General features: G+C 40.8%; 1 protein-coding gene across 1 annotated transcript; it reads right to left on the minus strand.

The window, feature by feature from the left end:
• Window positions 1-54,211: 54,211 nt before the first annotated feature.
• On the minus strand, window positions 54,212-115,549 carry TDRD3 (tudor domain containing 3). The gene is made up of 14 exons (XM_026705325.2): window positions 115,470-115,549; window positions 104,152-104,236; window positions 99,480-99,545; window positions 96,100-96,260; window positions 92,673-92,814; window positions 91,018-91,089; window positions 90,564-90,713; window positions 88,920-89,057; window positions 86,314-86,470; window positions 84,436-84,561; window positions 80,823-81,649; window positions 76,158-76,283; window positions 55,965-56,090; window positions 54,212-54,413 (listed from the first exon to the last, which is right to left on the minus strand). Exons 1-13 carry the CDS (start codon window positions 115,514-115,516, stop codon window positions 55,971-55,973), a joined length of 2,217 nt encoding a protein of 738 aa, XP_026561110.2. The 5' UTR covers window positions 115,517-115,549; the 3' UTR covers window positions 54,212-54,413; window positions 55,965-55,970.
• Between the last annotated feature and the right edge of the window lie 21,892 nt (window positions 115,550-137,441).

A 137,441-nucleotide genomic window follows, 5' to 3' on the forward strand; every position in this document is an offset into this window, starting at 1 on the left:
CACAAACACAACCTTTTTTGCAAGCTGTATCAGTATTCATGAATCAGTTCAATTATCTTCACACAGCACTTCGGAGTGATTCGACTTGTGGAACTGAATCAAGGACTTAAGCTCAACTTGAACTAAATGAATCCTATTTGTGATTCTACCATCTGGATACATGGTGCCCTAGTCAATCCCATGGAATAAAATGTATATAACTCTCATATGTATCGCTTAATGCCCAATGCAAAGTGGTTTAATTGGACTTGTGGTACTTTCCTGCACAGGGTTTCTGCCATGTTCTTTAAACTATTGTGCAAGTGAAGAAAACATTTGGGATTTTAGAAAACCAAGGAAAAAGAATAGCAGCCTGAATGAGATGCTTCTACATCTTGAATGAACCTGAAGTTTAAGCATAAGTCTTAAACTTTAAACTTACGTGATCAGCGCTGATTATGTCCTTATTCAGAGTCAGATATTTCTCTTAGCATTGCCTGGCCTCAGATTCAGAATTAATATAGCCAGGTTTTAGCCTTTTTTCTCAAGTTTTTATAGGAGAAATACAATGCTAGAATAAAAGTTAAAATTATTTTCTAAGTTTACTAAGAAATTTGCTTTGCAACCAGTAACTACTCGTTTTTTTTCTCCAAGAAAAAAAAATACATGTTCTCTGATTAATAGTAGTAATATGTAACATTAACAACCTTAAATGAGCAGCATTTAATGGTACAATCCTTATTTTTGACAATCTAAAAGGCTAGTCTGATTTGGAACAATTATAGTTTTAACTTGATTCTGTACTGAGACCTACAATAAATTAACATTTTACCAGGGGTCCAAAACATTTTTTAACTAATCCAGTCATCTTTGGCAACAGCTGAATTGTTGCCATTGTAATGCTAATATCTCTCAGCCTTCCATGAGGGTGGTGACATTCACTACTTCAGATTTAGCATAATTAATTTTCCATCCCAATACTGCACGATCAATGTGGAGCTTGGTGATTGGAAGAGTCAGCTTCCTTTGAGAGTATTAGAGGTAGAAATTCAAAAAGTCAGCTCTCATTTTGGTGGCTTATTTATATTCTTAAGCCATCAATTCCATGGAAGCCAAAAACTAGGGCAAAATCATCCTTTACTGTCAAGACAAGTACAACTACAGTGAAGTTCTAGTACCGCTTTACAAAGCCTTAGTAAGACCACATCTAGACTACTGCATCCACTTTTGGTCACCACACTATAAAAAAGATGTTGAGACTCTAGAAAGAGTGCAGAGAAGAGCAACAAAGATGATTAGGGGACTAATCATATGAAGAATGGTTTCAGGAACTGGGTATGTCTAGTCTGATGAAAAGAAGGGCTAGAGGAGACATGATAACAGTGTTCCAATATTTAAGGGACTCCTACAAAGACAAGGGACATCAAACTATTTTCCAAAGCACCAAAAAGCAAAACAAGAAACAATGGATAGAAACAAACCAAGGAGAGAAGCAACCTAGAGCTAAGGAGAAATTTCCTAATGATGAGAGCCATCAACCAATTGAAACAGCTTGCCTTCAGAAGTTGTGGGTCCTCCATTACTGGAGGCTTTCAAAAAGAGTCCGGACAACCATTTATTATTTGAAATGGTCTAGGGCAATGGTGGCTAAACTTTTTGGGCTCCTGTGCCAAAAATTGTGCATGCACTTGCATGCACGCATTCGTGTGCCAGCACCCAGAAAGCAGTGAGTACCCACCCCCCATGCCCCTACGCATGTGAGCATAACCCCCACCCACCCCTGCTGCCCCCTTACCTGCACTGTGCCTCACAGCTGATATTCGGCCAGTTTGAGGCCTTTTTCGGCCTACCAAAGGCTTCAGGAAGGCTTCTGCAGGCTTCTGCAGGCTTTGCAGGCCGAAAACTAGCCCTATTTTGTCACTTCCGGTATTTTCAGAAAAACAGGAAGTGATGAAACGGGACTACTTTTCAGTCTGCAAAGCCTGCAGAAGCCTGCAGAAGCCTTCCTAAAGCCTTTGGGAGGCCGAAAAAGGCCTCAAACTGGCCGAAAATCAGCTGTGAGGCGCACGCATGCCCAATGAGGTAAGTTTTCCTGCAGCTCACATGCCAGCACAAATGGCTTTGCGTGCCACCTTTGGCATGCGTGCCATAAATTCACCATCATGGCTATAGGGTCTCCTGCTGGAGCAGAGGGTTGGACTAGAAGACCTCCAAGGTACCTCTATTAATCTAGGATGTTCTGTTTTAGTGAGCAGCTAATTCTTCAGCAAAAAAAGCAAAGCTAAGCACTTTATGAAAGGAAGTATATTTCCAGCAACAAGGTTCCAGCAGTAAAGAAAACAGTCAACACAATGGCATCTTTTAGGAGCTGCTGATAAATTTAAAAGCTCTCCTGGAAGCCAAGAAAACATATCATTGAAAACATAATCCCATTCTACTATTTTTTTGCCATCATCAGTTGCTTTAGCAATTTAGTATCAAGAGAGTGAAAAGACTGCCACCTGCTGTACAAAAAGAACATTAATCTGAACAACTTAAATCATGCATACTCCTTTGTATGTAACTTAATTTTAAAAGCACTGTGTTGTGAAACTCTGGACGTTGAGTTTTTTTCCCCCTCTCTTGTGAGCCCTATGGGTTGCTTCCTTCTTGCGGATTTAAAGTCATGAACAGAAATCATAACCACAATCTAAAATTGTTCACCACATCGTTCCTTCCCTGGAAGAATAAATCTACCAGCCTGCACTTTGTATTCATTATCCATAATTACTTGGCAGATTGTTATTTCAATTAATTAAACTAATGACTGAAGATATTCATCTTGGGCTTTGCAATCTCAGTGACATTGAACAGTGGCCTTTTCCTAGAGGTGTCAGCTTTCTACAAATATCAAGGAAATAAAGCTTCGTCTCCATGGAAGATAAATTTTAATTGCCCTGGGATTTCATCGTGGTAACAAAGGGATCTGCCTTTGTACAGTCCTATAAAAATAAGCTTTCAAACCCTTCTAATTTTTGGCAGGACTATATATATATATGTAAGGGTTGGATCTCAAACATCTCATTTCTGTGGTGACTAACTTTCATTTATGTTTTATTGTAAGTGACCATGTTTAACATATTAACGGAGTTGGAAGGGACCTTTTAGGTCATCTAGTCCCACCCCCCACCCCTGCCCAAGCAGTAGACCCCCACACCATTTCTGACACATGGCAGTCCAGTCTCTTCTTGAAAGCTTCCAGGGATAAGCTTCCACAACTTCCAAAGGCAACTTCTGTTCCATGGGTTGATTGCTCTCTCTCACTGTCAGAGAATTCATCCTTATTTCCAGGTTGAATCTCTCCTTGTTCAATTTCCATCCGTTATTCCTTGTCTGGCCTTCAAGTGCTTTGGAAAACAGGTTGATCCCTTCCTCTCTGTGGCAGGTCCTCAAATATTGGAAGAATGCTGTCATGTCTCCCCTGGTCCTTCAGCCATGCCCAGTTCCTGCAACTGTTTTTTATATATTTTAGTCTCCAGTCCACTAACCATCTTTCTTGCTCTTTTCTGCATTCTTTCTAGAGTCTCAACATCTTTTTTATAGTGTGGTGACCAAAATTGGATGCAGTATTCTAGCTGTGGTCTTACTAAGGCTTTATAGAGTGGTATTAGTTTGGCAGTGGTAACATAGGGTGGGGATGAATATGCTTTGCATGAGATGCTTCTTTGTTTGAAAGCTGCTGGAGTGACTAGAAGAGATAAAATCAGAAATGAGATCATAAGAGAAAGAATTGGCGTAGAACCAATCCGAAACTTCACACAAACAGAGCAGATAAAGTGGTTTTCTCACTAAAGAGAGTGTCTTTGGATTCCATACCATTCCATACCATTCTATACCATTCCAAGACATATATGGAAAGAAGAGAAAGTCAAAGAACACAAGGCAGGCTCAGAATAAGACAGAATGACATCAAGGACATACTACAAGAGCACCGAGTAACAATAGTTGAGGCTCTCAGGAGAGCAAGAAACAGAATTTTGTATCTCCTTTGACACCGAAGCAGGAAAAGAGGAAAAGAGGAGGAGGAGGAGGAGGAGGAGGAGGAGGAGGTGGTAGTTGGACTTTTCTTAAGAAACACACTTAAGCAGCTAAAGTTGCCTAAGTTTGCTTTTCGGTTTTTATTGTTGACATTTAGTGACTGCCCATCCAAGTTTACTTGGCCGGGTTTTCAGAAGTGATGTGTTCTCACTTTCAAAGGGCAGGAGTGAAAAAAGGATGTTGAGACTTTGGAAAAATTTCAGAGAAGTTCAGAGAAGAGCAACTAAGGTGATCAAAGGCCTGGAGACTAAAACATATGAAGAACAGCTGCAGGACTTGAGTTTGGGTAGTCTAAGGAAAAGAAGAATTAGGGGCAACATGATAGCAGTCTTCTAATATTTGGGGGCTGCCACAAAGAAGAGGGGGTCAAATTATTCTCCAAGGGCAGGACAAGAAATAAAGGTTGGAAACTAACCAAAGAAAGAAGCAACCTGAAATTAAGGAGAAACTTCATAACAGTGAGGATAATTGACCAGTGGAACAGTTTAACTTCGGAAGTTGTGGGTGCTTCGATACTGGAGGTTTTTAAGAATAGACTAGATGGTCACTTATCTGAAATAGTATAGCTTCTCCTGCTTGAGCAGGGGGTTGGACTAGAAGACCTCTAAGGGCTGCTCCAGCTTTATACTATTGTAAAAAAAAGTCTCGATCCAGAGGAAATCCTACATAATGCCAATTTCCTACCTCGTCAGCCTAACTGGATTCCCACATCCAGTTGAGATCAGTCCTGGAGATGCCCCTTAAATGAAGAAACAGTGTTGACTGTGGTTTTAAAAAAAATATATGTGTACAAAAACAGAAAGACACATGGATTCCTACAATGGAAGAATGGATGGAAAAAGTGGTGGAGCTGGCAACAGAGGGCAAAATTCACTGTTTTAATTAAAGAAGATAATATATCTAGATTTGGAACCATTTGTGCTAGGAAAAGAGAGGGGGGGAAATGATTTTGGCTTGGGGTTTTGTTCATTAGACTAGTTCACTTTTATAGTAGTTTTTAATAAGTATGCAAAAGCAAAAGATTGAGTTGTAACCTTAGTTTGTCCTTTACCAATAAAATTGCTGCTTATTTTTCTTTCTTCTCTATCCCATACATGTCTTCCCACTTCTTCCCCCAATTTCCTTGCTATCTTTAATTTCATTTGCATTTAGCATCATGGTAAATGTCAATAAAGATAAATGTTTTTAACAAAGTGGATGGAAAAAAAACAGAACAAGGCCTTCATCCAAAACATGTCCTGCGTTCTTTGCCTTGTATGGATTAATTATGGGGAACACATAGGAAAAAAAGTATAACTCTTCCTGAAGGAAGGATGAATTGGCATGACTGCAGTGCATTGGGATAAATCACATTATTGGAATGCAAAGACTGGCCCAAAGCCATCCAAGTTGGCTGCTTGTATACTAGAACTCAGAATCTCCTTGTTCTTCCTGGTACCTTTAACGGTTACCTTAAATGTACCCTAAATACCCATTTAATCTTTAATCGTTACCCTAAAGTAGCTCTTTGAGTCTATGTTATAGCTTCTGGATGAAGTACAAAATACTGCTTATTAACTCTCTATGGCTTGAAGGTGGTGGTGGTGGGGAGAATGCCTTCTATATAATTTGCTTTTCTTCCACTAAATGCTCACTTAGATTCTCTGAAAAGATTCATCCGTGCTGATCGGTATTAAATTTTGCAATAGCTCAAGTTCAATTCTCACTATGGCAACTCCAATTCTCTGGAAAGTCCTTTTCTTTCTTGGAAGCCATCTACCATCCTCTGAATTTATTTAAACTTAAGGTGACATGAACATATTTGGGAAAGCAAAGTGTGTGTGGTGGGGGGTAAGGATAGATAGTTCTCAATTTATGACCACAATTGAGCCTAAAATTTAAGTTGCTAAGGGAGACATTTGTTAAGCAATTTTGTCCTGTTTGATTACTTTTCTTGCTCCAGTTGCTAAGCGAATCACTTTAGGTGTTTGGTTACTAACCCGGTTGTTAAATGAATCTGCTTCTTCGTTGATTTGACCGGTTGGAAGTGTTCTGACCAAGACCATAATTAAGCATATGCTTAGTTAAAAGAACTCTTGTTTTATTTCAATGCTGGGAATTATGTTCATTCCCAGCCTGTAATGAGTCCCAAACAGTCCCTCAAGATAAGCACCCACCTTTCTCTCCTTTGAATTGCTGCCAACAGCTAGAGTGCCAAATGAACTGTAAAAAAAAATAACCAGACTACAAAGTCCATACAGAGCTTCAAGGATTAATTGAACAGACCAAACGACTTTGCTTCCTACAAAGGCTTCTTCACCTTTGCCTGTCCTTATGTGAGGGACAATCACCTCCCAGCCTTACTCCTGAGTTGTCCCTTTTGTCTCAGCTGCTCTTGCCTTCTAGCAGCTCTGTGCACATGTGCACTGGGAACAGGCTCCCCTGGGTCCTCTGCCTCGCTGCTGCCAGACTCCAGAGGCTCTGGAGGTTCTGGAGTCGGCACCCCAAATAGTCCTGGCCCCATCTCTGCATCAGATGCAGGACCCTCATCCGAATCATCTCCAGACTCCTGGACTGGTCCCCGTTCTTCTCCACTGTCCGATTCTGCTGCCGTCTGTACTGGCTGCCGGCAAACCACAACAAGAAGGTCACAAAGGGGGATCCCATGACCCCGTCATAAATATACTACCATCGTAAATATGAACCAGTTGCTTAGCATCAGAATCTTGATCACATGATCATGGCGATGTCGCAATGGTCCTAAGTTTGAAAAATGATCGTAAGTTGCTTTTTTTTTTCCATTGCTGTCACTTTAAACAGTTGCTAAACAATTGTTGTATGTTGAGGATTCCCTGCAATTTTGGGCCCACTTTCTTTCAAGTGTATTAGCCATCAACTAAACATTAATGCATTTGGGAAGGAAGAAGAATGAGAAATAGAGCAGGCAAAATGATGCATTTCAGAAATCAAGTCATATGAAATGCATAGGAACTGTTTTAGTTAGATAGAATAGACTAACAGGGTTGGAAGGGACCTTGGAGGTCTTCTAGTCCAACCCCCTGCTTAGGCAGGAAACCGTACACCACTTCAGACAAGTGGTTATCCAATCTCTTATCAAAAACTTCCAGGGTTGGAGAATTCACAACTTCTGGAGGCAAGTTGTTCCACTGATTAATTGTTCTACCTATCAGGAAATTTCTCCTTAGTTTTAAGTTGCTTCTCTTCTTGATTAGTTTACACCCGCTGCTTCTTGTCCTGCCCTCAGGTGCTTTGGAGAGTAGCTTGACTCCCTCTTCTTTGGGGCAGCCCCTGAGATATCCGAACACTGCTATCATGTCATCCCTAGTCCTTCTTTTCATTAAACTAGAAATACCCAGTTCCAGCAACTATTCTTAATATGTTTTAGCCTCCAGTCCCCTAATCATCTTTGTTGCTCTTCTCTGCACTTGAGTCTCAACATCTTTTTTACATCGTGGCGATCAAAACTGGATGCGGTATTCCAAGTGTGGCCTTACCAAGGCATTATAAAGTGGTATTAACACTTCGTGTGATCTTGATTCTATCCCTCTGCTTATGAAGCCTAGAACTGTGTTGAGTTTTTTGGCAGCTGCAGCACATGGCTGCCTCCAGAAGTTGTGATATTTAAATGATTATTCACTTGGACTGCAAGATCCCTCTCACATAGTACTATTCAGTGAGGTACCACATATTTTATTTATTTATTTTATTTTATTTATTTGTCAATTGTTTACGAGATAAGTAAAAGTGTATACATAATTATGAATACATGAAATGAGTACATATAAGAAAAATAAAAGAAACAATAGAAGAAACAATAGGACAGGGACAGTAGGCACGTTGGTGCGCTTATGCACGCCCCCTACAGACCTCTTAGGAAAGGGGTGAGGTCAATAGTAGACAGTATAAGGTTAAAGTTTTTGGGGTTTGGGGAAGAAACTACAGAGTCGGGTAGAGTATTCCAGACATTAACCACTCTGTTGCTGAAGTCGTATTTCCTGCAATCAAGCTTGGTGCGGTTAACCTTGAGTTTGTATCTGTTGTGTGCTCTTGTGTTGTTGCAGTTGAAGCTGAAGTATTCATTGACAGGTAGGACATTGCAATGTATGATTTTATATACCATGCTTAAATCAGACCGAAGACGGCGTAATTCCTTATAGTTTCCTTATTGTTATGGGCAATCTGTTTTTTTGTTTTGTTTTGGGAGTAGTTGTTGTTGAGTAGTTGTTGAGTAGTTGTAGTTGTTGGTACATATAGTTTGATGACATATACTATACCCATGCATTTTGTTTTTCTTGCCTAAATGTAGAGCCTTACTTTTTTTCACCATTGAATTTCATTTTGCTAAATAGAGCCCAGCAGATAATGCCTTCTACTGGCTAATTTTCTTTTAAAAAAAATAACACCACTGCTTAGTGTGAACAATGCAGGCAATTGCACAATGCTCTAATGCCTCCATCTTGACCTCTTAAAATTATTTATGTGAAAAATACAAATTGAATACAATGAACTTGCAAGGTTTACGAAAAAGCATCTCCCATCAGAGTAAAAGCAGGAGAGGAAGCATTTGTAGATTACACAGCAGTTCCCAACTGGCGCTGGTTCCTAGAGAACAAAGCAACTTGTTTTTAAAGCATGTCTCAGGAGCCAGGTGGATAAAAGGAAGCCAGAATTGCGCTCTTCAGCTGAAATGTTATCGTGCCAAAATCCTGTGTAGGAAAGTTCTGTGGTTTGTTTGTTTTTTCTTCAATTACAAAAAATATTATCAACCTTCAGCTTTTTCAAATACTCCACTTGGAGATTCTTATTAGGCACAGAAGGTGTGTTAATCAATTTATTTCAGAAATCTACAAGGAAAACGTATACACCCAAGATACATCAAGTGCGACAGAGAAAATGGAAAGCTGACACTGAGATCTCATGTGGTATTCAAATTTCCTTTGCTATTGTGCACAACAAGATGGAAAATGCTATGATGGGTCTTCTCTGAGCTTGGAAGAAGAAAAGGCAGAGACAGGACAAACTGTGAGAGAGTTTGCTTTAGTTTTAAAACTAAAAATCTAGTTTTAGAATGTGTTCTGTTTGATATTTGCCTGGAAGGCTTTTCAACTCATAAAAAGAGCTATTACAAAATATTATTATGATTACGGTTGATCGCTTTATAGTATAATATAGAATCAAAATATCAAAATGAGGAGGATTTCTCATTTATACTCCAGAACACTTGAGGGCAAGACAAGAAATAACAGATGGAAACTTATCAAAGAAAGATCCAATCTAGAACTAAGGAGAAATTTGCTGTCAGTGAAAACAATTAATCAGTAGAACAGCTTGCCTTCAGAAGTTGTGGGTGCTCCATGACTGCAGATTTTTAACAAGAGACTGAACAGCTATTTGTCCAGAATGTTAGAGAGCTGCTTGGGCAGTGGCAGAGGTGCCAGTTTGGCCCAGTTCTGAACCAGTAGCTCCAAAGATCAGCCGAGACCAAACCAGTTCTCTGTGTCAAGTTTCTGTTCTTTTGTTTGGCTCACCCACCCACCCAAGCTCTAGGCCCATGATGGTGAACCTATGGCACACACACCACAGGTGGCACGCAGAGCCATTTGTGCGGGCACGCGAACCCCATGCAAACTTACCTCACTGAGTTTGTGCGTGCTTCCCAGCTGCTTTTTGGCCTCCCAGAGGCTCAAGGGAAACCTCTGCAACCTTTGGAGGCTGAAAAACAGGCCCATTTCATCACTTCCTGTATTTTTGGAAATACCAGAAGTGACAAAACGGGCCCATTTTTTGGCCTCCAAAGGCTGCAGAGGCTTCCCTCGAGCCTCTGGGAGGCCGAAAAAGGCCTCAAACAAGCCGAAAAGCAGCTGGGTGGCGCATTGCAGGTAAGGGGGCGGGGGGATCCTGTGCACATGTGCAGGGGGAGGGGTGTGTGCACACTGCCTTCTGGGTGCTGGCACATGACCCCATGCACAATTTTTGGCACAGGAGCCCAAAAAGATTAGCCACCACTGCTTTAGGCTGTCCTTTGTTTCCTGCTTTTTCAACCTCAGCTGCCTCACATGGCACATCTGATTGCTACATGAGCGCTGTGGTACACACAGAGCTTGCAGGAAAAGATTATTTTCAAACACTCACCGAACCGGTTATTATACTGGTTGGATTCCACCCCTGGACAGTAGGTTGGACTAGAAGACCTCCAAGATCCCTTTCAACCTTTTATTCTGTACATGAGCTGGATTATGGAACTCCTACAGAACTGATTGAACAACTGATGGTCCCCATCAACCCTTCATCCATGTCTCCAGATTAAACTGGAGGGAAGCAATGGATGGTATTCCCACCGGTTATTCTAAATCTTGTATTGTTCAATGTAAATGACTAATATGACAATATAAGATACAATGTCATAAGACCTTATAAGACATCATCAACAGCACAAATGGAGGTGAGGATGTCCACTTTGGAGGATGCTATCAGGATGCAGGAATGGAAGGCAGAAAACAGAACAATTTATCTCAACAGAGACACGTGCAAAGTGTCAACTTGTAAAACATTCCTACACTTATTTCTAAGTTGGCATAAGAAAGAAGGGGAGGAAAAGGACTGGAGAAGCATACAGCAAGTGAACTTAGATGCACATTCCAACTTTATCTTTAAAAAGATTGTAGCTAAGGGACTGAAGCTTTTGCCCATGAAAAACTTTCATTGGAGAATGTGATGGATAACACCTAGCCCATGTACATCCTTAATTGGAGAAACTGATTTATGCCACACCCAGGGGGGGAGGGGGAAGCAGGATCACAGGGGACTGTAATTATGTATGTCAGAATCAGCTTCATACAGGTTATGCCAGTACGTCACTCCTAATGAAATTTTTGAAGTTTTTTTTGAAGGCTCATGATTTAATTAGAGAGATTGCTAGAATCCGGACAAAAAAGTCCTTACCTTTAGGTACAAAATGTGTTAAAAGCATGTCACTAGGATTGGGGTGAGGGAAGACTATTCTGAGCAGAATAGGGGGTCAATCTGTTTTCCAAAGCATCTGAAGGCCAGACAAGGAATAATGGATGGAAACTAATCAAAGAGAGATCCAACCTAGAACTAAGAAGGAATTTTCTGACAATGAGAACAAGCAACCTATGGAACAGAAGTTGCCTTCAGAAGCTGTGGGAGCTTCATCACTGGAGGCTTTTTAGAAGAGACTGGACTGCCATTTGTCAGAAATGATGTAGGCTCTCCTGCTTGGGTGGGGGGTTGGACTAGATGTCCTACAAGATCCCTTCTAACTCTGTTCATCTGTATCAGAAGTACATAGGAAATGGGTCAGAAAGTCTTGGTGGATCACAGAGTGAACGTGAATCAGCTGTTTGATGTAGCAGTGAATAGAACCCAAAGCTGTGTCAACTAAAACACAATGTCAGCATCAAGAGAAATAATTGTTCACTTCAGTCCCATGTCCAATTCTGCATGCCATGTTTTAGGAAGGACATTTTCAAACTGAAGCACATCCAAAGGAGAAACCAGGCCAAAGACTGGACAAAATACTAATTAAAATTGATTGGCTGTAAAACAAGACACTTGAAATTAATTGATCAGTATGTGCCTGAAGCAAGCTTTTTGATTTGAACACAAGAGACCCACAATCTCAGCATAAACTGGAAGAAGAGGAAGAAGAAGAATTAAGAAAAGGAAATGCTACCCTGGAAAATAGAAGAGTATTCAATAGAGGGTCACGACTTGCAGAGAGGGTGGCATAATTTCCTATGGGATGGGAAATGTAAACAGCATGCATATTTTCAGAGACACATGATTAGAGATTCATTAATTCGGACATGGAACAAGATTAAAAAGAACCATTATACTAAAATACCGAACTATGTAAATATGTAAATATGTAAACTATGGAAGCACAAATATACCCAAATGTAATGGATCTGGGGAAAAAGAGGAGTTACAAAGACCTATTAGACACACAAGGAAGATTTAAAATGAGACAAGAATTACAGCAACAAAAAATAAAGATAGATTGGTGGCCATATATGCAAATCCAGGCAAGATATCAGAAGGACAAAGAACAATTTGGTTTCTGCATGGAAAAGCATCAATTAGATAAAATTCTACAATAAATGAACAAGAAAATGATTTCAAGAATATATAACTTTCTACTAGATTTTAAAATGGAAGAGAAGGTGGTCAAAGAGACGATGGTGGTATGGACGAAAAATGTTCGCCATAATATAGACCTGGAAAATTGGGAGAGAATGTGGGGATCAAATTACAAACTAATTACATCCACAGCATACAAGGAAAATCAATACAAAATGTTCTACAGATCGCACCTTCCTCCCGCTAGAGTGGCAAAAATGTTTAACTCAGACCCAAATTGTTGGAAATGTGGAAAAGAAAAAGGCACTTATTTTCATACTTGGTGGACATGCCAGGAAGTGAAAAAATATTGGAATACAATTAGACAATGGATAGAAGAAATCATGAATCAGGAAACTGAATTTAATCCGGAAACTTTCTTATTAGGTATAATAACACAAAAATGCAATAAAACAGATAGATATATTTTGTTACATATATTAACAGGTGCAAGGATTTCGTACACACAACACTGGAAGGAAAAAGGGTTTCCACAGAAGGCATGATTATTAAAAAAATTATAGGGCCTGGTATGCCTGGTATGAGTGGTTTAGAAATAAAAAGAAAATAAAATGGCAATTAGGAAAAGAATGAGGGAATATGTAAATATGTAAATATACCATGGAGAAGATTGAGATGTAAGGATAAAAGATATTGATTTATAGTAAGAGTAAGATGCAATGTAAAGGAATAAGTAAATACATATACTGAAAAATGTGAGGAAATGCAAAAGATGTCTTGATGTTGATAACAATGTATAAAGTTTTGTTTTACGTTTTTTAAAATTTGGAAACTCAATAAAATTTATTAAAAAAGAAAAAAGAAATGCTACTCTGGGAAAGGAAGAGAAGAAAGAAAGAGGAACAAAATTAAATGAACACAAGGAAAAGTTATATAAAAGAGAAAGAGATATATAAAAGGGAAAAGAAACTGTGAAGAACTTTGGGTAAGTAGAACAAATGAGCTAATTACAAACATTCCCTCTGGGGCAGCCATTCTTACTCACCCTATTCCCCAAAGAGACTCTGTTACTCTCCAAACTCTGCAACAACTGGTTTTTTAGGCTTTGGTGTCTCTTGCTCAGTGTAAAGCTTTTACAAATAAGATGCATGAAATCATCCAAATTACCATTTGTTGTTTTGACACAATTCTTTGTTTTTGCCTTTCCCCAGGCTAAGAGCAGGCTACGGAACATCACTCAGAAGTTAAACCATAAAAACATAAAATGCCAATATAAAATACAAAAACACCACCATGCACAGTAAGTAAAGATAAAGCAGAGCCTCCACACACTCAGAAGAATAATTGCCCCAAAGCATTGCTAATCCATGGATTGTGTTAAAAAAAAAAAAAACTTGGAAAACCAAATATATAGATATGTAGTGACACCGGAAAATGGAGCAATCAAACTTTAAGAAGAAATGGGTACGGGAGCATAACACCATTCCTAGATAAATGTCGAAATGGATAAATAAGCATTTAATATTTAGGTTGAAGTGGTCTGGTTTTTGAAAGAGCATTTCAAATGGGGTAGGTCACCTTCTTTCTTTCTTTTTTTCATCTGCTCTCAAGAGAAATTAAATCCAGATACAGATTCTACAGACTAATCCACTGGCAGGAAATGAAATCTTGACTTTCGAATGGTGTCAACTATTGAGTTGGAAGATAGAGATAAATGACCAAGGGCATGGCACAAAAGCAACAAAGTCACAAAAGTAGGTAAAGTCCCTTTAATACCCCAAAACTGGCCCCCAATGTCCAGTTATCATCGGCTGGAGAAGAAACTCACCCCAAAGGGAGTTTTCAAAGGGAAGAACTTCCGTTCAGACTCAAAATACATATAAATTATGAATAGAAAAAAACAACACAAACCACACTGCAGCAATTAATAAGACAGGGCAGGATAAGGGATTGAAGACGTCAGAAGATAACGAAACACACACACTTGGGAGGATGCCAGAACTCAGATAAGATTTGACAAACCAGAATAATTTCAAGCTTTGCTTCCAGCAACTTTGCTGTGCGCAGTTTGCCCTTTTAAACAGTCTTCCCAGCTGCAACCAATGAAGGGGATCAGGGCCCTTTCCTCCCCCATAAACCACACAACTCACATTGCTCCCTTATCCGTTCCTCCCTGCATGCCCTAGGATGAAGAGGGGGTGGGCCTGGGTCTTTCTGGTCTGAATGTCCAGTCAGACTGCGACCTTTCCCAGTTTCCTCTACAGCCACCAGAGCCACACTTCCACTCCCTGTCAGCTGTTCCACCTCTCCCTCGGAATCAGATTCCAACAGGGACATGAAAATTACTATAATAGCAAAATTCCCAACAGACACTCGCCGACCCTGAAGACCAAGAAGAAGGCTGTCAGTTTTGGAAGCCATACTGAGACCAGATGCTCCCACACTTCCACATTTTGAGCCTTGGAAAATGGGAGGGGGGAATTTCTTGGAGTGTATGTAGTTAGACATAATAACTTTCTTTTTCCAATTCAAGGTCATGTTAGTTTGTGCATAAGTGAGGGGAAGTGTCAAGTTGGGACAGATGGTGATTTGGGCATGTGATGTGATGATGGGTGCAGGGGTTGTAGTTTTTACTTGTTGCAAGGAATTCCGAAACTTTCAAATTTGGGATTCCCCATTTGTGCCAGTTTACTATCTAATAAAAAAAGAACTCTTGAGAAGATGTCTGTCTCGGAGTTATTGGTTGGAGTGGAGGTTTTCTGGAACGCTGACATTATCCTGAATCTGGTTTTCTGGAATGCTGATAAAGGCATTGGAAAGAAAGAACCCCTACCTTCACGATACAAGTCGTAGTAAGATATAAATTTGGGTCTCCTGTCCCTGAACAGTTTTCCAAGTGTTTTAATTAATTCTAAAAGAGTACATAAGTTGGGCTCATGAATAAACATTCAAAGAATTGCACTGTGCCAATATATTTGCACATCCTTTCTAAGCCCTGCTATGTTGTCTCATTTTACACAGATTATGCAAAGACCCAACTCCCTTGAGAAGTCCATAGTACTGGGAAAAGGAAAGGAAAGGAAGGGAAAGAGAAGAGGAGGATATTTAGCAGTAAAGGGAATTGTCATGACCCAGAATGTAACACAAATATAACAAAATCTGAAACGTAAATAAATATCCTTTAATGCCTCCAACTTGGCCCCACTGTTCAATAATACTCCATTGGAGATAAAACGTACTCAAAAATAGTCTTCAAAAAAACGCAATACAGTCCAAACTTAATGAGCAGACAGAGGTGAAATAACAACCCAAACAAACTACAATGATGAAATTTCCACAACGGAACAGGAGAAGTGTTTACCAAATTCAAGGAGATAACAAAGCACAGTCTGTTAGAAGGACGCCAACCAAGATAACTTCAAACCAAAATAAAACACACTTTGTTTCCAGCATTTGCCAGTACACAGGTCCAAACTCTTATTCAGTTCTCACACTTGCAGCCCATGAAGAGAATCGAGGCCCTCTCCTCCTGAGGAGACCACATCTTTCCCTTATCCTCTCCTCCCTGTGTGCCCTAGGATGGATAGGGGATGGGCCTGGGTCCTCCTCTGACTGCTCAGCTGGCCTCTGCCCTTCCCCAGCCTCCTCCACAACCTCTGGGGCCACCCTTCCATTCCCTGTTGGCTGTTCCTCCTCTCCCTCGGAGTCAGTCTCCACCAGGAGCATGACAGGAATAGATCCAATTACAACACCAATGGGTGCATTATTAAAAGACTGTAAGGTCAAGATTAGAAACAGCTCCTAACTGTTGGTCACTAAGAGTTGTCACCATAACAATATCTCCATTAAGCAGTTACTTTTGAGACCCAAATATTGTATACATTAGTTTAAAAAAATGTCTCTTTCTTCCCTTCACTTTTTCATATGTCCTTTCTCAAAAAAAAAAACCCTCCTTCCATTTTGTGATCTTTTTCAATATAAGTAAAAACAAGCATGGTTGAGACAGCCATGACCTGGATGACTGAAAATCTTTATAGAGAGAGAGATTCACAACTCCTACTTTAGAAATTGAAATTATGCATAAAACATTGGTAAAGGAAATATTCCTTTGAGTCGGATTCCATTCTTGTTGTGCAACCTAGAACCCAGGGATGACCCAGAGTTAAGCAGTTCAGACAAAAACAATTTTTTTCAACATTAGCATCTTTTTTTTTCTTTGGCGGGTTGAATGACTTATAATTTATCTGTAAAAAAATATAGAACAGCTACACCAACAGCACTCTGAAAGTACACACAACAAATGCACACAAGATTAGAAGTGCTTTCCCATGCTTTTCCTTTAATGTGATATATAAAATCATCTGCTAGCAATGCCCCTCTGGATTCTACACAAGGCAAATGGGACAAATTTTGTACATAAGAGTTAATAAACACAGTTTGACATTGGGATTCAAAAGAGAGACATATCAGAGCATTTCAGCTTCCTAAAAACACTCTACAGCAGATCTCGGAGTGACTGCTTTAGAAAAACAGGTGTTTAACAGCAAAAAAAAAAAAAACCTGTAGAAGACACTTACATTAAAAGGTTTCAGGAAATCTCAGAAGAGCTCAAGAAACACAATGGTTATTTAATACAACATTTCAATATCTAACACCGATTTCAATCTTAAACCAGTCTACCCACCCTAGGCATTCAATGAAGTGAGCTACAGCTCACAAATGTTTATCCCTTTTAATAAAATATGTTGTTTTATTAAAAGACTCCACCACATTCCTGATTTGATTTTATTTTTTTGCCCCCAACATGGACAATAATTTATCCTTGTCTGTATATGAAAAAAGGTTGAGTGGGATGCAATAAATAAAAGTGCCAGTAGAGATCAGAATCAACAAAGGTATTTATCCTTTGAGGAATGTGATGCAGGCTAACAGATCCCATCTCTTAGATCTGCATTTTTATCTAATAGAACCACGCTGGTGCAATGGTTAGAATGTGGTACTGCAGGGCTAACTCACTGCTCACTTCAGGAGCTCAATTCTGAATGGCTCAAGGTTTATTCAGTCTTCCATCCTTCCAAGGTCAGCAAAATGAGGAGCCAGATTGTTGTGGGCAAGAGGCTGACTCTGTAAACCACTTAGAGAGGACTGCAAAACATTGTGAAGCGGTATATAAGTCTAAGTGCTATTGCTATTGCTGATCTGGCTGTGTTTTCAGCTATCACTTTGCTGGACTGCTCCTGACCATTTATAGCTGTGATATAAGAGCAGGGGGTCTTCAAACTTGACAGCTTTAAGACTTGTGGACTTCAACTCCCAGAATTCCTCCTCCAGTCATGTTAGCTCAGGAATTCTGGGAGTTGAAGTCACGAGTCTTAAAAATGCCAAGTTTGAAGACCCTTGTATAAGAGATATAAGAGAGAACAGTCTTACATGAGTGATTTGAAGGCAGAATAGGGATGGGGAGAGGAGAAGAGAGGGGGAGGGGAGAAGAGAAGAGAAGAGAAGAGAAGAGAAGAGAAGAGAAGAGAAGAGAAGAGAAGAGAAGAGAAGAGAAGAGAAGAGAAGAGAAGATTTATAGCAGGATTAGACATGCATATAACATATATAACACCTGTCTGTTTTTCCATGGCTGACCTCTGCAGCTGCGGAAAGAATCATTTTAAGGAGTTGTAGACAGGTACTATCTGTTTTATGCCTCCACATCTAAGTGATGCACAGGCCAAATGACTACTCTCAATCAAAGCTGTGTCACTTCACTACTCACTGGAGCAAGGCAAGTCTCCAGATTCATAACATTATACATATTTTCTGGTCTATACAGTCTTTCAGTCTACAGATCCTTTCCTAATGTTCACATTTGGGCAAAGTGGCTAGTCCTCGTTCAAAATCCATAAACCATCATATTCCAATATGACACGTAAGACAGCACAACACTTAAGCAACACCGAGCATCGAGTTTTCAAGCTCCCTTCATTATCATATTCTTTCATTATGTAAAAAGCTTCCATTGATGAGATAATTTGATCAAGTAAATGAAACCTATGCCTTTTAGACAAGACAGCAAATCTTGGGTTGCAAGGATGAATCTATCAATCAAAAGTAGTCTTAAACTCCAAACTCAGATGAGTTTTAAAGTCTTGCCTCAACCTTTCCCAAATCTGGTGTTCTCCAACCCACAGATTTCCTACATGAAAGGTTATGCATGGGTGTCAAACTCAAGTTAGTTGAATGACTAGTTACAAATTCTGTTGCCTTGCTATCATTTTGTCTTGGTTATGAAGCCAAACAAGCTTTGAATTCATAAAAGATGAATCAATAAAAGATTATATTTTGAAGGGAGGCTCTCAAGATATTTTAGCTTCACATCAATCCATTTTTGGATGGTATCCAAATGACTCATTTTACATCTGGAGATTGAATCCTATTCTTTCACCATTGGTAGAATTTCCACTGACTGCTATAACCACCCACAATCTTAAATATTTTTGAGAGATGACCTTTGATTCTCCCCAAGCTTAGGAACCTGTCCAGAATTGTTTCTTATAAATCTAAACAAAAATATACCTGGGGAGAGGAGTAAATGTCAGAAGACAGAAATACAGGCGATGTAGTTTGTTTGTTTTTTAATCTTCAGAATGAAATCAATGCAAAATGTGTGGGAGAGAGAACACATCTTTTGTAAAATCTTGGAAATACTTTTCAATTTATGATTTTTCTTAGGGGAGGGAGAGAGGGAGAGAGGGAGAGAGGGAGTGAAAGTGGAGAGAGGGCGGGGGAGAGAGAAAGAGAGAGAGAGATCCAAATTTAGGTGCAATCCATTATTTAACAAAGCTGTCCAAGCAGAGTAGATATTGAATGTCACTGATCAGCTACAAACTAGTAAGACAACCTTAAAAAAGAATAAATGTGCCTGCCACCAGTCTATATTTGGAAGAAGAAAATAATGTAGTAGCAGGGAACATTTCCTGTGAAAAGAGCATTTGATAAATCACTGACATAAGATCTGGCTGCTAACATGTCCTACTGAATTGTTATCTAGTTATCTTGGCTTGTATCTTTCCAACACCTAAGCTTTTTGCACGAATTACACATTTCCTTGCTGTCTGAGCTTGACAACAAAATGACGTGGCCAACACAACAATATTTAGAGGTCTCACAAGGATGATGGAAACATTTAAGGAGCATAATCATTCCACATTTATGGAATGAAAGATGAGGGACGCACTTAGACAAAGCAAACCATTACCAAGGAAGCCAGCACCGAAAGTTTTCCGGGAGACTTAAAGGAACTAGTGCTTGACCTAAGAACATGATTAAGAATCAACAACTATAATTTAAATAGGATGGAATGCATATCCTAGGCATCGAAAACAATCAAGTTAATAAAATCTCATATGAGTTAAGCTCAGACGCTGGGGATTTCATGGGTTATAGTTCCTTTGGTATGGCAATAACAGTGGCTTTATCATTGTCCCTCCTCCCAGCTGCTGAGATCTTGAGCTTCTTTCTAACTACTTTGACATATGTATGAGGGTGCAAAGTTGGCCCACCTGCATTAGCACTGCAACATCAGGTCCTCCTAGCTATATGCTATTTAGAGTTTTTGCCTCCACTTCTACCATGCTTCACACTACAGGGATAAGGCAGGTATGTGAACTTTGCTGTTATAACAGGGCTGGCAATATTCGGTATAAGGTACTGCAAGCGTTAATTAATTTGTCTGAAATGGTATAGGTTGGACTGAAATGGTATAAGGTTTCTTGCCTGTGCAGGGGTTGGACTAGAAGACTTCCAATCTCTCTTTCAACTCTGTTATTCTATTCGATTCTCCTACTCTATTCTGTTCTTCTACTCTACTCTACTCTACTCTACTCTACTCTACTCTACTCTACTCTACTCTATTATTCTACTCTGTTATACTACCCTACCATACTCTATATTATTATATTCTATTATTCTACTCTATTCTATTATTCTATTCTATTATTCTACTCTATTTTGTTATTCTGTTCTATTATTCTACTCTATTATTCTACTCTACTGTATTCTGTTCTATTCTATTCTACTCTATATTCTATTCTACTCTACTCTACCCTATTCTATTCCAATATCCAGAAAAGACAAGCTTTCTGGTGAAGGGGAACGCTTTCCTAAAGACTTAATTTAGATACATTAATATTAATCGGGTACAGAATACTTTTATAAAATCGGGGAGGTCAAATTACAGTCTGCAATTGTTACTGAAAATAAAGGGGCTCATCTTTTATAGAACACTGACTCCTCTATTTGCTATATGTGTGGATGTCCTGCCAGGAAGCAGGCTATTGGAGATACCAGCCTTCTGCCACCTCCTCAATTTAAGACTTTTGTTCTATTGTTCAAGCAGCATAATGAGTTTTTCTCTGTGTGTCTCTTTCCTATAAGCTTGTTTTAGACGAAAGGCATAGCTTCCTAAAAGTGCCCCTGGAGCTCCATGGACTGAAGGTCAATTCAAGATCACGTTTTGAATCTTTGCATGCTCTATATTTTATTACTATTTTATTTTATTACTATTTTGGACAGATAATTAGGAAATGAGACTCTACGGATTAAAAACATTGGAATGGCTCTTATGAATGCCCTTGTAGTTGAACTCTCTCAATTAGTCCTCATGTTTAAATGGTGCTGTTTTCATCTTCTGAGGTCTTGATTCCGGTCTTGTACTCAAAGCACCATATTTGAAAATGAAACTAAAAAACTTAAGAATGACTTTTTATGAGCTGCGGTGGCACAGTGGTTAGAGTGCAGTACTCCAGGCTACTTCTGCTGACTGCTGGCTGCCTGCAATTTGGCAGTTCGATTCTTACCAGGCTCAAGGTTGACTCAGCCTTCCATCCTTCCAAGGTGAGTAAAATGAGGACCCAGATTGTTGGGGGAATAGGCTGACTCTGTAAACTGCTTAGAGAGGGTTGTAGAACACTGTAAAGCAGCATATAAGTCTAAGTGCTATTGCTATTAAGAATCAGTTAATGAAAGTGAAAAACGTGGGATGCTAAAATTTCCTGTGCTAACCTAGACCAACCTTATGACTGTATGACTGTAACCTTGTTGCTTGCATCCTAACAATTTTTATTGACTGTTTCCTAGTATGATTTGATTGCTTATTGTACCCTATGACTATTATTAAGTGTTGCACCTTATAATTCTTGACTCTTGACAAAGTATCTTTTCTTTTATGTACACTGAGAATATATGCACCAAGACAATTTCCTTGTATGTCCAATCACGCTTGGTCAATAAAGAATTCCATTCTATCTATCTTCCTGATCTTTTTGCTACCCAAGACTTCTCAGAAAATAACAACTGAATGAAAAACTGCTGGTGACTTTCTACCACTGCACCATAGAGAGTATCTTAATTTACTGAATCTCTGTAGTAATTTACTGCCAATTGCACAGTGGCAAATAGGACAGCACTCCAGAGGGTTAATGTGATTGCCCAGAAGATCATTGGTTGCCCTCTCCCCACTTTGGAAGAGCTTTATAGCTCCCGCTGCCTTAAGAAAATTCAACACATTCTCAAAGATCCATTTCATCCTGGGCACCCTTTTTTTGAACTATTATCATCTGGCAGATGGTACAGAATAATAAAAACAAGGACAAATAGGATGAAAAACAGCTTCTATCCCAGGGCAGTAACTCTTTTGAATTCTGCTGTATAGTGCAGTGTTGGTGTGGTGTTGGGGGTTTTGCTTCAATATGTGGAGTGGGAAGGATGTGTGTTTGTGTTTATTTTCATGGTCATGATGTGCCCTGAAGATGGTGTTTGATTTCATTGTATGAGATGCAATGACAATAAAGTAAACTAAATAACTACAGATCAAAATCTCATTTGTCCAATATTCCGATGGCTCAACTTGTTTCAGTTCAGTCACAAGCATCATCAGAACAATGAATCCAATCACTGATTTTCTATGAGAACCCACCAAATATTTTTAAAAATAAAATATCAGAGAAGGAACAATCCATATGAGTACATATTAATCAGGCAGAATCAACCTCTTATTTTCATTCCAAACAGGCAGTGATTAATGTTATTGGTTTCTTGACTAAGCAATGTCCATCTATCCAAAAAATACACTGGTAGGATTATAGTTTTGTGAGTAATCATGATTCAAATGAGACTTTGCAGGAAAGGGCATCTTTTTAGCCAGCCATTCTGCTTGAATTCTAGTGCAGTGGCCTAGAGGTGGAGTTTTTGCCTCACAATCAGGAGGTTGTGAGTTTGACCCTAGGTAGAGACAGTTGTTTCTCTCTTTGGGCACAATGAGAATATATCTGCTGAACAAAACTCTGCATTGGCAACAGGAAGGGCATCTGGCCAGTAAACGCTCAGCCCCATTCAATTGTCCAGACTCCACCCTGTAAGGGATTATGAAGTCTCTAAAAGAAGATGATGATTCCACTTGAATTCTGCCAGTGTGGAACAGCTTACAAAAACAAATTATTGAGGAAATAGTTTCATATGGAGATCCATGGTTCAAAATGAAAATCCCTGATTGATACTGAAGATAATGGAAAATATATAGGTGGCTTGATAATGCTTCTAAGAGGGCCCTCCAAAAAGAACAAGCAACCAGCCTATTATAATTCAGGAGGAGACTATATGAACAAACTACTACAGCTACTTTGATTTCAGAAGAGGAAAGAAAAGGCAGAAGTTTCACCAATGGGAAATTGCCTGACTTATAGTTTTTAGAAGAACCGTGGAAGAAGTATCTTTGTAGTGTTTTTTCTGAGGCAGCAGCTAAACTGGAAATGAATCAGTTGAGGTTGAAAGACTTCTGCAAGTGCTTTGGTATCATGGACACAAGAGAGATGATGCTAATCTCCGCTCAGCATTGCAGAGCTTTAGTAGGCAAAGGGTAAGTACTAGGCCCTCTGAGGGAAATCGACCATGTAATAGTAGCATTCTTGGAATTAAGAGATACATCCAGAACAATCAAGTGTGTACCTTGGATTTTTTTTTAAAAAGCCATTTTAAACCATCTTAGAGCAATGGTCAGGATTCCATGGTAGGCTACGCTAATGAGAAAATGAGCCTAGGATAGGTGGGAGTTTCTAATATTAAAATAGATGGATGGATAGAGATGATAGATAGATAGATAGATAGATAGATAGATAGATAGATAGATAGATAGATAGATAGATGATAGTAGATAGATAGACAGACAGACAGACAGGTAGATGATAGATAGATGTGTGTGTGTGAGAGAGAGAGGGGGGGGGGAGAGAGAGAGGGAGAGAGAGGGAGAGGCAGAGGGAGATGATAGATAGATGCTTATCCAATGGCTGAGTAGGGTGAGATGGGACCAAATCTTTAAAGGTTCTTAAAAGCTAACCAGGTCAAAGCCAACCTGCACTTTGACTAGGAGATCATTCCAGAGAAGAAGAGCTGGAGATGGACTGAAATCAAATGTATTCCACTGTATTCTGCATTGACTAGGCATGGTGTCCAACTCCAGGTGCCCTGTTTTAAGAAGAATCCACAGAAAGTAAACTTTGAGAAGAGGATGACAGAGATGGTGAGGGAAGTTTTTTTTTTTTTTAAGTCCTCAGAGAGGACACAAAGGGAATTGGATTTGTTTAGCCTCAAAAAAAAGACATTTGGGCAGTTCTTCACTGGTGGGATTCAGCCAGTTCACATCAGTTCAGGAAAACTGGTTGTTAACCTTCTGAGCTGTTTGGTGAACTGGTTATTGGAAGAAATCATTAGGGCAGAGAACCGGTTGTTAAATTATTTGAATCCCACCACTGAAGTTCTTGTCACACAAAAGATCACAGCCTACTCTCAAGCCATCCAGAGTACCAAAACAAAAGAGCAGTCTTAAGTTTAAAAAGAGGCAAGAAGAATCTGTTCATAGGAAAGAAGAGTCTGTTATTAGGATTAGAGTTATTGTTATTAAGAAAGCTAAACTGCTTAGACAGCTGAAGGGCCTTAGGCAGGGGTGGGAATCTACCGGTTTGGACTGGTTTAGGTGAACTGGTAGTTCTGGTCATCATTTGGCTCCACCCACCCACCCACCCCTGCCCTTTTCCTGTGCTTTATTTTCTTGTTTTTGAGCAGAGCTGATTTGCGTGGCAGAGCGGTTTCCCGTGCATCAGCTGTTTTACTCACCAGGGCTGAAGCGGAAGGTAAGTATTAGAGCTAAAAATGGTCTTTTCTAAATGCTGTGTGTGCACTCACCAAACTGGTTGTTACACTGGTTGAATCGTACAACTGGCCTTAGGAGTAGGAAAAAGACAGCTTTGACTGCTAGGCAGGATGAAAAGTGTAAAGAAGGATGTAAATGAAAATGTAAATGAGGATATCTCTCTCCCCTCCCTGCTGAGTAGAAGGATCTGCAAGAGGAGATAACAGCGATATAAAATCCAAATCAATGTAAGAACTATCAATTTAAGTTTACAAGAACTCTTAGTGATGGCAACAAGACTTTAAAGGACATGCATTTATTCCCTGAGTAAATTGAGAAGAAATTATGTATGCCACCTCTGATCAAATGCACCCAATTTGGCCCAAGGCAGGTTTCTGATGAATGTTAGGAAAAAAAAATTTTTTTTTCCAAAGCTAAGCAATTTTGTCGCGGAATCAATTACAAAGGGAAATGAGGAAATGAGGATTATATATATATATATATATATATATATATATATATATATATATATATATATATATATATATATATATATATATATATGGAATATTCTTGAGCAGAGGATGGATAGCTTCTATCCTATGTTGGCCAAACACAAAACAAGACATATACAACATTGCTAAGATGGCAAGGAAATATATCCCTTATTCAATTTTCTTTTGGAAGATCTAGAGGCAAAGGTGGTATTCAGCTGATTCGGACTGGTTCTGGCATAGCGGTAGCAGAAATTTTTAGTAGTTAGGAGAACCAGCAAATACCACCTCTCGCTGGCCCCACCCACCTAGCCCGCCTTTTCCTATATTCCCTTGTTTTTTAGCTCAGCTGATTTGCATGGCAGAACGAATTGTCGTGCCTCAGCTGAGCTAAAAAACAGCTTACCTCACCAGCGTTGACACAGAGGGTGGTTTTTGAGTGCTGCATACATTCTCTCATAGAACTATTAGGTAAAAATGTGGAATCCCACCACTGTCTAGAGAGCAGGATAAGGCAAAGATCTTTTGGGAAGCCAAAAATTAAGCAACCTGAACAACAAATGCATGTGCAGAAAGTTAGTACCCACCCCGTCTCTCAGAAGAATGAAATATTTTTGAGGATTTTTTTTTTAAAAGGCAGAATATTATATTTCCCAAAGGGAGAAATGGAAACATATTTTTAGAGGGAGAAAGCAGCCCCCACCTTCCTTAATAGTCCACAGCAGATGTCAGCACTTAAGAGATAAAGAGATAGTTCGCTCTATTCATAAGCAAATACCCCCACCCAAGTTCCAACAAAGGTAGGATTAGCCCTCAGCCACAATAGGAATTGTCCAAAGCCCCTTCATTGCATCATCTCAACAGTTCAAACTTTAACCAAGCTGGGAGCTCAGACAACCTATAGAGCCAGCTATGACCCCTACATAACCCCTACATGGCCTCATGGGAGTCTGACAACAACCAATAGAATACATGTTCTTCTACAGGAACAGGAAGCTCAAGTGCAAAGCCCAAGAGAAGGTATAAAAACCTCTCATTTTCAATTCCATGTGGTCAGTTTCTCAGATTCACATGTGCTTCATCAATAAAAAGAACCTTTCTTTCCAATCAGACTTCAGCCTCCATTTTGTCTCCATTGCCTTTATCCCAGCTTGGAACTGAAGCAGATGGATATTTCTTCCAGTACATGTAAAAAGTCTTCTTGGTGGCAATGTCTTCTTTGTGTAAGCTACACCATCTGATGCCTCTGAAGACCTTTAGCCATCCAGTTAAAATTCTGTATCTAAGGCACATCCAGGTCACACATGCCTAGACAGAGTTGAAAAACCAGGGGAATTTCACTCTCTCTTTTTTTGGTCATATATTTTGTGAGCAAAAAGTTTGAATCCGTAGCATGACTTCTAGAATAATTTGGATGATGTATTCCAAATTTCTGGAGATTTTGATAAGGAACAGTGCAGGAGTGAAACCTCCAACTAAGTTGGTTGTGAAGTCTCTTTCCTTACTGATTTGATTAGAAAAATGAGAATCCCATTAGAATCATTCCGATTTGTTTCCCTATCAAATAAATGGGGATAATAAGACAGGGGCGGTAGGCACAATTGTGCACTTATGCACGCCCCTTACAGACCTCTTAGGAATGGGGGGAGGTCAATTATAGATAGTTTAAGGTTAAAGGTGTGAGGGCTAGAGGATGTAACAACAGTGTCAGGTAGTGCATTCCAGGCATTGACCACTCTGTTGCTGAAGTCGTACTTTCTGCAATCAAGTTTGGAGCGTTGGTTTACATTGAGTTTGTATCTGTTGTGTGCTCTTGTATTGTTGCGGTTGAAGCTGAAGTAGTCATTGACAGGTAGGACATTGTAGCAGATAATTTTGGGTACTACACTTAAATCCAACCATAGGTGGTGTAGTTCTGGATTGTCCAAGCCCAAAAGTTCAAGTCTGGTAGTGTGGAGTATTCTGTATCTAGCAGAGCATCTTCCCTTGTCCTTTGTCCCCTCTCATATGACTATTTTTTTTCCCCAAGTTGGGAGAAAAAGCTGGAGTGAAGAAAGAGCTGAAATTGCGGGGAAATTTGCTGAAAGCTTGGGAAATGATCTCATATTTTTTCTCTGCAAGAAAGGTGCATCAGAAGTCGCTTCTACATAAATCCTTAGCCAGCCAAACAAATAATTGTTTATAAATACATGAATACCCAATTTAGTGCCAACTGCCTCCTTTTTTCAGAGGCACAGGGTACTAATGGTAGCAAGGTGGACTTTGACGGAAAACCTTTTTTTCTACACCTTGGTGTCAATCCAGAGAGAAACATTTGTTTGGCTACTACACCTCAAACATTTTGAGCCCAAATTGTTTGTTCCTACGCAAGAGATTTGATAAGCGAGTTTGGCCCCATGTTACGTCTTCCTTGCCATTATTGTTAAGTCAGTCACTGTAGTTATTAAGTTAGGAACATGGTTGTTAAGTGAATCTGGCTTCCCCACGGGCTTTGCTTGTCAGAAGATTGGGGCAGTGCAACCATCATAAATACGAGTCAGTTGCCAAGCTTCTGAATTTCAATCCCAGGACCATGGGAATGCTACAGCAGTTGTAAATGAGAAAAACGGTTGTAAGTCACTTTTTTGTCTCATAATAAGACCACACCTAGAGTACTGCATCCAGTTTGGGTCACCACACTACAAAAACGATGTTGAGACTCTAGAAAGAGTGTAGAGAAGAGCAACCAGGATGATTAGGGGACTGGAGACTAAAACATACGAAGAACGGTTACAGGAACTGGGCATGGCTAGTCTAGTGAAGAGAAGGACCAGGGGAGGCATGATAGCAGTATTCCAATATTTGAGGAGCTGCCACAGAGAGGAAGGGGTCAAACTATTTTCCAAAGCACCTGAAGGCCAAACAAGGAATAATGGATGGAAACTGATCAAGGAGAGATTCAACCTGGAAATAAGGAGAAATTTTCTGACAGTGAGAACCATCAACCAATGGAACAGAAGTTGCCTTCTGAAGTTGTGGGAGCATCATCACTTGAGACTTTCAGGAAGAGATTGGACTGCCATCTGTCAGAAATGGTGTAGGGTCTCCCGCTTGGGTGGGGGGTTGGATTAGAAGACCAACAAGGTCCCTCTCAGCAGGATATATGTAGTCTCGACTTACAATAGTTCATTGAGTGACCGATTCAAAGTCACAGGATCAAAATTCAATGTAGCTAACTGCAGCGATTTGCTTAACGATGGGTCAAGAAAAAGGCATAAAATGGGACAAACTCACTTAACAAATGTTTCCCTTACAACGGTAAATTGTGGACTCAGTTGTGGTCATAACTCAAGGACTTACCTGGACAGCGTTTGGTCTCTTTAACTGACCCTGAACTTTGCCTAAAAAGGTAGCTTGTATTATTCCCATTTCTGTTCTCAGGCATGAAATCAGAATTCAGCCTGGAGGGGAAAAAATGTCCTTGCCTAACACAGAAGCCCATAAATCTTTGCAAGCAAATAGTAATGCTTAGAAGTCCTGGGAGAGGTGTGTGTGTGTGTGTGTGTGGTCTGTGTCTGTGTTTGAGAGACTACCTCTAAAGTTAAATTGAGTGCTGTGGGAATTAACAGTCATCCCAGTATTTTTCATCATTAAAAGATTAAACGCTAAAAATGATTGTTTTGGATCAGCCCAAGGTCTTCCCGTGAAAAAAGGCATATTTAAAATTGATTTCTCTTTTCCTTCCTGGGTAGAGCAAATTCTCCATTGTAGTGTTGTGGGAATATGTGATCTCTCTCTCTCTCTCTCTCTCTCTCTCTCCCTCCCTCCCTCCCTCCCTCCCTCTCCCCTAATTACCTTTTGCCAAACTTTCTCAGGCCAATATGAATTGTCAACAACATTTCTCTCTCATTTCTTTCTTTTTTTTAATTTTAGGTCCTTCCACAGAGATTGTGCCGTTTTGACAGCTGCTCTTCTTTTGTCTCCATTGTAGCGTGGGACTTCCAAGAGTTTGATTTGAGGCTTCGTTATTTCAGCTGCTTCTCCAGAAGAAATGCAAAGAGGAGAGACTTACTGTCTTTTCCTTCATTCTGGACAATTGGAGGCACGATACTGATGCAGGAAGTGAGTGTGCCATAAATGTTGTATTTAAAAGTTTTACAAATAGTATAAAAACATATGCAAAGTAATAAAAGAGTAAAATAAAGGAGGAAGGGGGGAAGAGAAAAAGAGAAAGAGAGAGAGAGAGAGAGAGAGGAAGGAAGGAAGGAAGGAAGGAAGGAAGGAAGGAAGGAAGGAAGGAAGGAAGGAAGGAAGGAAGGAAGGAGGGGGGAGGGAGGGAGGGAGGGAGGGAGGGAGGAAGGAAGGAAGGAAGGAAGGAAGGAAGGAAGGAAGGAAGGAAGGAAGGAAGGAAGGAAGGAAGGAAGGAAGGAAGGAAATAAATATTGGAAGACTTCCATCATGTCTCCCCTGGTCCTTCTCTTCACTAGACTAGCCAGGCCCAGTTCCTGCAACCGTTCATCGTATGTTTTAGCCTCCAGTCCCCTAATTATCCTGGTTGCCCTTCTCTGATTTTTTTCTAGAGTCTTTTTAATAGTGTGGTAACCAAAATTAGATGCAGTATTCAAGATGTGGTCTTACTAAGGCTTTATAGAGTGGTATCAGTACCTCACTTGATCTTGATTGTATTCTTCTGTTAATGCATCTTAGGATTGCATTGGCTTTTTGGGTTGCCGCTGCACACTGCTAGCTCAAATTTAGCTGGTTGTCCACTAAAACTCCAAATTCCCTTTCAGTAGTGGGATTCAATTTTCTTTACTGCCTGTTCTGTGGGTGTAGCTTGGTGGGCATGGAAGGGAAGGATACTGTAAAATTTCCAGTCAGAGGTGGTATTTGCAGTTCTCTGAACTACTCAAAATTTCTGCTACCAGTTCTCCAGAACTGGTCCGAACCTGCTGAATACCATTTCTGTTCCACACCTGGGCTAAAATCATGGAGAATTTGGATTCAACTCCCCACTGTCAGCTTTTTAGTTGTCTCTGTACTTTTTCATACCCACTGAACAACAATATTTATTCATTCGATTATTGCTTTAAACTAAACTATCTTACAGAAACTGCAGAGCAAAGGTAGCTTAGAAAACCGCAATTTACATTTGTGTGCATTCAGACAAAAGAAATATAAGTGGGAAGAATTTCAGATAAAAATAAAAATCGGAGCCATCAAAGGAAGCTAAGTTTGGATCAAGAAACATGTCTCCCGAGAGATCATAATTAATTGCACAGCAGTGATTTATTACTCATAGCACTGTCCAGCCTTCACCATGACAATACATCATCCACAACGACAGGTTGTGTTTCTCCCCTGCAATCTCTGGCCAACGTTGTGAGACACAATCAATCACTGGTGAGGAAATGGCCAATGATCGCTGTAAAAAATAAATAAAAAAAATCTGAGTGAACTTGACTGCCAGGTCATCATCTGAAGAAAAGAAAGCGGAGAATTTGGCAAAGGCAAGTCCTTTACTAATTGGAGTAAATGGCCTATAGTTTTTAAGGCTGAACCTTAAGCACCCAGACTTTTCATGATGGAACCCAACTCTGCTGAAGACGTGGTTTTGGTTCAGAATAACAGAGTTGGAAAGGACCTTGGAGGTCTTCTAGTCTAACCTGTTACTGAAGCAGAAGACACTATACCATTGCTGAAAATGGCTGTCTAATCTCTTCTTAACAACCTCCAGTGATGAAGAACCCACAACTTCTGTTAGCCATCTGCTCCACTGGTTAATTGTCCTCGCTGTTAAGAAGTTTCTCCTCAATTCTAAGTTTCTTCTCTCCTTGATTAGTTTCCATCCATTCTTTCTTGTCCTGCCCTCTGGTGCTTTGGAAAATAAATTGACCCCACCTCCTCTTTGAGGCAGGCTCTCAGATACTGGAAGACTGCTATCATGTCCCCCCTAGTCCTTCTTTTTTTTTAGACTAGCCAAATGCAAATCTTGCAACTGTTCTTCATATGTTTTTGTCTCATTGCTTAGAGAATAGACTGACCCCTTCTTTTTTTTGTGGCAACCCTTTAGCTATTAGAACACTGCTATCCTTTTCATTAAACTAGACATACCCAATTTCTTCAAACACTCTTCAGAGGTTTTAGCTTCCAGTGCCCTCATCCTCGTTATTACTCTTCTTAATACAACATATGATGGTGATATAGAAGGAATAACTCTGTATAGAATGAATAAATGGCAGAGGTGGTTACTGGTTTATCCAGGGATGGGACGCAACCGGTATAACTACCGGTTCTGTCACTCTGCGTCATGCAAATCATGTGAATGCAATTTACGACCTACTGAGCTGCTTGGACAGCTGAGCAGTGCTGCGTGCAAGTGCGCAGCGGTTGGAAAAGCCCTTTTTTCCTGCTTTTTCAACCAAAGCTGTGTCGCGCAAAGCAGCTGCATTTGAAAAAGCAGGAAATAAAGGTCAGGTAAGAGCCCAGGTGGGTAGGTGGGCCAAAACAGCAGCAGACATAGAACTGGTTCTATGTAGGCTCTCTGTCTGCTGCTCTTCAGAACTTCCGGTTCTACAGAGGTGGACAGAATCCCACCCCTGGGTTTATCACAGAAACCAATTGTTAGTCACTCATTCAAACAGTCCAGGGGGGAGCAAATGCGTTAGAAAGAGCCTTTACTAAAGAAAAGTTGGAGGCATCCTTTCTTAATAGTCAAGATTCTACAACCTAACTCCAATTCTTGGAATTCTTGACTCTTGACGAATGTATCTTTTCTTTTATGTACTGCACACTGAGAGCATTTGCACCAAGACAAATTCATTGTGTGTCCAACCACACTTGGCTAATAAAGAATTCTGTTCTGTTAAAATCTTGAAAAGACTATGTGAAATTTGCCTGGCAGATTGTACACTACAGTTATGGGGCATGATAAACAGAGAGTCTCCAATGAGTCTTTGTAATGAAGCAATGACTCCTAATTAGATGAATTCATGGACTGTTCAAGCTCTCCAACAATTGGCTGTTTAGGTCAATTTCACTGAAGTTGGTTGATTAAGAAAACTTGGAAATTAAACAAATGGCTGTCAATGTTCAAAATTTGGAATTCTGTCCATTATGGAGTGCCTGCCAAAGGATTGAGTATTCCAATTACTGCATATTATCCTCTCCCCAAAAGGACATTCATGGCAGCAAAGAAGACATTTAGAACAAACCAGATGCTTTAAAACAATATTAATGGCCTATATACTGTAGCTCTCCACCCACATTCTATTTACATTGGGAATAAGGATTTATTCAGCTATCAAATAGATCAGCAGAATTATAAAGTAAGTTTTAGGATTGGTTTGATAACACTGTTCAGTTTTGTACATAGTCAACTCTATACAAGCTCCAAAGGGGCTTCTGAGGAGTGTTTGACCCTCTCTGAGCTTGGGTGGGTTTTATGCAGACATTTTATTACCCAAACTATGTAACATCATCAGTTCACTAGTGTGGATCATGAAACGTCCTGTGACCTGTTGGCCACTGGCCGCTCCAACAGCCAAATCAGATGAGTCATGAGAGGCGGGGTCAGCACAGGGCAATCTGAGAGCTCCGAGGGGGGAAGAGGGAATGGAACTGGCAGAGAGAGAGAGAGAGAGGAAGAGGGAGAGGGAGAGGGAGAGGGAGGGGGAGGGAGGGAGGGAGGGAGGGAGGGAGAGAGAGAGATGGAGCCTGGGCTGTTCATCAACCCTCAGATGGAGAGTCAACAGCCCCCAAGTCTGGAGGTGGTTGATAAAGAAGAGGAGGAACATCTGGGTCCAGTGCCTGATGCGGGGATGCACAAAAGGCAGAGGAGAGGAGAGCAGTGGAAATCTATGGGACGGTCCTTGGGATGGAAGAGCCACTGCTGCTAGTGAAGCCCTGCTAGCTCTGAGGATAAAAGGCAGGTGGCAAGGATGAATAGATGTGGCAGATAACTATTCATCTCCCTGCCGGACAGACTTGTTAGCCTGCGATGAGAGACAAACTTTTTGCCTGGGCTGCTGTCTCTCCTAATAAAAGAATCGTTGATTTAACTACAGAGGGTTCGTCATGTTTCGGCAGCTGGGTCAGAACACACCTGCAAAATACAACCAAGGACCCAGTGGTGGGATTCAAAACTTTTTACTACCTGTTCTGTGGGTGTGACTTGGTGGGTGTGGCAGGGGAAGGATACTGTAAAACCCCCATTCCCTCCCCACTCCACTAACCTGCTTTCCAGCTCTGATCTCCTGTTCAGGGCAACAAAAGAAGACCCAGCCAATCAGCTGGGACTCAGGAGGCAGAGAATAGAGATAGTATTCGAAACTACTCAACATTTTTACTACCGGTTCTCCGAACTACTCAAAATTTCCACTACTGGTTCTCCAGAACTGGTCAGAACCTGCTGAATGCCACCCCTGCAAGGAGCCCTCATTCCAAACTCCAGGCTACAAATATTCTCCTTTAGAGTGGCTTTTATTTTGATAAACATTTTCTTAGCATTAACTGAGTTAAAAGGCACTCAAAACAGATTAGGCCTGTACTCCATGAGAATGTATGAATTATGAATAAAAGCTTGAGACAGATGGACCCGTTGCTTCGACTAATGCTTGAAAATATGTTTGGAAGAATTACAGCCGAAAGGATGTAAGAGATGACAACGAGAAAAAAAGTTATGAAGTAAAATGTAGATTTATGATAGGCCGGGAATGTACAAGACAAACTTTTTGCATTCAACCAGTCACTGAGAAATATATGAATGAGAGAACGTTCCTTGGACCTTTGATTTAAAGGAAATGCATGATGCATTATGTAGGTTTCAATTATGGGAGGTTTTACATGAATATGGAGTTGAAGGCTGGTTGCTGAAGGCAATAAGAATATGATATATGAGGAAAGTTTTTTTTTTAAGTGTCAGAAGGAATCTGGTCTCCCTTTTTCAAATTAACCAATTTTATGAGAAACTTTAATGAGCTACAGTCAACTGTAATAAACTACTGGGTACATGTTAGAAGGAAGGCAAGTGTGAAAATAAACACATAGTTAACAGCAAGTAGGACAAGGTTGTATGTATGGGGTCTCCCTGGTTGTTTAATATATTAATAGATAACTGTATCATGAATGCTGGATATGAGATGTGCTGGAAAGGACAGAAATGTATAGAGAAGAATTATGAATGGTGTTAGTATAAGATAGATTTAGTTAAAAAAAATTCTCTTTATTTCATTTCTTTTGCTAACTGCACCTTATATATTTCCCAGGGAAAAGCATACTGCCTGCTATGAAAAGCTAAACCAGGGGTACCCAACTTTGGCAATCTTAAGAACTGTGCCAAAGGTGCTTTTTCAAGAGGCAACTGGACTTTCTGTTTTTTCTTTGAAGATGTTTCACTTCTCATCCAAGAAGATTCTTCTACTCTAACTGGATGGTGGGGAATGGAAGGATTGATACTCCTTGCAGAGAGCTGGTCCTTTGCATTATTTTAAAGAGTTGTTGAGGCCATTTCGAGGTTTTTCTGTGTGTCCTCAGGGTCACCTGAGTGGTGTAAATGGGTGTGGAACTGGAACTGTTGAAAGGACTGAGTTGTAGACTGGAGATAGATGATGTTGTATCCACTCAGGTGACCCTGAGGAAACAGACAAACCTCCAGATGGCCTCAACGACTCACCAAAATAATGCAAATGACCAGTTGTCTGCAAGGAGTATAAATCCTTCCATTCTACCACCATCCAGTCAGAGCTGAAGAAGCTTCTTGGATGAGAACCAAAACATCTTCCAAGAAAAACCAGAAAGTCCAGTTGCCTCTTTAAAAAGAACCTTTGGGACAACCGTGACTTGGATGACTGACAGTCCCCATAGACTTAAGAATTGTGGACTCCAACTCAAGCTGGCTGGGGAATTCTGGGAGTTGAAGTTCACAAGTCTTAAAATTGGCGAGATTGGACATCCCTAGTCTATGGACCCATATTCCCTACAGAAGGCTATACATCTGCATATGTTACAATGTCAATATCTACAATCAGGGAAATGGAAATGGTCTCGGGATATTTTTAAGATTAGACAAGATTATTTACAAGATTATTATTTATATGCACAAGGGGGAAAGATTTGATACTATTCACTCTGGAAGGAAAAAAAGTCAAACTGACCAATCTTGCTAAAATGGATATTTAGTTCTTTGATTAAAGATCGGAAGCCTTTTATTAAAGTTTTTTTTAAATGGACTCGTGATTTCTGGTTTTGATCATTAGACAGGACAGATGATAGAAATAAGAGTATTTATGATGTGACTTTTACATTTTTTCCCTTATTTTTCTTTTTTTTTAAAAAAATCTTGCATTTTTTGTTTTTTTCTTTTTAATTGTAAAGTCTATATTAGATTTTATCTTCTTTTTTAGTTTTAATAAAAATTATATTTAAAAAAAGGCAATTGTCAATCAATCAGAATAGAACTGGAAGGAACCAACACGCTACTCAAGTGGGAGATCCAACACCATTTCAGACAGGTGACTGTCCAGTCTCTCCTTAAAAACCTCCAATGATGAAGAATCCATAACTTCTGAAGGCAAGCTGTTCCACTGTTTTCACGGTTAGGAAGTTACTCCTTAATTCCAGGTTGCTTCTCTCCTTGATTAGTTTCCATCTATTGTTTCTTGTCCTGCTTTCTGGTGCTTTGGAAAATAAGTTGACCCTGTCCTCTTGGTGGCAACTGCTCAAACTTTGGAATACTTCTATCATGTCCCCCATAGTCCTTCTTTTTTCTAGATTGACCAAACCCAAATCCTACAACCCTTTTTCATATATTTTAGTCTCCAGGCCTCTAATCACCTTAGTTTCTCTTTTGTCTCACAATATTTTCATCTCAGAATATTTTCACACCCCTCAGTTGGAAGAGGGACTTACAGGAAAACATTCACTCCGTAGTAAGTGAAGCTGCCTCGAATGTTGCATGATCTAATGCTTTTTTATCAGATGCATCGCTAGCCATTACTTCTACCGCAGTGAAGGATGTAAGCGTAAAATGAAACCCATGGTGCCTTTGCTAGAGCAATTTTGTGTTATTTAGACTTGAAAGATATGTGGGGAAGAATATCAATGGGCTGTTTAAGATGTAATTGAAGACAGTTTTATTTAGGATTTTGGTTCAAAGCAGAATCCTCGGTGGCGGAGAATGCCACGAATGTGGCAAGATTTAAAAAAGCTAATAACACACAATAGATTCACAGTGTAAGATGCTGTCCAGTAAAATTGGCATACATGGACAGATGACTCATTTAAAGTAAGCATGTTGGGGACGGTCCATGCATACTCAGTGAATGAATACACTGCTTCATTCTGCAAAATAACAACAGTAAATCAAAGGACACTAAATATATCTACCCCAAAGATATGTAATAATTAATAGTCTTCCATAAGGCCAGGAAGTCTTTGGTGGAAAAATACTGTACCTCCCACTAGAGCACAGGTATCAAACTCGTTGCCATCACGTGATGTGTTGTGATATTTTTGGGTGGGTGCAGAGGTGGTATTCACCAGGTTCTGACCAGTTCTGGAAAACCGGTAGCAGAAATTTTTAGTAGTTCAGAGAACCGGCAAATTCCACCTCTGACTGGAGATTTTACAGTATTCTTCCCCTGCCACACCCACCAAGCCACGCCCACAGAACTGGTAGTAAAAAAAATTGAATCCCACCACTGGGTGGGTGTTGTTCTGTTCTGAACCAGCTCAAATCACTGAGAGAAAACACAGATAAACTCAGTAACTTTCACAGCTTTAATCTACAAATAAACCACTTTGTAGATAACAGATGGCTTGCAGCCAATTAGTCCAATTAGAAAAACCTTGGCAGAAGTCTTCAAATAAATCAGTCTGTAATCACAACACTGAGTCCTTCCAACATTTTTGCCTTTTGCAAAGGCAAAAACCATTTGAAACCAGGCTTATATTCCCTCGAGGGAGGGGCCATTACGTTGCATCCTTACTCCCAAGTCATCTGTGCAGCTTCAGCTGTTCTCTTCTATGAATCATCCTGCGCTCATGTGCACTTAGTACAGGCTCTTCTGGAATCTCCTCATCACTGCTGCCAGCCCCAACCATCCCTGAAGGCAGCAGTCCACTCTCTGATGGTCCCAGCCCCTCCACCGAGTCCTCTCTCTCCTCCGCCGTTCTCACCTGCTGCAGGCTAACCACAATATGTTCTGACCTAGGCTTCACAAAATCTCAAAACAGACTCCTTTTCCTGACAACACCTCTTTTTATTAGCTAATGTGAATTCCTATCATTCACATCCATCAAAGTCCTGGCAAACAGTTTTTCAAGGGTGAATTACAACCACAGACCTTATCAGTCTTGGAGAGCTTCCAAGCCGATAGCTTCCAAGTTCAATGCTGTCCACGGAAATACTTGGCAAGGAGTCTTTGAGAGTCATGAACAAATCTTCACACTAATTAAATGAACTAACTGTTCACTCCTCTTTATTCCCTATGGGAGGGACCATTCAATGTCCACCTGTGCCTTTACTCCCAAATCGACCCTTGTTCCTTAACGGTTCCCTTCTCCTGGCAGCTCTGCGCATGCACACATTGGGAACAGGCTCCAGCTGTTCTTCTGCCCCACTGATCTCTGACTCTGAAGGCAGCTCATAACTGTCAGACAGCCCTGGCTCCATCTCTGCCTCCAACACAGAGCACTCATCAGAGCCTTCCCCAGACTCCAGGACTGGCCCATGTTCCTCCCAAACCTCCTCATTGTCCGAGTCTCCCACCAGTTCCCTGCACGTGATGCATCTGGCCCACAGACTGACAGTTTGACACCCCTGCACTAGAGGTACAAAACTGAGCTGCAAACATTTAGATAACCGTTAGAAAGCAGAGAAGATGAAAAGGGCTCTCTGCTGCCATCTAGAGGGTATCTCACATTTTGCAGTTGGGTTACTGCCTATGAAGGATGAAACACTACAATATTTTTCATCCAGATCTGTAACCTCTTGTTAACACAATGGCAGCAGCAATAACTGTCTTTAATTTGGCACACACCGTATCTTTTTTCTCTGGAATAAATCAAACAAGCACATTAGCTACATTAAATGATATGAAATGGAGTTTAATCAGAATGCCCGTGGATCTGACATACAGAGGCGTGAGAAATCACATTTCACAGATTGAATTCCCCCACTGTTGAATGTTTGGTTTCCAGTTTTGACTGATGTATTTTCACAATTCTACGACTAGCTCTAATCATCATTCAATATCCCGCAGTGCATTTATATTCCCACCTTCCTGGAACACCAAACAAGCACAAATCTACCTCTGGCTGGCTTCGTATGAGGTGTAAACCGTGGCTCAGTTTGCATAAGAGATTAAGCCTACGAATGAAGGTATTCACTGAATGGCTGAATTCAGCCAGGGAGCGCTTTTAATGTAGTCCAATGTTTGTCTGAATTGGTTTAGTGAATTTGTTCTATGTCAAAACGACAGTCCTTTCAATAGCAACAAGAAAGATCTCAAGCTGGGTTTTGCCCATTTGCAAAGAGTGCTTAATCAGTTATAATGAGACTTTTTTTTAAAAAAAGGCTTGCAATTTTTCTGAGTGCTTATACGTGTACAAAACATGGAGAGGAATGCAGATTTTCTTGGGCTGGATTGCTTGCAATTTTTCTGAGGGTTTATGCATGCACAAAACATGGAAAAGAATGCAAATTTTCTTGGGCTGGATAATTTTTAGCACTTGTACATTTCAAATAGCAACAATAAGGTGAGTGATAGACACAAATGCCAATTCTCTTTTCCTGATTCAGCCTATACACATTTTCTAAGCATGCATTTAATACTATCTTTTGGAGAGAGGCAAAATGCATGTATTCTGAAAAGGCAATTGAGGGTAAAGGAAGGCTATGCATCCTGTAATTTCTGAAGTGTAACCAACTAATTAAGATCAAATAAGAAAGGGATTTGCTAATACTACCTCTGTAATGGGATGGAGGATAGACCCCTCTCCTGCCCTCCAACTCTCTCTCTCTCTCTCTCTCTCTCTCTCTCTGTGTGTGTGTGTGTGTGTGTGTGTGAAGAAATGGCACCAAGGGCACCAAATGGCAGATAAGAGGTAGCTGAGCCTCTATCTAGATAGTGGATGGAACAAGAGGCTAGTGATCAGTTTTCCACTTCAAGCTCTAGAAAATCCATTGATAGTTGAGATGGTTGACAGACAGCCACTAAGAAAAGGGCTGATTTTACAATGCTCCTTTGCAGTTGACAATCAAAGATTACACAGAACTCATTACACTCCATGTAACTGTCTCCTTCAAGTGAGGCGAGCTTCCTTCGTCCAACTTCAATGCAGAAATTAATGAAGGTTCCAACTGTAGAAAGTTAACCTCTCTCCTAGTAGAATGAAATATTTTGAGAAATATTACAAAGACGAAATATTATATTTCCCTGGACGAGAAATGGAGAAACATGCTCTTGAAAAGCAGCCCCCACCTTCCTTAATAGGCCACAGCAGATGTCAGCACTTAAGAGATAAAGAGAAAGCTAAGCAAATACCCTCACACAAGGTCCAACAAAGGTAGAGTTAGCCCTCAGCCACAATAGGAATTGCCCAATACCTCTTCGTTGCATCTGCCCAAACTTCAACCAAACTTAGCTCAGACAAACTCTTAGGATTTGTACATGGCCCCATGGGAGTCTGATTAACAGCCAATAGAATATATGTTCTTGCACAGGAACAGAAAGCTCAAGTTCATAGCCCAAGCGAAGGTATAAAAGCCACCTACTGTCAACTCTATGTGATCAGCTACACCAGAACCATGTCCTTGGTGGTTCTGCTTCATCGTTAAACCATCTTTCCAATTAGCCTCCATGTTTCCAGTGTCTTTCTCCTGGGCTTGGGACTGAACCAGATGGTATTTCTTCAAACAAATCTAAGCCTATTACCCCATCTATTATCCAGCTGTGGGCTATGCTGTCTCTTATCTAGCCGTTTCCTTGGCAAAATTTCTTCACCCTCATGTTTTGAGGTTTTCACCCCATCCCATTACAGTCTGTGGCTCTTATTGTAAACCAATCCACTGCAATTACGTTTCTTGCAATGGACAAATATCTCATTAAATCAGGCTAGCGTTTGCTTGATATTGGCTTAACCTCCTATCAATAGCTAGGTACATATAACCTTATATTTGGGGCATCACATCAATTTTGAAGAATGCAAATAAGGTTGCAGCTATTCTTATAAGCAAAAAAGGGATTTTCTATAAAGGTTTATTATCCTTTAGCCCTTTATTAGTAATAGGTAAATCGAGATTTTAAAAAAAAAAATAGAAAAGGGGTAATAGCTGTATAATAGAAGATTTGGTGTCCTCATTAAGCTGAATGAAATCAATTAGAATGGAAACCAAGGAGTGAATTTAAGGGGAAATATTTTTCACCCAAGAGTTCACCTTGATGAAATTAAATAAAAGCAAAATGTGTGATGCTTGATTAATATTTGTTAAAGCTGTTGAATCTGAGCTGCAAAAAAAAATAATCTGAGATACAGAAAGCTTTCTTGGCTGGCTCTTAGAAATGGTCTACTAGTCTTAAACTTGGTTAAGTGGTTAGAAAAGGAATCATTGAATTCTCGTGCTTTTTCATGATGATTTGAACCAAAAGATGGAATGGAACATGGTAGTGATTATATGCAGCTCTTCCCATTTTCATGGCTTTTAGAAATAGGGTAGGATGTTGGTATTTCATATATAAATAAAACAAAATTGGTACAAAGTAAAGGTTTCAAATTTTCATCCAAAGAATATTAAACATGGTCAGAGGTGGTCTTCAGCAGGTTCTGACCAGTTCTGGAGAACCGGTAGTGGAAATTTTGAGTAGTTCAGAGAACCGGCAAATCCCACCTCTGACTGGCCCCGCCCCCATCTATTCTCTGCCTCCCGAGTCCCGGCTGATCGTCTGGGTCTCCTTTTGTTGTCCTGCACAGGATAACGGAGCTGTAAAGCAGGTTAGTGGGGTGGGGAAGGAATGGGGATTTTGCAGTACCCTTCCCCTGCCACACCCACCAAGCCACACCCACTAAGCCATGCCCACAGAACCAGTAGTAAAAAAAATTGAATCCCACCACTGAACATGGTCTTCAGGGCTACAAGCCTCTTCCTACAGAGGCATTCTGAAATAAAGCAGAGAAGACTCTTGATGGAAATCAACCACCAGTTCAAATCAATCAATCGATCAGGATAGAATTGGAAAAGCCCTTGGAGGTCTTCTAGTCCAACCCCTCTGATCAAGCAGGAGATCCTACACCATTTCAGACAAATGGCTGTTCAGTCTCTTCTTAAAAACCTCCAGTGATGGAGCAACCACAACTTCTGGTGGCCAGCTGTTCCACTGGTCAATTGTCCTCACTGTTAGGAAGTTTCTCCTTAATTCCAGGTTGCTTCTCTCCTTGATTAGTTTCCATCCATTGTTTCTTGTTTTGCTCTCTGGTGCTTTGGAAAATAAGTTGACCCTCTCCTCTTTGTGGCAGCCCCTCAAATACTGGAATATTGCTATCATGTCCCTCCTAGTCCGTCATTTCTCTAGACTAGCCAGAACCAAATCCTGCAAGTGTTCTTCACATGTTTTAGTCTCCAGGCCCCTAAATCATCTGAGTTAATTTTCTTTGCACTTTTTCCAAAGTCTCAACTTTGAGATTACATTTAAAACGGCTTTGTTCTTATGTGGAATGGAATGGGAGTGGAGTGGAGTGGAGCGGAGCAGAGTAGAGCAGAGTATAGAATATAGAACGTAGAATGTAGAATGTAGAACAGAGAACAGAAGGGAAGGGAAGGGAAGGGAAGGGAAGGGAAGAGAAGAGAAGAGAAGAGAAGAGAAGAGAAGAGAAGAGAAGAGAAGAGAAGAGAAGAGAAGAGAAGAGAAGAGAAGAGAAGAGAAGATATGGAATAGAATAGAATAGAATAGAATAGAATAGAATAGAATAGAATAGAATAGAATAGAATGGAATGGAATGGAATGGAATGGAATAGAATGGAATGGAACAGAACAGAACAGAACAGAACAGAACAGAATAGAATAGAATAGAATAGAATAGAATAGAATAGAATAGAATAACAGGGTTGGAAGAGACCTCTAGTCCAATCCGCTGCATAGGCAGGAAATCCTACACCATTTCAGGCAAATGGTTATCCAATCTCTTCTTAAAAACTTCCTTCTTTTTTTAAAAAATCTCTTTTTATATAAGGTGGGAAAAAAGTTTGATGGCTGGAAGACACATTTAACATTTGGGGAAAGGTCAGAGGGCCAATATACATGCTTTTAATGTAAATGGGTGGGGCTGATTGTTTTGTTGTGATTTCTTGGGCTTTTCTTTCCAACCGTTCGAAGTATTTCAGAGTTCAAAGGTTTTATGGAACTCCTTTATTCGATTAAGCAGAAAACGCCCCTTTTTCCAGCAATCAGGACCAGGAGGACATTCTCAGGAGTGCAAAACGAAAAGAAAGAGAGATAGTGGAGACTGTGCTCACCTCTGCTTCATCTACATTAACTATTAATGCCTCGATAAAAATTACAGTGTAATAACTGCAGGAGAAATCATGTGTTTTATAGTTCGTGAATGAAAATAAGAGAAGTGTCCTTTCTTGATCAACCAAGTGCTTGGAAAAGGCAAAACGCCTGTTTAATTAGTGTGCCTTGTGTTTTGGGTTTTTTTTTGCAAGTTTTCCACCTAGAGGCTGGAAATAGATGAGTTTTTCCTGCTCTGTTAAATCAAAATATTTGCACGGCGACATAAAAAGTAAGGCACATACCTGTTTTTGTTTTATTAATAAGTGGGGCTAGATTACAAGAACTTGATTAATACGGGCTTAAATTATACAGAGGCGATTATGGAAGTTGCCAGGTTTAATTAATGGATTCAGAATTAGCATACTCTACAAGGGCTCCTGTGGTTATCGGTGCCAGTATGCAGCAATCAATCTGATGACTACAGCAGTGAATTCTAATGAAGCCAAGTGCTGTGATCCATCAGCAGGGGAGAGGTAGAATAAAAGATGAGAAAGTAGACAGGTATAAAAACAAGACTTGGCAAACAAAACACACTGTCTTTCCCTCCTTATATAGGTTAGGTGCCAATGGGTAGAATTGGTTTTTTCCTTATTATTTAGGAAGGTTAAGAGGCAGAAACCCTAATACAGGCCCAAGCTCTAAGCTGATTGAAACTTCATAAGCTTGACCAAAAAATAATAATAATCCAGCAAAATGCCAACAGCCAACAGCCAAAATGTCTAGTTTGACGAAAAGAAGAACTAGGGCTGACATGATAACAGTGATCCAATATCTCAGGGGTTGCCCCAAAGAAGAGGGAGTCAAGCTATTCTCCAAAGCATCAGAAGGACAGGACAAGAAGCAATGGGTGGGAACTAATCAAGGAGAGAAGCAACTTAAAACTAAGGAGAAATTTCCTCACAGAACAATTAGTCAGTGGAACGACTTGCCTCCAGAAATTATGAATGCTCCAACACTGAAAGTTTTTAAAGAAAAGATTGGATAACCATTTGTCTGGAATGCTATAGGGCAGTGTTGATTAACCTTTTTGGCACTGAGTGCTGAAAGCATGCGCTGAAAACTGGAAGAGCAGCTCCCCACATGAGCAGCATGGGAGCACCAGAAATCAGAAGAACCATATGTGTGCTCCGGGGAGCTACACTTCCAGTTTCTGGCATTCTTGTGCGTGCAAAGACCAGCTGGCCGATGCACATGTGTGCACCAGAACCTGGAAGAGAAACGGGTGATGGCTGGCGTGCATGGAGAGATGGCTCTGAGTGCCATGTCTGGCACACGTGCCATACATTTGTCATCACAGCTATAGGGTTTCTTGCCTAAGCAAGGGGTTGGACTAGAAGACCTCCAAGGTCCCTTCCACCCAGTCTGTTATTCTCTTCTCTTCTCTTCTCTTCTCTTCTCTTCTCTTCTCTTCTCTTCTCTTCTCTTCTCTTCTCTTCTCTTCTCCTCTCCTCTCCTCTCCTCTCCTCTCTTCTCTTCTCTTCTCTTCTCTTCTCTTCTCTTCTATTCCATTCCATTCCAGATTTTATATTCTGTTCCATTCTACTCTACCCTACTCTATATTCCTCAGTTGTTTATCCTGCTTTTTTATTTATGTCTTCTAGTTCCATTTTTTTCTTTTTTTTCTTTTGAGTTCCTTCTTTCCAAACACAACTCCATCTTTTCCAAGCTGTTATCCACAGAGTGGAGCTGCAGAGGGCAATTATTAAAAAAAAAAAAGAGTCATTTTGGAGAGCAAGATGTTTTTTGGATCAGCCATACAAGGTACGATACAAAAGCTTCACTCCTCGGATGTCTTTTAAAGCCATCGGTGGGACTTAGCAGCTGACAAAGGGATGATTCAGTAGCCTCCAACTACGTTCTGTATGGAGCCTTGGGTAATTTTCTGCGCTGACAATTTGAACGAAATGAAAGATGGCGGGTTTTTTTTGTGATTCATTAAGTACCCTCAAGAAAAGCTCTGGGTGATTGGGGATGAGGTGGGGGGGACAGAAGGCTGGAAATCAGCAACTAAATGTTGCAGGGGGCCCCCACCCCAAAAATGCATCTCCAGCTTTTAGCGCAAACTAATTGGGAGAGAACAGCTTGAAACAGGGAGAGATTAATCATTGCCAATCATGTCCTTTCTGCAGGGAGAAAGGGTCGGTTGGAGTGACAGTTTTGTCTCCTCTTGAGTCTTACTGTGTGTTTGTCTCCATTTATTATATCAATGCAAGCTTGAGTGCCACCTGTATTGTCTGTGTGAAAAACAGCTGGTCGCCTCTGAGTTATGACACAGATAACATTCTAGAAGAGAGGAGGAATGATATGGTACCCAGTGGTAGAAAATGTGTGGGATTGGTTATGGCAGCAAATTTAAATTATTTGTTTGTGCTCAAAGTTATTTTTGGGGGGCAGGGGGAGGACAAAGCAGAAGTGCACACAGGTGTCCTCATCAATTTACTTCTACCTACTCAGATGGAAGTAAAGCCCAATGAAGGGTTGAAGCCACCATCCCTAAATGATCAAGTTCGTATCCTAGGTTCATATCACATTCATATCCATTAGGGGACTGGAGCAGAGGTGATATCCAGTAGGTTCTGACCGGTTTTGGAGAACCGGTAGCAGAAATTTTGAGTAGTTCGGAGACCCGACAAATACCACCTCTGACTGGCCCCGCCCACATCTATTCTCTGAGATTTTGTGGTATCCTTCCCCTGCCACGCCCACTAAGCCACAAACCAGTAGTAAAAAAAAAATTGAATCCCATCACTGAACTAGAGGATAAAGCATATAAACAACAGTTGCTGGAATTGGGCATGTCTAAGCAGACAAGGTGACATATTGTGGAACAGGGTCTTTTCGGGGAAAGCCCAGAGACTATCCGTCTGCAACTCCATTATATATTGACTATATATAAATAGCGTACCTTTGAATTTGTAAATAGAATAAAACAGTTACATCTTTGCTCGCAGGGAATGTAATTGTGTGATGTGTTGTTGTTTTTTTAACATTTTTGCCATGTGCTAAATAATTAATTGAGTGTGCACTTTCTTCACTTCCTTCATATGCTCTGTGAAAGGTATTGTTGCAAAGTACACAAACAGATGTTGCTTCACTTATATCGCAAGGTTTCATCCAAAGGTTCAACTGGGCAATTTCAAAGACTTTTCCATTTTTTCCCCTCCCGGGAAGGCAGAAATATCTATGAAGCATTAAACTTTTTGTACTACCGGTTCTGTGGGTGTGGCTTGGTGGGCTTGGTGTCACTTAGTGGTTATGGTGTGGCTTGGTGGGCATGACTTGGTGGGCATGGCAGGGGAAAGATACTACAAAATCTCCATTCCCTCCCCACTCCTGGAGGAAGGATACTGTAAAATCCTCATTCCCTCCCCACCCCACTAACCTGCTTTCCAGCTCCGTTCTCCTGTGCAGGACAACAAAAGAAGACCCAGCCAATCAGCTGGGACTCTGGTGGCAGCCAATAGATGGGGGAGGGGCCAACCAGAGGTAGTATTTACCAGTTCTTCGAACTACTCAAAATTTCTGCTACCGGTTCTCCAGAACCGGTCAGAACTGGCTGAATACCACCTCTTAAGCATTCCCTCAAATGCTTTGCACAACCCTAAAATGAATACAGTATATCATTGTTAGGAATATAAATAGTTTAACTTCACATTGTTTTATAAACCTGTCCTAAATATAAATATTCATCGGTCACGGTTAAATGCTATTGAAAGTTTTACTTATGTCTAACATGAATGGGTCTATTCCGAGATTAATATGGCTCAGTTCCCATTGCTATAATTTAAATGAATTAATGGCATCAATTATTTAATGTGAAGATGACATTTAGTTGATAATATATCAGTTTGTTTTCACCCTTTTGAATATCACATCTAATTTTTCACTTTACAGAAGTGGAAGATGATTAATAGGAAAAATAGGAGGAGGAAGACATGAATTATTTGAAATAAAGGCAGGTTACAAATTAAACACACACACAAAAGAATATTCCATTGTTAACAATTTCCCCAAAAGGAGAGTATTATGGTGTAGTAGCACTCCATCTTCTGTTCAAGTACTCTTCACCTTTGGTTTTCAACAGAATCGCAACATTTGACTGTTGAGATATTTCTAGAAAGAACATTTATACATCCAACATGATCGTGCAAAATATTTGAATGATATTTTTAGTAGCGTTCCAGTATCTGAGGGGCTGCCACAAAGAAGAAGGCATCAACTTTGTTTTCCAATGCACCAAAAGAGAAGATAAGAAACAATGGATGAACATTACTCAAGGAGAGAAGCAACCTGGAATGAAGGAGAAATTAAGGAGAAAGCATCAAAAGAGAAGATAAGAAACAATGGATGAACATTACTCAAGGAGAGAAGCAACCTGGAATTAAGGAGAAATTTCCTAATAGTGAGAACAATTAACTAGTGGAACAGAAGTTGCCTCCAGAAGTTGTGGGTGCTTCATCACCGGAGGATTTTAAGAAAAGACTGAACAGCCATCTACCGGAAATGGCGTAGGGTCTCCTGCTTCAGCAGGCGGTTGGACTAGAACAGGGGTCACCAACCTTTTGGACCTCAGGGACCACCAAACTCATAATTTTAAATTCCGCGTACCAGAGACCCTGGGAACCCCCCCCCCCCAAAAAAAAAAGTCTGTAGGAAACTTTCCCACCTTGTTTTCCTACCGTTGAATCATTCTTTATTTTGGATCGCAAGATACCATCTACAGCTTCTCAGGGGAAGAGAGAGAGAGACTTTTGGCTTCATGCAAGGAAAGCAGCAGAAGCAGCAGAAGTCTTTCTTTCTCTCCCCCAAACTCTGCCAGAAATGAGTCTTTGTGAGACTTGGCGCACTGGCGCAGTCTCTTGGACCAGGATGCTGTTTTTGTTGCATGCAGCCAAAAGCAGAAGAAGAAATAAGCGAAAAAAAGCAGCCCAGTGGCCAGGCAAGGCGTGTGAGGCAAGTTCCTCCCCTCCATCTCATGTTGTTCATAATGCAAGCAACGCAAGCCTTGTGTTCCCACAGGCCATCTGGGCGGCACAGCCTTGTGTTCTCGTGTAGCCTGGATTAATTGCTTTTCGGGGTGACATTTCTCTGTGGACCACTGGTTGGCCACCATCCTAACCCACTGGACTAGAAGACCTTTGAAGTCCCTTCCAGCTCTATTCTGATTAATAATTGTTTCACTTTATCTAAGCCAGGGGTCTTCAAACTTGACAGCTTTAAGACTTGTGGACTTCAACTCCCAGAATTCCTCCTCTAGTCATGCTAGCTCAGAAATTCTGAGAGTTGAAGTCCACAAGCCTTAAAATTGCCCAAGTTTCAAGACCCTTGATCTAAGCTAATGTAAAATTAAGCAAGGGGTTAATATATTTTTGCACCTTAACATATTTTTTTGTGTTGATTCCTGGCCTGAAGTTTTCTAGGCATTTTTTTTAAAGAAGTGGCTCGCCATTACCTCTTTCCAAGGGGTAAGAGTGAGAGACAGGCACAAGGTAATCCACCAGGTTTTGCACCTAAGGTGTGACTAGAACTCATCAACTCCCAGTTTCTAGCCAATGTCCTTTAATGACTACACCTAGCTCTCTTATATTATTAGAACTGCACCAAGTATTTATTATTAAGATCCAGCACACCCAAAGGTGCTTTTTTTTTCAGGAGGCAACTGGACTTTCTTGTTTTTCTTCGAAGATGTTTCACTTCTCATCCAAGAAGCTTCTTCAACTCTGATTGGATAGTGGAGAATGGAAGGCTTTATATTCAGGGGTGGGATTCCACCGGTTCGGACCGGTTTGGGTAAACCAGTAGTTCCAGTGAGCATTTGGCCCCGCTCACCTGCCTCTGTTCTTTCCTGTGCTTTATTTAGTTGTTTTAGAGCACAGCTGGTTCACACGGCAGAGCAGTTTGCCACGCCTCAGCTGTTGTATTCACAGGGGCTGCAGTAGAAGGTAAGTATTAGAGCTGAACATTGGCTTTTTTAAATGCAGAGCATGCGCACGGAGTGCGTGTTTGGCGCGCGCTCACCGAACCGATTGTTACACTGGTTGAATTGCACCACTGTTTATATTCCCTGCAGACAGCTGGTCATTTGCATCCTTTTAGAGGGTTGTTAGAGCACTTGGAGGTTTATCTGTGATGAGAAGCGAAACACCTTCAAAGATAAAACAAGGAAGGCCAGTTGCCTCCCTCCTGAAAAAGCACTTTTGGGACAACCATGACCTGGACGACTGAGAATTGCTATAGACCTTTGCCTATCCAATTTGGGATGGACATCCTTCGAATAGTGTGAGAGTAGGAATGGATTTCCAGAGAAAAAGATTGCAGACTACAGGAACCAGGAGCACTACTCAGGTGACCCTGAGGATACAGATACACCTCCAAGTGCTTCAACAACCCTCTAAAAGGATGCAAACGACCAGCTGTCTATAAGGAATATAAATCCTTCCATTTCCCACTATCCAGTCATATCTGAAGAAGTCTCTTGGATGAGAAGTGAAATATCTTCAAAGGAAAAAACAAGTCCAGTTGCCTCCTGAAAAAGCACCTTTGGGACAATCATGGTCTGGATGACTGGGCATCTGTATTTTTAAAGATCCAGCACAGAAAACACAGTAGTTCCAAAACCGCCTCCTCAAAATCAAAGTTATGGACCTTGTCTTTCCAAAGTAGACTTGATTACTTTGTTGAGAAAGGGAGCTAGCAGCACTTCCCATTCTCAACTTTGTGGGTCATGGGAGGGAAAATGGACTGGTAATCTTGTCCTGCTCTCCATAACCGAGGCCGGTCTTCTGACTTGCATTTTTATCGCCTTGGTGGTAATTACAAGTCGTAATGTGCAAGCATAATTGGCCACCTTTGCAAGACAATTACACCCTACCAGTCTTTCTGTGGGAAAGGAAATGCTGAATTTTAGACTTGGGAGGACATGCAAGGGTGGAATGGATACAGTCGACTAACCTGTTAAAATTGGCTTTCTGGCTGGGGTTCACACTGTGCTATATACGAACGCGATAATTTTTGCTGCTTCTTCTATACAAGACCTGCTTATTCTTTGCATGGAAGTGAATTAAGATGCCACCTTTGGCCTTATTAGAACCGGATATCTTATCTACCATGGTAGAATCACTCTTTGGAAAAGAATCACATAGGAAGGCTGTAATTCAGAGATAAGGGTGGCCTTCTTTTCTACTGGAAAGAATCAATGAAAGTCTACTGTCTGGAAAAAAATGGCAAGCTCAGGTTGAGACTATTTGCTGACCAAGTCCTCATTCTCAGCCCCGACTCAAATCTTACCCTTGAGCCTCTTTTCTTATGGACACACTTCTTTTTGTGATGATGAATAGTATTTTGTTACAGAAACTCTAGTGTAAAGACCAAGACCTAGAAAGTTTTTCAGCCACCGCTATGTTTTTGTTCGTAATTACACAGCAGGAAAAATATTTCTACCCAACAAAATGGACGCCCATGGAACTCTATCAAAAAGTCCCTGGCCACTCAATCCAATACAGCACAACCCAACTCAAAGCCTAACCCCTGAAATATTCTAACCCTTTCCTTGCCTGTTTGGCCACTGCCTTCCCACTGCACCTTTCAATTGCGATACAGGCAGTCCTTGACTTACAACAATTCATTAAGTGACCATTCAAAGTTACAACAGGACTGAAAAAATGTGACTTGTGGCCACTTTTCAGACTTAGGACCTTTGCAGTGTACCCATGATCAAGTTATCAAAATTCAGATGCTTAGCAACCAGTTCATAGTTATGATGGTTGCTGTGTCCAAAGGTCTTGTCATCCACTTTTGCAATGTTCAGACCAGCGAAGTCAAGGGAAAAGCCGGATTCGTTTAACAACCAGGTTCCTAACTTATCAACTGCAAGGATTCACTGAACATTGGTGGCAAGAAAAGTAAATAAAACGGGGTGAAAAAATCACTTAGCAAAAGTCTCTTTTATGGATATAGCCAGAAGTGAGCTTCACATAATTTAACAACTGGTTTGTCTAATGCAGAGCCAAAAAGGTGAGCATGCATGCAGCTTAATGCAGAGCCAAAAAGGTGAGCATGCATGCAGCTTAAAAACACATGGCGGTTTCATGCATGTGGCTTCTAGCACACCTTCTTGAGCATCCGCGGTGAGTAGAGAGGACGAAGCGTGGAAATCATCTGGGCTGCGTGGGTGAGTGAGGAAGCCAGAGAGTGAGATATATAGGATGGGATAGCACCGGGGCAGATGGGCGGACCCAGCCAGTGGTTGGGCTACCGGTATGGGTGAACCAGTCCAAACCGTCAGCAGCCCACCTCTGGTTATAACTTGAGGACTACTGTGAGGACAGGTTAAGCAGTGATGGGCTTCTGACAGGTCCGGGCGAACCCTCAGTCATGATCACTGGCTGGGCCCGCCCACCCCTGCGCTATCCTATCTGTTGTGTCTGTGCAGGCACAGACACAGAGCAGCCCATCGCGAGCAGCTTGGGAAGAATAGTTCAACGTTATTGGATAACGGAGTGGCAGGCAGTCGCTATATAAAGGCTGCCCGCCAGACATTATTGTTCGTTGTTGCTACATTGTTGTTGTGCTTACCTCCAATAAATGTGAATCCTCACATTTGTGAATGTGAATCCTCAGCTCCTGGGTGTTTATTTCGATCTCCCGACCTAACACTTTCTTGCTCGTTCCCACCACCCGTGCTGCCCAGCTGAGTTCTGCACCACCCCTGCTGCGCTCACCATAGCTGCCTGAGTTGATTAGCTGCATGTTTAAAGCTCCATTTTAGCCCCAAAGGAGTGCATGCGAGCAAAGCCAGTGCGTGCACTCGCAACCAGCAAACCAGTTGGTAATGTAAATGTAGCCCACCTCTGCAGGTAAGCTGTTATAGAGATGGCTCAGGCGAAAGTTGGAACAAAAATAGGTTGCTCCAGCAAAGTTTGTTACCTTGGTCTTCCTTGTCACTCTTTCCCAGTTGCATTTCAGCCTTTCCTGAAAACCATCAATGATAGACAATATTCTGCTGTAGAAGTGATGGTTGCATCTTATACATGCTTTTAATGTAATCAATGCTCACCTTTGAAGAGCAGGTGTTTATAAGTAAAATTACTGGGGTTTTTTAAAACAGAATTTCATTCAACCACCCAGAATGTCTTTGAGGTAAACAATGCAATATGAGAACAGACTTCTAATTCATTTCACTGCATATCCCTGCATATCCCTGAAAAGCCAGTGGCATTCATCTTACTAATTGGGATGTCAAAGAACATTATTTTTCATTATGCCACTGCCCTTCACATTATGTAACCACTCCAAGGCTGAGAAAAAAAAATCAATGCACTGCTATGGCAAGTAGGGCTGGGGCAAAATTTAAAAAATATTTTAATGATTCTTCAGTTTCTCCTCTTCCTCCTCCTCTGTTCCCACTTAAGATTTGGGACAGTTTAAAATGAGAAGAAGGGAAGGGGGAGAGGAAGGAAGGAAAATGAAATAGGTAGGAAAGGAGTAATAAGAGAAAACTAAAAGGAAGGGAGGGAGGAAGGAAGGAAGGAAGGAAGAATAGGTAGGAAGAGAGCAATAAGAGGAAAACAGGAAGGAAGGAAAAAAAGGAAAAAAAGAATAGGTAGGAAGAGAGCAATAAGAGGAAAACTAGAAGAAAGGAAGGAAGGGAAAGGGAAGGGAAGGGACGGAAGGATAGGTAGGAAGGAAGGAAGGTAGGAAGGAAGGAAGGAAGGAAGGAAGGAAGGAAGGAAGGAAGGAAGGAAGGAAGGAAGGAAGGAAGGATAACCCAATTAAGTTAACAGAGCAATGCAAAAATTATAAAGTTATATAATAATAAAGCACCATTTTCTTAAGCTCGTGGATCTGTTATATTGAGCAAGTATTTTGCAATGTGGCAATATCAAGGAATAGGGGAGAGTAGGCAATGGGGAATTTTGCAGAAGAGGTGGTAAATAAACAGGGTGAGGGTTTTGTTTTGTTTTGTTTTAACAAAACTGGTTATATTTCCACAGCAGCTGAGTCCATTCTCTCCAAAAAAAGTCTGGGGACACCTATTTTAGAAATACAAATCAATCTTCCATCTAAGAGCACTTTGGAACCTTCCAGATCAGTTTAAATCACGGGCTTCATGTTAACTGTGATGTAGTTGCTGCTTTTCTCGCCTTGAGGGCCTCTCCCATTTGTGTCATGTTTACACAAATGCCTTTGTCAGGTATCCGTCAGAGGTGCGTGATTCCCTCGTCCCTTTCAAGACATCTGAGCCGTGTTGAGATTTGTGTAGAAATGAAACTGTACGAGACGAAAAGATCTCCTTCTACGCATTCCAAGTAGCTTTGAGTTTGGAGTTGAAGGGGTTGGAGGAAGCCTCCGCACCTCCCTTTGCCAAGAAAATGAAATGTTTGGGGGAATATTAAAAGAGGCAGAATATTATATTTCCCCAAAGGAGAAATGGAAAAACATGTTTTTAAAGGCAAAAGCCAGCCCTAGTTTCCCAGTAAAACAGCCCCTAGCTGATGTCGGATGTCTTTAGAGATGGATATTTTGTGCCCATTAAGAAATCCAGGCTGGCCTATTCACAAACCAACTGCCTTCAGCTCCAGTTGATAGGACTAAGAATTTACATCCCCACTCTCACCCAAATTCTAAGGACAGGCACAGGACCTTTAGGACATAATAGGATTAACCTACCACCATTAGAATAGCGAAAGGCTCACTACACCGCACAATCCCCTGCAACCTTTCAGAAACTGTATAACAATCGTTGCAAACAATTCACCTAGAAATTACATACACCATTCCAACATCTGTTATCTTTACATTTTAATACTTAGGTTGAAATTTCGGGCATCCAATCTGTTTCCTCCACTTCTTTTTTTTTTTCTTTTTTTTGCAAGTGTCATTCAAACTCCAGTTAGAAAGGGCTAAAAGTCAAGAAAATTGGGAAGGAATGAGAAGCTAGAAAAGGCAATACAGGGATTAAATATCAGGGACTGATTCCTGAGAATTAATCCTCTTGGAGGACTTAATTGTAATAGGATCAACAAAGGGGAAAGTCAACACTTTTAATCTCATCCTTTTAAATAATTGAGCGTGAAAAGCTGATCTTTTGTCAGATTGTCTACTGCACAACTATTATTTCATCTAAATATAAATGCTAACTGAATTAAAAATAATGACTCCTTTCAGTTCAGTTCAACTCCTGGTGGGCATGTCTCTGTAGCTTTCTTGGCTGTGGGATAAAATTGGCTGGCTTTTGTTTTTTTATTTCATAAGTTTGCTATCAACTCTGGGATTCTCAGGCTTCTCCCATTCAGGTGCTAACCAGGGTCGATCTTCTTAGCATCTGAAGATCAGCCAACATCAGCTAGATGCTGCAAAAACCCAGGTCCTTCACGGTTCTCAACTTTTCAAGTCTGAATTTTTACTAAAGTTAAAAGTAAAGGTTCCCCTCGCATATATGTGCTAGTCGTTTCTGGCTCTAAGGGGCAGTGCTAATCTCCGTTACAAAGTCAAAGAGCCAGCGCTGTCTGAAGACATCTCCGTGGTCATGTGGCTGGCATGAGTAAATGCCGAAGGGGCACAGAACGCAGTTACCTTCCCATCAAAGGGATCCCCATTTTTCTACTTGCATTTTAAACTGCTAAGTTGGCAGAAACTGGGGCAAGTAACGGGAGCTCACTCCGTTACACGGCACTAGGGATTTGAACCGCTGAACTGTCGACCTTTCTCATCGACAAGCTCAGCGTCTTGGCCACTGAGCCACCACGTCCCATTTAATTTTTAACAGAGTCCATCAATTATTTGATATGGGAGAGATTGGGTCCACCATTATTAACAGTTTATGTGAGCGGGAAAACGCACAAAGCAAAGACAATGCTGAGCATGGTGGCTTTTATTGATGTCAATATTAACAAGGTTTTTTTTTTTTTAATATATATGTAAAAATTTTAGCTTCACAGCATTAACTTTAAAAAAAAGTCATTGGTGGGTAGTTTTCTATATTCCCCGTCTGGATCTTTCGAAAATGTTGTCCTTCGGGCGTGAAGAAATGCAGCACGATCTCACCACAATGAATATCTGAAATAGGAGGGGGGCGGGGAAGGAGAATGTGGGATAAATTTCATCACTTTTACGCTGTCTATTCATCGGGATGTCCCAAAGGTGCTTTCTTCAGGAGTCAACTGGACTTTCTTGTTTTTTTTTCTTTTGAAGACATTTCTCCAAGAAGCTTCTTCACCTCTGGAAATCCATTCTTACTCCCGCAGCATTCAAAGGGCGTTCATCCCAAATTGTATCGTTAAAAGTCTTTGAATGGTGTGTGAGTAGGAATGGATTTCCAGAGGAAATATTGCAGACTACAGGAACCATTAGCACTACTCAGGTTACCCTGAGGACACAGATAAACTTCCAAGTGGCCTCAGCGACCCTCTAAAAGGATGCAAATGACCAGCAGTCTGCAAGGAATATAAATCCTTCCATTCCCCACCATCCAGTCAGAGCTGAAGAAGCTTCTTGGATGCGAAGAGAAATGTTTTCAAAAGGAAAAAAACAAGAAAGTCCATTAAAAAGCACCCTTGGAACAACGAAGACCTGGAGGACTGAGAATCTCTACAGACACTCATCGAGATAATTTGACCATATAGAAAATATTTGGAAAAAAAAAAGACTGAACATATAATGTTTACACACACACACACACACAATGCACACATAGATATACACAGAACTTTAATATGTGTCTTAAGAGTTTCCAAGTTGTGTGCACTAAAATGACACCTCTGTTGGAGAACAGCAGGCAGAGACTGAGGGCAGAGTCAAGAGAGGAAGGAGCCTGGAATCCTTACGTTCCTGCAAAGGATCTAAGCTCAACCCTTCTTGAAGTCCACTGGCTCTTCTCTCATGCCGGTTTAGTGCTGACCACTGGTTGACTAGATTCTTATGCATAGGCCTAATGAACCATAAATCAGCTTAATTGGAACACATGATCCTCATTCTGGCACTCCTGATGAGCTCTTCTTTAATCATCCCCTTCATTTTGGCTGGCAGTTATTGACCCGCAAATACCTCTTTCTGCTTGCAGCTTGACAAGGAAGTTAAGGGAGGAGGTGTGGCTGGGCATGATTGGAATCCGTGGGAGGGAGAAAAGGGATTTACGTGAGCCGTTGGCAGCCTGAGAAATTCTCACAGTGCCAAGGTTGGAAGCGGAAGACTTTTGAAAGATGAAGATTGCTTCCCAAAATTAAATGCTTCTCCTGGATGGGTGGACAGTGGACATTGGGTGGCCCAGGTGAAGGAAAAGGGAATCTCACTATATGGCGCTTTGTGCCAAAACTTCAGAATTGGCTTTGCTTCTTCTATACCTGAATGGACCTATGAGTAAAGTTTTACTCTTGGTAATAAAAATGTTCTGGGAGCTTCTTTTACTGGACATGCCAACGGGATCTTTCACTGTATTTATCATCCAGGTATGAACCAGGCTAGACAAAGGAACTAAGGATACTTGATATCAAAGTTATCAAAATGGATATGCACATTCCCTTTTCAAAGCTATTGGGAATGTCAAGGGAATTCCAGGTGAATAGAACTAGTCTTTTTTTTTTTTTTTAATTGTAAGAAGTAATGATTTACCTTTGATCAATTTCTAGCTCTTGGAGGTTGGTAAAACTGTTGAGTCGGTCGTGTTGAGCGCCTGGGTTGCCCATCACCCCCTCTGCGAAATTCTAAAGTTTGCTCATACGTCATTTCTTCCTCCTCCTGAAAAACAAACAACGTGATTTAGAAAGGCACACGACCGTAAGGATATCCTTCAATCTTTACAGAATTACCTTTGGGTTTGTTTGTTTTTTTAAAAAAAGAAGAATAAAGGAAACTGAGAGCTGGGTTACAAGTTAGGGTTTTTTTTTTTCGGAAACACAGTTCCAATATCCCAAAGGTGCTTTTTCAAGAGGCAACTGCATTTTTTGGTTTTTAGAATAGAATAACAGAGTTGGAAAGGACCTTGAAGGTCTTCTAGTCCAACCCCCATGATCAGGCAGGAAGACCTTACTCCACTGCAAACAAATGGTTATCTGACATCTTTTTAAAAACTTCCAGTGTTGGAGCATCCACAACTTCTGGAGGCAAGTAGTTCCACTGGTTAATTGTTGCAACTGTCCGGAAATTTCTCCTTAGTTCTAGGTTGCTTTTCTCCTTGATTAGTTTCCACCCATTCTTTCTTGTCCTTCCTTCAGGTGCTTTGGAGACTAGCCTGACTCCCTCTTCTTTGTGGCAACCCCTGAGATATTGGAACACTGCTATCATGTCTCCCCTAGTCCTTCTTTTCATTAGACTAGACCTGTGATGGCGAACCCATGGCACAGGTGGCATGCAAAGCCATTTATGCCAGCACGCGAGCTGCAGGCAAACTTACCTCACTGCGCATGTGCATGCCTCACAGCTGATTTTCGGCAGGTTTGAGGCCTTTTCCGGCCTCCCAAAGGCCCAAAGAAGGCTTCTGCAGGCTTTGCAGGCCAAAAACTAGCCCCGTTTCGTCACTTCCTGCTTTTCCGAAACTATTGAAAGTGACAAAACGGGGCTAGTTTTCCGTCTGCAAAGCATGCAGAAGCCTTCCTCAAACCTCTGGGAGGCCGAAAAGGGCCTCAAACCAGCTGAAATTCAGCTGTGAGGCGCAGTGCAGGTAAGGGGGCAGCGGGAGCGAGGTGAGGGATGGGGGATTGTGCACGCATGTGTAGGGGGCGTGGAGGGTGCACATTGCCTTCTGGGCAATGCTGGCACAGGATTGTGCAAGCGTGTGCACAATTTTTGGCACAGGAGCCCAAAAAGGTTAGCCATCACTGGACTAGACATACCCAGCTCCTGCAAGAAAAGCTGACGAGGCTTCTTGGATGAGAAGCGAAACTGTTATGTCCTTGGAACTCTAGAAGTTCTCACTCAGGTCCATTCACTTTGCGGGGGCGTTTTTCCCCCTCACTCATTGGTTGGTTCTCCCCAGCAGCCAGCTATAAAAGCAGGCTGTGTGGTCCAACCAGTTGCTGATCGCTGCGAGCCAGTTCCAGGCTTGGCAAGCACGGTCAGTCCTTTATTGCTATAATAAAGTATTGTTGCACTCATGCTCTGGTTCAGCCTCTCATTGCTCAAACTTAACAGAAACATCTTCAAAGAAAAACACAGAAAGTCCAGTCGCCTCTTGAAAAAGCACCTTTGGGACAACCATGACCTGGATGGCTGAGAATCTTCAAAGATACAGATCCAATACCTTTGAGATTAGCATAACTGGAGTTTGTTAAATTAAGTATGGAAACTTGTAAAGATGGAAAAGAAGACTGGATGTCGGGAAGCTTCACCAACATATGAAAAAGGAGATTTTTTTTACTTGACGATACTCAATGTGCACGTCAGGATTTTCAAACGTTGGCCATTTCTGACAATCCACCAATGGGTATAGGTCAAAAGCACAGTTAAAATACAAAGCATCCAGCCCAAGACCTCTATTCATAGCAGAAATTTAACACGCCAGTTGCTACAGAACTGAAGTTAGCAACTTTTCTAGAAACTTTGGGGTACTTCGAGGAGGAAATATAGTGTTGCCTGTTGGGTCATTTATGATCAGAGGGAAGGTTACCTTTAACCTCCTATACTGTTTATGTTCTGACCTAGGCTTCCCCAAAAAATATTTCCCCAGCAAAACCCCTTTTATGAAACAAAGGTGAATTTCTGGCATTCACATTCAGCCAAAGGCCTGGCAAAACAGTCTTTCAAGGGTGTAATTAGGAGCACAGACCTTATCTAGCCTGGAGAGCTGCCAAGTAAATATTTCCAAATGCAGTGTTGACAAGGAAGGGCTCGGCACAGAGTCTCTGAGATGCACAGACAGATCTTCACACTGCTGCAATGAACAAATTGTTTCTTGCAAAAGCCCCCTCCCCTTTTGCTCCTCTTTTAATCCCTATGGGAGGGGCCATTCACCGTCCACCTGTGGCCTTACTCCTACATTGATCCTTAGTTCGTAATTGTTCTTTTCTTTTGGCAGCTCTGCGCATGTGCAGGCTGGGAACTGGCTCCAGATGCTCCCCCACCTCACTGCTGTCTGACTCCAAAGGCAGCTGATGACTGCCAGACTGCCCTGGCCCCATCTCTGCCTCCAACGCAGAGTTCTCGTCCAAGCCTTCCTCAGCCTCCAGGACTGGCCAATGTTCTCCCCCAACCTCCTCACTGTCTGACTCTGCTGCCAGCTCCGCTAACCACTGGCAGGCCACAACAGTTTATAGGACACTTCAAGTGCATGTCAAACTGATTCAATTTCAGCACCTTTCATGACACATCAATGCTTTTGATGGGGATGATAGTGAATCTCATGATCAGAACTATGAAAAGTAAGGTATCCATTCTCTCTTTTTGCAAGAACACAGAAATGTGACGAAAGTAGTTGAGATACTCTAAGGCAGTGGTCCCCAACCACCAGGCCCTGGACCGGTACCGGTCCGTGGATCATTTTTTACCGGGCCGCAAAGAAGTGGGCGCCGCCATCTTGTTTCTACGGTGCTTGAGAAAGTGCTTCCGGGTGAGCTTGTCGGTCATCGGTTGGAAAGCGGCGTTTGGGTGCTGAAGGAATCCTCGCGCCTTAGTTTCGTTGAGGGTGGCGGGGGCGGCTTCAAATGAAGAGCCATCCCAATGGCAGTGGAGTCTCGCGTTAGGAGGAGATTAAGAAAGAGCCTGAAAAGCCTATCGACAAAGGTACAAAGGAGGAGTTGAAGGTGGCAGGGAGAAGCGGGGGATGGCTGGATGGCCAGTCGCTCGGCTGACCTTGCCTTGGTCGTGCACGCTGATGCCGGTACTGGTCCGTGGATCATTTTGTGATGCCGGTACCGGTCCGTGGGACAAAAAAGGTTGGGGGCCACTGCTCTAAGGGACAGATATCTAAGCTCATTGTAGAAGAAGTGTGAAGTATCAGTTGTGACTCCTGTACACCAAGATCTATAAAGTTTGACCTGCTGACTTTTACCGGACCCAGAATTCAGGTATGTTTGTGTATGACAACCCTGTAGCACAGGGGTATCAAACTCAAGGTCCATGGACTGCATCCGGCCCATAGGGTGCTTAGATCTGGCTCGTGGGGCCGCCTTGGAAACAGTGAAGGACCGGGTCACAGTGCCTCTGCCAGTGAAAACGGAGCTCAGGAGGGTTGTGTGGGGCCTTCCTCTGTTTTCAGCTCTGAAGGCCTCCTGCAACCTTCTGCCATGAAATGAGACAAAGAGACTGATGCAAATCGAACCATCATTCCCTCTCCAGATGAATATTCTAATTCTCATCATCTTCCACATCATGTTTATGGAAGATGATGCAGAATTATCCTACGGATGGAGAACTATAGACTGAGGAGGGTAAGTATATATTATATTTATTGGCACGGTTCATATATAACACTAAGCCAGGTTGATATAAGCAGGGTTTGCTGAAGAAGTAGTTTTAAGAGTAAGCAGTTGTGGTATTTTTTCCAATTTCTTCTCTCAATACCTAAATGTGACAGGTAGAGCACAAACACCAGATTCTGCCATACATCAATGACACATCAGCGTGAATGGTTGATTATTATAGTTTTCTGTCAGCCCTTTCCCATGGTTTGCTAAAAACAAGCCACCCCACATTATAGTTTGATGTTATGTGCAGCGTGGTACATAAGAGCAACCAAACATGTCATCTCCAAGAATATTTGAGACAGTGTGAGATAAGTTGAAGTTGAAATACAACTGTTCTTTTAACAGTCCAATTATAATCCATCACAAATATGTGAGAATGAAAAGTATCACTTATATCTCCGGTATTTACACCACAAGAAGCAAACATTTCAAGAGATGGAGATCTATTTTATGTATTCTATGAATTCATTTCAATGAGTTTGCTAGAGTTAGGCAGGCTTTTCGTTCATAACATTTGCGGTATGTGTGGGGGAGAATCCAGCTGAGTTAATTAAGGCTAAGGATTAAAATCAAAAAAATATCTATTTTCACACTCCCCACCATTTCTTATTTTCATCTCAAAGCTGAGCCTCACTTGGCAAGATAGAAAGCATATCAACTCTTTTCCTTTACTTTCCTGAAACCTTCTGAAAAACAAATGAACCAAAAAAAATAAATAAATTTCACCCAGAAATTGCATATAGCAGTTATCTTACATTTTAATATTTAGGTTGAAATTTCAGTCATCCAATCTGTTTCCTCCACTTCTTTTGTAAGTGTAATTCAAACTCCAGTTTAAAATGACTAAAGGTCAAGAAAATTGGGAAAGAATGAGAAGCTAGAAACATACAACCCAGCAACTTAAATATCAGGGTACTGATTCCTGAGAATTAATCCTCTTGGAGGACTTAATTTTAATAGGATCAACAAATGGTAAGTCAACACTTTTAATCTTATCCTTTTTCTCATTGAATGTGAGGCATACTGATCTTTTCTCTACTTATCTATTGTACATCTATTATTTCATCTAATTAGAAACACTAACTGAATTGAAAATAATAATAATAATCCTTCCGATTTAGTTCAACTCCTGGTGGACACGTTGTTAGCCTTGGAAGATATTTTTATTTTCTTGGAAGCTTCGAGGCTGCCACATTCAGTGCCTGGGAATTTGGGAGGGGGGATTTCATAGAGAGGCAGAAGATTAAGACACAACAACATTCTTTCTCAGAGAGTCAAGGACATGTGACCCTGCACCTGGAGGGAAGTGACTGGAAATGTCTCCAGTTGGGATGACAATTTGATTGGGCCATGTGATGGACTGATGGGTGCAGGGGGGTGGATTTTTGATTACTCTTTTGGGAAGGGAAAACCTGGACCTCTCAGATTTTTCCCCAGATGTGCCAATATGACAACTCTAATAAAATAGAACTTTGAGGAACTTTTGTCTTGGAGTTTATTGGTTTGGAATTGGTTAGTTGGAACGCTGACACATGTCTCTGTAGCTTTCTTGGCTACAGGATAAAATAGGATGGTTTTTATTATTTTGTTTCATAAGTTTGCTATCAACTCTGTTAAACTCAGGCTTCTCCCATTCGGGTACTAACCAGGTTTGATTTTCCTAATATCTGAAGATCAGCCAAGTTCACGTTAGATGCTGCAATGGAGTTAGGCTTTAAATGGGAGGAAAAATTGGAATGGTTGTGTCAGAAGATCAGAATTAGATCCCTCGTGGACACAGTCCCAGTAGCCTAATTGTAGACAGTTTTTAATGATATTCCTTGAAAGATGCACAGACCAACACAAAGACTGCTGTATAAGTTAACAAAAAGGAAGCTAAAACTGTATCAATATTACTAGATAGCATCTCCAAAGTATGTGTTGTAAAACCTTCAGTGCAAAGGTGATATTCAGCAGGTTCTGACCAGTTCTGGAGAACCAGTAGTGGAAATTTTGAGTAGTTCAGAGAACCAGCAAATTCCACCTGTCACTGGCCCCACTCCCATCTATGCTCTGCTTCCCGAGTCCCAGCTGATCAGCTGGGCCTTCTTTTGTTGCCTTGCACAGGAGAATGGAGCTGGAAAGCAGGACAGTGGGGTGGGGAGGGAATGGGGATGTCAGGTTTCCAAGAGACGAAATCCATTTAAAAAGAAAAGAGCAAAGTCCATCTTCCAAAACAATTTCTTTTATTTAGGAAAGCATCAAGTTTGCAAAGTCTGTTGTAATTCCGGATCTGACACAACCCAGAATTACACCACATAATATTGGAAGTTAGAAACCACCTCTAAAAGTCACATTCTCTAATAGAAGTCAATCTAGATTGACATTTGAAATTAGAGAACAAGAAGATAAACAATTCTATGAAGTTTGGGACCTTTTCTATCAACGGCTAGGTAATAAAATACAATAATAGAATATTTAGAACTTTAGGAAATAATGAATACATATTTCTTTTTTTCCCCCTTGATATTATCTTTATAAAATTTTATTAAGATAGACTTGGTATGACTTTATGATTTGCTATAAAATAAATTAAGTAAACTATAGTTATCTCATTAAAGTATGAATCAATCAAATTATAGTCAAATGATTGTTTAATAATGATATCAGGCTATATAATTGTTGATTGATAATATGAGCTATTATGTAATACAACTACAATGGAGACTATGAAATGGATGCACAAAAAAAAGTGGTAAACCAACCGACACACTGTGTAAACTCATGAAGGAAAGGATGATGTTTTTATGTTTTATGTGTTTTTGTTTGTTGTTCACATTAATAAAACTGTTTTCAAAAAAAAAAAGAAGAAGTCAATCAACGTTGCCTGGTGTCATCAATCTCCACCTCTAGGTCTCAGCAAGATCAGCTTTCGTTCCCAGGGTAAGGAGAACCACCCAGCCTAAACAACTCCCTCTGTCTCCACTCCTCCCCACCTTAGAAATGTGGCAAGCCCGAAACCCCTCACTCCAATACCAGCAAAGAGAAAGAAAAAGAATATATAGAAAAGCTAAATAAAATGGCTACGCATATGTCAATTTTGGGCTTGACGGGGGATTTTGCAGTAACCTTCCCCTGCCACAACCACCAAGCCACACCACGCCCACCAAGCCCACAGAACCGGTAGTAAAAAAAAATTGAATCCCGCCACCTCTTCAGTGTCCAGAAAAGTGACTTGAAAGAAAAAAATCACAATCAATGTCCCTAACATGTCTTCTCCCAAACAGTTTTCTTTTTAAAATTCCCAATCTCTGGCATAGCGAGTTTTTACACAGCACGTGTGCTACTAAATCATTCTGATCACTAACTGTCCTTTTCGCTATTCCTTCTAGGTGAATCGAACAGCCTCTAGAAAAGGAAAAAAAAAAAAACCTAAACGCCGACAATTAATCATTCTCCTGATTAATTAAAGTGACACTTTGCAAGTGGAAACAAAATATGAATAGCGTCTTGTTTTTCGTTCCATGAGGTTATAATTATAAAACAGAAACTTAGAAAGCATCAATCAGACATATCAAGAAGATACCAGCCGTCTGCTCCTTAGTGAGTACCCCCTTCTGGAAATATGAACATTATTAGAAAAGAGAGAAGTTTTATTTTTATTTTTAAAGGGATAGAATGCCAAAACAGATTATTTAGAAGAGTTAACAAATTTCACATGAATGCCACTTTTAAAGAATTTAACAGTTTAAGCCAACAGGGAAAAAAAAGACTGGAAGATATTGCAAGATCCATTTCAATTCTAGTAGTAAATAAAAGTTTAGTTCTTTGATTGATGGCCGTTCTCATTAACATCAGTACCATTTCAAGGGAATAAACAAGCATTCACAGCTAAATATTTTTTGAACTCAGAAGGGATGCAGAATAGCTAGGTTCTCATTTTTCCCAAGATTGTAGCACTGTTCAGTTGCTTGGAAGTGGCTAAAATGAATAAAGTTGGCAGATTGAATGGCTGTTGACCAAACATCCCGAAAACTGAATACAATTTCACACTTAAATGTGCATGTACTTAGGGGGAGAAATGGATTTTATGCCATATTGTGCACTAATTCTATGCTGTTAAGACTGAAGCATCTTTTCACAGGTCATTTCGCTGCGGAATATAACTCCACATTGGAGACAAGAAGGGCATCCGGCCAGTAAACACGCAGCTCCATTCAGTTGCCCAGACTCCATCCCGCAAGGGATTATGGGGTCATTAAAAGATGATGATGATTTCTATCTGCTGAACTAAGTACAACACTGAAGCAAATTGGCACGTGACTTTGACCAAATTGTGACTGTGATTGTGACCATTCAACACAAGAATATCAAAACAGAGCCTATAATGGAGATTTTGCCAATTTCCTGGCTGCGACAAACAAAATAACACTAATTATATTTGCAAATCAGATACAGGAAGTCCTTGACTTACAACAGTTTGCTTAGTGACCATTCAAAGTTACAATGGCTCTGAAAAAGTGACTTGTGACCATTGTTCACACTTAATAACCTCTGCAGCATCCCCATGGTCAAGTGATTGACATTTGGATGCTTGACTCATATTTACGACGGTTTCCGTGTCCCGGAGTTACATAATCCTCTTTTGCGACCCTCGAACAAGCAAGTCAATGGGGAAACCAGATTCACTCAACGACCGTGTGACTGACAATGGCAGTGATTCACTTAACACCTGTAAAATGGGGCAAAACAAATTTCTCACCTAGCAACATACATTTTGGGCTCAATTGTGGTCATACGTTGAGGAATACCTGTATAGATTTGCAATCTCCTGTTAAAATTTCAGATTTTATGTTTTACATTTGTATTTTGATCCTTTTTACTGAAATGCAATGTGAATGCATAATAATAATGAGGAGGATAATGATAATAATAATAATGATAATAATAATAATAATAATAATAATAATAATAATAATAATAGGCAGATGGGATCTGCTCGCATAATCCGCCGATACATCACGCAGTCCTAAACACTTGGGAAGTGTTGGACTAGTGATTTGTGATACGAAACCCAGCATGGTTATCTCGTCTGTTGTGTATACTGTCATTTTTGTGAAGAAGAAGAAGAAGAAGAAGAAGAAGAAGAAGAAGAAGAAGAAGAAGAAGAAGAAGAAGAAGAAGAAGAAGAAGAAGAAGAAGAAGAAGAAGAAGAAGAAGAAGAAGAAGAAGAAGAAGAAGAAGAAGAAGAAGAAGAAGAAGAAGAAGAATCTGCTTCTTTGCAGAATCTGCATTTGGGGTCATCAGCAGATTTTTCTATTCTGGCTTTGATTGCATTCGTTCTGATGGCTTGTTCTTGGGCTACAAGAATCAGGCCTTCTGTCTCTTTCTTCAGTGTCAGCCATAAGGACTTGAAAATCGAACTGCAGAGACTCTGGCACAAACCACTGCAGGGGGTTTGAGAGGTACTCGGCACGCTGGGTGCTGTGCCTAAAGACCTAGACAAGCACTTAAAAACCATTGGCACTGACAGAATCCCCATTGGTCAGCTGCAGAAGGCCACCTTACTGGGATCTGCTCGCATAATCCACCGATATATCACGCAGTCCTAAATGCTTGGGAAGTGTTTGACTAGTGATTTGTGCTACAAAACCCAGCATAGTTATCTCGTTTGCTGTGTACATTGTCATTTTTTGTGTATAACAACAACAAAAACAACAATAATCTACATGTTGATGAAAGCTCACGTTTTTCCATATGACTGAATGTTGGACCCAGATAATGTCAAAGAAGCAAGATCCTGAATATGCTATGAATAAATGGATTAGGAAAAGCTAGATTTTAAGTACTGATAAAGTCCCTTGTCATCTATCCGAAACAAACCCAAAAAGCTTTTAAAAAGTGAAGAATGAATCAATTACCGGTGGGAAAACTTTCAAGTAACATGTGAAGCACGTGAGGAAATTGAATCAAAATGAACCATTTCATATTATTTAAAGACTAATTCCAGCCGCAGGTTGTTCACAGCATATACTTAAATTATGACAAAAACAAGTATTATTTGACAAAACTCGCTACAAGCACCGAAATAAATCATGTTTAAACTAGATTATTTCCCCCCACGCAACACCAAACCCTCTCTGGTCATTACTTTAAAAAATAATAAGTTACTGATAGGTTTTGTGCCCAGAATAAAAGGTGGCTTATTTACAGTTTGTTAAGGACTAAGCTGGACGCAGAACCACTGATTGGTTCAAAATTAAGAAAGGAGTCCGGAAAGGCTATATATTGTCACCCTGCCCGTTGAACTTATATGCAGAGTGCTTCATGAGAAAGGCTGGGCTAGATGAATCACATGCTGGAACTAAGATTTCCAGAAGAAATATCAATAACCTCAGCTATGCAGAAGATACCACTCTAATGGCAGAAAGTGAAGAGGAACTAAAGAGCCTCTTGATGCGAGCGAAGGAAGAGAGTGCAAAAGTTGGCTTGAAACTCAACATTAAGAAAACTAAGATCATGGCATCCGGCCCTCTCAATTCCTGGCAAATAAATGGGGAAGAAATTGAAGAAGTGACAGATTTTATTTTCCTGGACTCCAAGATCATCGCAGATGGGGACTGCAGCCCAGAAATTAAAAGATGCTTGCTCCTAGGGAGGAAAGCTAAGGCAAATCTAGACAGCATACTAAAAAGCAGAGGTATCACCCTGCCAACAAAAGTGCGTATAGTCAAGGCTATGGTTTTCCCAGTTGCAATGTATGGCTGTGAAAGTTGGACCATAAGGAAGGCTGAGCGCCAAAGAATTGAGGCCTTTGAACGATGGTGCTGGAGAAGACTCCTGCAAGTCCCTTGGACGGCAAGGCCATCCAACCAGTCAGTCCTAGAGGAGATCAACCCTGACTGCTCTTTGGAAGGCCAGATCCTGAAGATGAAACTCAAAGACTTTGGCCACCTCATGAGAAGGAAGGACTCACTGGAGAAGAGCCTAATGCTGGGAACGATGGAGGGCAAAAGAAGAAGAAGGGGACGACAGAGAAGGAGGTGGCTGGATGGAATCACTGAAGCAGTCGGCGTGAGCTTAAATGGACTCCGGAAGATGGTAGAGGACAGCAAGGCCTGGAGGAACATTGTCCATGGGATCGTGATGAGTCGGACACGACTTTGCGACTAACAACAACAAAGGACTAAGCAATATAGATTGGCAGGGGGAAAAAAACCATGAAACATTATGAGGCATTCTCTTAATTTTCTTTAATTTATATATATTGGGATGATGTTTATGTTTTTCAACACATTCAGAACATTTAATACATATAGTTCTCAAGTTACAACAGTTCATTTAGGGGCCATTAAAATGATAACAGCACTGAAAAAAGTGACTTATGACCATTTTTTACATTTATGACCGATGCAGCATTCCCCAGGGTCCCCTGATCAAAATTCAGATGCTTGGCAACTGACTCAAAGTTATGATGGTTGCAATGTCCTGGAGAGGGTCATGTGATCCCTTCTGACAAGCAAAATCAAGCGGGAAGCCAGATTCACTTAACAACCATGTTACTAACTGAATAACTGCAGTGATTCGCTTAGCAACTGTGGCAAGGCAGGCCGTAAAAATGGGACAAAACTCACTTTAACAGCAACAGAAATGTTGCGCTCCATTCTGGTTGCAAGTCGAGAACTTCCTGTAATATTGGCCTTAAGATACGTTTAGTAGCAAGGCTTTGAATAAGTCTGACATTTCTAAAGGAAAGATGTAACAGGAATTTGTGCGATGTTTTGGGAATACTTCAAAATATGGATGTGCATGTATTGAATAGCATTACTATTTTGGTGGGCCAATTATTTAAAGCTGACCACTGTTTGCTGCTTTTAAATTCAGATGTGGCACGAAAAGAAAAATACGGTGGTGGACTGTCATTCCTAAAAGATGGATTCCAAGTCACAGATTCAACAACTGGATTTTGGAAGATCTAGTAAAAATATATTTTTCCTCAGGTCTTGAATTTTCCCCCTGGTATGTAAAAGGCTCAGGAGCAGTTCTGGCTGCTAAATTTTATGTTCAAATACCCAGCAGTATATACACTGAGAAGAAGAGGAAAACAGCACATTATTTTATTTTAGCAGGATTGCTTTTTCCTTCACTGATAGCAAGTGTTCTAATATTTGAAGGGCTCCTACAAAGATGAGGGGGGGTCTACCTATTTTCCAAAGCACCAAAAGGCAAGAGGAGAAACAATAGTTGGAAACTAACCAAGGAGAGAAGCAACCCAGAACTAGGGAGAACTTTCCAGAAAAGTAGAACAATCGACCAGTGAAACGGTTTGCCTTCAGAAGTTGTAGGTGTTTCATCACTGGAGGCTTTTAAAAAGGGACCGGACAGCCACCTGTCTGAAATGATATAGGGTGTCGAACTCAAGGCCCATGGGCAACGATCAGGCCCGTGGGCTGGGCTGGAAATGGCAAAGGACCAGCCCTGAGTGCCTCCTCTCCCCCGCACCCCGTTTTTGCTGGTAGAGAACTATCAAAACAAACTAAAAACAAAAGGATAAATGTTTCCCCTTTTGCATTTGAGCCAGCAGTAGGATCCTACACTTTCCACACACCAGCTGAGGTCTAGAGCGCCAATCAGCTGAGAGGATAAAGAAAAGTGCAGAGGTGGGTGGGAGGGCTGATCCTGCCCTTTTCTCTTCTTTTTCCTCTCAGCTGATAGTCGGAGCCTTTTTTTTTTTTTCCCTCCTTTCAGCTGATCTTCGGAGACTTTTTTTTACTACCGGTTCGGCTGAACCGGTCAAAGCAGTAGCTTACCACCACTGATTTGAGCATGCAAGAAGGGACAGGAAAGGAGAAAGGGAAAGAAAAAGAGAGTGAGGAAGGAAAAAGAAGGAAAGAAGGGAAGGAAGAATAAAGGAGAATGAAGAGGGAAGGAAGGAAGGAAGGAAGGAAGGAAGGAAGGAAGGAAGGAAGGAAGGAAGGAAGGAAGGAAGGAAGGAAGGAAGGAAGGAAGGAAGGAAGGATGGATTATAATGAGAGTGAGGGAGGGTCTCAAGGAAGTCCTGCCTTAGCACTTGGCCACCACAGGTGCCCCCGACACAAGTCCCATGTCACACCCAAGGCCACGTCCAGCTCTGGCCATACCCACCAGGGCCACACTGAGCCCCCGGTCTTCTGAGATCAAACACAACCCTCAATGAAAACAAGTTTGACACCCCTATTATAGGCTCTCCTGCTTAAACAGGGGGTTGGACTAGAAGATCTCTAAGGTCCTTTCCAACTCTATTATTCTATGGTTCTATGGTCCTTTACTGACTGGTATTTGAATAAAAAATAAAATAAAATAAAGTGTACTGTTAAGGGATATGATAATCATATCATAAATATAATTAATATAATAAAAACCCTGAAGATATTCCACTGCCTCTTTACTTTCTGCTCAACTCCTATCTGGAATGAAGTCTGTGGTTTCTTTTTCCCCCTCCTTGGTATAAAGTTGATAAAAATCTCAATTATGAAGTGTATAAAATAGTGTAAGAAACTTTATTGCTAGCCGCTCTGTTCCTCGTTAAGGTAATTGACCTGCAGACCTTCTTCATTTACACGGAAAAATCATTCCAGAACAGACAAGAGGAAGTTGTAGGAAATCATATCTTCTCAGCAGGTGTACAGATATACTTGGGGGTCTCAAATGTAAACATCCCTTGCTTTCATTTTACGTAGATATGCTTTTATTTCTACCTTATTTATTTCATTTATATATATATATATGCTTTTATTTCTACTTAAAAACTGCTTCTGGACTTTGTGCTTGAGGTGCGTGGAGGAGGAAGGAAATTTTGATTTTGGATTTTACTGATTAGACTGATTTGTTGTTATAGGAATGGCTAAGTTATACTACTATGCAAAAGTAAAAAGTCGAGGTTCGGCGTTAATGCTTTATTCTACTGCAACGGAGGGAGTAGGAAGCCAATGCCTTTATTTCTCTCTTCTCCCTCGCATTCCTTTTCCCTTCTCCTCCCACTCGGTCCTGCTATTTGCTTTTGCATTTTACTCTATAATTTAATAAAATGTTTTAGATGGGGGAGGGGAGAGAGAAAGAGGGATGATAGATAGATAGATAGATAGATAGATAGATAGATAGATAGATAGATAGATAGATAGATAGATTATAGGTAGATAGATTGATGAATATTTAGATAGATAGATAGATAGATAGATAGATAGATAGATAGATAGATAGATAGATAGATAGATAGATAGATAGATAGATAGATAGATAGATAGATAGATAGATAGATGATAGAGAGATAGATAGATAGATAGATAGATAGATAGATAGATAGATAGATAGATAGATAGATAGTGTGTGTGTGCTGGTAATGACTGAAAAACGAAACTGAGAATGCCTTGACCGAACTGGAGAAAAAAAATCGCATTAGAGGTATTGCGAATCTCCTTTAAGAGATATGTGCAAAACATTTAAGTGAATAAATTCAGAACATTTTGTGTCTTCCTGGTATATATCTGTGGGTGGGGAATATACCAGAAAGGATAAACTCCCTTTCTATATATTTTTTCTTGGCAGGCAATTGGAATACATGACATTTAGCCTGTCGATAATTATTAGTAGAAAGACACAGATATATCTATATATCTACCATGTTTCTCCGAAAATAAGACCCAGTCTTATATTGGGGGGGGCTCCAAAATCAGGGGATGTCTTCCCCACCCCCATACGGAAAGTGGCAAATGCGGGGACCGATGGGAGTGGGAGCACTGTTACCGCTTGGGCCGGTTGTCTCTGTCCCCGCGCACTGGCTGCTTCCTGGGCTGGCCATACCTATCCCCATCCTGGGCTGATAACGATCTTCACTAGGGTTTATTTTTTGGGTAGGGCTTATTCTCAGGGAAACGCGGTGTATATATTTCTCTATGTATCTATCTATATCTATATACCTGTATCTGTCTGTGTGTGTCTGTGTAATTGGAGACTCATAATATCAGGATAATAACATCCCACCTTTAAAACAATTTGGGCAGTATATTAATACTTCCTGGTATATATCTGTGGGCGGAGAATATTCCAGAAAGGATACACTCCCTTTCTATATTTTATTTTTGACAGGCAATTGGAATACATGACATTCAGTCTATTGATTAGTCGGAAGACGCAGGGGTTTTTATATCTATATATCTGTCTGTTTCTCTCTCTCTCTCTCTCTTTGTGTGTGTGCATGTATGTGTAAATGGAGACTTATATTGTCAGGATAATATCATCCCACCTATTAAAAAATTTAGGAAGTTTATATTAATATGCCATTCATCGTTACATTGTTGAATTGGCATGCTTTCAGATAAGGAAAAACAGAATTTCTGTGTCAGGTTGTGCCTCTCAATCCCTCTCCATTTCCAAGTAACTAATGAATGTTCAGCAGCATTGAATTCTACCTGCTTTGAAGGAGCCAAGCTTTAAATGGAAAATTCTCCAGAACCTTTTTTTTTTCTTTTTTTGCCTTTGATCAATTGGGGAATCTCTGCCCTTCAACCAATGCCCTCCCTAAGAAGCAAAATCATTGAATTGAGGACCGCGCGAAGCATTTTAATATATATATATATCTATGAGAAAAGCAGCATCAGCAAATCATGTACCGCTTAAGTGAAAGCGAGAATGTTTTTGAAATTGGAAGATGGAATGGCTACCTGGGAAGCTGTGGAAAATATCTACAAGAAATCCAGTTTTGGGAAGGGGTAACTATTATCAGGTGGAATCAAGGTTAGAGCAGGGGTGTCGAATTGGATTCCATTGAAGGCCGCATCAGGGATGTGTTTGACCTCAGGGGGCCAGAGTGGGCGTGGCCAGGGTGGGCACGGCCAGTTCAACATCACTTGTGTAGCGGGCGCCTGTGGTGGCCTGAGTGCGCTTCCAGCAAAAGCGGGCTCCCAAGCTCCATTTTTGCTGGCAGAAGCTTTACGGGCTGGTCCTTCGCCGTTTCCAGGGCGGCCTTGCGGGCCAGGTCTAAGTACCCCACGGGCCCCACAGGCCTTGAGTTTGAAACCCCTGAGTTAGAGTATTATAACAGTTCGTTTAGTGACCGTTCCAAGTTACAACGGTGTTAAAAAAAAGTGACTTAGGACCGTTTTTCACACTTAGGATCCCAGTAACGTGATTAAAATTCAAACGTTTGGCAACTGGCATGTACTTATGACGGTTGCTGTATCCTGGGGTCATGTGACCACAGTTTACAACCTTTGGACAAGCAAAGTCAATGGAGAAGCCAGATTCACTTAACCACTGTGTGACTAACAACTTTAAGGATTCATTTAACAACTGTGGGCCAAAGGTCATAAGTGGGGAAAAGTGACTTAACAACTGCCTTGGTTAGCAACAGAACAGTGGGCTCAATTGTGGTTGTAAGTCAAGGACGACTTCTAGGTCCTTTTGTCATTTAGCATAGCTCCCCCCACCCCCTCAAGGTCTTTTTAAAACTAATTTTATTTCAGTTTTAGTTTTCACCCAAAACTTTCTTCCCTTGCAATGAAATCTGACAGCTGTCATGGCTAGTGGAAGTGAATCATAAATCACTAGGAAAAGATAGACAGGATTTACTTAAGTAAAATTTAAACGAAGTTACATTTTCTGTTCATTCGTGTTGAGCTATAAAGTTCCGTGATCCGTTGATCTTCCAAAATCCATGCCTTATAATTAGATATTAGATATTATTGCATAGAAACATCGAGAAGTGAGCCTACGAGTAGCAGTTTCGGGATTCTACATTTCTTACTGTTTGTTTGGTCACAGATATTCCAGTGAAAAAGCTGGTAATCACCATACAGCAATTGTAAATAAATTGTTTTCTGTTATTATTATTTTTTCTTCCACTGAAGCTAGAATGTTATCATGTACAACCTCCCGGGAAGCAAAACCCATCAATGTCACTGTAGTATCGTACAGATGGGTTTGGTTATTCTGCAATAATGTTGTACACCCTGAGACAGAACTCACATCTGTGCTGGATCACCTTTCTCCTAGGAATGAAATCAATTCACCTTGGTTTCCTGGGAGTTTTACGTTAAAGTTAAGTTGTTTTAGAAGCGGCCCTGGAGAGATACGGGAGAAATTACTTGGCATTGAATTTTATGAAACAATTCAACACTTGACACGTAGCTCAGTCTCAACTTTAAGCATTAGAAGTGTTCCTTCGAAGTTAAATTCAACGTAGAGAGAGAGGCAAGTGATATGACAAAGTTGAAAAATGCCTCTAGAATACATCAAGCTAATTTCTACAATATAGGTATCTTCGACGTACGACCGCAATGGAGGCCAAAATTTCTGTGAGACATTTGTTATGTGAGTTTTTGCCCCGTTTCTCGACTTTTCTTGCCTCTGTTGTTAAGTGAAGCACCACAGTTGTTACGCAAATCTGGCTTCCCTGTTGACTTGGCTTGTCAGAAAGTCGTAAAAAGGGAAATGGTGTGACCCCCTGGGACACTGCAACTGTCGTAAGTACATGCCAGTTGCCAAGCCTGTTTGAATTTTGATCACGTAACCATGGGGAAGCTGCAATGGTTGTAAGGGTGAAAAATGGTCATAAGTCACTTTTCCTGGTACTGAACTTCAAACAGTCACTAAACAAATTTTTGTAAGTCAAGATTTACTTGTACACAGAAGACCCTTACGAAGGTTGTTGATTTGACAAGTCTTCTACAAAAGGAAGCTAAAATCGCCTAGCCAATTGGGAAATGGCATCTGTTTTTCAAAAGTTTCTTTGCAGATTATCTCAATATATTTCAGGAACAGGGGAAGTCACAATAGTCTATTGCCGTGATGGCGAACCTATGGCACACGTGCCACAGATGGCACGTGGAGCCATTTGTGTGGGCACAGGAGCCCCAGCCAAATTTACCTGCACTGCGCATGCGCGCGCCTCCCAGCTGATTTTCAGCCCGTTTGAGGCTCTTTTTGCCCTCCCGGAAGCTCAAGGGAAGCGTCTGCAGCCTTGAGAGGCCGAAAAACGGGCCTTCCAGAAATACCGTGGAGGAGACCGTTTTCACCCTTACGGGGGGTTCTAGGGAAGCCTCTAAGTGATGGAATGGTCCCATATGCAGGGGAGGGCAGTGCGCATTGAATTATGGGTGCTGGCACGCACACGCGCTTTCGGCACACCACAACACAAAGGTTTGCCATCACTGGTCTATTGTTACCAGATGCAAGTAAGAAGGAAAATATATACTGAGAATAAAATGAGCTCCTAATAAATATGTACTCGTTGGTGACACTTCTAAATCTGAGAAAATAACATAGAACACTTTGGGTTTAAGTTATTCGTGTTTATTTTATATTTCTACAGCACAGACTTAATTTCGTCTGAACAATGCATGCTTTTTGATATTTATTTTAAATATTGCAAGAGGAAAAAAAAAGAGTTTATTACGGTGATGGCCTTTAAGCCTGGGCTGATATGTTGCAAACATATAACTTTATTCTGTGATCACTGCCACATTTTAGCATAACAGTGGATTACATATATATATATATATCTATATATATGGGTACATTCTCTAGTCAAGTGTAAAAGGTTAAACAATCCTTCAACAAATGGAAATGCAAGCTGCTTTCTCGTCCACATTTTCTAATGAAAATTCCGCAATGCCTACATAGGAAAAGCTAATTCAACACTCCATATTTATTGCTCTATGGGGGGGAAAAAAAATACAGAATTCGTATAGCCGTTCATTTATGTTTAATCAAACTAAAGTGTGCTTGCTTGCTCAATTCATTCCTACCTTCTGCACCATGTACTTTGCTGTTATTAAATAAATGCTATTTATCCACCACGACGTGAGAAGCCATGGAGAATACTGTTCAGTGATCATTCCATTAACCCTATATTTTTTTTTTTTGCTTGTTTTACTAAAGAAAAATTGCTGAATTCAAGAGGAGCAAAAAGAAATCAGAACGGGGCCTTTCCAAAAATGAAGTCCAAGAAAAGGACTTTAATTGGACAGACCACAATTCCGGAGATATAACAGGAACTAAAAGCTCATTGTCCTGCCCAATAATCCAATAATCCTTCCATCTTAGTCTGATCTCTGTTTATTTCAAGCCTGACTGCGTGTACTTCACCTACATGTATTGTGTATAATTTACCGCCATGGGATGAAGCAATGGTCGTGATGGTGACTATAAAACATTCAATGGGTAAACCCTGAAATTTCTGTAGATGAACTGATGATGCCTTCAGCTAGTGGCCTGATTCGTTTCTTTTCTTCAAGAAACCTACTGGATATTTACTATTTATCCTTGCCCTGCCGTAATCACGGTATTTCTCTCGTCATTCGATGAAAATTGGCACCGAGAGATGCAGAATCTCGAGTAAATGCCGGAGTCTGTTTAAAGCTATATATAAAAAAAAATAAAACTTGTGTCTCTGAAATAAGAACACAAGCGAACATTTGAAGAGGGGGAAAAAAACGCAGGACACAAGGCGGCGTTTTCGAATTTTAAAAATAAATAAATTTAGAAACCAACTCGGCACGCTCCATCTTCCGTATATCGTTAATATGAAATGAATAATGATGGCAGCTAATTGGGGTGGATAGAATCTTAGAAAGGAAACTGAACAAAGATGGCTAAACGCAGATACATTTCGAGAAGAACGTAATTTCTTGTTCTTGCCACGCAATAAACCCACTAAAAACAAGTGGAAGAGAGGGAGGGGGGAAAAAAAATCTAGTGAATGAGAAAACTCTTTCTGTAGTGACCTTCTTCCTGTTTTTAAGCATGTTTCAGAAAAATAACCCCTGTTTCTACTGCTATCATTTGGCACCTTTCTATGAAGTCATTGCATTGAGGTGTTGGGTGTTTCACAAAGCCCTTTGAAACTCTTATGGCTAGACCATCCCCTCAAATATCTTTAATGTTTGTCCAAGGAACACAATACAATCAGAGAAACAATGATAAGCTCAGGCACATACATACAATGAACGGTGGGGGGACATTTAAACTCTGGGGTTTAAATCTTGTGAGCTCATCTGCTTTCTAAACTAAAGCAAAACACAGGAGGAAACCATCCATTAGAATCTACAGCCTGGCCAAAAAAAATAAAAAATGCATTTCAAAACCATTAATTTTTCTTCTTCATTGTCAATCATTATTTGCTTGAAAAGCCAAGAATTATATTGCTCAATTTACAAACTGTTATTAGGTGAAGTTAAGGCTACATGCTTCTTAAGGCATAGTTATAGATGGAGATGCGGTTTAAAACAAAAACAAAAAACAAAACAAAAAACACCTTAACCAGTTTTAGAATTCTTGTCTTCAGGTTTTTTATTCGAAAACCCTCTGCAATCTGTCATCTGTTTATGGCTTCCATGTTCATAAGAAATACCGTACTTTATCTCTTTGTATACAATTTATTATCACGTACCCAGGTGTCAGCTTGAACGGGCCTGATGTTGCATAATAACACTTCTTCATAGTTGCCATAGTCACAAAATTTAACAACAGCAGTTGTCCCAGAAGAATGGAGAGCTTCGATTTCTGCCCGGTAAAACTGAGGGGAGGGGGGAAAAAAAAAAGAGGTGGGGGGGAAATGTAAAAAAAATATGGCATTTTACAAAACAAGCGATTGCATATTTCAATGACTAAATAACAAATTTATGCCACGTGTCGTTTTTTTTCCGCAGCGATATGGTTAGTCGTTGACACGGCTACAATGAACCTGAATTTTTTTTGTGTTGCTGAACGAGACTCGGGTCGAATGAATTTTGCCCCATTGTACGTTTCTGGCCACTCTTTGTTAAGTGAATCACTGGAGACTCTTAAATTAGCTAACTGTCAGGGTTCTGGCAGTTACTCCAGTTAAATCATGAGCCTCGAGCCACGCTCCCAACGCTAAAGAGAATTTATTTGAAGCTACCATTTTACGTCCGGCACTAACCTGGGTGTAGCCAACTCCGAGATATGTAATTCACTGTCACCCTTGATTCTGCTTTCCCCCCTACCCCTCTGGGTGTATCATACAACGAAGAACTTCCATAGCCAAGAGTCATCAATCATGCTCTCCAATTATTTTTTGCACGGCAGAAGCTTCGGTCATCTAATCAGTTTTTGAAGAAAATATGAATGGAACGTACTTTCGATTCCACACTGCCGCCGGCTCTTTGAAACTCCACCACCCACTTCTTTCTATTGTCAACTATAAAAAGCTTATACAAAATATTTTAGGAGTTGACAATAACGCTGTACTTAAGTGAATCCGGCTTCCCCATTGACTTTGCTCGTCAGAAGGTTGCAAAAGGAGATCATGTGACTCGGGGGGATGTCTATGGAGATTCTCAGTCATCCAGAAGTGGGTTTTTTTTTCAAGAGGCCACTGGACTTTCTAGTTTTCCTTTGAAGATGTTTCGCTTTTCATCCAAGAAAGGGGTGGCTCTGACTGGATGGTGGGGAATGGAAGGATTTATACTCCTTGCAGACAGCCGGTCATTTGCATTCTTTTAAGTGTCGTTGAGGCCACTTGGAGGTTTATCTGTGTCACTGGGGATCATCTATGTCAAAACTGAACAGTCCTCTCATAAAAAAGGGGGACAGATACACCATCCCCTATCTCACATCTACAACACTGTCCTTTCAACAGTTCCAAGAAGGCTCCAAACCCATTTGCACAACTCAGGTGTCCCTGAGGACACAGATAAACCTCCAGGTGACCTTAACGACCTGCTAAAAGAATGCAAATGACCAGCTGTCTGCAAGGAGTATAAATCCTTCCTTTCCCCACCATCCAGTCAGAGCTGAAGAAGCTTATTGGCGTGAGAAGCAAAATGTCTTCAAAGAAAAACCAGAAAGCCCAGCTGCCTCTTGAAAAAGTATCTTTGGGATGACGCCAGGACATTGCAAGTGTCATAAATTCATGGCAGTTGCTGGACTGGAAGACCTCTGAGTTCCCTTCCAACTCTCTTAATCTGTTGTATCAGGAATTTATTTCCATTTTCAATCATCAGTTTTAACAAATCAAGACAATACACATGGCCCTGGAAAACATTCACTTAGTGAGTGTTTGAAGTTACGACGGCACCGAAGAAATTAACTTATGACCCATTTTCCACCCTTATGTCTGTCAAATCATCCCCGTGGTCCTGTGGTCAATGTTCAGATGCTTGGCAACGGACACGTATTTATGACAGTTGCAGTGGGGAAACCAGATTCACTTAGCCACTGTGTCACTTATTTAACAATGGCAGTGATTCGCTTAACAACGATCCGTAAGTTGAGGACTTACATAGTACATGGTTACCAAAGGTTTAGAGAAAGAAAATTGTCCCCATATCCCATGGAACTTGGCTAGACACCTTCATCAAGCCAAGTATCTGAATTTTGGTCAAGTGACCCTGGAGTGACCCTGCAACGGTCATTAAGTGCAAAAAAAGAATCATAAGTCACTTTTTTTCAGTGGCATTTCTAACTTTGAACGGTCACTAAATGAACTGTTGGAAGTTGAAGTCTACTTGTCTATGGAGATTCTCAGTCATCCAGGTCATGGTTGTCCCAAAAGTCCTTTTTCAAGAGACAACTGGACTTTCTGGTTTTTCGTTTTTCTTTGAAGACGTTTCGCTTCTCATCCAAGAAGCTTCTTCGGTTCTTGAAGACTACTTGGGGGTGGAACCCTGAGGTTCCCCACTTTCCTGAGAAGAACAATAATGTGTGTTGTGTTTCTAAGCAAGCAAAAAACTCAATGGAGATATTGTGAGGCCTTTCCCCTGCCATATCATACCAAAATGACCCGCTTGATTCAGGCAGGGCATGAGTGCTGGGAATAAATAAAATATATCTCATTGTAGTCCATATAGTAATCAAACATATTTGGCTTAATGAAGGCATCTAGCCAAGGGATAATTTTCTTTCTGTAAACAGTCAAAAACTCTTTGTAACCATGTATTGGCTTGGTTCGTTAAACTGATTACTGAAAATGGAAATAATTCCTTGAACAACAAAAGTCAGAAGGGGCCTTGGAGGTCTTCTAGTCCAGCCCCCCCTGCTCAAGCGGGTGACCCTATGCTATTTCAGACAAATGGCTATCCAAGCTCTTCTTCAAAACCTCCAGTGTTGGAGCACCCACAACTTTTGGAGTCCAGTTGTTCCACTTATTAATTAATGAATATCAGGAAGTTTTCTCCTTAATTCTAGGTTGCTTCTCTCCTTGATTAGTTTCCATTCACTGCTTCTTGTCCTGCCTTGGAGTACAGGTCGACCCCTCCTCTTTCTGGCAGCCCCTCAAATATTGGAACCCTGCTATCCATGTCACTCCTAGTTCTTCTTTTTACTAGATTAGGAATACCCAATTCCTGCAACCTTTCTTCACATGTTTTACCCTCCAGCCACCTAATCATCTTTGCTGCTCTTTGTTATATAGCTTTGTTGTGTATGCTTTAGCACCACGATTCTTGGCCTTGTTTTTTAAGCTCAACCTACCCTTTGTCAAAAATAAAAATAAAAATGAAACAAAAACTTAGGTCCAGCATGACAGAACAAAGAGACCTTTAGTAAGTCCTTTGTTATTGCAGCTGTCACCGATACCTGGAAGAATCCCAATTTCTGATCTGTTTTAGTACTGGATCACTTTCCAGGAATCATTGCTTGTTTTAAAAAAGAAACATTGGGCTAAAACATCTACCTTGCTTAAGGTTTTATCTCAAATCTCTTAAGAATCTCTTAAGAACACCAAGGGCCATAAAGCCCCGAGAAGTGAATCACTTTTTAGAGGCTGACTATCTTTTATGAGTCTTATCCCTAGTCAATTTGTCATCCCTGGAACTCAACCACTTTTAAGAAAGATGATGTCTGCAGCTAATAATATAAACTCTATGGCTCAGAAAAATACTTCTACATATGCTAGCTCAGGGGTGGGATTCTACCGGTTCAGGCCGGTTTGGGTGAACCGGTAATTCCGAGGATCAGCTGGGAGCAAATTGGTTTGGTTTGCTCCATCGATCAGCTGTTGGGCCCACCCACTTGGCCCGGGCTCTAAGCTGTGCCTTATATCCTGTTTTTCAAGCTCAGCTGATTCGCGCGGCACAGCGGATTGCCGCCTGTCAGCTGTTTAACAGACAGGGATTGCTGAAGGTCAGTAGCGAATGCTCTGCACTTGCGCAAAGCAATTATATGTTACACCAGTTGAATCACACCCCTGTGCTAGCTTCAAAGAGCTGATTTGTTTCTTTTAGGGCAGAAGAGGATAGGACAGGTTTTACTACACAGCTACTGTCCCTTTTCCCCGATTCAACTTTATAACTGTACCAAAAATATATACAACAGGGGTGTCAAAGGCCCGCGGACTGCTTCTCGCCTGCGGGGTGCTTAAATCTGGCCCATGGGGCCAGCCTGGGAATAGCATGGGAATGGCCCGCAGTGCTACTGGCAGCCAAAATAGAGCAAGGAGGAGCATGCACTCCTCACCCCATTTTTGGTTTGGATAGCCTCCTGCAGCTCTCTGCCAGCCAAAAAGGGGTACAAGGGGGCATACAAGGGTCCCCCATTCCCCATTTTGGCCGGAAAGCTGCTGCAGGAGGTGTCTGTCCCGTCTCACACCTCCCAGCCCGCGAAGAAATCCAGTTTGATATCCCTGATATACAAGCTTATATTTTATATCTGTGACTTCAGTCAAACGTCTGTGGATGGCAGATCGCTTGATCGGCACTCAAAGAGCCTTTAGGCACGCAGGTATATTTCAAAATTAAAGCCTGTGAACAGACCACGCTGACTTTTAAAAAATTATTCTGTACAGATGGCCCTCTGACTTACAACCATCTGCCTAGTGACCATTTTGAGATTCCAACGGCACTGGAAAAAGCAGCTTTTACCAGTTTTCACGCATATGACCGTTGAAGCCTCTCCTTGATCATGTGATCAAAGCTCAAATGCTTGGCAACTGGCATGTACGTGTGATGGTTGCAGTGTCCTGGGGTCACCCGATCCCCTTTGGCAACCATTGGACATCTCCAGGGGTCCCTTTTCCCCAATTCAACTTGATAACCTTACAAACAATGACGGCCACTTCAAAAACCATTATCTTTGGCTTGGAACAAAAGCCTACCTTGTTGTCTTCCCAGTAAAGAGCGAAACACTCATCCCCCGGTTGCCAACTTTTCCCGTATTCTCCCGAAACATGCGGCTCCAATGTTTTTTCCGGCTTGATGGGACCAGATCGCTTTTTGGGACCAGAATCATAGTACATTTTGACATCGAAGGGCATGGCCATGTTTTGGGGAGGCATTTTGATAGGTCCGACCCGCCTCCCTTTGGGGAAATGTTCCAAATCGCCGTTTGGTACGGAACAAAAGGGATCAGTTCTCACCGGATTCGGGTAGTCTACAGCCATGCTGAATGGCTGCTCGTTTTTTAAGCCAGTAAAAGACTCATTCGCGAGGATCAACGTTTTCCTATCACAGAAATTGTTGGGGTGATGCATCTGACTTGCTTGTTTCTGGGTATTGCTGTTGTTTGGCTCATGGCCGGAAGAGTTCTCTTTCATTTCCACCAGCGACCCGATTTTCCCCGTCCGGTTTTGCATGGGAGTCTCCCTCCTCTTGAAAGGAAGGTCCGCTGAATGACCGGTCGTAGGGTATCCAAAATCTTTCCGAGGGTAAAGTCTATCACACTTGTTTTTCTCTTCAGTCCACTGATCGGGGCCCAGGGAATTCTGCCTTTCGGAAGGCCTGGTTCTTGGCAATCCGCTGCCTTCCGTGTTGTGTCTCGGGTTCTGACTGTCTCTTTGAAAGCGCGGCGGCTTCTCGTTCCTTGGCTGCCGGGGTTCATTTCGAGAAACGTATCTTGGATGGTTATGAATTTTCACGCCGTTCTGCTCAGCGTTGGGCACTCTCTGGTGTCCGTGATGCTGCAGTGCTACCTGGGCCTTTGGTTCTGCAAAAGAAGACACAACTTCTGACACAACTGATCTTTGAAATGGATCTCACAAACAGAAGGGCACACTTTCAAAATATGGCCATTATGCAACAGCAGGGGTCCCAACCTTTTCTATATCCCGCACCCCTACAACGCTTCTGATATATTCTTGCACCCCTTAGAAAAATAAGTAATTATATGCATATAATTATGCATATACACTACAATGTTGAACCTTCTAAACCCAAGTTTTTGCACATCCTGGAATATCATCAAATACGCCCAGGGGGTACGAGCACCCCCGGTTGGGAACCCCTGTTCAATAGGAAGACAAGGAAGACAAACAATTATCTCTGAATTGGGGTAAGCCATTGGCCAGAACAGAAGATACCACCTCTGCACCGCAACAGGTGTATTTCAATGTTTGTCTTTTTGTGCTTCTTCCTGCTCTTCATTCCCTACTGGACACACTCCCTACTCCACCCTAAGCCTGCACTAAAGATTTGTTTTAGCTACCTGGGCATCTTGAATCTTCCCATCGGTCATTTTTTTTTGGTGGGGGTGTCTGGCCAAATTATCAAGGTAGTAATTATCTTAACTTGTATTCGAAGAGGAGTCTTGGCAGAAGTTAACAGAAGACGTCAACAGTGGGACAAAAATGAACACAGAAAGAAGCATTTGTTGCAAATATTGTTGGTGCAATTCTGATACTCCATCGCGTTAGATAATTTGACTGACAATAACTTTGGATTTTGAAAGCTACCATCCATTAAATAAATTCCAATTGTGTTAATCATCCCAGGCTAATGGATCCCCCGTAGTGAATTTCTAAGGCTTCCTTTAAAGGGTAAAAAAGTGGTTTGGCGTGATTATTTCAAGGTCACAAATTCACAGGCGATGAAATGAATAAAATGAATAAAATGATTGAATGACAGTTTAAAAGGAAAAGGCTTGTCAACTTCAAACCACCCAACTGAAGACAAAAGCTTTCCAGTCTTGCAATTAAGGCAAATGCGAAAGCATTTTCCAGGTCATTTTCTTCCACTTTTTACCATAATGGCCAATGGACTGTCTGGGCTATATAAAAAAATAAATAAGATGCCTTGCTTTAAAATGGCAGGTTTTGTTTTGTTAAAACTGTCCGGCAAAAATTTGGCCTTCTGAGAATTTCCGGCTAATGGATCATTGGGAAAAGAACAATATAAAGGGAAAAAAATAAAATAAAATAAACATCTGATCTTGTTCTAAAAATAAACTATTTATTACCTTCCGGAAGAATTAACCCATAATGCAATGCCCATTTATGAGTCATTTTGTGACAACCTCCTCTAGGGGCTACTTACATTTTCAAATGCTTTAAAAATTTCTGAGACAGTTTAAGTGGCTATTAATAGGTGGAATGGAATTCACAGCTTTGAGCAGTGTTGATTTCACCAGCTGCTAATCTATTGTTTGTTCTTTGATAACACACTTGAGTGCTTTTTAGCATTGTTCTTTTTAACTCTCTTTTGTGCAGAAAAAACACAACAGTTTATACAACTGTATAAAGGTCATTTTGCCCTCGTTAATAATGACTTGGGAGTTCCCCTTTCCTGATATTTATCCAGTGCTAACTGGTTTGGCATATCAAGGATACTTGAAATAATTACTTTTCAGTATTCTCTCCATTTGGTTTATAGGGAACAATTCAATGGTCAAGGCAGAAGCTTGGAAAAACACGTAAACATTTTCTACAGCAACAAAGGAAGTCAAATCTCTGCATTTGTTTGTTCCTTCTTCTCCTTCCCATGGATTGCAAATGGTTTTTGTTGTGCAATTATTATTATTCTTTTAACAACCCTGTAACATCTTGCATCGGGGTAGAATCAGGCCGACTGAACGGATGCCCTTCCTGATGCCTTCGTGGAGCTCAGAGCAGACAATAATTTATTGCCCCCAGAAAGAAAAGTATCTGTCACTACCTAGGATCGAACTTACAGCCTCCTGATTGCGAGGCGAGATCTCCATCTCTAGGCCACCGTGCTGCTCCATTGTGTGATTAAATATTTGCCCTAAATACAAAGTCATTGTTGTGGCCTCTTGGCCGCCAGCCCATCCAACAGCCGAAGCAGAGGAAGAGGAGTTGTGAGCATCAAGGTCAGCATCAAGGCAACTTGAGAGCTTCGAGGGGGAACAGGGAATGGAGCTAGCAGAGAGAGGGAGGGAGGGAGGGAGGGAGAGGGAGAGGAGGAGAGGGAGGGAGGGAGGGGAGAGAGGAGAGAGAGAGAGAGAGAGAGAGAGAGAGAGAGAGAGAGAGAGAGATGCGGAGCCTAGGCCATCTGTCAGCCCTCAGATGGAGAGTCAACAATCCCCAGGTCCAGAGGTGGCTGATAAGAAGAGGAACAGCTGGTTCAGGTGCCTGATGCGCGGATGCGCAAAAGGCAGAGAGGAGAGGAGAGCAGTGGAAATCTATGGGCCGATCCTTGAGACGGATGAGCCACTGCTGCTAGCGAAATCCCACCCTAGCTCTGGGGATAAAGTGCAGGGGGTGGAGATGAATAGATATGGCAGACAATTATTCATCTTTTGGACGGACGGACTTATTAGCCTGCGTTGAGAGAGGAACTTTTTGCCGCGGCTGCTGGAGCTCCTGATAAAGGAATTTTTAACTTCAGAAGATTTGTCATGTTTGGGGAGTTGGGTCAGAATAGCCGTGTTATTTAATGACATTTAAGTTTTCTCAAGAGGGACAACCCGCGTGCAACTTTGTACAAGCAGATTTCCATCAGAGATGAAACCGGGCATCTCCTGACCTTTCTACCTACCTTCTACTGTGAGAGTACCCATTTTTGACTCGAGAAAGTCAAACAAAGTGCTTGGAGCTGAAGGCCTGGCGTTCCCAAGTTCTTCCTCATCTTCAGGTCTTACTCGGCCTCTCCCTTTTCCTTTTCCTAAAGATAAGCCACACAGCCTAGTTAGACAGGGGAAAGAAACCAAGTCTATGTTGTAAAGCATTTAAAAATCAATATTTTACATTTCCTTAAGAAGTACAGTTAAGATCTATGCCAGTGGTGGCTAACCTTTTGGGGCTCCCGGGCCGATAATTGTGCACGCGCTTGCCTGGTTGTGCTCGCGTGCCATCACCCAGAAGGCAATGTGTGTGCCTCCCCCCATGCCTCCTGTGCGTAACTCACACGACTTGTGCGACCCGCACTTCTGCACGTGTGCGCAAGCCGTGTAACTTGCGCTACGCAGTTCTGCGCACGCGCAAATGTGTCCTGCAGGCTGCCGCGCCCCCGCACATGCACGCCAGATACCCGACAATCAGCTGTCGGGCCAGCGGCGCACATACACAGTGGACCTTTTCTGGGGGAGCGCTCATGTGCCGGCAGTAATGGCTCTGCGTGCCACTTCCAGCACACATGCCATAGGATCGCCATCACAGACCTATGCCATTAAAAGTACACCTCGAAACACAGAACAGAAACACATTCCATCCTTCTGAGGTCGATAAAATGAGGACCCAGATTTTTGGGAGAAATATGCTGAAATTTGTAAACAGTTCAGAGAGTGTTTTGAAACACTATGGAGCAGTACTTCTGTGCTATTTATTAGAAGAGAAGCTATACATATGTGACCCTAAATCTATAGTTCTAGTACAAACTTGTTAATGATAGCATTTTATGCAAAAGCATTATTTAAAATAGCAAAAGTTCTGCAGTCAAACATTTGTCACATTTCAAATATTAAAATTTCAAATTAGGCTTGAGTTTAAGCTCTTAATTACGTCCACCTTTGATCTCCGCAATCTCTTCCAAATGTTTCATTCAGCGGATATGCTTTCAATACCCCTTTCGTATTTTCTATCTTCTCCCACATCTATTAATAGTTCCTTTCTCCAACTCTCATCTCATTTCCTTATTATTTTTTTAAAAAGTATTTTTCCCCATATGATTTTTAGCCTGATCACGTACCTACCACCAGTACTGATTTGTGAAAGTGTTGTGAAAATGTTGTTTAGAAGACTTTCAATCGTATAATTCTTCCCCATGTGCATTTTGCTCCCTTTCTTCCCATCTTTGTCGATTTTTACATTAGTTATCGTATTAATATTGTTTTAATGCTTTACTTTTTCATTGTTAGCTATCTAGAGTTGCCTCAAGGTGATATGGGTGGCATGTAAGATCGATCAATCGACAGACAGACAGACAGACAAAAAATGTCAGTAAGTCCTAGACTTTCAACCACAATTGAGCCCATAATTTCTGTTGCTAAGTGAAACATTCGCTAAAGCGAGTTTTGCCCCATTCTACAAACTTTCTTTCTTTTCTTTAAGTGAATCATTGCAGCTGTTAAATGAGTAACACGGCCGTTAAGCAAAATCTGGTTTCTCCGTTGACTTGGTTTGTCAGGCAGCCGCAGAAGCGGATGCACGTGACCTCCACTGCATTGCAACTGTCATAAACACAAATCGGTCGCCAAGCAAGTCTGAATTTTGATCAAGGGACCACGGGGGATGCTTGCACCCGTCGTTAAGTGTGAAAAAGTGTGATTTTCTCAGCGCTGTTGAAACTTCGAATGATCACTAAATGAACGGCAAGGAGTAAATAAATCTGTCCTATTTAAGGAAATAAATCTGTATTCCCCAAAATTCGGGATCCCACAAAAATCCTTTCCTGTATGACAGATAAATGAAATTATACCTCTAGCAGCTGGTCCTTGAGTGGTGGCTTGTTTATTGCTGTTGAGAAGGAAATTTAATGAAGCTTCAAGGTTGTTGCTATTATCCATGAGTGCCTGCCGGGCGGCTTCCTTGCTAAAGCCCATTTCTGTGATGTGTTTGAGAGCCTTTTCATCAACCTGCAAGAGAAATGAACAACAAGAAAAGTCGATTCGAAGAGGAAACAAACAAAACCCTTGCTTTTAAAAAAGCAAATACAGATTTTCAGTGTGACTGATTCTTTTTTTTCCCTAAATAGTACTAAATATTCTGTAAAAGACTCAGTTGTGGGGTTTTTTGGGGGGGTAGAACTCTATCATCATCATTTAACAACCCCCTATTCCCATGTGGGTGGAGTCTGGGTAACTGAACGGAGCCAGCGGAGTGTTTTAATGGCCGGATGACCTTCCTGTTACCAATGTGGAGTTTTGTTCAGCAGATATATTCTCAGTGTGCCCAGAGAGAAAGAAATATCTGACTCTACCTAGGATCGAACTCACAGCCTCTTGTTGTGAGGAAAGACCTTCACCTCTAGGCCACCGTAGCATTCAGGTAGAACTCTATGACCCGGCTTAAACTCCAAACCCCAATTTATATCTTCCTCTGTAGTCAGTTTTAGGTCAATTTACTCATTTCCTCCTCTGGAATAGATGTTGGAGCCAAAGAGCATTTTAAAAAAGGACTTCTAAATAACAGCATAACCTTCATCTCTGCCTTCACTGCACAACAAAACAAGGCAATACCACCTTTCATTTTCTAGCAAATGAACCAAATTCCCCCAATTCCCTCCAAATTCTTAAAATATCAGAAATCCACTGACCACAAAATGTTAGGGGACCTTGTTTTGTTTTTAAATGTTCGTTTGAAGGCATGTTAAGAAATGTGTGTTTACTGAGTCCTCTTTATCGATAAAACTAAAACGTTATCTCAATCCAGTATGTGAGATAGCTAGATAGTAATTTCTTGAAAGCAAATCAAGTTTGTATATCTGCTAGGTGCAGGAAGCATCAGATGCTGGATTAATTATGACATAAAACTAAATAACAGAATAACAAGGGTTGGAAGGGACCTTGGAGGTCTTCTAGTCCAACCCCCCTGCTTAGGCGGGAAATCCTATAGCATTTCAGACAAATGGTTATCCAATCTCTTCTTAAAAGCTTCCAGTGTTGGAGCATTCACAACTTCTGGTGGCAAGACATTCCACTGATTAATTAATTGTTCTAACTGTCAAGCAACTTCTCCTTAGTTCATAGGTTGGTTCTCACCTGGATTACTTTCCATCCGTGGCTTCTTGTCCTGCCCTCGGATGCTTTGGAGAACAGGTTGACCCCCTCTTCTTTGGGGCAGCCCCTGAGATATTGGAAGACTCTCAGCCCTGGTCCTTCTTTTCTAGCAATACCCAAATTTTATAACGGTTCTTCATGTTTTAGCCTCCGGCTCCCTAATCATCTTTGTTGCTCTTCTCTGCGCTCAAGTCACAATAACTGATTGAACACCAGGACAGTTTCATACTATGTGGAGATGATTTGTTGGGTTTCCTCCCTGAGCAGGGAGTTGGACTAGAAGACCTCCAACTTCCCTTCCAACTATGTTTATCCTATCCTATCCTATCCCATCCTTCATTCCAATATTCTATTCCATTCCACTCCATTCTACTCTACTTTAATTCTGTTCTGTGATTCTATTCTATTCTATTCTATTCTATTCTATTCTATTCTATTCTATTCTATTCTATTCTATTCTATTCTATTCTATTCTATTCTATTCTACTGTATTCTATTCTTTCCAATTACTCCACACTACTCTTCATTCCAATACTCCACTCTACTCTATTTTAATTCTAATTCTATTCTTCATTCCAATTACTCTACTCTTCATTCCAATACTCTACTCCACTCTAGTCCAATCTACTCCAATTCTACTCTAATTCTATTCTACTCTACCCTTCATTCGAATACTCTACTCTACTCCAGTCCAATCTACTCCAGTTCTATTCTAATTCTACTCTAATTCTACTCTAATTCTATTATATTATATTCTACTCTACTGTATTCTATTCTTTCCAATTACTCCACACTACTCTTCATTCCAATAGTCCACTCTATTTTAATTCTATTCTAATTCTATTCTACTCTTCATTCCAATACTTTACTCCACTCCAGTCCAATCTACTCCAATTCTACTCTAATTCTATTGTATTCTATTCTATTATTTTCAATTACTCTACATTACTTTTCATTCCAATACTCCACTCTATTCTAATTCTATTCTATTAATTTCAATTACTCTACTCTTCATTCCAATACTCTACTCCACTCCAGTCTAATCTACTCCAATTCTATTCTAATTCTATTCTATTATTTTCAATTACTCTACACTACTTTTCATTCCAATACTCCACTCTATTTTAATTCTACTCTAATTCTAATTATATTCTATTCTACATTCCAATTATTCTACTCTACTCTACTCTACTCATTCCAATACTCTACTCCACTCCAGTCCACTCTACTCTAATTCTAATTCTACCCAATTCTATTCTACTCTATTCTTTTTTTTTTTTGAGAGAGAAAGAGATATGTATCTTACCAATTCACGATAGACACCTTCATTTTTTCCTTCAGGCTTCGCCTTCTCTTTCTGGAATACGTCTCTGCTTCGATTCCCTCCTGCATTCAAACTGAGGTTGCTTCTCGTATTACTTCCACCGCCTCCAAAAGTCTTGGTCTTTAGAGAAGAGAACAATAATGCTTATTAGGATATATTTTGTACACAGGTAGCCGATAAAATTTTGTACATAGGTAGCCCTCGACTTATGACAATTGAGCCCAGAATTTATGTGAATATTGTACGTTGTGGTCTACCTGTAATTGGCTCGGTTCATTAAACTGATGATTGAAAAAGGAAACAATTCCTGATACAACAGACTAACCGAGTTGGAAGGGACCTTGGAGGTCTTCCAGTCCAGCAACTGGCAGGTATTTATGACGCTTGCAATGTCTCGGAGCCAAACTTCAAATGGTCACTAAATAAACTGTTGTAAGTCAAGGACTTTGTTATCGGCTGCAGAGACCTTTAGGAAAGTCTTGTTGGCCTTGCCGGATGAAGAAGTTCCTGAAGGCCTCTGACAGTAAAAGAGGTTGGAGGCAACACGTGCCAGTGAGGTGAATCAGTGGATGACCTCACCCCCAAAATAAGACCCTGTCTTATATTTTTTCCGCCAAAAAAAGGCACCAGGTCTTATTTTCGGGAGTGGGGGTGTCGTCCACTGACTCACCTCACTTGTATGTGTTGCCCCCAGCCTCTTTTTCACTATCAGAGTCCTTCAGGAACTTCTTCGTCCGGCAAGGCCAGCAAAGCTATCGTGAAGGCCTCTGCAGCTGATAAGAGAGCTACGGATCAATCCAGCTGCAGAAGTGAGGTACTAATACCACTGTATCAAGCCTTAGTAAGACCACACCTAGAGTACTGCATCCAGTTTTGTTCATCACACTATAAAAAAGATGTTGAGACTCTAGAAGAAGTGCAGAGAAGAGCAACCAGGATGATTAGGGGTCTGGAGACTAAAACATATGAAGAATGGTTACTGGGCCTGCCTAGTCTAGTGAAGAGAAAGACCAGGGGACACATGATAGCAGTCTTCCAATATTTGAGGGGCTGCCACAGGGAGGAAGAGGTCAAGCTATGTTCTAAAGCACCTGTAAGATAGACAAGGAACAATGGAGGGAAACTGAACAAGGAGAGATTCAACCTGGAAATCTGACAGTGAGAACAATCCACCAATGGAACAGAAGTTGCTTTCAAAAGTTGCCGTAACTTCATCACTGGAGGATTTCAAGAAGAGATTGGACTGCCATTTGTCAGAAATGGTGTAGGGTCTCCCGCTTGGGTGGGCGATTAGACTAGATGACCTACAAGGTCCCTTCCAACTCTGATTATGTGTTATCTCTTAGAAGAAACGGGCCGAGGTGTGTGAGGCCTGGCTGCAACTGTCTGAAGGTAAGTAGTAGGGCAGCTCTAACCCCTCCCCCATCGCCACCCTAGCTTAATTTTTACCTGTGCACCCTGGAGTGGGCCAGGTCTTAATCAGGACTTCCTTTGGGGGTAGGGCTTATATTTGGTGCACGTGTAAAAATCAAGCTAGGACTTACCTTCTGAGTAGGTCGTATTTTCGGGGGAAACACAGTACCTGTATTGTTTCAAAACAAAAAGACAAGAGGCATTCATTCTCACCTCCTTGCTTTTCGCAACTTCAGCAATAGCAGCCGTCCGCTGTTTTTCAAATTCATCATTGTCGCCCATCGGTTTGGCCACGTTGGTCACCTGCAGGGTTTTTCGGCGGTCCAATTCCTTGCTGTCCACTTGAAGCTGAGATACGCATCTCTGGCGGCACAAAAGCGCATTTAAGCAAGAGATAAAACAAGCCTACAGCTACCAATATTCTCTTGTCCTGCTTCAATGTATTTATTGAGCAAGGCACTTCTAAATATTACATGCTTTTAAATGTCAACTTCCCCCAAAAATATATATATATTCCAATGATTTAAAAAAAAAACTGTTGAAATGATAAAGAAGTTATTTTTCACAAAGGACTACATCTTTCAAATGCGAAGAGATATTGCAAATACATGACAACAGAGTGTAAAGAAGGCAATGAAGATGTCTCAGACCAGAAAGCTTATCATACCTGTCCAAAAGGGAGAAAGGGAGGAGGCCCTCCTTCTGTTCCTATGTTGCTTCGGTTGTGCTTCGATAAACTCTGAAAAATTAAGCAGTTTTCATTAACTGATAAGGAAGGAAAGTGGTGGGAAACGCTGATAGCAGCGTGTAAATTACTGACAACACATCATTTAAAGCAGTTGCCCGAAAGCTTTTCGCTGCTTGAAAGCTTTGGATGTTCTGTAGATTCTATCCAGAATCTCTTCTCTTTTCCATGCTGTCTTTAAAAACAGAGAAGGGTTGGAATAACTGAAAACACAAACACCTAAGAAAACAAAATGACTGTTTAGTTCATGATGGAGTTTAATGGCATGGCTGACTGCCCTTATCCCTAAGAAAATAAGTAGAAAGAAGGGATGGATAGATGGATGGATGGATAGATGGATGGATGGATGGATGGATGGATGGATGGATAGATAGATAGATATGGACAGATAGATAATCGATGGATGGTTAGATACACAAATGGATGGATGGATGGATGGATGGATGGATGGATGGATGGATGGATGGACAGATAAACAGACAACCAGTTAGATACATGGATGGATATGTAAATGGATGGATGGCTATTAGACAGACAGACAGACAGATATGGTTAGATACATGATAGATATGTTTAGATAGACAGACAGACAGAGTTTCATGGATAGATGGATGGACATGCAGACAGTTTTAACTTAAAAACAAAGGCATAATCCAGATTTGCTATGGAAAGGCTACAAAAAGCTGGATATCTGTTTCATACTTTGCACAATATTGTCCTATCAGTGGAGATTAGAGCTTAATAGTTCAGACATCACTGTGTATCTTCCTTCCCGGTATTTTTTTTTTATTTATGTTTTGTTTACAAGTAGGACGTGTTTCTTTATAATCTGATTTCTCCTACAAGCACGAAAAACCCAATAGGCAGGAAAAGGTCTATCTTTTGGGGATGAACTCTGTTATTTCCTTGAGCAATCTAGGGTCTGAAATCAGAATTTGTCCCTGGTTTCTGGCTAGTTATGTACTTCAAAAGCAAGTTCATAGGCAAAGCTCAACTTTTCTTCCTGATTTGCTCAAATGCTTCCACTGGCGAGGAAAATAACTTGGTAGGCTGCCTGATAAAAGGAGAATTGAATGCAATCTGGCTTATTGTGACCAGAAAGGCCCACAGTTCAGGGAGAAAAATAACAGTGCAAAACTAATGCACAAATGTTGTTTAATACATTTTTCAAGATAAATAGCATTTCTGCCTTTTTGGTTCACTCATTCGACACCTTGTATGTTCACTCAAGTCCTTTAAGCCATTAAAAGCATTTCGTATGTTCTGCGCTTTCTACTGAGGCTCTGACAGTTCAAGACTATCCAATAAGTAACTACAGTGGGTCCTCAACCTATGACCAAAATTGAGCCAAAAATTTCTGCTGCCAAGTGAGACAGTTGTTAAGTGAGTTTTGCCCTATTTTACGACTTGTCTTGCCGCAGCGGTTAAGTTAATCACTGCAGTTAAGTTAGCAACACGGTTGTTGAGTGAATTGGGCAAAACAACCCAAAAATACCATCATCCTTAAATGTCTCCAACAAGCCAGCTGGAGGTTTAACATTTGGCTTAAGATGGGAAAAGGCATCGTGTTACCTCACCCTTTGCAACTCCCATTTTTCTATCAGATGTTCCACTTCACCCCCAAGAACCACCGTGTTGCTGTCGTCCAGAAGAAGAAAGCCATTTTTCACTTCCACGACTCCCAGCAGCTTAATTTTTGTTCCAGGCGGTGTGTTCAGACTACATTGAAAAACAAAAAAAACATAAGTAGAATGCAAGTGTTAGGACGAGATGGAGTTATTCAAATGACGTTGCTCTAATTCAACTCAAGTGAGACGATCCCAATAATTTTATGCACGTTCTCTTAGTTCGACTCCTGGCTGTGACCAACATGGTGAAAACCATACTGCATTGTTTTAATGATTCGGTAAAAATAACACACCCTGTCTGCAAGCAAATAACTTGTTCTGACCCAGGCTTCGTAAACCGTAACCAGGCACAAACTTATTTTAAAAACAAGACCTATTTTATTGCAACGCTAGGAATTGTTTTCATTCTCAGCCAGAATTAATCTCAAATAGTTCCCCAAGATAAGCACACACCTTTCAGTTCTGTGAAGTGCTGCCAAAAATAGAAGTATCAAATGAACTAGTACAAAGAGCTTCAGGAATGACTCTGAACCGATCGAACTACTTTGCTTCCTGCAAAGGTTTCATCATCTTGGCCTGACTTTTATACCTTATGGGAGGGGCAATCACCTGCCAGCCGAGTCGCCCCTTTTGTTTCTGCTGCTCTTGCCTTCTAGCAGCTCTGCGCACACGCGCACTGGGAACAGGCTCCCTTGGGTCCTCTGCCTCGCTGCTGCCAGGCTCTGAAGGCAGCACCCCACTCCCAGATGGTCCTGGCCCCATCTCTGCATCGGGTGCAGGACCCTCGTCCGAGTCTTCTCTAGACTCTCTGACTGGTCCCCGTTCTTCCCCACTGTCTGATTCCGCTGCCGTCTGCACAGGTTGCTGGCAAACCACAACATAACTCATCTGCCTTTTACAAGATTACCAAGAAAATCATGGAAAAGATGTGGGCCATCACATCATCACTTTATCCGGGAAGTGTCAAAATCCATCTGTGTCCTTTTTCTGACAGCGATCTTTGAAAGCATGGCTTGCTGTACAATTGCCATTGAGTGTATCCATTGTTTATTGTCAAAGCGGGGAAACCAAAAAAACCCAACAACAACCATTTCAAGCCACAAGATCTAAAAACATCTATCATTTTCGGCCGCCAAGCATATCCATCAAACGGACAGAATATTGGAGGAAATCAGATCTCAATAACTTCAAAAAGATCTGGCTGAGGTGACGGCAACTTGGGCAAGAATGAAGCTGATTTATGGGAACAGAAGAACAGCATCCGTAGCCACAATCCAAAAGACAGAAGATTGCAGCAAAATTCTTCAGAAAAATAAAATTGACTATTCTTCAAGATCAAAGCCCTAAAGAATTTTCTTGGCAACTCTAATGAATGGATTTGGAACTGCCTTCTTCCAGGATCTAGCGGGTCAACTTATTTTCCAAAGCACCAGAAGGCAAGACAAGAAACAATGGATGGAAACTAATCAAGGAGAGAAGCAACCTGGGGTTTAAGGAGGAACTTCCTAACAGTCAGAACAATTAACCAATGGAACAGCTTGCTATCAGAGGTTGAGGGTGCTTCATCACTGGAGGTTTTTAAGAAGAGACTGGACAGTCACTTGTCTGAAATACTTCAGAGTTGGACTAGAAGACCTCAACGGTCCCTTCCAGCTCCGACTGATTGACAGATAGTCTGAAACTGGTGCAGTCCAAAAAAACCGCACTGTATCTGTAAGAAATTTAGGTTAAAACTCGACTTTATCTCAAAAGTAGAACCTGGATCTTTCCGTTTGCCCAAATCTAATTTAAACTACTCAGAAATTTATAGATGTAATTTTATCAGAGCAAATTCTTGTAGGCCCACCTATTTTTCTGCTATTATTAGCAAGCCTGGGAAAATTCAAGTCCTTGAAATTATTATGCAATCCCTGATGTAGCCCACAACGGGAAAAAATAAACACATGGCTTTTTTTTTGTAAAATGAATAGGAATATTTTAGCTTTTCTTTTAAGCCCAGTAGAGTTGGAATCTTGTGAGCCATCTTTTAAAAAAAATAACCATTTCATCTATGTGTGTAATATGTTAATAGTGTTTTCACAGCATCGGTAAAATTAAATTGGAAAGTGTGCAAATTCCTCCTTGACATGTGAACTGTAATTTTATCAGTAGTAAAACTACAGATTACCAACTTGCCTCTTGCAGCAACTGTCGCTACTTTTACCTAAAAATAGCTTATGAATAAAGGTGTGGAAAATCATTTGTTCAAAAGCAGCCGAATTAAATATTAGTAATACTACTTCCCTTGGACAGCCTTTAGTGAAAATTGATAGCCCATCAGTAATGAACTGCAGCTCATTCAGACCAATGGGTCAATGAAATCTGGCCATTGTTTTTTTTCTCTCTGTGATCCAAATTCTAGCCTACTAATGAGATAGGAATAGCACTTAAGACTTATATACCGCTTTACAGTGCTTTACAGCCCTCTCTAAGTGATATACAGAGTCAGCCTCTTGCTCCCAACAATCTGGGTCCTCATTTTACTGATCTCGGAAGGACAGAAGGCTGAGTCAACCTTGAGCCTGGTGAGATTTGAACTGCCAAATTGCAGGCAGCCGGGCAGGCAGCAGAAATAGCCTGTAGTACTGCACTCTAACCACTGCGCCACCGTGGCACAATGGGTACCATAAAAGCATACCAAGCTATCCAAGAAACCTGAAGGAGAAACTTTAATTATTATAAATTTGCACCTAATTCAACTTTCATAAGTAGTCAGGCTTGGCTGCGGTGGCACAATGATTAGAATGCAGTACTCTAGGCTACTTCTGCTGACCGCAATTTAGCAGTTCGAATCTCACCAGGCTCAAGATTTACTCAGCCTTCCGTCCTTCCGGAGTGGGTAAAATGAGGACCCAGATTGTTGAGGGCAAGAGGCAAATTCTGTAAACTGCTGTGAAGCTCTGTAAAGCACTATATAAATCTTATTGCTTTTGCTACTGGCAGTATACTCCACACAGAAATAGCAATAGCACTTAGACTTATATACCACTTCACAGTACTTTACAGCCTTCTCTAAGCTGTTTACAGAGTCAGCCTCTTGCCCCCAACAATCTGGGTCTTCATTTCACCCACCTCGGAAGGACGGAAAATGAATCTTGAGCCACTCAGAATCGAACTCCTGGAGTGAGGAGTTAGCCCGCAGCACTGCATTCTAACCACTGTGTCATCTTATAAAATGTTTCATCTTAATTTGGAACCCAGATCTTTGCCTTTTTTAAAAAATACAAAATCTCGTTGACAAGTAACTGTTTCTTAGAAGTAACTCTTCAGCACTGGACAGATGTGATGTGTTAAAAGTTGCAAGTGTCATCATAAAGTTCACATAAGCTTTGTTTACCTTATTTTTGACATGTAAGTATATTCTATCGCCGTGCAGCTTGTGTGCCCATCGGTCATCTGCAAACGCAGCATTCTGGGAGCCACCGAAGATTCTTCATTGTCCTTCGGCGCAGCTACATTGCGGATTTTTTGAATCTGCAGAACACAGGGGCCTTCTAGCTGTGATGACAAAGGGGGAAAAAAAATAACTACCGTGTTTCTCCGAAAATATGACCTACTCCAAAAATAAGTCCTAGCTTGATTTTTACACATGTGGTTAATATAAGCCTAAAATAAGCCCTAATTAAGACTCCACCCACTCCAAGGTGCAGAAGTTCCTGAAGGCCTCTGACTCTGAAAAGGAGATGGGGGTGCAAGTGAGGTGATTCAGTGGACAACATCCCCCCCGAAAATAAAACCTGATGCGTTTTGGTGGCAAAAAGAATATAAGACAGGGTCTTATTTTGGGGAAACACACAGGTATGTAAAAAATGTTGGACTGATACTCCAAACAGGCATGGGGAAAAATGCTTTTAACTCATTCCCAACTTTTTGTTTCATTTTGTTGCTGAAATGGCGCTTCCACAGCTACTAAGGGTACCATTGTCGAGCGCAGGAAAATTAGGAATGTCCAGGCAGTTTAAAAGAATATAAAGCTTTATTGCAAGCTTGTGCTCTCAGCAAGAATCTGAACTACTAACAATCAAAGCAAATAGGTGGTAGATAAGAGTCAAATGAATTCAAAGTGGGCTGGACTTAGATCCCTTGTGGGTATGAAAAGATTCAAGGCTGATGACATGCTTGATCCCTCCCTCTGGCTCCGCCTGGGCATCCCCTACAATATTATGGCTACCGTAATTACAAAGTTAGGATTTTCATATATTTCAAGTAATGCATTTAAGTTATTTTATGAGCAAGATCTGCTACCTAACCTTAAAACTCTGGCATTATGACTTATTAGAGATAAAAAGTAGCCCATCATTTATAACTGAGCAGTGTGAGCTTGTATCCAGCTATTCTTGGGTTAACTAATTGGAATCTTTAACACTTCTCCATTGGTGAATCATTTTAGCCAGAAGTTATCACCTCTGCTTCGTGCCTCTATAGTCACCGAAACCCAAGACAGGGTTATAATCTAGGAGATACAGAAATATCCCTGTGAAAAAAACTGCCAAACTGTGTACGATATTATCACTTCAGGAAAGTTTTTCATGCTGAGTTTAGTCACTTTAATATATATACCAAGGAAAAGTGTCACTGAATTTCTCTCTTGATGCTTAAGTGAGAGGTTTTTTTTTTAAATGCCCAATTATTTGTGAATGCCTGGCGATTCTGGTTTTTGCTTATGCTTTCAAATGCCAGCATCCCCCTGTATGGTGCAAGCAAAGAGACTTTGAAGGTGCTTTCTATAGTAATCTGAAGAACATGCTCAGCAAACATATACTAGTTCAATAACCGTGCTTTGCTACGAAACTATGTGGTCAGGCTTAGTTTTGGGGAAGGAAAATGGAGGGGGGTGTCTGTATCTGCCTACCAGCAGTAGGATCAGTATTCATCTGACTAGCATCCTATCAGTGTGTGAGAGAGTTGAGGGCTGTTTGGTAACTTTAACAGTATATCTGCTATGTGAGCAAGGAGACAGCAAGGAGCCTGGGCGTGGCTTAACTCAACAGTTCTGTACTAAAGCTGCTTGGTGCTGTGAAACAAAAACTGAAACTGAAACTCCTCTCCTCTGCTTGTGTTTTGCATTTGGAGCAGATTTTTTTTCAGGTGGGGAGGGGGAGTAGAACTCCTTAGCATCAGAGCATGTTAATAATAATAATATAGGAAATACTAATGCTCCAATGGTCAGTTTGAAAAATCCTTTCTTAGTGAGCACCTGGAAACCAAGAGGGACATACATGCCAAATTTCAAGTTTGTAGGCTTTACGGTTCTGGAGATTTTGTGATGATGCATGAGTGGTATTTCGCATATAGGTAGGTAGGTAGGTAGATAGATAGATAGATAGATTGATTACAAGTAGTCCTCAACTTACAGTAGTTCATTTAGTGACCGTTCAATGTTACAACAGCACTGAAAAAAGTGACTTATGACCGTTTTTCACACTTACAACCATTGCAGTATCCCCATAATCATGATCAAAATTCAGATGCTTGGCAACTGGCATGTACTTATGACAGTTGCAATGTCCCAGAGTCATGTGATCCCCTTTTGTGACCTTCCAACAAGCAACGTCAATGGGATTCACTTAACAACCATGTTCTTAACAACTGCAATGATTCACTCAACAACGGTGGCAATGTGTCATAAAATGGGGCAGGACCCATTTAACAAATGTCTCGCTTAAAAACAGAAATTTTAAGCTCAATTGTGGTTGTAAGTCAAGGACTACCTATATACCCATACAGATTACCTTCGTATGAAGATATGCTTAAAGAAGCTTTTTCATGTTAGATAGGCTGGACTCTTAAATTATTTCTGCAAATTTATTTATTTAATTTATATTGCCACCTATTCGCCCACGGTGAGTCCAGGCGGCTTACACAATGTAAAATCATATTTAAAACAAAAAATTAAAATTAAAAAAAAAACAATAAAAACTAACAAAAAGAATCAAATAAATTAGTAAAGTACAACAGAACAAAATTTGGGAAAACAAAAAACAAAACAAAAATACTATATCCAGGGGGGAGGAAAAATCATCTTAATACTTAGAGTGAAAAAAACCTTAGATCTTACCTTCAGTATAATGCAACAAGAAGAAGAAGAAAAAACCCCACCAGGTACCCACATTTCAAGCTAAGACACTAAGGTTTTTAAAAGATCTTTGCAGAAAACATCCAACTTTCTAACTTAGAATGTCCAAAGTAATCCAACAATATTTAATCAGGAGGGGGAAAAAATAGTGTTTTCCTGGTTTTAGCTTTAAATTGGTACAACCTATTCAAATACAAGTGTTGAAAAATCAACCAGGACAACTTCGGAAAAAAATCAACAATGATCATGTCTGAACTATATTTTTTTAACTCTACAATAAAAAAGAGAAAAACTGTCACGGAGCGTGGTTAATGTTATTTTCTTCAAGTTTAATGAAATACAGCCATCTTGTGGCTGAAGCATGTTTTTACAGTCCATGGAGAATTTCTAGATTTGCTCTTTTACAACATTTGTTCTTTGGAGAAAAACAGCAGCCATTTATAAGAAATAAAGCACGCACACACACACACACACACTTTTTTTCTGACTTTTTTTGCACAAGCTTACTAAAGATAGAACGAGGATGCCTTATAATAAATAAAGCACATACACAAACACAAACAAAAGAAACTTTTTGACCTTTTGCACAAGCTTACTAAAGACAGAACGAGGATTTTTAAATTATTATTATTATTTTTTACCTTTTCTACTTTTCCGCCATTGATGTCACTGGGGAGAAATTTCTTGCCAATGGCTCTCAAGTCTGTCTAAAGTTGAAAACAATATTAAAGGTTAGTGTTGCTTTTCAAAGGCAGAGATAAGGAATCAAAAAGAGTTTCAACATTTGCAATAAGGATGATCTGACCAGAGGTCACAGCAATCAATGTAGGTTTAGGATTTTTATAAGCAGTATTTTTCTTTTTTCTCTTTTTTTTTGCAACTTAAGGCACTCTTCAAAAATTAAAATGCAACTTTGTAAGCGCCTGATGAGTGGAGGAGCTACCAAAAGCAAATAGTTTTTGCCTCAGGTTTTCTACTTTTGTTAATAAGTTTGAACGGTGTTTACCATTAATATCAAGCAAATCATCAGAATTAGGAGACACTTGTTCTAATTTTATAACAAGTCATGTGGGGTTGCAGTTTAATTGCTGGTTCTTACTTACCCACCTACCTCACTATTTCCATTAAGATTCATTGTGGACTATAAAAAAAAAAAAGACAATGAATGTTCTAGTGCAGGGGTGTCAAACTCAAGGCCGGGGGCGGGGGGCAGATCCGGCCCGCGGGGTGTTTAAATGTGGCCTGCAGGGCTGCCCTGGAAACGGTGAAGAACTTGCCCCCGGTGCCTCTGCCAGTGAAAATGGAGCTCGGGAGGGCCACAAGTGGCCCTCCCGAGCTCCGTTTTTACTGGCAAAGGGTTGCAGGAGGCCATTGTTGCCAAAAACGGAGCATGGGAGCCCGTTTTCACTGGCAGAGCGCTCGGGCCACCACAGGTGCCCCCAACACGAGTGATGTCGAGCTGGCCACGGCCATCACGGCTATGCCCACCGGTCCCGCCGACGTCAAACTGAACTCTGATGCGGCCCTCAAGGAAATTAAGTTTGACACCCCTGTTCTAGTCCTTTCTATTTGGTTCATTGTCTCAGAGAACATACTGGTAATCCAGTATTTGAGGGGCTGCCACCAAGAGGAGGGGGGTCAATTTAATTTTCCAAAGCACCAGAGGGCAGGACAAGAAACAACGGATGGAAACTAATCAAGGAGAGAAGCAACCTAGAACTAAGGAGGAATTTCCTGACAGGGAGGACAATTAACCAGTGGAACAGCTTGCCACCAGAAGTTATAGGTGCTCCATCACTGGAGGTTTTTGAGAAGAGACTGGACAGTCACTTATCTGGAATGGTACAGGGTCTCCTGCTTGAGCAGGGGGTTGGACTAGAAGACCTCCAAGGTCCCTTCCGGGACCTACTCTGATTGAGTTGTGATCGTAACTGAACCACACAATTACAGCTATAAGTCATTGTTACTACCTTTCGTAAGCGAACACGGCAATTGCAAAGCAAAGATGGTGACTGAAAAAGTGAACCTCTGGTTCGCTATAGGGCATTTTTTTTGTAGGGAGCCATAAGGAAAAGCTGGTTTTGAGTAAAAAAACAACAACACCATAATTCGTGGTCACATTAACTGCAGGGTGCCACAAATGGCCATGCGTGTGTGGCCAGCTGGTGAACGTCCATAATGCTGCCATGTCACCATGCTAGGGCAGATGCTTGAACTTCAAAACCAGCTTGTAAGTGGCATCTGTCATCATTTCAGACATTCACTGAACAACCAGTGGTAAGTTGAAGACTATCTTATCTGTATATAAGGTTGGGGACTCGGAGACCCATGAGTATGGAAGCCAGCTAAGGGAACCTGGGTCCAATCATTGTCTCTTCAGCCCAAATCAGCACCTGCAATAAGCTGGCAGATAAACCAAGATCTTTGTAACCTCATGAAGCAGGAACTTAAGAGTTAGAAGGGACCTGGTAGGTCATCTACTCCAACCCCCCGTCCAAGCAGGAGACTTTACACCATTTCTGACAGATGGCAGTCCAGTCTCTTCTTGAAAGCCTCCAGTGATGAAGCAGCCACAACTCCTGACAGAAAACTTCTATTCCATGGCTTGATTGTTCTGTCAGAAAGTTTCTCCTTATTTCCAGGTTTAATCCCTCCTTGATCAGTTTCCATCCATTATTCCTTGTCTGGCCTCTGGGTGCCTTGGAAAATAGCTTGACTCCTTCCTCTCTGTGGCAGGCCCTCAAATATTGGAAGACTTCCATCATGTCTTCCCTGGTCCTTCTCTTCACTAGACTAGCCAAGCCCAGTTCCTGTAACCGTTCTTCATATGCCTTAGTCTCCAGTCCCCTAATCATTTTGCTTGTTCTTCTTTGCACTTTTTCTGGAGTCTCAACATCTTTTTTAACATCTTCTAATTTCAGTATTAGAAGGAAGCAAATCCACTGCAAAGAAAACTTATCCTGTCATGAACTGGGAGAACATTTTAGAAAGAACAAGGCGAGATGGTCAGCAAGAAATGAGGGAGAAACCTATTGGACAGAACATCTCAGATAATTCTGAATTGAGGAATAATAATAATACTGAAGGACTTGAAAGGATCTTAGGATACCGTTCTTCTCCTCTTTTAATTTTCCACATAGTGACAAGCAAGTTAATAAATATATATCTGCCTCATTTCGCCTTGCCTTTGGTCAAAACAAGACAGTAAACAATTTTGAAGGTTTTAAGGGTCTCTGGATGAAAATATGCTTTGAATAATGGATATTTCCTCTGTGCCCTTCAAAAATGGGCAAAAGAAGTATTGAAGGAACTCTCATTATAATAAAAAAGAACATGAAAATAAATCTTCAGCTAAACTTAACAGATCAAATTTGAATCTGTAAACCAAAGCGGCCATGGTTTACTGCCTTATTTCTAAAGATGTATAAATCAACGCAACATCAGAAATAGGTTCAGTTTGTCCCGTTAGCTGCAAATTTGTTACTGCAAACCAGTGACCAATTAAAAACACATTTTTCATAAGATGCGTGCTTTTTAAGAGTTTAGGAAATCCTTCCAGATGAAAAGTTGACAATGAAGAGCTTTGAAAAACTCAATGACGAAGGAGAAATGGATTCAAACTTGGTCAATATTTAATGAATTATTCTTTGTTCCTAACAGATCACTTTCAACCATGTAAGCATCATGCTGAACAGAAAATTATAATGAGTATATAGCTGATTTTTAAAAAATTCAAACCTTTTTTGTTATTTTCTTTTTAGTTCATTTTAGTTTTCTTCTGTAGGTTTTAGTGCTAAACATTTTTTTTTTAAGAAAAACATTCAGAAAGTATAAGTAACACAATACTCGGGATGTGCAACAGCTAGTAACATAAAAGTAGAAAATATATAAGGTAGGCCCTGTTGTTTTACCAAGAAAACTTCAGTTTTTACTTACATACTCAATTAATTAGAGGGTGTTAAATTTTTCAACTTTCAATTTCCAAACATTAGGGGTGCCCAAAAGTTGTGACATGCCTTGGAGATTATAAAGATATTTTGGTTACTTTAATATAATTTAGATGTGCTCGGTAATATCATAACTTTTTAACATTTTGTTTATTTCATACCTATCATGGGTTATTTTACTATGTTCCAACAGTTTTCCTATCATTGTATGTTTTAAACACTTTCCATTTGGAAATTTATCTTGTCACTTTTTTTCAAACAGGAACTTATACTTTCTCTTCTTGCAATAATTCTATTTTAGGTTAGGCTTTTATTTTCATTAAAAAATAAGTTTCTCTCTATGCCTTTGTAGTCTATTTTTCCCCACTTCTGACACTGTCAAAAATACTCTGTTTCACATTCTCTCATCATCCTTGTAATTCCTGTATTCTTCATAAGCAATCAAACCACCTGTGCTTTTAAACAAATATTCATTCCTCTGCCACTTCGGTATAAGAATGGATTAATTATAATTAACACACCCACTTTCACTTCTATGTATCAATAAAATTCACTCCAAAAGATCTTTATAATGCTCTCTTACATACTTCTGTTTCTCTTAAATTCACAGAAATTACAAAAATGTTTCTACTTTTCTCCTTTCCATGTCATTTGCTAATTCAAGTAAAACTAAAGTATAACCAGATTTACCGTATTACTGACATTCTAGACAAACTGCAATCTCTAATCTAGAAACCCACCCTGCAATCTAATTGACTATTATTTGCATCCTATTAAACACAGGAGGAATATGAAGCACACTGACATATACTTAGGCCTTTATCCTTTCCCAACACCATGCAAAATTTCAGTATGTACTTCTAAAGAAATTCTAAATAGAAATAAGATTTGGGCTGTGTTTCCTTCCTTCTTTTCTTTCTTCCTTCCTTCCTTCCTTCCTCCCTTCCCTTCCCTTCCCTTCCCTTCCTTCCTGTTGTCCTCTTCCTTAATGCTCCCTTCCTATCCTCCTTCATTCCGGTTTTTAATAAGAGACTGGACAGTCACTTGTCTAAAATGGTATAGGGTCCCCTGCTTGAGGAGGGGGCTAGACTAGAAGACCTCCAAGGTCCCTTCCAGCTCTATTCTAATGATTTCCTCCCTCTTTAAAAATATATTTTTTTCACTTAATATAGCTTTATATACAATACATGACTGGTGTAAATTTGAATAACATAAAACAGAGGGCTAATAAATATTTGTCAAAGGAAAAATAAAATAACCAGCCTGGAACATTTTCATTTCTGGAGCTAATTGGTATATTTAAAAATCTAACTAACAGATGACCAAAAGTAAGTATACATTTTAACAGTTCGCAAATTGTACCTACATTAAGTGCGATCAGGATAATATCGTTGATGTTGACTCTTTCAGATGAGTTTGTGCAAGCGTCGATCCCTTCATCTGACAGGTACCTATTTAAAGGAAGGGGGAAAAAAAAAACTTCAGCTAAGTTTATTAGAAATTCAGACTAATAACAATCCAGTAATTGCAAAATGCTGTTGTAATCAGAGATGTACATTAGATAACAATCATTCAATAGACAATGGAGAGCAGAAATTGTCGGATGCAAAGTTCTTAGCACTTCCCAAAGAGCCTCTTTTTAACACAACTCTGTGTTCCATAAGATACCAGTATGTTATGAATACTGAAACTCCCGATTTTTTTTTTAAAGAACTGTGTATATACAGTTTTTATAACTTTAGTAATTATTAGCTTTTGAAATGATAGATTTGGGGTTTTTTAAATATATGATTATAGTTCAAGAATAGCAACACCATTGCAATGAAGTTGCAGATACAACCCTATACAACATGGATGACTTGCACTTAATAGGAAAATAGTCACTTTTAATCATCTTCCTTTAACAACCCCATAATCCCTTCCGAGGTAGAGTCTGAGCAACTGAATGGAGCTGAGCATTTACTGGCCGGATGCCCTGCCTATCGCCAATGTGGAGGTTTTTTTTTTCAGCAGATATATTCTCATTGGGCCCAGAGAGAAAAATATCTGCCTCTACCTAGGATCAAACACACAGCCTCTTGATTTGGGAAGTGAGAGCCCCACCTCTAGGCCACTGTACCACTCAAAACAGTCACTTTTAATGATGTGGAAAATATACAGTTCTGCAAAGGCTAATCGATACGGCATAAAAATATTTGGAATATTTGCTCCATTGCTTCTGACCTTATCATTTAGATATAGAAAAGCTCAACAATTGAACGGATCAATAGGACAATGTTTGGGTGTCAAATACATATAGTTTTATGCTCATAAAAGTGATGTACATTAAACTGACAGAATGGATGACCAAACCAATGTTATTTGGCGGGGCTTAGTGTCAGAGTATATTCATGAACTGGAACAGAGCTTGGTAACAAAGTCAGCCAATGAATAGGCACAGCAACTAAGTCAGCCATTGAGGGCTGTTTGGAAACTGAAACTAGAAGTAGCCTAGGCGTGGCTCTATATTAAGCTCTGAAGTTCTGAAGCTATGTTGAACTCTGAGTCTGAGTCTGAACCTGTAACATGTCTGCTTCTGTTTGAGTTTGCTCCATGTTGGAGAAATCTACAACTGGTATTGTAAAATTTACTTTATATGTTTATAAAGAAGTTAAATGAAGCCTCAGCCATGTGTGTTTAATTTTCTGGTGCTGAACTTACCCTGCAATACTCTGAACAAGGTCACATGAAGTCACTTTGATGCACAGGTTAAGTGTGCTTAGAGACGACGAATTTTTTTCCCCTTAGGTATAGCTGAAGGGATGCTAAGCCTAACCTACCTCGCAGGGTTGCTGTGAGGAAAATAAGCAGAGGGACTGTTATATATGCAGCCTGCTTAAGGTGCACCGATATTTGAGAAGTGAGGATCTAAACCTATCCTAAGACTATTGTGGTAAACATTTCAAAATAAAGCACCATTGTTATGGAGTGGGGGACGCAGATCTCAAAGGTTAAAAAAAGCCTTCAATTCCTGAAACAGGACAAAACTAAACCGTTTTCTTTTGTAGCTTCAGGAGTGGCTTTCCACTTCCTGTTGGTCTCCCAACTGATCCAGGGATAGTAATGTTGGGTGCTGAGATCCAAAGTTTTAAACTGGATCAATTTGTTCTATTCCCTGAAGATTGTACCAGTTATTGGCAATTAATCGCAGAAAGGAGAAAGCGGGTGAATGAGTTACAGAGTTAGATTAAAGTTAACACTAGACTTCTTATCTTAGCCATGGAATATGTCAATCATTAATAGGAAGGCAGAAAATGAATTTACCTCAAAGCCTGAATGAAAAGGGAAGATAGTTTATTTACTAATCTCTCTGAGAATAACTAGCACAAAGACACCCAATCGGTTTTCATGCCTAAGGTAAGACTAGAACTCACTGTCTCCTGGTGACTGGCCCAAAGTCATCCAGCTAGCTTTCCTGCCAAGTTAAGACTAGAACTCAGAGTCTCCTTGTTTCGAAGCCAGTAGGCTCAACCACCATTCCAAACTGGCTCTCGTGAGATCCAAGAATAAATGCTCCATTTTTAACCACTGGGTATATTCTTTGCTCTCACACAGTTTCCATTTAAATTTGATTTAAATTTAAATTTACTGATTTAAATTTAGAGCAGATGACAGATGAGATGCAGCTTTAAATCAGAAACAACTGTTGTAGTCGGCAATTCATCCAGACTCTTAACGGTAAAGCCAGTACTGTTAGATTTATACAATTGTTAAGGGCCAACAATGCTGAGCTGTTGTAATACAAGAGGTACTTCATTAATATGTTTTGTATAGCATACAGCTATGTTAGTAAAAGCTGAAAAACAGTAATAGCTCCAACAGGAATAATGACATTGGCCAATTTGTTCAACTCCAGATGAGGACAAGCAGTACTGGGAAAATATAATAAGCTTCAAATTAAGTTTCCAGACATATAAATAGCATATTGCATGGCATATAATTTAAGCTGGAACAGTTTAAAAGCTAAGAGAGTGGTCAGTTTTTTTTAAAAAAGCAACAACATGCAGAAAAGCTGAGTGTAAACATGAAAATGTATTTTATCTAAGTGTTCGTAATTGGAAACTAGAAAACTATCACACATCATCACAAAGAGAAGATTACACAGGAAACAGGTTTGGTATAAGTTACCAAATTTGAATTAGGGCTGAGCATGTTTGGTTACTTCTACCCACTTCTATGGAATATAACCACAGAGTGCTCTCAAGGGTGGGAGAAATTAAGACAAGCTCTTTTCCTTATTAAGAATAAAGTAAAAAAGGTTGAAAGAGGGAGAAATCTATAAAATTAAAAAGGACAACGGAAACAAAGGTCAGAATAATAGAGTTGGAAGAGATCTTGCAAGTTTTCTAGCCCAACCTACTCAAGCAAGAAATCCTATATCATTTTAGATAAATGCTTAGGCTGTTGGTTTGAGCTCCAAGCTTGGCAGTTTGGTTGCAAACTCTTTGTCACCATTCGAGGAGACATGTGTGCTTGAGTTGTGCTCGTCTGTCAGAACAAAGGTCTTTAGTTATCTTTTTATGAGATGCAAATTGGTCTGAATGTTGTTTGTTGACTCAGAAATATCTTAGGACTCAGAAATATCCGAACAAAGAGCTTGTTCTGACCAAGGCTTCCTGAGACCGTAATTAAGCACACGCTTAGTCCAAGCAACTCTCCTTTTATTTTAATACTGGGAATTATGTTCATTCCCAGCCCGTAATGAGTCTCAAACAGTCTCTCGACATAAGCACCCACCTTTATCTCTTGAATTGCTGCCAGCAACTACAGTGCCAAATTAAGTGTAAGAAGCCAAATGGAGTACAAAGTCCACACAGAGCTTCAAGGTTTAATCTGAACAGAGCGAACAAAATTGCTTCCTGCAAAGGTTCCTGTCCCTTTGCTCCTCCTTTATGTCTTTTGGGAGGGGCCAATCACCTCCAAGCCTTACTCCTGAGTCGCCCCTTTTGTCTTAACTGTTCTTGCCTTTTGGCAGCTCTGTGCATACGCTCACTGGGAACAGGCTCCCCTTGTTCCTCTGCCTTGCTGCTGTCAGATTCTGGAGGCTCCGGAGTCAGCACATAACTCCCAGATGGCCCTGGCCCCATCTCTGAATCAGACACAGGACCCTCGTCCGAGTCCTCCCCACTGTCCAACTCTGCTACTATCTCCACAAGCCGCTAGTGGACCACAACAGTTCTGGCAGAGAAGCACAACTCAAAATGCAGACAATGTCTCCTCGAATGGTGATGAAACATTAACAACCAAATTGCCAAGCTCGGCGTTCAAACCAACAGCCTAACTACCGTTTCAGGTAAATGGTTGTCCAGTCTCTTCTTAAAAACCTCCAGTGTTGGAGCACCCACAATTTCTGGAAGCAAGTCATTCCACTTGTTCTGACTGTCAAGAAATTGATCCTTAGTTTCTAGGCTGCTTTTCTTCTTTATTAGTTTCCATCCATTGCTACTTGTCCTGCCTTCTGCAGGTCTGGAAAATCGATTGATCCCTTCTTCTTTCTGGCATCTCCTTGGTTATTCGAAGACTGCTATCATTAGTCTTTCCCTTCATTACACTAGACATAAGAAAGTACCAGTATTCATGCCAAGTTAAGACCAGAGCTCAGAGTATCAAGTAAATGCAGTAACCAAATTTTGTTTGCTTTGGATAAATCGTATCCTATATGGAATAAGACAGTTTCAAAGAACACAAAATCCAAACCAATGTATTGCCAGATTAGAAATACAGTAATCCTCAAAGCTAACATTTTCACCACTTCAGGGATTCAGACAGAGAACTTTAATTACATTACAGTTTGCTGTTTTTTTTGCTTGGCATTCACTGTTACGATGGTATCTGTGAAGGACACTCAAAAGGAACAAAAAACATTTTCTACAGTAAAGCAATAGTTTTAATGGGCCCATAAAATAGTGTTCAAGGTTTCAATATCTTAATGAGGCTTCTATCAAGCTAAATTATAAATGTAAAGAAAAAACGGCAATTACCTTATTTAGCTATAATTAACTTTTCTTTAAAAAAAAAAACTGTACAAAAGACTACTGTATGTGAGCTGCAAAATACTAGAGATGGCAGCAAAAAGTTAAAATGTTAGTATTACTGTTGCCATCTAATGATCATCCAAGGGTTTTCAATCCAGACCTGACATTTTTATACTAAAGTGCCTAACTCCATAGTTGTTACCAACCTCCCCTCGCCTCAAGTTTTAAATCTAGCTTCCATTTATCAAAAAACTGGATGGCATATTTAAAAAAAAGTCAAGTTTTAAATTGGACCTTTAAAAAAATAAATTAATAGCAATAGAGTTCACTTTACTGCATGATCAGACAAATCACACTACACATTTAAATCTATAGTCGGATCCATATCTTTAGAAGAAATGGAGGCATCCTTATAAGACTACTGAAAAAAAAGGAGTAAAATCTAATTCTAGGGTCGCTAAGAAGAATCACGTGGCTAAATAAAAAAGCAATTTTGTACTTTTATTTTGCAAGACCATAGCGATATAATAACTTTATGGTTAAGGCAACCAGGCTAGAAAGCAGGAGACTGTGAATTCGAGGCCTACCTTAGGCGGGAAAGCAATCTTGGTGACTTTGGGCCAATCGCATTCTCTCAGCCCAATTCACCTCACAGGGTTGTTGTTGTGCATAAAATAAGAGGAAGAAATATCAGGCGTGTTTGTTGCCTTATTTATAAAAATGAAGGTGGGATAATAGTAAATAAATAATAATCCTGTAATAGTGTGGATCATGTGCACGCATCTCCCCCGCACGTCCCCCCCTGCGCATGCGCAGTAGATCTGTCCCGGGCGACCTCACGTGCTGGCAGAAATGGCACTCCAGCAGGCGTGCCATAGGTTCGCCAACACGGCTACAGTTGAACCATGAGTTACATATATTCAATAATATTGATATAAAGTGACCACTAAAGAAGAACGACATCGCAATGTTTCTAATATTCCCAATTTCCCCCCCAACTCCCTTCTAGCGCTGATGTTGTTACCTAGTTTGGTGATGAAACGTCTGCAAGAAAATAACCACGCTCCGAGAGAGTCATGGATCCCACATTCCCAACTCTATTCTTGGCCCGTGCAGGAATCAAAAAAGAAACACCAAGGAGATAAGTAAGACTTCTATTTCTTCACCTTGTCCAGAGAAGCATTTATTTATACTACTTAGCCAGGTACTCTCTATAGATAGTCCCCAACTTACAACTCGTTGTGACCGTTCAAAATCACAATGGCACTGAAACAAGTGGCTTATCACCATTTTTCACACTGATGACCGTTGTTCCATCCCCATGGTCACATGATTAAAATTCAGACACTTGGCAACCGACTCGTGTTTATGACTTGTGTTGCACTGTCCCAAGGTTATGTGATCCACTTTTGTGACCTTCTAACCCACAAAGCCCACGGGGAAAACCCGATTCACTTAACAACCATGTTACTAACTTAACTGTGGGGGATTCACTGAACAATGGCGGTAAGAAAGCTCATCAAATGGAACAAAGTTGGCTCAACCACTGTCTTGCTTGGCTACAGAAGTTCTGGGGTCACTTGTGGCTCGTAAGTCAAGGAGCACCTGTATCATTTGGAACGGGCTGCCAAAAAGTGCCAAACTTTGCTCTAACTTTACTTTTTCTTAATTCAACCCGATAGTTCTGTTCATCCTTGCATTGAGCAAATAAACCAGTTAAACACTCTTAAGCGTCTTAAATTCATAGGCACGCTTACACAGAGGTGCATGGGTGTGCATCGGAGTAGTGCTGGCAATAGTGTTCCCTCTATTGTACAGAAATTGCTGTGATTGTCCAATCTTTAATAAAACGCAATGATTTCTACTTGTCCTCTAAAACCTCTAAGCAGAATCTTGATCTAATAGATAGTTTCTGGCTGGGTTTACAGATGCCTCGAACGTCGTAAGGATGGGGAAATTAGAACTTCATGTTCTCGATGTCAGGATACAAGAACATAATAGGACAGGTAGTCCAGCTTGTTTAGTGATCATTCGAAGTTACGACGGCACTGAAAAAACTTATGACCATTTCTTACATTTACCACTATGGAGGAATTCCCCACTATCATGTGATCAAAACTCAAACGCTGGGCCACTGACTCGTATTTATGACGGTTGTAAGTGTCCTGGGGTCATGTTATCTGAGCTTCCAACAAGCAAAGTCAACGGGATTAATTCATTTAACGATCAGGTTACTAACTGATCCATTTAACAACTACAGAAAGCAAGGTCGCAAAATGGGGGAAATTCATTTTTATGTCTCGCTTAGCAACAGAAATTTTGGGGGCTCAATCGTGGTCATAAGTCGAGGACTACTTTAGTGTCTCCTGATGGATGCTGTCCAAAGTTCTGAGAAGTCCTGAAATGGACTCTGCCCCAAAAGATTCAATAAATGTAATTCTGGGTCAAGTTTTTAAATTTTATAGATAACAAAACTCTAGTCAAATGTGGCAGAACCCTTAACACCAGCTCCACCTTCATTCTCACCAATTAGTATACTCCTGATCAAACGGATTACGTTTTAATCCATTGCTATGAAAGATGGTTGCACATAATGTCTGTCGAGGTTCTCATTCATCCAGGTCATGGTTGTCCCCAAGGTGCTTCCATTTTAAAGGCTGCTGGAACTTTGTGTTATTTTTTTTTTTTCTTTAAGACGTTTCGCTGGTGAGGAATGGAAGGGATTTATACTCCGCAATCAGCCAGCTATTAATATTCTGAAACCACTAAGGTAAAAGTAAAGGTTCCCCCGCACATGCGTGCTAGTCGTTTCTGGTGTAGGGGGTGGTGCTCATCTCTATTTCAAAGCCAAAGAGCCAGCGCTGTCCGAATATGTCTCCGTGGTCATGTGGCCGGCATGACTAAACCCCAAAGGCACACGGAACGCTGTTACCTTCCCACCAAAGTGGTCCCTATTTTTTTACTTGCATTTTTACATGTTTTCGAACTGCTAGGTTGGCAGAAGCTGGGACTAGTAATGGGAGCTCACTCCGTTACGCGGTGCTAGGGATTCGAACCACTGAACTGCTGCCTTTCTGAAACTACTACCTAATGCTACTACTTATTAACTCTTATCCATAAAGCACATCTGGACCCTTTCCTACAAGAAAGGATTGGAGTCTGTATGAAGCCCAGAAAAGTTACAAAGAGTAAAATTACAGCGATTTCACACAGAAAGGTATTTCAAACAGTAGTTCCCAATCAAAGTAATCTACAATCAAGACCACATCAAAAACAAAACTAATTAAAGTACATCTAATCAGAATCATCAATGGGTGAGCATTAAGTCCAGCCATAAATTGTCCAAATAACATATTATTGTGGCGTTGTGTGGATGCCATTTAAATCAACATTCACTTAAAGTTATGCCATGCCTGATAAATTGCAAAGATATAGAAACCACAAGAACTATAGCTAAAAGAGTACAAAGGCATGCAACAAAGAGTTGCACCCAGTGGAATAAATATTTTTTTTTAAAAAAATAATCTTCTTTCTTAATCCAAGAAGACGGTTGAAAATTAGTTCCAGTATTAGAGCTATAGATTGTTTAAACAAAAATATTTCTAAAATTTCTGAGCCATTTATGGATAATATATATGTGTGTATATGTGTATATGTGTATATGTGTATATGTGTATATGTGTATATGTATATATATATATGTTTTCTGAGGTTCTCGCGGGTATTTGTATGTGGATCCGTATATATATATATATATATATATATGTATGTATGTATGTATGTATGTATATGTATATGTATATATATATATATATATATATATATATACATACACACACACACACACACATACATTTTATATAATAATGACAGCTTTTTGGCTATAACAGAAAACGCTACGTTAAATGGAGTTACAATGCTTGATTTAAAGTTCTGCATAAAAATATAAGCAGTTATAAATGGAGGATACTAATATCTATTGATATCTAGTCAGGCATTAGTACCACTCTATAAAACCTTAGCAAAAACACACCACAAATACTGCATCCTTGGTCACCACACTATAAAAAAGATGTTGAGACTCTAGAAAGAGTGCAGAGAAGAGCAACCAGGATGATTAGGGGACTGGAGGCTAAAACATATGAAGAACGGTTATAGGAACTGGGCCTGGCTAGTCTAGTGAAGAGAAAGACCATGGTGACATGATAGCAGTCTTCCAATATTTGAGGGCCTGCCACAGAGAGGAGGAAGGGGTCAACCTGTTTTCCAAAGCACCTGAAGGCCAGGCAAGGAATAATGGATGGAAACTGAACAAGGACAGATTCAACCTAGAAATAAGAACTTTCCTGTCATAAGAACAATCAACCAATGGAACTGAAGTTGCCTTCATTGTGGGAGCTTTCAAGAAGAGACTGGACTGCCATCTGTCAGAAATGGTATAGGGTCCACTTGGGCAAGGGTTGGAATAGAAGGCCTACAAGGTCCCTTCTAACTATGTTAATCTGTAATCTACTGTAATTTCACTAATGTGTTTCTGAGGAGGATGTTTAAATCAGAAAAGCTAAACAGTTTTTTCTGACATATTACCCATTCATAGCTACTTTGCAAAACTGAGCAGGTTCACTGTGTGTATGAGGAAGGGTTTAACCAAGTCTGCCTCAAAAGTAGAAAAATGAAATGAAACCACTCTGCAAAATTTAATACTTATAAATGCCCCGAAGCCAATAAAAACTGAAGAGTTTCTGATTTTGGCAACACTGATGGCAACGAAAATCAAAACCATTGTGAAGATTTCAAGTTCGTCAGCGAAAACATAGAACCACATATCTATTTTTTACAATTAAATATATATATATACCAGGCTTCAAAGTTAGGTACACCAGAGTTAAATTTTGTGAAAGGTTTTGACTTTTAAAAGTTTATAAAACAGTTATAGTGCGAGCATTAGTTCTGGCAGGTTTTTTTTAAAGGGTCTCAGATATCAAAAAGAGATGTCTACTATATACTTTACACACACACACACATACAATCAGTGCGTTGGTTGCTTGACGATAACTCTAGTATATTATAAGACAACTGGAAAGTGTGCAACCTATATTAACCTGCATTTGACTCTGGTATTATATTTGATTATACCATCCCACCTTCTTCAAAGAATCCTTTTTCTTTTTATAAATTCGGCTGGCATCTCCCCATGGTCTCCCATCCGAGCCCCCCGGATGCAATATAAATGGGTTTTCAAAGATGCCCCCCCAAGCCAATAAATGTGTTTTCTCCATCACTGAAATATATGTCACTTTTCCTAGGATGGCCACTCCCTTCTTTGCCATCCCATGAAAAAGTTGCATTTGGTTGAAAGCTTTCAGTTTACGTAACTGTTTAAGTACGTTCCGAAAGCTTTTAGCAATTTGGTGAGTCCCAGAGGTTGGATGCAGGCCTGGTGCATCAGGGCCTCGTTTGGCTCCATTATCGCAAATCCTCACCAGTAAATCACAAGCCATTTGGAAAAGGAGGCTAATGTTTAAAACATTGTTTAAAAAGTGTAGTGCCGGGCTCTGAAATTGAAAACACAACACAAATGGAAAAGGGTGCAACACACACATCAACATGCATTTGGCTCTATTATATTATATGACATAAAACGCAATACAACCTGAAAGGGTGTAATGTGCATTTGACTCATATTATAGAAAACACAACTGAAAGGGTGCAACCCACATTAACATGCATGGGATCTAGTACAGGTATGTTATATAAAACACAAAACACATTAACAAGCATTTGCCTCGTACGTTATATAAAACACAACACAACCTGAAAGAGTGCAACACACATGAACATGCATTTGGCTCTAGTGTATTAATAGTATATATTATAAAATGCAACACAATTTGAAAGAGCGCAACCCAAATTAACATGCATTTGGCTCTAGTATATTATATTAATATATATTATAAAATGCAACAGTGTTTGAAACAGCACAACCCACATTAATGTGCATTTGGCTATAGTATATTATATCAAATGCAACACCTGGAAATGTGCAACACACATTAATGTGTATTTGGCTCTAGTATATTACATTCTATAAAATGTAACACAATTTGAAAGAGTGCAACCCACATTAACATGCATTTGGCTCTATTATATTGTATGTCATATTAAAATGCAACACAACTGGAAAGGGTGCAACCCACATTAACATTCATCTCTGGCATTATATTTTATTATCCCCTCCTGCCTTCCTCTTCCAAGTATCCTTTTAAAATAAATTTTCCCCCTGCATCTCCCCGTGGTCTCCCATCCCAGCCCCAGGCTGCAACCCATGTTTACTGGAAGGCTTTCTGGGATGCAGCTATGGGAGAAACCAGGAACGGCCCAGAAACACACCACATTGTTTGGAGTTTGTGCGTGATGTGGGTATAAAAAGACGAAGCAGCCTCGGCCAGAAAGGCGGCTTTTAGGGGTGGTCCCCCATCCAGGGACGAGCCAGGGCCGACCCTGCTTAGCTTCGCTGACCTCCCGCAGCCACCCGCCCCCCCCACTGCTCCCAGCGAGAAGCGGCCCTCACGGCCACGGAGCCAGGACACCGGCCGTCTGGAAAGCGAGCCATCCGCCAGGCAGCCTCCTCCAGCCGGGCACGGAGACCCACCGGCCCCAGGAAACTTACCAGCCGGACTCGGAGAGGGTCGCGGCGGCTACCGCCGCGTCAGCCATGGCGCCGCCGCTCTCTCCCCCCCCCCCTCCCCGCGCAGGGAAACCGAGGCACGGTGGCCGCAGAGGGTCAATCCCGAAAGCGTTTCTTCTCCTCCGCCCAAGTTATTTATAAAAAAAAAAAGAGTGGAGGGGGGAGAGGGAGAGAGAGACCCTGCCCCCTCGGATTCGCTCAGGCTGCCGGAAGTCCGAGGCACCGGACGCCATCCTGTGCGCACGCACCGCCTCCCTTTTTTTTCCAGCTTCCGCCCGGGAACCTAGCGAAAGAGAGAGAGAGAGAGAGAGTCTTCGAGTCTTCTCTTCCGGCGGGCGGTCCTGGAGCGCGGGTGCCCCTAGCGGATCCTGGCGGAACGGCGCCTGTCTTGGGAGCAACGAAGAGCGTGCAGAGAGAATCCTGCCTGTAGCAAATAAGTGGAGGGAAAAGCAACCAGAACCACGAAATAAAGATTGATTTGAAGGGTGGTTTTTTTTTTTCCTGCGGACCCCGCAAATAGTGGAAAAAGCAAGCAGAACCAGAATCTGGGTCCGAAGGGGAAAAAAACTTGAAATCATCCTCTTTTTTTCGTGGTTCTGGTTGCTTTTTTCCACTATTTGAGGCATGCAGGATTTTTTGTTTTAACCCCCTTTTTGTCTTTGTCTATTTTCTGCCTTGCCTTTTACCCCCAGGAGGATGAACAAAAGACTGCTCCCAAGTCACCACTTGATAAAAAGCGCGCACAAATCACCATTATACACTCTTGAAAATACAGATCGATTAAGTGCTGTGGGAAGCGCCACTCCCTGAATGAAATATTAAAATATTAAACATTTTAATATTAAAAAAAAAAGAATATTATATTTCCCCAAAGGAGAAATGCAGAAACATATTTTAAGAGGCAGAAAGCATCCCTCAGTCTTTCTTAATATCCCACAGCAGAGGCCAGCACTTGAAGAGATAAAGAGCTTAATGAAAGAGGAAGCCAACTATCCAGATGGCTCCGTTCATAAGCAAAGCAAATATACTGTACGGCAGGCAGAAGTCCATGCAAGAGAGGATATTTCGAAACTCCTTGCAGCAAAGTTTGACAGCTAATAAAAGCAAAGTGGTAGGATTAGAACAAGCAAACCCTTGCCCAATATCCAATACAGGATGAAAGCCATTAGCCACAATAGGAATTGCCTAAAACCCTTTTAGAAATGCAAAGCCCTTATTGCACAAATCCCAAACTTCAAAGTTAACAGAAACTATAAAGATCTATCCACCTATTCGGCCATTTGGTCATCTGCCTCAGAACCACAAAGCCTGGTGGTTCTGCTTCATCAATAAATGGACATTTTTTTCCCCAATCAGCCTCCAGCCTCCATTTTATTTCCAGAGTCTTTCTCCAAGCCTGGAACTGAACCAGAAGGTTTTTCCTTCCAACAGTGGCAAGCATCAACTGCATTCCATTATTGCATTAAAAAGAGGGAAAATGTTGACAAAAACAGTATTGTGAAACAAGGTGCTGATGAAAACCAGTCACATTTCAATCCAGTCAAGACATGTTGCGGGGAGAGAAAAAAATGGACAAAGTGTTAAATCTGTCGCCTGGCACTTCTGAAGGAAAGCAATCAAGATCAAGGGAGGTACTAATACCACTCTATAAAGCCTTAGTAAGGCCACACCTAGAACACTGCATCCAGTTTTGATCACCACACTATAAAAAAGATGTTGAGACTCTAGAAAAAGTGCAGAGAAGAGCAACCAGGATGATTAGAGGACTGGAGGCTAAAACGTACAATGCATGTATGGGCTTGGCTGTTGTAATGTACTGTTACAGACTGGTACGGTAAACGTGGCAACCTTGTAAGAGTGATGGATGGACAATGGAATGTAGCCATGTGATAAGGTGCCGTGTGGAAAAGTACTAGCCAGAGAAACGGAGAAATGAGAGTAATATGGGAGAAACGAAAGTTATGGAGATAAGAGTACCTGGGGAGGAGCTAAGAAGTAGGAGCATAAGATACCAGCTATGGCATAGGTGTGCATTAGCATAATTATGTAGAAAGCTTTTTGTCCTGCTATGACGTATGCATGTAGCCTATAAAAGGAGTACCCACCATTATTAAAGGGTCTTTCATCCCGAGTAAACACTGTGTGCCGTGTGTTTATTTATCTACCATGAGAGGCCCAGGGCTCTGAGTCCAGACCCTGTCGTCGCCAGGAAGCAGGTGGAGAAAAGCCACACTTGGCTAGTCTAGTGAAAAGAAAGACCAGGGGAGACATGATAGCATCTTCCAATATCTGAGGGGCTGCCACAGAGAGGAGGAGGAGGTCAAGCTATTTTCCAAAGTACCCAAAGACCAGACAAGGAATAATGGATGGAAAATGAACAGGGAGAGATTCAACCTGGAAATAAGGAGAAATTTCTCTGACAGTGAGAATAATCAACCCATGGAACAGAAGTTGCCTTCAGAAGTTGTGGGAGCTTCATCACTGGAAGCTTTCAAGATGAGACAGGACCACCATCTGTAAAAAATGGTGTAGGGTCTCCTGCTTGCCCGGGGGATTGGACTAGATGACCTACAAGGTCCCTTCCAACTCTGTTAACCTGTTCAGTAAACGAAGGAGTCAGGTACTTTTATTCATTTACGACGAAAGAAGGCCTTTGCAAAATGCATGAGCCGGGTACGAAGCATTAGCCCTTTGAATGCTTAAGCAGCGAATTTGCTCTGCTCTGCTGGGGACCTTTACCTGTGGACTTCCAAGACCCCCTTTTGAAGCCACAGGCGGCCTTCAAAAAGGCACTATCGCTTCAGTATTTTGAGGAGAGATTGCTTTACTCCTACTGTGCTTTGCAAATTGCAGCTTTTGGAAAAACCTCTTTGCACCAGTCTCAGGCAATCAGGTCTCAGATATATTATTTAGTCTGTATTCCACCGTTTTCCTATGAGACGTCAAGGGATTTTTTAAATATATATTATTATGGTGCTTCTTTGGCTGTTGCAGTATCCGAACAGCTAAATATCCATGTATCAAGAACTTAATTTTGATATTTATTCCTAATCCCTAATCAAGTTTCTCTGAACAAAGCACGTGTACTAAATCTATCCCCAAACATCTGCAATATATGGATCGGTCATTTGCCTCTGCATTTACAACTGTGTGCAAAGCCCAATCATTTTCTTACATCCTTCCAAACCTGAAGATAATCTAATATTAGAATATAGAATAACACAGTTGAGAGGGATCTTGGATGTCTTCTAGTCCAATCCCCTGCTTAAACCCTACATCACTTCAGACAAATGGTTATCCAACATATTTTTTAAAACTTCCAGTGTTGGAGCATTCACACCTTCTGGAGGCAAGTTGTTCCACTGATTAATTGTTCTAACTATCAGGAAATTTCTTCTTAGTTCTAAGTTGCTTCTCTCCTTGATTAGTTTCCATCCGTTGCTTCTTGTTAGGCCTTCAGGTGCTTTGGAGAATAGATTGACTCCCTCTTCTTTGGGGCAGCCCCTGAGATATTGGAACACTGTTATCATGTCACCCCTAGTCCTTCTTTTCATCAAACTAGCCATACCCAGTTCCAGCAACCGTTCTTTAGAAGTTTTAGCCTCCAGTCCCCTAATCCTCTTCGTTGCTCTTCTCTGCACTTGAGTCTCAACATCTTTTTTACACCGTGGCGATCAAAACTGGATGCACTATTCCAAGTGTGGCCTTAACAAGACATTATAAAGTGGTATTAACACTTCATGTGATCTTGATTCTATCCCTCTGTTTATGCAGCCTAGAACTGTGTTGGAGTTTTTTGGCAGCTGCAGCATACTGCTGGCTCATATTTAAATGGTTGTCCACTAGTACTGCGAGATCCCTCTCACAGTTACTACTATTGAGCAAGGTACCACTTATACTGTACCTGTACACTTGCCTAAATGTAGAACCTTACTTTTTTCACCATTGAATTTCATTTTGTTAGATAGCTCCCAATATTCAAGCCCGTCAAGATTCTTCTCTATCTTCTGGAGTGTTGGCTATTCCTGCCAGCTTAGTGTCATCTGCAAATTTGATGAGAAATATTCCATGTGGAATGGATGCAATCTATCCCTCCTTCATTTGAAAATCTCTGAATGTCGTTGTTCTGACCCAGCTCCCAAACATGCTGTATTTAACTAAATGTTCTCTTTATTAGGGATGCCAGCCAAGAGTCCAACCAAGTCCATCTGACCAGAAGATGAATAGTTGTCTACCACATCTATTCATCTCCACCCCCTGCCTTTTATCCCCAGAGCTAGGATAGGGCTTCGCTAGCAGCAGTGGCTCTTTTGTCCCAAGGATCGGCCCATAGATTTCCACTGCTCTCCTCTCCTCTGCCTTCTGCGCATCCACGCATCAGGCACTGGGCCCAGCTGTTCCTCCTCTTTCTCATCAGACACCTCTGGACCTGGGGGCTGTTGACTCTCCATCTGAGGGCTGACAGACGGCCCAGGCTCTGCCTATGTCTCTCTCTCTCTCTCTCTCTCTCTCTCTCTCCAACTGGCCACAACCATCATCCATAGATTTTTTTTTTTTAATGTGCTTTTAAAATTATTTTTTTCCAGTTTTCTATTTAAAATGCAGAATTACCAAGTTTATACTGCTTGTGCCTCTCTGATATTTCAAGTTAAATCACAAAGAATTTTCATCTGATTTTTTTCCCCCTTTGGTTGTTGTTTTTTAAATGGTAATTAAGGAAGCTGCAACTGAGTGGGTTTCAGGTCAATACCAAGGGTGTGCCATGACTTTCCTATTTATTTCAGTCTTATTTTTAATTAAACATGTCAAATGCATATTAATAAAAAATGTGTGCCTCAATGAGTCGGAGCAGAGAGTAAATTAGCGGGTCATTTATGTTAATAATTTTGATATTAACTAGAATAAGCAATTATGCTTGTTATAATAATGGTGGATAGAATTTAAATAAAAAAAAAACCTCTGAAAAGACCAGCTGAAGGAAAGAACATGCCCGCTATTACAAGAGCCAGCATTCTCTATAGTCCTGTTGGAATAAATATCCTCCTGGGTTCAGTTCCAAGTGGGGAAGAAAGACACTGGAAACATGGTGACTGCTTGGAAAAATGGTTTGATGGTGGACAGGTTCACATGTCTTGGGTGAAGAAAGAAGGAAAGCAAGAAGGCCTGATATGCTGAGAGCGCCTGGTTTTATACCCACTGTTGGGATTTGAATTTGAGCTTGTATTCTGATTAGTTGTCCGACTCCCATGGGGCCATGCAGGGGCAACTCTGTAGGATGTCCTAAGTCCCAGGCTTGGTTGAGACTTGTTGGATGATGATGTAATGAAAGGGGCTTTGGGCAATTCCTATTAGGGCTCTACCCGGAGTAGATCTTTGTTAAGTAAAATAGACGGGCCCAGGCCAGAGTAATGTCCCATTATCAAAGGTGTGGGGGGGGCTGAGTTTCTGCTTCTGAGTTTCTATTCTTTTTAGGGGAAATATTCTGCATTTTTAGTATATCCTAAAATATTTCATTTTCCTAGGAAAGAGGTGGGTTTTAACTTCCAACAGTCCCAGAGGTGCTTTTTTTCAAGAGGACTTTCGGGGGGGTTTTCTTTGAAGATATTTCACTTCTCATCAGTGGTGTTATTCAAAATTGTTTACTACCGGTTCTGTGGGCATGGATTGGTGGGAATGGCAGGGGAACGATACTGTAAAATATCCATTCCTTTTCCACTCCAGGGGAAGGATACTGCAAAATCTCCATTCCTCCTCACTCCTGGGGGAACGGGGAAGGATACTGCAAATTTTCCATTCCATTCCCACCCCACTGACCTGTTTTCCAGCTCTGTTCTCCTGTGCAGGGCAACAAAAGAAGACCCAGCCAATCAGCTGGGACTCAGGAGGGAGAGAATAGATGGGGCCGGGGTCAGTCAGAGGTGGTATTTGCTGGTTCTCCGAACTACTCAACATTTCCGTTACTGGTTCTCCAGAACTGGTCAGAACCAGGGGTGGGATTCAACCAGTGTTACTACCAGTTCGGTCAGAGTGCGTTTAGCCACCTGGAGAGCTGACAAGCACTGTGCGCAGGTGCGCAGCATTTGAAAATAATCTCTGATTTTTCAACCTCAGCTGTGCCATGCAAAGCAGCTGAGGTTGAAAAAGCAGGAAATAAAGGACAGCCAAGAGCCTGGGCAGGCGTGTAGGCCAAACAGATGACCAAAAGGTCATCGCACCAAATCAGTTCCATATCTGCTGCTCTTAAGAGCTACCAGTTCTATAGAACTGGTCTAAACCGGTAGCATCTCACCCCTGGTCAGAACCTGCTGACCATCCAAAAAGCTTCTTCAGCTCTAAAGCTTCTTGGATGAAAAGTAAAAGTTCTTCAAAGAAAAACAATGAAAGTCCAGCTGCCTCTTGAAAAAGCACCTTTGGGACAACCTGCATGACTGAGATTCTCCATAGACATTTACATTCTCTGTAGCATTCTTTCTTATTTCAACTTTTTGATTAATTCTGGCATCTACTTATCAGGATTTTCTCCAAGTTTAATAGTCTTTCTCTCACCTCCAGTAACCTTTGTCATTAGAGTGTTATTAAAAAGTCTGCTCACCTCCAAGAGATGTCAGTGAATGACATTTTCTAAAATTCTGAGAAACAAGCCATGACAGAAACAAGTAGGCAGGCATTTCTTTCTTTAAAATGTCTTTCCGTTTATTCTTGCTCACTTCTAGATCTACACTGTAATTTTTTTTCTGCATTTCTTCCCTTACCAATAGCAATTGGTAAGCAACAAACTTTTCTGCTTAAGAAAGAGGTGGGGAAGAGGAGGAGGAGGAGGAGGAGGAGAAGGAGGAGGAGGAGAACAAGAAGGAGAGACAATAAGTATCTAGGAATGAAATAGCAAGCAAAACGTGAATTGTGACACATTATAAAACAGAGTCCAAAAAAAAAAATCAATTGGTAAACAGACTTTTTCAGCACAGCAGTCTTTGCAAATTAATGGTAATTGAAAAGGATTGATTTATTTGAGGCTGCCTCTGTGAGAAACAGATTCATTTGGGGATTTAATTGATGTAGGCTAGTTTGAATGAAAAATGGTTGTCTTTTCTGGGGGGGAGTGTGTTGTCAAACCTAAAATCATGATCATTGTTTCCAAATGTGAGTATTATAAGGTATTTTGTATTTCTGTGGCCTTTTGCCCAATCTCTTTAATTGTCTCACATTTCTCCTCCTGAATTAACTAATAGGTGGGTTTATGTGACAATAATCCTTTGACAAGGTACTCTGTAGTTTGAATAAAAACCAAGTTCCAACTTATCCCGTTAATGTGTTCCACAGTAGGTTAGGTTTTAAGTTTTGGTTAATCCAATTTATTCCTTTTATAAGTAACTCAAGGCCGCAAACACACATAATTCTATTCCTATTTTACCCACAATAACAATCAGGGGTGGGATTCAAAAATCCCAACAACCGGGTCTCTGCCTGGTTGCTGGGTGGGCGTGGCCATGGTCGGCATGACCTACTGGAACTTCCAGAAAGGCTTTCTTTCACCTTCCCCAGAGTCCTGAGGCTTTCCTCGGGCCTCTGGGAGGGTGAAAATGGCCTCCCTCAAGGTCTGGAGGCCCTCCAGAAGCCAGAAATGGGCCACTTTTTGCCTTCCCAGAGCCTCCACATGGATCCTGCACTTACCTGCATTCAAATGGGCCGTGTGGAGACTTCTGGGAGGGTCAGGTTGCGGTGAGCGAGGCCAGGCGGTCGGCTCAACTACTGGTTCGGCAAACCAGATGTAAATTTAGCATCCGTTCATCTGAATCAGCATGAACTGGCTGAATCCCACCCCTGACCTTTTGAAGTGAGTTGGGCTGGCAGTGTATGATTAACCCAAATTCAGCCAGCCAACCTTCATGTCTTAACACAGGATTCTAACTCTGGGCTTTTATAGACTTTTGACAATATTCCTGAAGTTTAACGATCTTTTCTAACCAAGCAATGAAATTAATTTATAACCGATACTTCCAAACAGCAAACATAGGAAATAAAAAAAATCCCGGTTGAATTATAGTCATACTGAGATTGCATGAAAGAGAACAATATTTATAATCTGGTTGCTTGGCAGTGTCTGCATGTCACGGAAATATTTTAGATCTCTTCTACAGTTACCACATGCAGTTTTTAAGTGTAATTGCTGAATATTTGTCAACACACTAAGACAGGTTTTGACAGGTTAAGCCAAGGAAAGCAATAAAATTAATTTAGGAAGTGAAAATAAGATTTGCCTCTGCTTTTATTTGTTGCTGGAGGCATTACAGCTTTTGTCAAGTGTGGTCACCGTTAGAAATGTAGGTGGTCAGACATATTTGTGATAAGTGAGTTAGACAAATGTACCAAGGTTTTGAAAGCCAGTTCAGACAAGCTGCTAGACAAGGAGAACTTAATTCTAGATAGCGGTGCTTAAGACTTGGTTGTAAATAAAGTGAAGAATAAATGAAACCCTGGCCCGCCCTTTTCATAATTAAATATTAATATTTCCATTCAAGTAATGATCAGGTTCATATTACATTCAGGAACCCAAAGGTACTTTTTCAGAAAGTAACTGGACTTTCTGGTTTTTCTTTGAAGATGTTTCGCTTCTCATCCAAGAAACTTCTTCAACTCTGACAAGACAGTAGGGAATGGAAGGATTGATATTCCTTGCACACAGCTGGTCATTTGCATCTTTTTAGAGGGTCATGGAAGCGCTTGGAGGTTTATCTGTGTCCTCGGGGTCACCTGAGTAGTGTTAATGGTTCCTGTAGTCTGCAGTCCCTCCAGAAATCTGTTCCTACTTCCACACCATTCAATGGATGTTCATCCCAGGTTGCATCGTTAAAAGTCTGTAGACATTCTCAATCATCCAGGTCATGGTTGTCCCAAAGGTGCTTTTTCATGAGATAACTGGACTTTCTTATTTTTGCCTCTTGCGGCAAGAAAGCAGAGGTGGTATTCAGCAGATTCTGACCAGTTCTGGAGAACTGGCAGCAGAAATTTTGAGTAGTTCGGAGAAACGGGAAATCTCACCTCTGACTGGCCCCGCCCACATCTATTCTCTGCCTCCTGAGTCTCAGCTGATTGGCTGGGTCTCCTTTGGTTGCCCTGCACAGGAGAACAGAGCTGGAAAGCAGGTTAGTGGGGTGGGGAGGAAATGGGGATTTTGCAGTATCCTTCCCCTGCCACGCCCACAGTACCGGTAGTAAAAAAATTTGAATCTCACCACTGCAAGAAAGGTTGTAAAATGGAGCAAAACTCATGTCTTAGCAAATGTCTCACTTAACAACAGAAATTTTGGGCTAAGTTGTGGTAGTAAATTGAGGACCACCAGTATTTTTTTTTTGTCGTTATTTCATTATATTTTGTAGTATATTATATACTTTCAACCTACGGTTCCAGCAATAAATTTACTTGCTGTCTATGGAGATTCTCAGTCATCCAGGCCATGGTTGTGCCTCTGGAAAAGACAACTGGACTTCGTTTTTCCGTGAAGGCATTTCTCTTCTCTTCCAAGAAGCGAAAGCTCTTCAAGGCAAAACAAGTTCAGTTGCCTTTTGGCGAAGATGCACCCCAACACGAGCCCCAAATGTTGGAAATGTCAAAACATAGAAGGTACCTTCTTCCACATGTGGTGGTCATGCAAGGAAACCCAGAAGTACTGGCAAAAAATTAGGCGCTGGCTAGAGGAAATAACCAAGGAACAAATTGAGTACAAACCAGAGTCCTTCCTTCTAGGAATTTTTGATAAACAAATATCCAAAAAATCGAAGTATATTACAATTCATATCTTAACCGCGGCCAGACTGGCATTTGCCCAGTGCTGGAAACTACCCTCTATCCCCACTGATCTTATGGTTATTCAGAAAATCTTACAATGCACCGAAATGGACAAACTAACCCAAGCATTAAAAAATAAAGAATCCTCAACCTATTATAACAATTGGAATCCTTTGTATAATTGGATAAACCAAAGATAGATCACCTCTAGGAAAATTAAGGCCGAGGGCCTCCGAAGCAGAGATAAAGGAAAGCACCGCCAACGATTGTTTTGAAGAAGAAAGGATCTTACAGACAGTCACAAAAAATATGGTTTTATTATAATTGTTTTCCCTACTCTTCCCTCCCCTTCCCTTCCCTTTCCCTCTTTCCTCTCTCAAGCCTTCCTCTCTTTCCCTCTTGGCCTATGCTAAGACCTGTTTGTCTTTTTGTTGTATATAATTTGTAGTTGTGTTGTTTTTTTAAGAGTAAAATTAATAAAGTTTTTTCTAAAAAAAAGAAAAAGAAAAAGCATCTTTGGGACAAATTTACTTGCTGTTACATAGCCTTCTCCTAATTTTGCCACTGATGGATTCTTTTTGTGCAATAAAGCTGAAACTGTTCAACGTTTGGGTTCTTCCTGACATTTTCTCTGAATGCAGCACTATTTTCTCTTTCTATTTACCCAATTCCCAATCTTCACTGTTTTGTCACCATGTAATTTGGGATGTTTACAGAGAAAGATTCTTCTAACCACCAGTCAAATAAAGCATCGTATATTTTACAGGTGGCATTTACCCCTGGCAAGAATAGCAAGAATGTTCAAGAACAAATTGGAGAAATGTTGGAAATGTCATCAGATACCTGGATCATACTATCATATGTGGTGGATGTGTATGGAGGCTAAGAGATATTGGACTAAAATCCACACACGGCTGGAAAAAAATGACAAAAAAACCACATAGAATTAAAACCAGAGATATTTTTATTGGGTATTATACCTGAAATATACAGTAGAGGATGGATATACTTGATTGTAAACATATTAACAGCGGCTAGAATTGTATTTGCTAAAAATTGGAAAATGAGAAAATTCCAATAGAAGAGGAAGTTATTAAGAAAATAATAGAGCGCGCAGAAATGAGTAAATTGATATTTGAAATTAGAGAGCAAGAAGATAAACAATTTTATAAGATATGGGATCTATTTTATCAATGGTTACATAAAAAAAACAGGGAAATGAAATATTTCATAAGATTATATAACATAAGTATAATAGAAATGTAGAGATAAAATAATTTAAGGATACACTACTTTTGAATTGATTAGTGATGATGAAATGAATGTCACAATGTAAGTTAAGTTTAAAATGGTTTAAAAGTTTAAAATCACAAGGAATGAAAGAACACCGGTGAGAGAATGAAAGTCATTTTTTTCTCCTTTGTTCTCCTGCTTTCTTCTGAAAGAATTGCAGAGAAGTGGCCAAATTATTTTTAAATTATGCTACTTCATAAAAATCAGGAAAGGAAGAGAGGGCAAGGAGACATAGGAAGCGAGCAAAGAAAAGCTCCCAGCTTAATCAAATACTTTTTGCTCAGTCAGTCTTCACATTCACATTGACTTTCTTTTTTTATTCTCAGGTAAAAACTAGATTAGAGTGTGAGAGATTAGAGCAGCGGTGGCTAAAGTTTCTGTGCATGCATGCGCCTCCTCCCTGTGCACACTGCGTGCCTCTGCGCATGCACACACGTCTCCTGCACGCAGCGCACCCTCCGCATGAGCAGTAGACCTGCTCTGGGCGAGGGCTCGCGTGCCAGCAGTAAGGGCTCTGCGTGCCACTTCCGGCACCCACGCCATTAGTTCGCCGCCACGGGATTAGAATATGATAGAGATAGAGAAACTATATAGACCAGGGGTATCAAACTCAAGGCCTGCGGGCCGGATCTGCCCCTCAGGGTGCTTAAATCTGGCTTGCGGGGCCGGCCTGGAAATAGCAAAGGACCAGCCTGTGGTACAGTCAAAATGGGGCATGGGGGGGCAAACACGGCCTTCCCGTGCCCTGTTTCTGGCCTGGATGGCCTCCTGTAGCACTCTGCCAGCTAAAACGGGGCATGGAGAGTCGTGCGCAGCTTCCCCCACACTCCATTTTGGCCAGCAAAGTATTGCATGACACATCTGTCCCATCTCACACACGCCCTCTGGCCAGCCTACGGAGAACTACAGTGCTGATCTGGCCCTTGGAGAAATCCAGTTTGACACCCCTGATATAAAATACAGCTTCCCATTATTCGGGATTCTGCTTATAAGTGCTATGTGCTTAGAGCTTGAACCATTGCTAGAGACCTGAGATTGAAAAAAAAAGCAGGCAAATTAAACTCAGAAATAACCCTGCCCTAATTTTGTTTAGAATAAGAAGAGATACAGAGGAACTTACACAGACTTTCAAGATTTTCAAGTCCTGGGGATGTAGAAAACATGACAAGGAGGCTTAAGATAGTTAACAAGTACTGCAATAATCTGATGACCAGTAGCCATAGGTCCATTGTCTGATCTTTCAACTAGATTACTACCCATTCAGGATTTTTCCTTTTTAAATTCTTTAGAAATACCTAGTTTAAGAAGATATGAGAGCTGAAATCCACATTCACGCAGGGAAATTTTATCCTGAGTGTGAATATAAAGATGTATTGTGTGATTGTTATTTTTTTTAAAAAAAAATATTATTTCTATCACTCTTACTACTGCTGACAACAGCATCACCCTACAGTAGTGAAATAAGATCTAATTACTCTTGTAAGCTTGAAGATCAGATGTAAGATACCAAGATACCTTAACCCAAGTGAGATTAATAATAATAACCTAAAACCGACCTAACCAATAACTTACAGAAGCATAGACCCCTGCGTTAGAGCTATCAAAACAAATTGCTTGCACTTCCTTTTGGGTTACTCAATGGCACAGTGCACCAATACACTGTATGAAAGATTTCCAAAGAAAAACTGTGACATGTGCCAATATTTGAAGAAGTAGTCAGCTGAGTAAGGGGGATTTTGGGGCTCCTGTCAGTATATAAATTAGAAGGAATGTGTTAGCAGCTTTTCAGATTAACACATTTTATTCAAAGGCTTCTGTGAAGTACAGCTCACATCACTCACATCCTTTTTATCTCCTACAGACCGACACAGGTCTCCTATCATTACAGACAGAGGTGGTATTTAGCAGGAGAACCAGTAGCAGAAATTTTGAGTAGTTTGGAGAACTGGCAAATACCACCTCTGACTTGCCCCAGCCCCATATATTCTCCGTCTCCCAAGTCCCAGTTGATCGGCTGGGTCTTCTTTTGTTGCCCTGCACTGGAGAACAGAGCTGGAAAGCAGGTTAGTGGGATGGGGAGAGAATGGGGATTTTGAGTAACCTTTCCCCTGGAGTGAGGAGGGAATGGAGATTTTACAGTATCCTTCCCCTACCACGCCCACCAAGCCATGACCAGAGAACCAGGAGTTTAAAAAAAATTAATCCCAACACTGATTACAGAGATATTGTGATATCAGGTGTTCAATTACGAGCAAGCCAACAACTTTGTTGAATGAGGAGGGGTGTATTCAAGCTGAAAATCAAATTGAAGAAAGAAAGAAAAAAATAGACAGAAATTATTGACCAGGGACAGGAAGGAAATGGGGGTAGGAGAAAATATAATGGTTGCCATGCAAATCAGAAGTCATTAAAGATATAAACATAACCCTTTCATGAGATCAAAAGAAGCATCTAGCGCTTTGTCTTGTTTTCCATAAAAGCAATCACAGACTTTCATTCCAGTTTCTTAGCGACAGGTATAAGAAACATTTCAAAATGGCCGTATTTGTGTCCGTGTGCCGAGTCAAAAGCAAAACATTCAACTTCCAATAAAGGGAGCATTTTAGGTGTTATAGGTGTTCCTTGCTGACCCTAGTCCTTTGGTTGCAGGTATTTAAAAAGAGTTCAGATCTGGTTATCTAGGGAGACATTGTCCACCTATCTCTAGTTTGTGGCTTGTTTTTCTTTTGGCATTTTATTCATGTGCCCAATGGTTGACAAATGGTTTTGTGTACGTATTGAATACTTTTTTCCAAGGTTATTATTACATGAGGTTTCATTATCTGTTTTTCCTAAGCTGGAGCAAACCAAACTACTTGTGAGACGAGAAAGAGGTGCAGTCATTAAATGTTTATTTCACAAAGTTCATTAGCAGAGGGATGAATGAGGTCCTTGACAAACACTCACAATGAATTCTGAAGAGCTATTTCCGAGTTCTATACCTGAAATGTTGTGTATCTCAATTAGGAAGCCAATCTACTTGTTCCACCAGGAATTGAGGAAGAGACCATGGAAGCCTTACAGCCAGGGGTAAGATTCTACCAGTTAAGACTGGTTCAGGCAAACCGTAAGTTAAATTTACATCTGGTTTACCGAATTGGTAGTTGAACCAACCAACTGGTCTCACCCAGCCCTGCCCCTTTCAGGAGTCTCCACGTGGCCCATTTTGAATGCAGGTAAGTTCAGGGTCTCCATGGAGACTCTGGGAGGGCAAAAAAAAGGCCTTCCAGAAGTCTGGAAACGGGCCTGTTTCTGGTTTCCGGAGGGTCTCCGGACCCAGGGGAAGGCCACTTTCGCCCGCCTAGAGGCCCAAGGGAAGCCTCCAGACCCTGGGCAAGGCAAACAACGACCCTCCTGGAAGTTCTGGTAGGCCATGCCTACTATGACCATGCCCACCCAGAAACCGGGCAGCGAACCAGTTGCTGGGGTTTTTGAATTCCACCCCTGCTTACAGCTAAGACACTGAGATGTCACAAGTCTTCTTTCTTCTAGGTTTGAATATGAGTTGGTACTAGAAGGCCCAGCTTGGACCACCACCTGATATGAAACCCACAGATAAGCTCCTCCTTTCACAGTCATTCCCTACATGTGGAGTTCAAGTGGTTTCCAACAGGGGTGGGATTCAACCGGTGTTACTACGGGTTCAGTGAGAGGGTGTTTTGCTCTGCGCGCATGTACAGCATTGGCAAAAAACATCAGCTGTGCCACCAGGACAGCTGACAAGCACTGTGCGCAGGTGCGCAGCGTTTGAAAATCCTCTTCTTTCCTGCTTTTTCTACCTCAGCTGTGCCGCGCAAAGCAGCTGAGGTTGAAAAAGCTGGAAATAAAGGACAGCCAAGAGCCCGGACTTGCAGGCAGGCCAAACAGACGAACAAAAGGTTGTTGCGCCAAACCCATTTGGTGTCTGCTGCTCTTCAGAGCTACCGGTTCTATAAAACTGGGCCGAACCGGTAGCATCCCACCCCTGATTTCCAACTTTCCTGGAACTTGTAGAAACAGAGTTTGACCTGCTAACAGAGTTTGACCTGCTGAAGATGCTTTTAATACGCCTAAGGAGGACATAAGTTTGACTCATTCACACGATGGCAATTAAGATGAAGGCAGAAAGAAGAGAGTGCCATGAAGTGTTGCATTTATGGTGGCTTAGATTTGTTACACACTTAGTGTGTACTTTTCATGTACGTGTTCAATGCCAAACATGCAATCATTCACTCACTCACTCACTCACTCGATCAATCAGAATTGAGCTGGAAGGGACCTTGGATGTCTTCTACTCCAATCACCTGCTCAAGCAGGAGACCCTATAAATCCTTCCATTCCCCACTATGAACTGAAGAAGCTTCTTGGATGAGAAGCGAAACATCTTCAAAGAAAAAACAAGGAAGTCCAGTTGCCTACTGAAAAAAGCACTCTTATGACAACCGTGACCTGGAGGACTGAGACTCTCCCTAGAAAGAAGACCCTATACCATTTCACATAGCTGGTTGTGCAGCCTTTTCTTAAAAACCTCCAGCAATGAAGCACCCACAACTTCTGGTGGCAAGTTGTTCCACTGGTTAATTGTCCTCACTGTTAGGAAGTTTCTCCTTCATTCCAGGTTGCTTCTCTCCTTGATTAGTTTCTTGTCTTGCCTTCTTTGGTGCTTTGGAAAATAAATTGACGCCCTCTTCTTTGTGGCAGCCCCTCAAACACTGGAATACTGCTATCATGTCACAGCTAGTCCTTCTTTTCTCTAAGCTGGTCATACCCAATTCCTGAAACCATGTTTTTGTCTCCAGGGCCCTTAATTATCTTAGTTTCTCTTCTTTGCAGTCTCAATTCCAACGATTGCTCTAATTAAATCAAGAGCCTTTCTATGGCCATTTTATAGTTGCCACTCAACATCTTTTTTGTAACGTGGTGACCAAAACTGGATGTAGTATTCCAGGTGTGGTCTTACTAAAGATTTATAAAGCGGTATTGATACTTCACATGGTTTTGATTCTATGTCTCTGTTTATACAACCAGGGATTGTACTGATTCACAGTGCTAGCAAAATTTTATTTCTTGTTTTATTACTTGCGTTCTTTGTGTGCACATGTGTATATTTCACTGTTATAAGGCAGTAGTTTAAATGAAAAAAATATTTTGTTTATGTATTTATTCAAAAGTGCGCTACAAATAAAATTTTAGAAGCAGGAAAAGTTGTAAATAGAGCTTTATGTTAGAGCTGAGTCAAATTTAATTTTCCAGAAAGTTACATCCCATGTTTATAAAGTGTTCTTTACATTTGGCAACAGATGGTACACAAGCATTTTCAATGTTTTCACTAAACAGCAAGTAATATCCTAACATAAATACAATATTGCAAGAAGTTATTAACATTTCTGCAATCTGTCAGCAAGTTTGCACATTTAAAGCCATCTTATTCTCACACCACCACCACTAAATGAAATTACATTTCTACACACCAATTCAAGGATTTACGGATGTTCTTAATACCCTAAATTCATTGTTCCAAATGTGCCATTTAATCCTGCTCAAAGGATGGTAATCTGTAAACCAATATAGTGGTAATAACGTTAACAAACTCCACTTGGTAAGGAAAATAGTTGGGTGTGGAATGGTGCAATTATACCTGACGGTTGAAGAAGAAAAAAGGGGCATTGGAAGAATGAATATCTGAAGGATGGTGAAGAAAGTTACATTGATGCTAAAGTACCATGAAAGTTTACTGAGTGCCGGAAAGACCAAAATGGACTGCAAGATAGACCAAAAGAAGAACAGAAATGAGACGTTACAAGGCAAAAAATTACATGGCCAAGAGATAAAAATAAATAAATAGCAAGCAAGGAGGATAATAAGACTTGCCAAGAGCAGGAAAGTTGAAGAAAGAAAGAGAAGGGTTAATTTTCCCTATCCAAGACAAAGCCTTAAGAACAACTCATACAAAGGCAGAATTTAGAAGATGGCAACAGACAGATAGAATAACAAGAGTTTGAAGGAAACTTGGAGGTCTTCAAGTCCAACCCCACCCTGCTTAGGCAGGAAACTCTATACAATTTCAGACAAATGGTTGTCCAATCTCTTCTTTAAAAGTTTCAGTGTTGGACCATTCAGTGTTGGACAACTTCTGGAGGCAAGTTATTTCACTGATAAATTGTTCTAACTGTCAGGAAAGTTCTCATTAGTTCTAAATTGCTTCTCTCCTTAGTTAGTCTCCATCCGTTACTTCTTGTCCTGCCTTCAGATGCTTTGGAGAATAACTTGACTCCCTCTTCTTTGTGGCAACACCTGAGATATTGGAATATTGCTATCATGTCACCCCTTCTAGTCCTTCTTTTCATTACATACCCAGTTCCGGTAACCATTCTTTATATGTTTTAGCCTCCGGTTTCCTAATCATTTTTGTTGCTCTTCTCTGCCACCTTGTTAGCTACTACAAGAAGATCGCACGGACTACAGACGACGACACAACAAAGTAGCAACAATGGTGCATCGGAATATCTGCAAGAAAATACCATTTGCTTGCAAGCAAAAGCCAACGGCACCACAAATAAGACAACTGTGGCAAAAGAAAGCAAAGGTCCCTTGGGTGAAATCCCCAAACAATTGGAACATCTCTTGAACACCGGTGGCATTGAGAAAATTGCCATCAGTCAACTGCAAAAGGCAGCTTTACTTGAGACGGCTTACATCCTGTGGCAATAACTTTTAGCACCATGAAATAATAATATCTGCCTACCCCAGATCCTTGGGAAGGACTCAGTAGGTAGATAAAACTGGCCTCCTTTTATTATCTGGCACATTGGGACTATATGGTATATAAGAGAATACATTTATCAAAAATAAGTAAGCAAATCAGCATATAAAAATGCATAGAGCTACGGTGGCACAGTGGTTAAAATGCAGTATTGCAGGCTACTTCTGCTGACTGTCAGCTGATTGCAATTTGGCAGTTCAAATCTCACCAGGCTCAAGGTTGACTCAGCCTCCCATCCTTCCTAAGTTAGTTAAATGAGGACCCAGGTTGTTGGGGGCAAGATGCTGACTCTGTAAGAGAGGGCTGTAAAGCACCATGAAGCGGTATATAAGTCTAACTGCTATTGGTATTGATTAATGCTACCTTAGGCGCTAAGAATGTGAGTATATAGGTTACTAATGTTACAACAAAAACTGTGTTCTTTTACTGTTTTTTCTTACCCTGCTTAAATCAGTTTCATAGAAAGGGGAAGAAATGTTCTCTTTTTTCTTGTTTTCTCTGAGCGAGGAAAATTTGATCCCACTCTTGCAGACAAATACGGGGTTACTTATTTGCAGGTTACTTGTGCCAATGTAATTGTTTATCTAGCGCCAACCCAAGGTTTTTCTGACCTTTTTGGCTTCAATAAAATGTGAAGGAAAAAAGATCATGAGAAAATCTCTCCTAAAAGATTTTTGAAATACTTTCTGAAAGATTCAGAAACTGCAAGATTGGGAAAATCCTAAAGATTATGTAAAGCTTATATAAAGTGTGTGCGTATATATACACAGCTGATAGATAGAGATAGATAGATAGATAGATAGATAGATAGATAGATAGATAGATAGACAGACAGAATATATGTATGATATATATATATATATATATATATATATATATATATATATATATATATATATATATATATATATATATATATATCTATTTATCTCAAAATCATACATATATCTCATGTATCTCATATATTTGGAGGTTTGTAAGGAAAGACTGTCTGAAATAGTATAGAGTCTCCTTCTTGAGCAGTGGGTTAGACTAGAAGATCTCCAAGATCCCTTCCAGCTCTATTCCGATTGATTGATTGGTTGGTTTATACAATCTTTATGTTGTTTGTAATCTCTCAGCTGATGTCAATCCAAGACAGTCAAAAAGAAAATATTGGTCTACAGGTACATAAATTTACTCCTGGATACAGATATTTCTGATTCGCAGTTGTTCATACTAGAACTAAAATATTCTAAGCAATGTTGCTAAAAAATTTTTAAACAGTTTAGGAGCTGTGTTCTGTGCTCCAGCACTGATAAGATAGATAGATAGGTAGGTAGGTAGGTAGGTAGGTAGGTAGGTAGGTAGGCAGGCAGGCAGGCAGGCAGGCAGGCAGGCAGGAAATACAAAGTAGATCCCACAATAATAAAATCTGTCCACTCTTGATGCATTACTCTTTGTTAATAAATGTGATTACGGGACAGTGCAAGTAAGTAATGATGCTATGTGATTGCAAGATGCAAACTGTATTGCATTAAATCCATGCCGTAATGCATTTCTATTTCCATACACGACATCTTTATTCAAAGATGCATCAAATCAATTTTCCTTCCATCTTGTTTGTGCTTTAGTGGGAAGTGGGTGAGGGAAAGGCTTAGGCTATTTGTCAAATTCAGTTTCCGCCTGAGTTGATACCCAAGTGCAAGGAATTATTCATGCATTAGTCATTTAAAGCAACATCTTGAATCCCAAATATGACGAGGATTTATATCTAAACACTCTGCTTTCTCTTTATATTTACGCAGCCATTTTCTTGGCAGAATGGCAACATCCATCTTTCATGAGCCACGCCCTTAAACAAGTTGTGTGCTGTAGATCCTGAGAGTACATATTCTACATATTGAGGTAATTTGTTAGCATAGCCCATATTCTAGCCATTACAATTACTGGCCAGAAATGCCAAGGCACACAAATAGAGGCTGTTCATTTGGTAGGCATTATTTAATTCTCAAATTTATACTCCCTCTTGGCCAACATTTCCAAAGGTTCAATTCCTCCTCCCACCAGCTCTCTCTGTGTCTGGGCTAATCATTCACAGAAGTTCAGGGGCACCTGAATTAATTTCAGGATTGATGCCACTTGGAGTCATAATTTGGTTTGCTTGATTGCAACCAAAACCTAACTTGGATTTGATCAATTTTGTTGGAATTCTTTAATATAGAGGGAAGGTTACTATTTTCTCTCTCCCTCCCTCCCTCCCTCCCTCCCCTCCCTCCCTCCCTCCCTCCCTCTCTCTCTCTCTCTCTGTGTGTGTGTTTGTGGTGCGTGCATGCCTTGAGTTTTTGATGGAAAGGCAGGAGATAAATCCAACCAACAAACATGCATCAATTGGAAGTTGGGTAGCTTCTTCTTCATCAGCTTTCACAATGGTGCATCCAAATACTCCATTAGTAGCTTCTGGACAGGAGCGAAACAGCTGCCAAAGCAGCAACTGGCTGAGGAACAACTGAGAGGGTTGCCAGCATCTAAAAAGATCTGTACTGTCAGACAACCCACAAATAAGGAGACATTTTCTGACAGTGAGAACAATCACAGAGAGGAAGGGGTCAAGCTATTTTCCAAGGTATCTGAAGGCCGGACAAGGAATAATGGATGGAAACTGATCAAGGAGAGATTCAACCTAGGAATAAGGAGAAATTTTCTGACAGTGAGAACAATCAACCAATGGAACAGAAGTTGCCTTTGGAAGTTGTGGGAGCTTCAGCATTGGAGGCTTTCAAAGAGAGACTGGATTGCCATCTGTCAGAAATAGTGTAAGCACCTATTCGCTAGAACTGGTTGTTAACATTCTAAGCAGTTCAGAGAACTGGTTGTTAGAAGAAATTACTGGCCTAATCCTGTAAGGAAAGCAGGAAGGAAACATTCTGGTGTTGCTTACAGAAACTGCCTCTTCATTAAGCCTTATTACATTCTTGGCAGGACTAGACTTCCTGTCTCAGGAACTCCTCCTTTTTTTTCGCTCCTTTGCTGGTACTTTGCTTGTGTGGAGAGACCATTCAAAGTTACAATGGCACTGAAAAAAGTGACTTATGACCATTTTTCACACTTACGACTATCCCCACAGTCATGAGAGGCCAGGTGAGGAGATGTGTGCCTCAATGTGAGTGATATTGAGTTGGCCACACCCAGCCAATAACATGACCACTGAGCCACATGCACCCAGTCACATGAGCACAAAGCCACACTCCCAACTAAGCCACGCCCATAAAACTGGTTGTTAAAAAATTTGAATCCCATTCCTGGGTGTAAGATCTCCTGCTTGGGCGGGGGGCTGGACTAGAAGACCTACGAGGTCCCTTCCAACTCTGTTATTCTGAATCTAAGATAAGCCAAGTCAAGAAACAGATGGGTCAGAGTTTTGAAGCATGCTACTTTATTATTCTACAGTGTAATAACAGAATATTGAAAGTGTATCAGACCTTCTGCCTTTCCCAAAATCAGTCGGTTACTCTGATTTTTCCCCCTCTACATTTTTTTTTATCTCACATTGTGTTGCTGTTTTTCCTTCCTTAATGCTTCATTCCTTGATTCCCCAATATCATTTCTACATTTTTATAACAACAACTTTCACCTGGGTGTGCTCTCGAGTAATGGATCTATATTTTTTATTGCAACTTGGGAGCCCACTCAATCACTAACCAAGAATCAAAGTATCATCTCTAGACTCAAATGTGCTGCCTTAAAGGTAAAGGTTCCCCTCTCACACACATGTTAGTTGTTTCCGGCTCTCGGGGATGGTGCTCATCTTCGTTACAAAGCCGAAAAGCCAGCGCTGTCCGAAGACATCTCCATGGTCATGTGGCCGGCATGACTAAATGCCGAAGGCACACGGAACGCTGTTACCTTCCCACCAAAGTGGTCCCTATTTTTCTGCTTGCATTTTTTACATGCTTTCGATCTGCTAGGTTGGCAGAAGCTGGGACAAGGAACGGGAGCTCACTCAGTTACGCGGCGCTAGGGATACGAACGGCCGAACCGTCAACCTTTCTGATTGACAAGCTCAGCATCTTAGCCACCGAGCGTCCTCTGCCTTACCCCCTCCTCAAATTCCC

This window comes from Pseudonaja textilis, chromosome 8 (assembly GCF_049901715.1).
Source record: "Pseudonaja textilis isolate UNSWEBS1 chromosome 8, rPseTex1.2, whole genome shotgun sequence".
NCBI classification, from domain to species: domain Eukaryota; kingdom Metazoa; phylum Chordata; class Lepidosauria; order Squamata; family Elapidae; genus Pseudonaja; species Pseudonaja textilis.

Bases quoted from the DNA above. Each gene is read 5' to 3' on its own strand.
- TDRD3 (XM_026705325.2), bottom strand. From the start codon at position 115,516: ATGGCTGACGCGGCGGTAGCCGCCGCGACCCTCTCCGAGTCCGGCTG. The intron at 104,237-115,469 runs GTAAGTTTCCTG...TCCTTTAAATAG, and splicing joins ACCCTCTCCGAGTCCGGCTG to GTACCTGTCAGATGAAGGGA. The intron at 99,546-104,151 runs GTAGGTACAATT...TTTCAACTTTAG, and splicing joins TTATCCTGATCGCACTTAAT to ACAGACTTGAGAGCCATTGG.